The following is a 118,237-nucleotide window of genomic DNA, read 5'->3' as shown; positions in this document are numbered from 1 at the left end:
CTATGATATGACGCAGCTACAGTAGATATATGCGTGATGATCTCCAAAATCGATTCAAACTCTAAAATAAAAATATTTGCAGATTTGCTACTCTTATTATTGCTGCTACTCTGATTTGTTTTCATGCGATGGGGTTGGTGAATAATTGAGCCACTTTTTACCTCACAACTTTGAATTTTGAAACAACCATCTTAATATTGTAAGAGATTTGTAGCTCAAGTTTTCAAGAGTATTTATTCTGCACTCGAAGTTCTAAGTTTAATTTTTCCCGTCCCAATATCGCTGGTATAAAATCTAAACAAACCTAATGTTGTGACTTAATTTCAATGTGACACATGATGTAAATAGTTGGTCAACGCAAGTCAATAACTACAAATATAACGAAGCATTTCTCTCATAGCCAATTAGTAAAATATAATATTATTTCGATCATAGTTCATTCATGAGATCAGTAAAACAGAGTTCGAATGAATGTTTACGGATATAACTTGAGCAAATTTCCTCCCTGCAGGCTATGCACCCTCCCTATTTTTTTTATGGCTCCCCCTTTTGTCTCGTCCTTGTGAATCTCCGATTAAACAAACACAAACCTAACTCACCAATTCAATCAAAAGAAGAGAAAAATTAGAACCTCAGAGACCATTTAGGGAAACATACACGTGTCGCCTTTTTAATAATAGTATTTCACGTGAATTAATAAAAAATAATTAATAAAGATACATCATCTATGCTAATTACTAATTAGTATAGAATTAATCCCATCAAAGTGTCCCTAGGAAACCAGCAATGACTTTTCTGGCTAGTTGTCTCTTTCACAATATATATAAATAATGAAAAAAACAACCCAGATTCACTCATTGAGAGCTACTCGTGTCATGCTTCTGGCGACCAATGTTATACGACAAAATATTAATTTTCATGCAATAGATATATACAATACAATTATACACATACACAGCTATATATATAGTATAATAATATATCGTCACGTCATTAACTATAAGAAGGATTGTATATATATACAACTCTTGTGTACAAAGCAGAGAATTTTCCTAATATTAGGAAGACCAATATCCCAAACTCAAACATTCTCCGGCGATAAGTATCTGCTCTCATAACCTCTGCTTACGGTTTAACAATTTAGAGAGAGAGAGAGAGAGAGATGAAGATTGTTCCTTTCTTGAAATCTTTGTCAAGGTCTGTCCATAATCAAGAACAACATGATCAGCACGATGAGCAGGAACTCAATACTGTTGGGGCTTGCACAACATTAACAGTGTGGAGAAAATCACTCCTGATTAGCTGCAAAGGGTTCACGGTGATCGATTCGAACGGAGATCTCGTTTATCGGGTCGACAACTACGTCGGGCATCCTGAGGAAGTCGTTCTCATGGATGCCTCTGGAAAATCTGTCCTCACAATGCGTCGTCGCAAGGTATATGTATAACTTGATTTGTCGTTTTAGATTGACAATCTAACAACATAACGTTTTTGTGCTTGTTTATATTCATAATTTCATGTATAAAAGAGAGAAATAAAAAACTGGATTTGATGTTGACTGTTCAACGCGTTTCCTTGGCAGAAGCTTACTCTAGTTGACAGTTGGTTTGTGCACGAAGGAGAAGTGGGTGATTATTGTAGAACAAGAACATCAAAAAGCAGCCCAACGTTTTGCGTGAGGAAGAACATGAACATGTTAAACGCCAATCCCAACATACTTGCTTATGTATATCGAGAGGCATGGGGTCATAAAAGATATGCATATTTGATTGAAGGTTCTTACACGCATCGATCTTGCAAGGTATTGGATGAGTATAGTAATGTGGTAGCTGAGATCAAGAGGAAGGAGGCAAATATTGGAGGGGTTTCTTATGGGGTAGAGGTTTTTCATTTGATTGTGCATCCTGGCTTTGATGCTGGATTTGCAATGGCTCTTGTATTAGCATTAGATCAGTTGTTTTCTTAGGTATTTCTATTAATTCATTATGATTTATGTTTCTTGGTATGAATGTACAGTATGCCATACAAGTCCAAGCGGAAAAAATAATGCTTATGGTGAAGAAGTTTCTTAGGTATTTCTATTAAACATACAAGGGTTTAGCAAATTTAAAAAACTCAAAAAATCACTTTTCGTCCCTCTAGTTTGATGAAATTTTCACTTTCATCTATGTAGTTTTAATTTTGGCAATTTGACTCTTGTAGTTTGATTTTATTGCAATTTAAAGATACGTCTAAATTTCTTGACGGAATAAACACCATGTGTCTTACATACGGAGGGGTATTTGGGATGGAAATTTGGATGTGTCCTTGAATTGCGATAGAATTGAACAACATGAATTAAACTGAAAATATTAAAACTATAAGGACTAAAGTGGAAAAACTGGCAAATTACAAGAACCAAAAGTGATTTTTTTTAATTTAAATAAACAAGTCTAAACAACTACCCTAATTTCAAATAGCAATAAATGGAAATTTAATTCTAAAGAAGCATTTCATGAAGCCTCCTGGAATTTGATTGATTGAGTCATTTCTTTGTTGCAAAAGAAGAAAACTTACATTTACAAAACAATCAACACAAAGTCACTTAAATTTTCAAATCAGTGATGTTAGTAGATAATATTCGAATTGTATACGAACGTAGATGGAGAATGAAATCAAACTCGAGTGAAGGAAGAATACTGTCATTGCTATTTTGCCTAACCCATATTTTTCAGTCTTAACAGTTTTTCTTTGTTTTCTTTTTTTGTGGTCCATAGGAGTCTTAGCAGTTTAAGCTCCTATAGAATTTGTGGACAACCAAAATAAGCTATACTTAGTATTCACCCTTCTCACAAATGTAAATTGTCTACAATAAATATGAATACGATCTATATTTGTTTTCATGTTTTCATATGTCATTTATATGTGTGTTATGGATTTTATTTGATTTTCACATTCTATCTAAAATTAACTTTTGATACTCTTTCATTATTTTTAGGTTGCTAGAATTTGGGTTGTACTTACTAAGATATTAAATTTGTGATGTTGAAATTTAATCATTATAATGAATTCTTATATATATTTTCCTATAAAAACTAAGTTCATTGTAATTTTAAGTTGATCCTCCTTGATAGAATTCCAAGCTCCGCCACTGGTGCCAATCATTCAATCCAGCAATAGAACTACCCTCGGCCACCTTTCAACTACTAACTGACTGTGTAATCAACCAAATTGATCCGTAGTGGTAAAAAAAAAAAAGTACAGAGTAAATTTTTTACTGATCCTATCAAAAGCTTAGTTAACAATTTACATGAAGGTAGATATTAGTTAGCCAAAAATCTGATGCAATTTAATTAGCTGCACAGAAATTCTAATGCAATCTTGCTTGAGTTAACCAGGCATGGAAATTAATACAAATACTTGCAATGTCAAAAGAATATGTCCCATGTAAAATTTAAAAATGACTTATACAATTAAAAACATAAGCTTATGAACCTAATAACAATTACCCAGACACAAATATATTTAATTGCTTCCAATATCCCAATATTTAAGTAAGTATTGAGATATAATAATGGAGGCCATTGGATCTGTTAATAAGTGCTACAGGTTCAAGACAATTGATTCTCTTATTATATATAGGCTGCTATCACATGTAAAAGAATGCTCCGTATCATGTTAATTTCATTTTTCTTTTTGGTGAAAATGTTATTTTTCAGAAAAAGTTGACATATGTGATGGAAAGGACGAGTTCTAAAAGTCGAAGCATAGTTGAAGCACCATCATAACAATTTTGTGACATGAGGGACTAAAAGTAAAGTCAGGTCTTAGTTGAGGGACCATTGCTACAATTTTGCCTTATTTATTTTATCGCTTATTTCTATCTTCTTCCTTTGCTAATTAAATTTAAACGAGCTCTCTGGACATATGTGCCGGGCTATACTATTTTTTAAAAAAAAAATTAAAACAATAAAAAAAAAACCCAGTAAAGCCGAGCGGCTATACTAATTTTTACTTTTTTTAAAACAATCGAGTATAGCCGTGCGGCTATACTATTAAAAAACAAAAGCCAACCCGCCAGTGATGGTGTCAGAATAAGTACAGCCGAGCGGCTATACTATTTTTAAAAAATTTAACACCCTAGTATAGCCAGGCAGCGATGCTATTTATCTATCTATATATATAAAGCAAAAGGCAGAGAATGGTGAAACATTCAAAATACCAGAAAATGCCCTTGGTTAATGCAAACATTAAGAATTCAAATTATTAATTAAATGAGGATAATATGGTAAATTCACACTTTTTCATATTTAAAAAAATTAAAAGAAAAAGAAAAAGCAGATAATGGATCCTATTTTTATGGAACACAACTACCCATTATCTTTTTTAATTCTAAAATAAATTTACTTACTTTTTTTAAAAAACCTCTCGCAAGCGCGGAAGCGCGTGCAGAGAGGCTAGTATATATTAAAAAAAGAACACGAAGGGCTTAGGTGCCACGTGTCAAAAGAGTAGAGCCACGCGGCTATACTATTTATATAAAATAAAAAAGGTGACCGGTTATGGCCGGTCGGCTATACTATTTATATATATATATATATTAAATAAGGACCCGTTTTAAGTGCCACGTGCAAAACAGTAAAGCCGAGCGGCTATACTACTTTTTAAAAAAAGAAGAAAAAACGAGTATAGCCACGCGCTTGTTGAGCTGTGTGTTTAGTAGTTTCATTGTATGTTGGCCCGTATACAAAGGATCTTGTAAATATCCTAACTTCTTATATAAAAAACTATTTTGTTAACAATATATAAATTTTAAAAATCCAAATTCCATGGCCGGAAATCAATATTTTGGAACAGGTTCTGAAACACGAGCAATTCTTTCATATTTTTATTTTATTAAAATTTTGATAAAATCGTGAAACTTCATTATTTACCAAGACATGTCGAGAGAGAGAGAGAGAGAGAGAGAGAGAGAGAGAGAGAGAGATTGGATGCTCTACACAAGGCAATGAATTTCATTGCTGCTGTGCTCTATCCTTTTACAACATAAAATTCCTACCCCTCCTTTTAAATTAAATCCTTACAACTACATTTTTCATTTGCGCCTACATCATGAACCCCTTACAACATTTTCCATTTTCACCTACAGGCTACAGCATGATATATACAAATCAGCTATTTCCAATAACCAACCCTCCCCACAGAGACATCAGATTAAATGACAAACCTCGTCAGTACGGACTAAAATCTTTTGCACAATTGTTCATCAGTCTAGCCGGTCCCTTCCTCTGTTCCATTCCATTGTCAATAACTTTCTTATCTTCTCCCGCTTGTTCGATGCCTTTTCTGGAACCCTTGCTGGTGGTGGCATCATATACGACTGCCTCGCTACATCCGTGGTTGAATGTCTTATATCCACAATTGACTCCTTAAGTGATTTGCCAGGTGATGACCTACTTGACCTGGGTGTAGACCAATTTATTGGTCCTTTTGTAACGCAGCTGAAATTATTGAAATCCTTCCTATCATCAACCATAGAGAGCCTGGGCTTCTTTGGGGGTAGCATAATCCGGTCGATGCTTCTCCTGAGATTATCAGACCCAGATACAACTGATGTTCCATATGCCTCTTCAGGTTTCTCTATTGATTTTAACTTGCGAGCTTTCATGGCCTTTTGTGAAGGCTTCTTTGGCCATCTTATGATTCCATCTGGATTTTGCCTCGAGGAACAAGTTGCCATGTCACACAGTGTTCGAGCAGCAGCTAATATTTGTGGGCAATGCTCATCTGGACAAGCAAAAACCATTTCATTAATAACAGCAAAGTCACACAGCTGCAGAGGCAGAAATAGAAATCGGAGTGTATATGGAGTCTAGATATTGCAAAATACTTTCCAAGCCAAGACAAGAACAATAAAAACGTAATTGCACGACTGATGGGCCTGACATCCAGTTCCATTGAATGAGGGCATCAATGAATGATTTTGGATTAACCCAAAGTAGGCCTCCATTGAATGATTTTGGATTAAGTTTCAATGCCAACACGGCAGCATCATTCTTTGTCATCTTCCTTGACTTTATGCATAACCCTACCCACCCCAAGCATCCCAAAGCACGTGCATTTTACACATACAAACAAGAAGCATAAAGAGAGGCTGCTAACAGGTAGAAACTGTACCGTTACCATTTCCTGAATGATTCACCTTGCCTCCAGATTCTGCATTTCCAAAAAATTAAAAATGATAAAAGGCAATGTCCCAAGCAGTAGGACTGACAGTGATAGTAATAATTTCCAGCAACCAATGTGACACATTCAAGTTTTAGAACTCATCCCTTAGAAAACATACCTAGCGGAACGAAGGATTGTTTGGAACATGTTGCACCAGACGATGAATCCCGCTGAAACCAAGAAAGACTAACAGATATGGATGGGGAAACTTGATTTTCTGAACCAGCAATTTTTAGCCTTGCAGAAGGAACTAGACTCTGATCATAGGTTAGCGACTCCAAGTCTGTAAAATTATTAGTGACAGGCCCCAATGAGCTAACAATATTCTTCCCTATTCTTTGCCATCGACCTTGGCATGTGGCCCTGCTTATAGACAGTTTTGCTGCATCAGAACTGGTTCTACAGTGCCCATTAGAAGTATGCGACCATGGAAATGGAGGCAAGCTTGCCCGGCGAGATATTTGCTTGCCTGAACATGGATCAGGAGTACTTTTTGAAGATAAAGCAGGTTTTGCAGCCTCCAAAAGCAAAGATTCCAAATCCTTGGGTGGAGGAAGAGCCAAACGTTCCAAAATATACTTAGGTTCACATAATGGCAAATCAAGGGGATTAGCAGGAGTTTCAGGCTTTTTATGAGAATCCTGTACCTATAGGAACAAAAACAGAAAGGACGACATCAATCATCAGTGGTGTCCAAAATATTAATAATCTGAATGAAATGAAACACTAGAAGTTATACAATAGAACTAAAATCCTTGTCAGCGCAGCCTAATACTCTCAACTAAAATGTGCAACTGTTCACACCAGCAGCATATCTATACTGGATTCAGAAGATCTATCCAAACAACCATTACAAAGAGGCCTATTCTGAAGCACAGCTTTTCCATGTAAGCCATGAAAACTTCTAGTTTTAATCAAACAGGTCACATAAAATGTTGTAAGTTTTCTCCAGGGCTAACAAATATATTAGATTACCACTGATCACCGACCTCATTACATGAAGAGAGATCTGTGATGACTGGTTCTCCGTTATCACCATTGACACCAGAAGTTACAACAGAACTTGTGCTTAACGGCCATGGTGACATTATCTTGTCGGAATTGCTATCTACTTCAGTAATATGTTGTGGCTGGACAGACCTTGGTAGCGGAAGGACGAAACTGGCCTTTCTAACTGAATGCAGAAAACTATCGTTAACATTTGCTGGTTTCTTCCCCTTGCCCTTGTCTAAACTAGGACACTTGCATGTCCCATCAAGGAGCTCATTCAGTAGCACATCATCTACTAGCTTTGTGACATCATGATTATCTGACTTAAGGCCATGTACTCCTGACATTCATTTAAATCACGATTTAAATTTTGCACAGTATGCAACATGCACAGTGAAAGTATGGTAATAACTAATGAATACGTCAATGATACATTGAGAGACAGAATGTAGCTTTTGTGAGAAGTCTCATACCGAAAAAGTTGTTCCCTCCAGCAGCAGAACCGAAGCTTGGCAAACCCACCTTTACGGAGAAAGAATCATGTTTAGTCTTTGCATGAAGTTTGAGATTTCTCTTATCACCTCGCTTGCTTGTACAGTTGTTCTTTTGTTTCGCCGATTGATTCTTATCTAGAATGTATAATACAGAAAGGCAAAAAACAACTCTCAGCACAAACCAGAACATAAAGGGACAGGTAATCTGGTTTAAGTATCAAATGATGGCCTTACCAAATCATAACATAAATTTTGGAGACTGCACTTGCAAGCTAATGTTTCCAAATTTCCAATCACCCAGACCAAATTAACAGTTTACTGACTATAAAAAAGAAAAGTCCTACAAGATACAATGGACACATAGAAACTAGCACTGTAAAAGAATAAAGAAACTACCGGCACATAAATTTTCAGTTTCAAAGAATGAGAACTAGTAGAGCAAATTGAACTTCAAGGAATAACAAAATTTGCAAAGAATATTATGGAGCCAGCAGATGTAATTCCACAGCATTCTAAATTGCTTGAAAAGGCTGCAGATAATATTGTCTGTCTCATTCATCAGAGGGAAACATTGTAATTTCTATTGCTTTGATTACCTACCAAAGTTCCATTGTGGAGGTCCGGCAAGTTGAAAATGTTCCAGTTCAGATCTTATATGTGTTAAAATAACTATATAAGTTTAACAGTAGTTTCATTTAGGAAAAACAAAAACAAACGCTTATACGTCGGTAGAGATTATACGACATTACTTAATGATGTATCACACACTTACGCACTTACTTTGGAGAATGAAAAAGGATGTAGTTCCCTAGCTTTGGCTTTTAATGTATATATAGTTGACTCTTAAGAATTTTCAGTTTCCATACTGGGTTTGTAGGGTTTCCTATTCGGGATTGTACAGCCTCGATAAATAAGTCAAATTGTCCTGTTAGTAGTGGAACATTACAGACAATTACTTTCCAATTAATTTAATTTTGAATCATGGAATATTATCATTCCACATTCTACATCACTTATGCTTCACTAAAGAAAGTATTTAATTCCAATCAACTGCACTGAATCCATAACACTCTGATGTTAAACAACAGACCTGCAATACCTAGATGCGTGCTCATGTGCCCAACAGCAGTAAGAGCTGTCGAGGAAATCTTAATTTTCCCCAACAGTAAGATATGTGTCAAAGAAAAAATGGGACTTTCCACTGAAGAAAACTTTACATTCATGCATTAAACAACTCCAGAAAAGAAGAAAAAAATCATGTCCTCACAAGAGAGGACAAATTACTGATATAACATTTAAGTGACTAATAAATACAGACCAATCAAAATTTAACATACAAAGAGACCACAGATGGCATCTAGCATCTTTAGACTTGCCCGGGTCAATTTTCTCGAAGTTGTAATCCTGATGATGATAAACAAGCATTTACGTCAAATAACTATTCAAAGTGCCAGTAGATGACATATATTACCTGAAGAACTGCACTTTGTAAGATATGATCCGAGCTTATCTGACATATCCCTTATCCCATCAACTCCAGCTAAACTCGTTGGATCTTCCAATCGAGCAATTCGCGGTCTCTTAGAAGTCGAACTACCCATTTTTGACACCTTTCCTGATTTCCGTTCTAGCTGTACACTTTCAGCACCAGTATGCAACAAAAAACCATTTTTGCCCCTACAATGTTGGTGCCTGGACAATTCTTCACCCTGATAGCTGAGCAGCTGACCACCAAGCTTAGATGGTTCATACTCTGAAGCACTAACCACATTTGTTACCTCTGAGAACATAACCAAATTCCCCAGAACAAAAATTTAAGAAATTTCAGTAACAAAAATGAGCATGCACTTACAACCAAGGAATCATAAATTATGAAGTTAAGAGGGTACCCAGATACACATCCAAATTAAGAAATCTGGGTAACTAAAATTATAAATATTGAACTACCTAAACCAGTAATTAATAAATGAGGGAAATCAGAGAAAAATGCTTGAATTGGAAAACATATTAAGCAAATATTTCTTTCCTTTTCCTCTCTTTTGCTTTCAGTTCCTACAAAAACATATCACAACCTCAAAATTTGGGGAAATACAAATCTACGCCTGGAGAAAAGATCAAACCCCAATTTACCGGTCAAATAATACTAACAAGCAAGCCAGTCCTAGACAAGGTAAGTAATTAAATAATTCACAAAAAAACAAAAACAAAATCAAACGCCAAGAAACCACCTTTATCGCTGAGAAATGAGCTGCATGCCTCAGTCAAGGGGCTTGCGCGAACAGAAACACGGTCCAAATCACAAGGCTCAAGCTCCTTGACTGTAACCCCAGCTCTCACAAGACCCTCTATCCCCATAAACTTCTGCGCGCCGGCGACGTCCACCGGAAAAGTCAAGTCCACTGCTTCCATCACCAAAACTCAATCGAAATACAACAATCAACCGATAAATTTACAACAGTAGTCGGCGAACATCGCCTTGAGATCCATAACCAGACGAAATCAGTTAAAGAAGAGCTGAGGAGGATCATTAGGGCGAATTTAGGAGGGAAAATGAGAGGGAGAGCATGGATTTGGTGCGAGAGAGTGAGGGAAAAGCTGAGAAAATTTGGAGTTTGGCTGAGAAAAGCATGTTGCGGCGAAGTGAATGTTTCTAGGGCACGAGCAGCAATGGGGGAAGAAAAAGAAGTATTTATAGTTTTCGGGAAAGGGTGAGGTGTGTTTGGTAACGGGTGGCTGGATTGGAATATTCCGGTGAGGTTAGCGTCAACGTTGATCAAGAGCGCATGTTTTTTGTTGGCTTGGGGTTAGGTTGCTTGACGTGGCATTATCCAATTACCAATTACATAAGAAAATGAGGAATTACATGGATTACATGCGGTGGCTTATCTAAGGACCACCAATGAGAGAGAGACATGTGCCAATATTAAAAATAAGTATTGGTTATATGAAGCGAAAATGAAGAAAATTATAGAAAATTAACTCTTTAAATTACTAACAAGGTATTATGAAAGTTTTTCGAATAATAACAAAAAAACAAAAAAGGTATTATGAAGGTTTGAATTTTCCATTAGGTTAAATTCCTGTTGGCAAAAAACAAAGAATAACTTACCTCTTTTTTAATCGAAAGTACCCATCAACAACATATAATAATCTAATTATATCATTAATCTTTTAAAACGGTTCACATAGTTCTTTTAAGTCGGTGAATGGGCATTGTCATGCAACAAATGGGAAAGCTTCTTTCGAACCCTAGCTACTAGAAAAATAAAGAAGCCAACTTTTTTTTTTAATAGATATATAGTTTGATAAATATTCGATACTTAACTTGACCATAACTTGAGAGTAAATCCATGTCCTAAATTTATAATTCATTCATGATTAGTTTTGATTTCATACTCAACCAAATTAAAAATTATAATGAGATAATGACTAATTTCTTCAAGTCTTTTTATCAGAGAAACTAAGAGCCTGTTTGGTATCCTACTTGGATCCAATTTTATAAACTCAAAAATAAATTTTAAGTCCAAAGCCACAAAAATTTGTTCGGTAAACCTATTTTTAAAACCTCAAACTCAAGAAAAACCCTCTCTCTCTCTCTCTCTCTCTCTCTTGTTAATTTGAATTTGGGAATTTAGGGTTTCTGATTTTTTTTAAATTTTAATTTCAATTTTTTTTAGATCTAAAAAATAATTTGGAGCTCAATACCAAAAAAGTTTTTAGATATTAAAATCACTATTTGAAAACTCATGTTTTTAAAAAGAATCATAGTTTTTTAATTTACTTTTTTTTAGTAGGATACCAAACATGGCCTAAATAAAAATTTGGATTTCAAAATTAGGCATTTTAGTTAATGCTTATGAGTAAATAAATGTTAATAAGACATAGAAATAGTAAGAGCAACATGAATTTCAAATGATTCATTCTTCCTAGTCATTGACTATTAGTAATTTCGATCATTCTCTCTTTACATGAACCTTGATGATAACCAATTCTATTTTCTCTAAAAAATTCCAAACCAAGTCATTGTTTTGATTTCTCTTTTTTGCGTTCCTCACATATATTTGATTTAGCCACTCAAATTTTCTCACTCATTTTAGAAGTTTTTGAGAGTGGAAGAAGAATCCACTTCCATTAAGGCTTACACAAAGAAATATATATAATTAGAGATATAAAATAAAGATCAGGGGAGGAGATCACAGTGAAACATATTCGATGCTTTGTAAGTAATATGGAAAATATTAAGAGATGATAAATTTTTTTCATCATCTCAAATTTCATTGATTTATCTTGGTTAACTTACAATGTAAACATATAAATATACGGACATTCACATTTCGCACCTGAAAACTTTATGTTTAGCATTTCCTTAATATCTTTATTTAAAATAATTTACTTGAGGATATGCCAAAGAATAAAACAATTAACTTGAGAATGAAAAGTAACTTACACAATGTTAGTGGGGTATAGCTCAATTGGTTGAGCTCTTTTACCTCCATCCATATAGGCAGAAGTTTGAAATTCCTATACACCTAATGAATGTTTGTATAAACCCCACTCCTCCATCCATATAGACAGAAGTTTGAAATTCCTATACACCTAATGAATGTTTATAAATATTAAAAAAAAAAAAAAAAAAACTTATACGGTTATCCACCCACCCTCTTTTTATTCGTTCAAAATTAGATGCCTTATGCATTACTTTTTCCTATCTTGGCTAAAGCACCCTAAAGTGACCATGTTTTGATTCAAATTCAAACACAGACTCCTTAGCAACACTTGCATACAAAAGCTATTTCCAAAAAGAGAAGAACATGATAAAATAGTGTGTCACAATTTGATAATCTTTCATTCTCCACTTCTAAAAGGATAAAAAGAAAAGAAAAAATATGTGTATTGTTTGGGAGGGCACCAAAATGTCATGATTTTCATCATGATAAATGCATGATCCATCATCATCAACCCATCATTACAAAAAACCAAAACAAAAATTGTGTTCTAATTTATAGTTGTAGTTGACCAAGGTTGACCGCGCACGTGCGAGGCGCATGCTCTCAAAGTTTCCAGATAGGGTTAGCTCAAACTTTATTTAGGGCTCCCTTAAACGCAAAGCAGAGAGGGGTCCCCTCAAAACCCAACCCAACTGTTACACACTTAAAGACTTATTTTTTCAACTCTCTCTCTCTCTCTCTCTCTCTCTCTGTCATTTACCAGCCGAAAATGGCCGCCACGCACACCTCCACCACATCTTCTTCAACCCATAAAGCCCAAGATATTATTTCCTAAAATCTCTGCTTGTGATTTCGAAGCTATTATTGTTATTCTGATTCTCTTTTAGGCTTTTATCCCTTTAGCCAAAAGACGCGTTAATCGGATCTTTATCCTTGCTTTTGAGCGCACCCAAGGCCGAAACAGAGTTAGGGTTTTGTATTCTGCTTTTGTTTTGTTTGCTTGGTTTTTCTGGGTGCGATTTTGGGTTGTGTAGAGAAGCTTTGCTGTGATGGACGAGAGTGTTGTTGACGATCTTATACGGAGGCTTGTCTCAGCGAAGAATGGCCGGACCACCAAACAGGTGCAGCTCACGGAGGCCGAAATAAGGCAGCTTTGCTCCGCTTCCAAGGAGATCTTTCTCAGCCAGCCGAATCTTCTTGAGCTTGAAGCTCCGATAAAAATTTGCGGTAAAGAACTTGATATGATTGATTCTGGATTGAAAGTTTTGGTTTTTATGTTCGGATAAGTTTTGGTTTATTTGAATTTGTTTGCATGTTTTATGTGTTGAATTTGGACTTAATTGTGGGAAAGAGTAATTTGGGTGGGTTTGCACATGAAAATGATTAATTTTTTTTTTTCCTGGTCAATGCACATGAAAAGGATTTCTTCACTGGAAATTGGGAGTTTCTTTGAGCAGATAATGTAATTTTTTAGATTCTAAGAAGTATTAAGAAAAATTGATTTTTTTGGGTAGAGTCAGTTTCTGGTGCATTTGATTAGAGCAGAAAGAGCATTTACTAGTGAAAAGAACAGGACAGCTTTGAAAGGGTTTCCATATGCATTAATCAGTTTGCCTCATCTGAGTATATCATATCGATTGTAGAGTGCGAAGTATGTTTTTAGCACATAAGAAATTGTTACCGGTGTTTGTCTGATAAACCAAAATTTGATGGTAAGAGATTTAATGTAGTTTTCATTGCCAAAATTTGCGACATTGGCGAGGTTATGTGGCAAAACTTCCGAGCATTACTAAAGGCTTGCAAGATTCTAGGCAGACTAAGTTGTTTATGAGGTCTTTCAGTTTTTCATTGCCTTATTTTCCTGGCCAAAAAAAAGTTATTCTTTGGCTTGTTTGGGCCTTGGACATGTTTCTTCTTGGGTGGTTGCCTGTTGGTGGGTTAGCTAGGTTCCTTACTCTGCAAAGTAGTCCCTAGGTACTCCTGATACTAGTGTATATGATATGGCTGTATTCTGGTTGCCATTTATTTTTTTAGATTAGATGGGTATTAATTTAGTGTTGTCAGTGCCATGTGTGCTTTGCCTGGGTAGGCATTCTCTGAAGTTGGATTTGTTGGACAGCCATTGAACTGCACCATTGTGACGCATGAAAGTAGGTATTTGTTTTTGGTGGAAATTGGCTCATGCAAGTAGTCAAAGTTTGATTTTTTTCCCTCTCAGATGAATGTAAAAGGTTGATGTTACTATGCATTAGGCGATATATTCGATCCTCATTTATTGCACTGGGACCTACTGCTCGAATGTCAGTCAACTTTTCATGTGTTTGTAGATTGACCACTCTCATAGAGCTAAGTGTCAATCAACTTGTGATAGCGTACGAGCTATTTGCACATATATCTTCTAATTATTTGATACGAAGGGCACATATAGCTTCCGAACTCCACCTTTTTGTTTAACTTAGGTTCAGTTCACTTTCTGGCATCAGTGTCCTACCTTGTTAAGGCGATTCAGGTGTTCTAAAAGAATTTTGGTCTTTAAGTAATTTTATATTCATGACCATCAACCTTTGTTTGGTTTGCGTTCTAGAAATGTTTGCTTTATATAAGGGAAATCCGTTTCGGCTTATAATGGTAAAAAAAAAAAAAATCTTATTTCATTTAATTAAATAGTAAGGGCCACCTTGTAGGTGTATATTTGTTCGATTGACTAATTAAGAAATTTTTATATTCATTTCCTGAACCGAAGAGATATGCTCTGTTGAATACTACAATAACACCGATCCATTTTCCGTCATTGTTTCACAGGAGATGTTCATGGTCAGTTTTCTGATCTTTTGCGATTGTTTGAGTATGGTGGGTACCCACCTGAGGCCAATTATTTATTCCTAGGGGACTATGTCGATCGTGGTAAGCAGAGCATAGAGACAATATGCCTTCTCCTTTCCTATAAGATCAAATACAAGGAGAACTTCTTTCTCCTTAGAGGCAACCATGAATGTGCTTCCATCAACCGCATATATGGGTTCTATGATGAGTGCAAGAGAAGATTTAATGTTCGCATTTGGAAGACATTTACTGACTGCTTCAACTGTCTTCCTGTTGCGGCACTTATTGATGAAAAGATCCTTTGCATGCATGGTGGTCTTTCTCCTGATTTGAAAAACTTGGATCAGATTAGGAATATTGCCCGGCCGGTGGACGTGCCAGATCAGGGCCTTCTCTGTGATCTATTATGGGCTGATCCTGATAAAGATGTTGAAGGTTGGGGAGAGAATGACCGTGGCGTGTCCTATACTTTTGGTGCTGACAAGGTTGCTGAGTTCCTCCAGAAACATGACCTTGATCTCATTTGCCGTGCTCATCAGGTAATACGACTTAATTTTCTTTTTTCTTTTATGGTTTCTCGTTTGGAACTGAATTGGACCTGTGTGCTCGTGTATGCACTAAGTCTGGGAACTGACAACTCAACCTGATGTAATGCATCTTCAAATAATCATCTTAACTTGTACAGTTCCATTTGTCACGACAGTAATATTATGAACGTTTTGAAGTAACTTTATTCAAAATTTCATCCTTCATATGTTGGTGAACATGTAAAAGAATAGTGGAGTAAGTTATAATTTGAATTTCTTTGCGTATGTGCATGATATATTTGTTTTTCTGGGTAGATTTCTATGCCTCATGATTTTCCTTCCACTACTGGCTCTCAACTTTGTGATCATGGCTTGTCAATTAGGTTGGTATCTTGTGTTTGGCTCTGTTATAAATTTTTTGAGCAAATAGTTTTACACCAGAAAAAATTCCTACGACAGTAAGAGTTCTTGTGTCCCACATATTTGGTCACATACTCAATTCTGTCTTTCAATTAATGCTGAAGTACAATCTGTATGTCAGTGTTTATGAGCACATGCTTTTCCCTGGCCTGAGATGCAAACTGTATGTTATTTAGTAGTGTTCTTAATGTTTGTCCACCTCTTATTGGATTTATTGGGTTTCCTTTATCAGGTTGTGGAAGATGGGTATGAGTTTTTTGGAAAGCGGAAGCTGGTGACAATATTTTCAGCACCAAATTACTGTGGGGAGTTCGATAATGCTGGTGCCATGATGAGTGTAGATGATACATTGACATGTTCCTTCCAGATCTTGAAAGCATCCGAGAAGAAAGGAAAGCTTGGAGTAGGCAACAACATGTTAAGACCAGGAACTCCACCTCATAAGGTACAGAGATTAGAAATTTCTTCCAAATAGCACAATAAGGAAAAAATTAGTTTTGAATGTTTCTTGGAGATGTATTTATATTATCATGGTAGTAATAGTTTAGAAGCTTTGACGAATGAATTGTAAGAAGAATTGTCTTAGCCGAGTAGCGTCCTTGAATAATTACAGTAGGTCAATTAGTACTGAATGGATGGTGGAAGCTGTTGGCTAAAGGAATTGGCGATGTGTTTTTGCCGTTGGAATATTTTTTTTGATTCACCTGATGTTATGGAGAAATCTCTTTGCTGATTTATTATTCAGTGACCTTGGATGTCATTAAGCTTATCAACTGTCATTCTGTGATCCGGATGATATTTAACCGCGTACTTTTCTCTCACGCAGGGTAAGGGCTGATCGATTGCAACTTCAGAGAACACACATCTTCTGTATCATCTTGTGCTGCTTGGCTGTCTCCGTCGCAAGGTTGATGATTCACCTCGGCCTTCTTTTGTGCCGTACAGAAGTATGAAGCTGCATAGTTATTTCTACAGCGTCAAAAGAGCCATTAGTACCAGAATTAGTTCGACTTTTATTTTCTTCCCAAAAAAGGGAGAAAAGCTAAATTTAACCGTATAATTGAAATATTCCGACTCCATCACGTTGAATTGTAGAAGTTTTTGTTTCATGGCAGAACCTATATTTTCTGTTGCTTACAAAATTGCCTTTATGCTCTCGAGAAACTCCACCATTGCCTGAAATTACAGCAGGGGGCGGGGTTCTGTTGCTCTCCTTTGGCAGGGCCACTATGGGATATTGGTGGCTGTTGAGCCTTGGGCAATTTGGCTTTTGGTTTAGTGGTTTTTTAGGGCAAACTTGATGAAAAATGAGAGAGAAGTTTGTTCAGTGAATTGCAAAGGTCTTATGCAATTATTAATTTGGCATTGCCCATAAAACTTAGGGAGCTTTAGTTTTAAAACATAAAATACTTTACTAATTTGAAAGATAGATATACAATTTTACTTAATTAATATAAGACCAAAGACAGTAAAGTAACACTTACTTTTACTAAAATAACATTGAAGAGCACTAAAATTACTACATGTGTCATTGTGCTTTATTGTCAAATATAGATATTTAGTTTTTACCCACTCAACAAAACGACATAACAAGACTGAAAACAGAACAAAAAACGACACTACTCAAATTGAATCAGTTCCAAAAACCCTTTCGCGCGACCTTTCATCTTCAACTACAGAAACTCAGAGATAGTTCCACACTGACCACCACCAACAACGAGCAGCAACGACGACGAGGAACGACGACCAGCAACGACGACGAGCAACGACCACCACCAACAACGAGCAGCAACGACGACGAGCAGCAACGACGACGAGCAGAAACCACCACCAACAACGACAACCACTGACGACTATCGAAGCGATTTTCACTCTCTTGGGAAAAAAACAGTAAGAAAATGACCCTCTAACACAGATTTGTCTTCGATTTTAGGGATTACACATTTTTGCTGTTGTCTTTATGCATGCAGTTTTGGAAAAATGGATGAATCGTTGGATTCAAAACTACTCTTCGTTAGGTTTGCTTCGTTTATAGGGATTAACCATTCAAAATCGTTGGATTCAAAATTTCTGGTTGTTTGTACTAAATTTTGAACCAGAAACTGCAATGCAGTTTCTGGTTCCATAATTCAATTTCAGAGTTCTTTTTGCTAGGGTTTATGGGAATGTGATAACTGCTCATGAAGTTAAATGTGTTTTGATATTAGTTTTAGCTACTGTCTTTGCATTTTTGATTTCTGGTTGTTTGTACTAAATTTTGAACCAGAAACTGCATTGCAGTTTCTGGTTCCATAATTCAATTTCAGAGTTCTTTTTGCTAGGGTTTATGGGAATGTGATAACTGCTCATGAATTTAAATGTGTTTTGATATTAGTTTTAGCTACTGTTTTTGCATTTTTGATTTCTGGTTGTTTGTACTAAATTTTGAACCAGAAACTGCATTGCAGTTTCTGGTTCCATAATTCAATTTCAGAGTTCTTTTTGCTAGGGTTTATGGGAATGTGATAACTGCTCATGAAGTTAAATGTGTTTTGATATTAGTTTTAGCTACTGTCTTTGCATTTTTGATTTCTGGTTGTTTGTACTAAATTTTGAACCAGAAACTGCAATGCAGTTTCTGGTTCCATAATTCAATTTCAGAGTTCTTTTTGCTAAGGTTTATGGGAATGTGATAACTGCTCATGAAGTTAAATGTGTTTTGATATTAGTTTTAGCTACTGTCTTTGCATTTTTGATTTCTGGTTGTTTGTACTAAATTTTGAACCAGAAACTGCAATGCAGTTTCTGGTTCCATAATTCAATTTCAGAGTTCTTTTTGCTAAGGTTTATGGGAATGTGATAACTGCTCATGAAGTTAAATGTGTTTTGATATTAGTTTTAGCTACTGTCTTTGCATTTTTGATTTCTGGTTGTTTGTCTTTGATTTTGACCAGAAACTGCATTGCAGTTTCTGGTTCCATAATTCAATTTCAGAGTGCTTTTTGCTAGGGTTTATGGGAATGTGATAACTGCTCATGAAGTTAAATGTGTTTTGATATTAGTTTTAGCTACTGTCTTTGCATTTTTGATTTCTGGTTGTTTGTCTTTGATTTTGACCAGAAACTGCATTGCAGTTTCTGGTTCCATAATTCAATTTCAGAGTTCTTTTTGCTAGGGTTTATGGGAATGTGATAACTGCTCATGAATTTACATGTGTTTTGATATTAGTTTTAGCTACTGTTTTTGCATTTTTGATTTCTGGTTGTTTGTACTAAATTTTGAACCAGAAACTGCATTGCAGTTTCTGGTTCCATAATTCAATTTCAGAGTTCTTTTTGCTAGGCTTTATGGGAATGTGATAACTGCTCATGAATTTACATGTGTTTTGATATTAGTTTTAGCTACTGTCTTTGCATTTTTGATTTCTGGTTGTTTGTACTAAATTTTGAACCAGAAACTGCAATGCAGTTTCTGGTTCCATAATTCAATTTCAGAGTTCTTTTTGCTAGGGTTTATGGGAATGTGATAACTGCTCATGAATTTACATGTGTTTTGATATTAGTTTTAGCTACTGTCTTTGCATTTTGATTTCTGGTTGTTTGTACTAAATTTTGAACCAGAAACTGCAATGCAGTTTCTGGTTCCATAATTCAATTTCATAGTGCTTTTTGCTAGGGTTTATGGGAATGTGATAACTGCTCATGAAGTTAAATGTGTTTTGATATTAGTTTTAGCTACTGTTTTTGCCTTTTTGATTTCTGGTTGTTTGTCTTTGATTTTGACCAGAAACTGCATTGCAGTTTCTGGTTCCATAATTCAATTTCAGAGTGCTTTTTGCTAGGGTTTATGGGAATGTGATAACTGCTCATGAATTTAAATGTGTTTTGATATTAGTTTTAGCTACTGTTTTTGCCTTTTGGTTTCTTTTCACATCAAATTTTGAGCAGCAGTTTCTGGTTGTTTGTTGCAGATTTTGACCACAAAAACTGCAGTGCATATCACAAAATGGAACAAGAAATGTCACCACAAAAGAATGAAGCTGAAAACCAACCAAAGCGCAGAATCAAAACGATGGCTCAAAGGATCAAAACAAAGCCAAAGCCAAACTATGATCGGAAAGCAAAGCACCCGGACTATGTCCAATTTCGGTGCAATGCCTATGCTTTCAACAGCATCATTAGAGACATAAAGGACAAGCTCAATGAAAGGCAGAAGAAGCTTCTCAAGAAAACCCCTTTCTGGAACTTGATCGAGCTGTTTTACCGCCAGAGAATTGACATGAATAACATGAATAAGTCGGACATTGACTTAGCACAGCTGCTCAAGACATTTGATCCGGATACAAAGTCCTTCAAATTTGGAACCAAATCATTCCAAATCACAAGCAATGCAGTGACTCAGATTCTAGGACTGCCAAATGAAGGCAAATCTGTCAAACTTGTCAATGATAGGTACACTGCTACCTTCAGAACAAGGCACTTTGGAGAAAAGGGAAAACCTTCAAAAAACCAGGTAGAAGCAGAATTACAAAAGACAATTGCCTTGGCAAACCAACCGAAGAAAGAAAAGGCAAAGACAGAGCAAAAGAAAAAAACGAACAAAGGAAAAGAAAAGAAAGAAGCTGAAGAAGAAGAAGAAGAAGAAGAAGTTGATTACGACAAGGAAGTGGTCAGCCTAATATTGATTCTGCTGTGCATGACATTCCTTTTTGCCAACTCTTCATCTACTTTGCATTGGAAATTATTTGAGCACTGCGTGAATCTAGACACACTTTCAAGCTATTCGTGGGCAAGAGCTGTTTCAGACTACATGAATGAATCCTTGACCGCAAAAGCAAAAGCAAAGAAGGGAGGAGAAGCCTCTATAGGAGCTGTTTCGGGTTGCACTATCCTAATATTGGTAAGTAAACAGTGGCTTATGCAATGCATTTTGAGTTTTAGGCAATGCAGTTTCCATTTAGTGCAATGCAGTTTCCATTTACTGCAATGCAGAAATGGAAACTGCAACGCAGTTTCTGTTTTATCCTATGCAGTTTCCAACCTAATTTCTGATATATCTTGTTTTTGAACTGTGCAGTTTCTACTGTGTGAGAGGACAAACATCATACAACCAATCCTTGGCAAGGAGAAAGAAACTCCTGCCATTCTTAAATGGAGTCTTGTGGAACTCCACACAAGATTCAACCAAATAAAGGACTTGAATGACATCGAGGTATGCAATTTATCGCATGTTCTGTTTTAATGTATCTTGAATGTGAATCCATGCTAAATCATTCTCATTGTACAGGATATTTTCAAAACTCCTAAAAAGCCAAAAACTACCAGGGAAGAGGAAGACACTGTTGAGAAGGTAATTGAAATCTGTATACAGTGCATTGCAGTTTGTGTTTTCTACATTGCAGTTTGCATTTTATCCAATGCAGTTTCTGAATCATTCAATCTCATTGTACAGGGTATTTTGAAAACATATAAAAAGAGAAAAACTACCGAAGAAGAGGGAGACCCTCTTGACAAGGTATAAGAATCTCTAAACAGTGAATTATGCATTTCGGTTTTCGTTTCCTCCAATGCAATGCAGTTTCTAATTAGTTTCTGTTCAATATGCAGGAAAAAAAAAAAGATGATGAGGGAAAACCTGATCATTCAATTCAAGACCTCTTGGTGAAGTCCATGACAGACCAAATCAACTACCACCAACAACAAGATCCTAGCTTCGTTTGCCCGGAAAGATTACAACTGTGGAAGGATGAAAAGAATGAAGACAGTGAGAAGAAAATGAAGGAATTGTGGGATATATTTATCCAAGCAGAAAAGAGATCAAAGGAGCTGGAAGTGGAGTTGGCAACATACATAGAGAAATTAGATAATGAAGAATGTGTGACTGCCACCATGACAGTGGAATCTACAGTTCAGCTTAATGAAATACAAAATCTGAAAAGGAGGATTGCAGAATTGGAAGGCAAGGAAACTGGTATTGACATGGAGAAGATTGCCAAGAAAAAGGAGATTCAAGAAAAGTACAAGGCAGAAATTGAAAGCTTGTTGTCAGACCCAACAATCTTTGAAATGGAGATGGATCTGCCTACAAAACAACCAACACAACCAGTTGAAGAGAAAGAAGAAGAAAAGAAAGAAGAAGAGAAGCAACAAGAAGAGAGAGAAGAAGAGAAGAAGCAAGATGCTCCAACACCTGATGTTCCTTCAAGAGTACAAAGGGTGAAGAACAGAGAAAGAAAGAGGCTTCTTGGAATATGAGAACATATTTCCTATACATATATAAACTGTAATATAATCTTGGAACAGGATGCAACAAAACCAAAAGGAAACAAACAAACTGCAATGCAGTTTCTGCAACAAAATCTGAAATAAACAGAAACTGCATTGCAGTTTCTGCAACAAAATCTGCTCAAAATCTGAAAACAAGCATTGAATGGCAGTCGAAAACGAATATCCACTCATTAAACAATTGTATAATTTTCATTAACTTCAAAAAAGAATCACAATATCCAAAAATGTGAAAAGAACCCAAAAGCCAAAGCCATAATCAAAGTACTAAAACTTTGTTCAAAACACATTTAAGTAGGTCAGCATTGAAATGTAGTTTCTGCTCATAATCTGCAACAAAATCTGCTCAAAATCTGAAATAAACAGAAATCTGAAATAAACAGAAACTGCAATGCAGTTTCTGCAACAAAATCTGAAATAAACAGAAACTGCATTGCAGTTTCTGCAACAAAATCTGCTCAAAATCTGAAAACAAGCATTGAATGGCAGTCGAAAACGAATATCCACTCATTAAACAATTGTATAATTTTCATTAACTTCAAAAAAGAATCACAATATCCAATTAGACGCTGTGTAGCCAATTACAAGCAACTAAAACTGCAATACAGTTTTTGCAAAAAGTGCAACGCAGAAACTGACTATATATTCGCTAAACCATATCTAAAATAAAAAATTGTCAAATGAGAAGGAGTGTTCATATAATAGCCTTGCAAGTCTTCCTATTGTGCCCAGCAACACTGCACCGACTGCATTTCAATGGCCTTTTAAATTCACCAAAAACTTTGATCCTCTTTGTTGGTGGTCTTCCGGCTGGCCTCTTTGTAATTGGCGGAAGCACAACTCCAGCGGCAGAACCATTGCTGCCCAATCCTTTCCCAATATCTGGAATAGGAAAAATAGGACTCTCATAGGCTTTTCGAAAGAAGTCGGTTTTGTAGTAACACTCCACGTAATCATAAACTGAATCTCTCTTTGCTAGGATTGCAGCCACCGCATGTGTGCAAGGAAAACCGTCAATTTGCCAAAGACGGCAAGAACAAGTCCTTTGCTCGAGATCAACCATAACAGAATAATCAGCAAATACTTCAAAAACAGTGCTATTAGAACGACGAACTGCCCAAGTCCTACCGGCCTCCGCATTTTCACAGAGTCTAGTCTCCATCTCCGGACACAAAACTGTTGTCCACTTCTCCGCTTCAATTCTTCGTTGAGAATTCAATACCATCAATTTCTGTCGAATCCCTTCTATCAAAGGTAGCACCGGCAAATCTCGAAACACACCAACCCAATTATTAAAGGACTCCGCTAAACTGTTTGCCATCTCCCCGTAACGCATTCCTTTGAAAAATGCGTTGGCATAGTGATCTCTAGACAAATCAGATATAAATGTCTTCACTTTCGAACTCCCAACAATCACCAACTCCTCCATTGCTACCTTAAACTCTTCCTCCGTAACAGCATATGCGCATCTACTAAATAAATTGATAACACGGTCTTGGAGCAGTTTCCCATAACCTGACTTCGGGTACTTTGATATCAAATTCTGTTTGAGGTGATAATAACAGTAAGAATGAGGCCATCCGGGAAACACAAACCCCATTGCATTTAACAAACCTTGATTGCGGTCCGAGAAAAAGGTCACCACTCTCCCCATCGGTAGCAATATAGAAGCCAAATGTTGAAGAAACCAAGTCCAATTCTCCTCTGTCTCAGAATCAACAACTCCAAAAGCTAGAGGATAAAACCCTGCAAAACAAAACCAAAAGCACAAGTATAAGCAAAAAAGGGAAACTGCAGTGCAGTTTATGAAAACAAATCTGCTCAAAAAAGGGAAACTGCAATGCAGTTTCTGCTAAAAATTGCAACAAATGAAAATCTGCAATACATTACAGTAACCATACCTTGATTTCCATTCTTTCCCGAAGCACACAGAAGCTGCCCCTTGTACTTGCTCTTCAAAAACGTAGCATCAATGAACAACAAGGGTATGCAATATTGAAATCCAGCAATGCAACCGCCAAAAGACACAAAAAACCGTCGAAAGCGATTAATTCCAGCTTCACAATCAAGAGTGCAGAGAGAACCAGTGTTAGTTTCCTTTACCGCGTCCACATACCACACTAACTCGTTGAAGGACTTCGACTCATCACCGTGAACGTCCAATTTAGCTAACTCTTTGCCAAACCATGCGTGGTAGTATGAAATGTCTATACCATAATAATCTTTGAACTCGTGTATAATCTCAACTGGCTTCAGCTCTGGTTTTGCACGAATTCTGTCCACAATGAGGGAGGACACCACACGAGACCTCATCATCTTACTCTTTGATTCCCGTATCCGACCCGCACATGTATGAACATTATTTAACGTCCGAATTACAAAACTTCCAGTAGCTTCACAACGAGAAGCATAAACACGCCAGCTGCAACCCTCCAATTTCTTATTCGAACAAACAGCAACCACCCGCTTCTTGTCATTGCCGGCATATTCAAAATTAAATCCTACTTCAAGAGCGTACTTGCACAATTTCAACCGGAACTCCTCTGCACCACCGTCAAACTTCTGCCCCACATGATGTATGTATGTCTCCCACTCATTCGACAACAAAGGCTTAGCACTTGCTCTCTTCGACCTGCCCAAAAACTCGTTTCTGTCTTCGACAGTACTAGAACACGACGACTCGCCCTTTTCACATGCTATCAACTCCTTATTTACACAAAAATCACCACTATATTCACTGCTCCCGCATAAATCCTTCACTAAAATATCAACAGTCTTCTCATTTGATATCAACAAAAATGTCCTCATCAAGTCCAAATCGCTATCCGTTTCTAGAAAACAACTCGGATAACTGGGCACCGAATACCGTAATGTGAAACAACCCAACTGCAAACCCCTAAACCTCAGACACAATGTCTTCAAAATATCAACCATGGATGACTCTGATGAAACTGAAAACATGATGGTTTCCGACTTATATGTGCACTTGGCAATGACACACACCTCCATTAGCCTTGAAAATGCAAACAAAACAACAAACAAAAACAGAATATCAAAACACGTTTGACTTCATGAGCAGTTATAACATTCCCATAAACCCTAGCAAAAAGCACTATGAAATTGAATTATGGAACCAGAAACTGCATTGCAGTTTCTGGTTCAAAATTTGCTACAAACAACCAGAAATCAAAATGCAAAGACAGTACTGAATATCAAAACACGTTTGACTTCATGAGCAGTTATAATATTCCCATAAACCCTAGCAAAAAGCACTCTGAAATTGAATTATGGAACCAGAAACTGCATTGCAGTTTCTGGTTCAAAATTTAGTACAAACAACCAGAAATTTTGAATCCAATGATTTTGAATGGTTAATCCCTATAAACGAAGCAAAACCTAAACGAAGAGTAGTTTTGAATCCAACGATTCATCCATTTTTCCAAAAACTGCATTGCATAAAGAACAACAGCAAAAATGTGTAATCCCTAAAATCGAAGACAAATCTGTGTTAGAGGGTCATTTTCTTACTGTTTTTTTCCCAAGAGAGTGAAAATCGCTTCGATAGTCGTCAGTGGTTGTCGTTGTTGGTGGTGGTTTCTGCTCGTCGTTGCTGATCGTCGTCGTTGCTGCTCGTCGTTGCTGCTCGTCGTCGAACGAAATTTGCCTGCCAAACGAACGAAATCTGCTGCCAAACAACTGAGCTCGAAGACGAAACAGAGAAGAACACGAAGCTGCTGCCAAACGAACGAGAACGAAAACGAAACAGAGAAGTCGCGCCTTGTTTAAACATTCAGGGGCAAAAGCGTCATTTACTGTATAGGTTTACAAATGGGCCAACGAATCTGGGCCTCTCTTTGGGCTAATCCAAAATAGTAATTTTTTCCTAGGTATTAAAACTAAAACCAAAATATCCAATATCTTACAAACTAATTAATAAAGTTAATTATGTCTAAAACCTAATTTTTCTTAAAACTTATTAGCGTTTTAATTCCCAAGTTCGAACATGTTTATATTCTCTGAGACTGGCAGAATTTCTACGCCCATTCATGAAACAGATCCCATAACTGATTTCAAATAAATTTCTTCAAAAATCTCTGCACAAGTTTTATACAGATTTCACTTATTGTTCAACAACAATTGATTTCTTATCACGCAATTTTACTTTGCAATATGTAGCGACCTCTTAATTTCAAGGCAATTTCTTTGTTCTTGTCATGGTGTGATTTAAGCCAACTAGTTTCCCATTTGATTCACAATCGTTTGATCCGAAGTTAGATTAAATTGGTGCACATCTTAGAGTTTAAACACGTACAAATTACTCATAAAATCTTCATTTTACCAAATTCTAAATTTTTTTTTCTCTATATAGTAGCACATAAAAATTATTCTCAAGTTCGGTTTGTAGGCAAATTTTTCTGACTTCACCCTCCAATTTATCAATTGCTAGCTGATTTTCTTGTCAATTTTTTTGATTTTATATAATCAATATTGAAAAATGAAAGAATCGAACATAGGATTTTAGATGTAAAAGATAATGCTCTTAACCGCTTGACTTCAAGTGCCACATGCTTTTGTTGTTTATAATTCGTCTTAACACAATTGGTTTGTTTAGAATTTATAAATTCGTTTAAAATTCGAGAGTTTAAACCCTAAATTCTTGGTTATACATGAGCTTAGCAGATTAAAAAGAAATTTAAAAAAAAAACCCCCCCGGGAAGTTATCTAAATACAGGTGGAAATTATAAGAGATGTGGTGGCATGGGTCCCGCATATTTTGTTTGGTTTACTTTATATTTTCCCGGAACCTTTTCAATTCACTTTTCCTTCAGTTTTTATAGTAACATTTGAAAAACCTGAAGATAGAGATAGAGAGAGAAAGTGGGCCGTGTCTGTGTGTGGGTGTGTGGGCTAATGAATGGAACAACGCTAACACCGCAGGCGGTGGTGAACAATTTAGTGAGTCTGAACGTAGGCGGCGTTGGGCAGCAGCAACTCTCGGCTTCGCTCGTCAACTCCTACCGAGTCGCCGCCGTGGCTGAGCGCTTGGCTGCTCACGTCAAATCTGGCTACCGTGGCGAGGCCATGGAGTTCTTCAATCTCTGCCTTTCCCTTTCCAGGTACTAGCTTCTACCTCTTTCTCAAACCCTATTTTCAATTTCTTTGTTTTCCCCTTTTTTTTTTTTTTTTGAAATTGTTTTGGCACATGTAGAGGCATTGATTATGCCGTTGCAAACAATGAGATTCCGACGATAGCCCACGATTTGCCTGCGTTGTTGAAGCAGGTATTGGAGTTTTCTTCTTCTAGTTCATCAATGCCCTGTTCTATGTTGTCTTCCGAATTTTTTTTTATTTTTTTTTAGCAGTGAAAAAGATTTATACTTGAGCATGTTTTGTGCAGATATGCCAGCGTAGGAGTGACAAAGTATTGGAAGCTGCTATCATGGTGCTGATGATCTCTGTTAAGGTATTACCATAATGCCTTTAGTTTTATTGAATGAATGCCAAATGGGTGTTACACATTTGCCCAAGTCTTATACGTGGCTTGCTCTTTGTTCATGTTTTTACTTTTTCCCTCATTTTACTAGAAGGTATATTTGGTTTTGTTTTTGTATCAAGTTTGAAAGAATTTGAACATATAGGCATGAGTTTTCCAGCTGACGTTGTGTTTTTCTTGGTAGAATGCTTGTAAGACTGGATGGTTTTCAGAAAAGGAGACTGAAGAACTATTTTCTCTAGCTAATGAGGTTTGCTGTTACTTTGTTTATTATTGCTGTTATTTCTTTCATGTAGATGTTTCTGATGATCATCTCTTTGCAATTATAGACAGGGAGTAGCTTCTGGCTCCCAGGAGATTTTAAAACTGGACCTAGCTGTTGTCTCTCTACTGTGGACACAATAATGAAAAGGTGGAACTTCTGCTATACTTTTTTACTTTCTTTCACGACATATCATCTTAGCCTAATGATCCTGAGCCATGCGGCCATGATAGAATTTAGAAATTAGAGTTTTACCAGGAATAGGTAGAAGTTTTTCATGAATGCAAGGATAATGAAGTTACGTGGCCTGACATCTTTGAATTATGTATTATATATATATTGAAGCAATTAAATGTTAACTTTCTCCACACTGTATTCAGTTTGTGTTGTGTTTCTGGTTGATGTTTACATTTGACCTCTTCAGTTCCTAATATTTAAAGTATCCTTTATTTGCTCCTTCTAATAACCATGCTGACGATACAAATACATTTTTGAAAGACCTCCTTGTGCGTGTGTTTGGGTTTTGTTTGCAGATATTATCCACTGATGAATATGGGCCAGATACTTGCCTCTCTCGAAGTCAAGGTGGCTCTTCATTCTTTTTTTCAAATTTTTTTTTCTTTTAACATAATTTTTTTTTTGGGGGTTTGTTTTGAAGTATGTGTCATTGTGTTGTAGCCTGGATATGGAACGTACGTGCTTGATTTCCATATTTCAAAGAGTACAGTATATACTCCTCAAGAAAAAATTGTAAGCATCTTCTTGAATTAGTTGCAATGTTGGTAGTGTTTGTAAGTGCATGAGTTCTTGTTAATTTTTTTTTACACATGCGTGGATGCACACACACATGCAAGCACACACGTGTGATCATGCATAATACACATAGACACATACATGCATGTAGCAAGCCCATCAATCGTCCATAAATGGTCTAACAGATGGCTTATGTCTCCTAAATTCTTATTCCCCATACCCCATATTTCGTATATGTACTTATGTATATATTTGTGTACTTGTGTTGGTTTACAAATGTGTGAGATTATTACAAACAAGGTTGCTTGACCTTGTCCCATTCTTTTGGCAAGCCCTTTTTGCCATAATGCACAACATTCACACAGTTTTTTCTTTATAGTTATAAAACACTAGTGCAGTTTATATATCATAGCAACATAATTGTTGTTAACCCTCGTGAAAAAACGTGATTGTGTTAACCTTTAAGTCTGTACTTTTAAGTATAACTTATTTGTTCAAACTTTGGGCATGCTACATATACTTTTTATTCTATGAACTGTTAATTATATAAATTTTGGTAAGTCCCACAAATAGTCAATAATTTAGGGGTAGAATCACTGTAATTTTTATTCTATGAACTGTTATTTACTTCAGTCTCATTTGATGCATTTTCCAACTAGTTAAACAGTTACAATTTGGTTCTACAATTGTGGTGGTTTTTCGCTTTGTGCTTTAAATTGTACTTTATACTGTTTTTCCTTTCATGCATTGAATTGGAAATATGATTTATGAAAGTAATTCTTGATCTCACCCTTTTTTATTTTCCTGAAGCGGTTATTTGTAGCACAAACAGATAATATGGAGACATCTGCGTGTATTATAAGTCCGCCACAAGTGAAGTACAGCTCATTTTCCTCTTAATCTTTTATTTTCGTTGGAGGTGTTACCTATCTATTCTGATGACATTTCTTTTACTTCTGTAGCTTTCTTCTAAATGGAAAGGGAGTAGATAGAAGGACAAACGTTTTAATGGTTTGTGTGGTTCCACTTACTCAATAGCTAGATACAAATGACTGAATTTGGGTTGTACCATAGTATTTATTTAGTAACAGTCTGTGTCTTACATTTTGTTTGTCAGGATACTGGACCGCAGATGCCATCAGTTGTGACTGGAATGCTTAAATTTGGATCAAACCTTCTTCAAGCTGTGGGCCAGTTCAATGGTGAGCTTGGGTGCAAGTCTTCATGGTCTAAGTATTGTAGTTTTGTTGTACAATATTCTTCCAGCTCTGACTGTAATGTAACTACTTTTAGGTCACTATATCATTGTGGTTGCCTTTATGCGCATCACATCATCACCTGACACTTCAACACTGAAAGATTATACTCAGCCCATTGTACCTTCGTCAGATTCAGGTGTTACACATGATTACTTTTCAATTTATTCTTATACACTATGTAGATATGTCATCTTACCTAAACTTTTGAAATCCATTGGGCTTTGTACCATAGTATAGTATGTTTAAATGATAACTGTTTTATTTCAATCATTAGATTCTGATATAATCGAAGGGCCATCAAGAATATCTCTCAATTGTCCCATAAGGTACGCCGTGATATTTGTTGCTTGGGTAATATTTTTCTTAGCTTATTTTGTTTTGAATATTATTAGTTTATTTATTATCCTTTACCTTTGAGATATGTATTCCTTGGACATTTTGACCTGAACCGCACTATTACCTTCAGCAGAAATGTCTAATGCTAGAAATCTTATGGGATTTCTGCTTTTTTTAATTAATTCAGATTGGGAAAGATTGATTTGGTTTTTTTTGGAAGATAGCATAGTTCAAAGGGTTTATATTGTTTTTCATCAGCTTGGTCAGCTGCTTCAATATTTGTTAAGTTTTGATTTCAACGGTTAACATAACATTTTGGCCATGTCCTATTTTGTGTGAATAACACTGTTAATGTGCTGAAGTTGTGTCGCATATCTTGTCCTCTTTTTCTACATTAAAATGCATCAAAATGTGTATTTTTGCCAATACCTATTTGATCAAACTTCGTTGATATGATGCTGATTGTTACATTTGCTTTCATGTGCAAAACAGCTATACACGTATCAAAACTCCTGTCAAAGGTCGATTGTGCAAACATCTTCAAGTGAGTGGTCCATGCAGCTATACACATATTATACATATGTTCATTTTCTCCTGTTGATGCCTTTGGTTTCAAATTTATGTTTCCAAGTTCCTACATAATCAACATGTAACAAGCTTTTGAGCCATGTAAAATTGTTCTGCGATCTATATGCATCTTGCTTGCATGTTGGTTTTTAATGGGACCTCAGATCTTTTTGACTTGTGCACTTATGCCACTTCCCTTATCTGTACGAGTGCTTTACATGTGCCACTTCAAGGTCACATGGTTTCAGATTTTTACTTTTGACAGATATTTCTTATGAGTTCAGGTTCAAATTTTGATATTAAAAAAATATTACTATGATTGTTCATCCTCAGGGAACAGAAAAGAAATTAAAAGAAACCTTTATTTCCACTATAGGGTTTGTAGGGAAGACAGGAAAGGCTAAAGGAAAAGTTTTTTCTGTGCCCCACCAACTGTTCTCTTGATAATAGTTGAGGTTTGAAGGCGGAGTCGAGAAATAGGAATAGAAGACACTAAATTCTGTTATCCTTTATATACTCAGTCAAATTTTCCTATTTAACCTAGCAGTGGTAACTAACATACAATATTACACTGATATTTTATTTGCTTGGGAACTTGAGATTCAAATACTGTCTAGCTCGGATAGTTGATGAAAAGTTAAGTTATTCTGTAATTGGACATGGAACGATCTAGCTTTTCCTGTTCTGATAGTTCAATACTGTCTTCTAATTTCAAATTTTTTTTTTCTTTTTGGTGACTTAATAGTGTTTCGACTTCAGTAACTTTGTTGGTATAAATTTAAGACGACCTTCATGGCGCTGCCCCCACTGTAATCAGTATGTCTGCTTTTTGGACATTTGTGTTGATCAAAATATGATTAAGGCAAGTAGCTACTTATTTGCATTTTCCATTTTTATTTGCGTTATGTTTTTCTTGTATTGATAAACCAGTTGGTTTTCTCCCCCAGGTCCTGAGAGAGGTAGGAAAGAATGTTGCTGAAGTAATAATCTCCATGGATGGATCATGGAAAGCTGTATTGGAGAATGATGATGATGTGGATCGGGCATATGATAAGGGCCTTCCAAAAGAAAGCTCTCAGCAGGAAGAATCTACCCGTGTCTCAACTGCACTTGCTAATGTTCTGGATCTTACTGAGGACGATACTGAGATGGACACTGTGAGTGCTTGCGAAACTGAAGATGTGAAACCTTTGAGCAACACAAACAGGGTTAATCAAACTGTTGCTGCTCATTTAGAGGATGACTTTTGGTCTGGAATTTTCTTTGCTAATGGTTCGTTGGCCTCCGGTATAAGGTCAGACACGCAAATGGGTGGTGTTATTCCTCACACTGGTCCTGCAAATTTACAGTCGCCTGTGTTGACTGATGCTGTTTCTCCTGCACTTGATCGAGGAACTGAGAGTCATTTGACCACTGATCTTGTGGCGTCTGCAATGCATCAATTTTCTTCTCCCAATAATTTTCAGTGGCAACAGTCACAGTTTGCAAGTTCAGCTGCTAACAATGAGTACGGGAGATTTGCATCACACAGAGTATTACCCAGGACTCCAACGGCAGTTCAGGCCCTCCCTGCACAGTCTCAGGGACCAGGTTTGCAACAAAGACCAAGAACTAGTTGGAATTCCTCAACTCCCTCTAGTGCCTCTCTTAGTTCTCAGGTTGGACAATCTATCACACCCACAGCAAATGGTGTCAATGCAGTATGTAGTGATTTGGAAAGGCAGCAACACTTTTCTAGGCCCCGAATGAATCCGCTTCAAGTGTCAAACATTGCTTCATCTTCACTGCAACATCCCTCACAAACTACACAGGTTAGTGCTCCCTCTTTTCTTGATGTCCATTTTGTTATGGTGGTCGCAATCAGTATAAATGCAAATGGGAAACCCTGGACGCTGGACCTGAAATTGACTTGGTTTAATCAGTATTTTCCAGTTTGATTGGTTGTTGGTCAAAGCATTCTAGAGAAAATTTTCTATTTCCAATCTAGAGGATCTTTTCTTGTTCTGCACTTTAATGTTACCGAGTTTCGTTTCATTAATCTTACAGAACTGGGATCGTCAAGATCAGTCCTTCATTCACGGGCAATCTGTCCAACAGGTTGTTGGCCTTCCAGTTCCGAGTCAACTGCAAAGTGCTAACAGAGCATCTCCTGGGCTCATGGACTTCCAGAATGCACACTTACAGCAAGCTTTTAATAATGCAAGGACTCCCCAGACTATGGGTCAGTCTTCAAGCTCCATTCGATCATCTTCACATCTCTCGCGGGCACATATCCAACAAGGAAATGCACAAGTTGGGACTGGTCAAACATCAAGTTCTTTAAACAACCAACAGAGGTTCAAGGCTGGTACTCACCTAGCTGCGATCATGGCCAGGCAGTCTCCATCCATGCCAGTTCAAAATCAAACTCCGAGAACCAGGCCATCTTTGCCAGTAAACGTAGGAGGTACGATGCAAGCAGTTTCAGGGGCTGATGGATCGGTGGATTTGTCATCTGAGCAGAACTGGCGACCAACAGGTCGTATGCGCGGAAGTCTGTCAGGTCGGGCTTACAGTGCTGCTTTTCACCAGTTCATAATAGCGCCAACCCAACCCACTCAAGCGGCGAGACCTCCACCAAATTTGACATCTCCACCACCTGTTGTTCCGTCGCAACCAGAGACATTGATTGGCAATATGAGCGCTCAGGTTCCTCAAACACATAATAGTCATCCTCAATAGGTTGATCTCGTCTTCATTCTGCCGGGGAGTTCTTTTACGCTGCCGTACATAGTATAGTAGGTCAATTTTGTATTCAGTGGTAACTGGTAAAGTTATTTTAGGAGTATGCTTTTGTCTATTACGCGATATTCAGGGCTCCTGAATCGGGCGAGTTTCGACCCTAGAAAAGAAGAGAGAATTGAGCGATTTGGGGGTCAGCTTGTAAAATTATAGTGTGCAGGTTTTGAAGGAATTAGTGGTAATGATTTTGTAGTTGGCAGATTGTACCTCTGGTGTAATTGTCCATGTTAGTATTTTGAACTTCACATAGCCGACGTTTATGATGTTAATTTACACTGGCTCTTTACCAGAATGAACAATCTGAGTGAATTATCTTCCAAGTAAAAATCTAAACTGGTTATAATGGTTATTGAACTTTTCAAGAACTCAAAGAGTGCTAAAGTCAGTCACGCATGTGCATGCGGGTGCATCTTCCCTGACTATAGATGTGCATGCGCACGCACGACCGATCGTAGCAAAACTAGTTAAGCTGGATGACACATTCCATTTTTAAAATAACAACTTCCCGTCATAATAAATGAACTAGATTTGAAACCATGAACGAATGTATCCCAACTCCCAACAAAAGCAGGTGCAGTGCAGCACTTGACTTGATTAATCATTCTGCACGACATGTCGTTTCCTTTTTCTACTGATGATCCTGGGAGAGAGGCAGGCGGAGCCGCGGAGTGCCCGTTTAGTGAGCCACACTTCTGACGTCTCTCTACTCGGCTTACTCAGCCACGACGAGCCACCCCCAATCCCAACTCTCGCAAAGGACTTAACGTTCGAATGTGATCTGACTTGCTGCGACTCACTGAGTCATGAAGTGCCGATCGGTCGCGTGCATATGGTCAGGCACGCCTCCCTCTCACCGAGTCACCGCCGCTGCAGCGCTCAGCCACCCCCCGACGCTCTACACCGGCGGATCCGATGGCTCCATCATCTGGTGGAACCTCCATTCTTCCGATTCCAACTTGGTACTTTCACTCGCTCACCACCTGTTTGTTATTTGTTCTTGAATTTCATTGCGAATGTGATCTCCCTTACTTGTTTGCTTAGTTTAATTTGCTTAACAAGAGTTTCTTAGTTGAATTCTGTAATTTGTATAATTGTTTCCAAGTATGGTGTTGATCGTTGAACGATTTTGTGTTGACAATTCTTGTTTGGAGCAGGAGATTGTGCCAATGGCTATGTTGTGTGGCCATGCTGCGCCCATAGCCGACCTTGGCATTTGTGATCCACTTGTGGTTTCGGGGAGTGAAGGAAGAGACTCTTTAGGTGATGGTGAGGTGAGCTCTAGCCCCCATAGTCATGGCGCGTTAATCAGTGCGTGTGCTGATGGCATGTTGTGTGTGTGGAGCAGAAGCAGTGGGCATTGCCGACGCAGAAGGAAGTTGCCGCCTTGGGTTGGCAGTCCGTCCATGGTTAGGACATTGCCTTCGAATCCACGGTATGTATGTATTGCATGCTGTTTTGTTGATAGTGTGCATTTGTTGGACCATCATTCCGTTGAATCAAGTGAAGTGGGGGAGGTGTTGGGGGATAGAGAGTCTCAGCATAAGAAACCCCCCAAATGCACTGTGGTTATTGTTGACTCCTATACGCTTAGCATTGTCCAAACTGTTTTTCATGGAAACTTGTCTATTGGTTCATTGAAGTTTATGGATGTGGTTTCATTAACTGAGGATCAGGAGAAGCATGCTGTAGTTATGGCAGATTCATTTGGTAGGCTACAGCTGGTTTCAATACCAAAGAATCCACACCAAGATAAGGAGGGTGGCACTGGTTTGCATCCAAGTTCTCAGTTGGAAATGACTGTTTGTGCAGAGGGGTTAAGTGAGGGAGGAAATGTAATGTCAATTGCAACTTGTGGGAATGTTGTCGCTTTTGTGTTAAAAAGTCGCTGCATATTTAGACTATTGCCTAGTGGCAATACAATAGGAGAGATTTCTTCTGTGGACGATCTCCTTTGTGAAAAAAGTAATCCTACTCAATCACATATGGTGGGTGGTTTGTTTCTTGAAATTGAAAATGTTGGCAATTTACCAAATACCCAAGAATCTGATGAAATTTTTTCAAGAAACTTTGCTGTTTGGAATAACAAAGGTCTTTCAATTGTTTACTCGATATCATATTCTAAAGGTATGTTTAAGTGTGAGTCACTCTGTGAGATCCCTGCCAACACTCATCCACTTGATGTGAGACTATCTATTAGTTTCATTCAAATGGGCCATTATATTCTTCGCATTGAATCACTTTGCTTTGATGCTGAAGAACCTTTACAGTGGAAACCCCATGTTACAATCTGGTCTACATGTCGGAAACATGATGACCATGGGAATTTGTGCCTATGGTTTAAATTGCATGGCGTAGGCTGTTCTTTGGTAGACTGGACTGCAAATTCTACCTCAAGTAATGAATCTGAGTGCCCAGGTGATATGGAGACCAAACTAACATCTTCAAAATCTTTTGTTTCAAGCTCAGGAAGTGTAAATGGTTATGATAATGACAATCTTGGTTTAGTTAATAAAAGAGGGGTTGTGTCTTCTTCCATGGTTATTTCTGAAACATTCTTTGCTCCTTATGCTGTTGTGTATGGCTTCTTTACTGGAGAAATAGAGATTGTTCGATTTGATTTGTTTGAGGGCCTATCTTCTCTTGGTGGGAGCTCACATCATGAGGTGAAGCCGCAGATATCTAGACAGTTCTTTTTAGGGCACACAGGTGCTGTTCTCTGTTTGGCAGCACATAGGATGGTGGGTATTGCGAAAGGGTGGAGTTTCAATCAGGTTTTGGTGTCTGGAAGCATGGATTGCACAGTTCGCATATGGGATCTTGACACTGGAAATCCGATCACTGTAATGCACCAACATGTGGGCCCAGTGCGCCAAATAATTCTTCCCCCAGCTCATACCTACCGTCCTTGGAGTGATTGTTTTCTCTCAGTTGGGGAGGACTCATGTGTTGCACTAGCTTCTCTTGAGACTTTGCGAGTAGAGAGAATTTTTCCTGGGCATCCCAGCTATCCTGCAAAAGTTGTATGGGATGGTGGAAGAGGTTATATTGCGTGCTTGTGCCGAAACCATTCAGGAACATCTGATGCCGTTGATATTCTATACATTTGGGATGTAAAGACAGGTGCTCGAGAGCGAGTCCTTCGAGGAACACCATCTCATTCAATGTTTGACCATTTCTGTAAAGGCATCAGCATGAATTCCATTTCTGGAAGTGTATTGAATGGGAATACCTCAGTTTCCTCATTACTTCTTCCAGTAATTGAAGATGGGATCTCTACTCACTCTCATCCGAATAATTCAGAAAAATTGGGCACTTCAACAAATTTTGTGCCTGGTACTATGGTTGAGTCCAATACTTCCAGAATTAGTAAAGGTGATTCTGAAAAACTATTTCCAGCCCCTGCGGCGACCCTTCAAAGCAACAAGCATCCAATCAAGTCCTATTGCCCTTTCCCTGGAATTGCTGCTCTGAGTTTTGACCTTGCATCATTAGTGTTTCCTTATCAGAAGCATGACCTGATAGCAAGTGGCAGTGATAATAAACAGGATAACTATGTGAAGGGACAGGGATCTGAGACATCAAGTCCCCACCACAAGCCTTTAGGTAATAGACCTGGTGTGCATGGGACCTCGAATGCTATTGTTGAAGAGATTGAATGGATTAAGACGCTTGAAGAATGTTTACTTCGATTTAGCTTGGCATCTTTACACTTGTGGAATGTAGATCCCGAGCTTGATAACTTGCTTATAACTGACATGAAGTTGAAGAGACCCAAGAGCTTTATTGTAGCTTCTGGTTTTCAAGGCGACAAAGGGTCTTTGACGTTGACATTTCCTAATTTGAGTGCAACTCTTGAGGTACGTTTGAAGAATGGCACTAATTGTTGAGACATGTCTTCTTGTTTGGCTTCTTTTAAATTTTCCTGAGAAATTGAAAACAACATTTCAGCTTTGGAGAATGTCATCAGAGTTTTGCGCAATGAGGTCACTCACAATGGTGTCTCTTGCCCAACGCATGATTAGCCTATCACACACCAGTTCCAATGCCAGCAGGTGATCTCAAAACTATATTTTCTGCATATGAAGTGTAATGGTCCTTTTCATTTTTTTATTATTATTTTTCTTGTTTCTAATGTTCACTCAAAGTCATTGCATTTTTCTTGTCTGATGTTTTCTTTTGGCAGTGCTTTAGCAGCATTTTATACTAGGAACTTTGCAGACAAAATTCCAGATATAAAACCACCCTTACTTCAGGTTGAATCTTGTGCTGATGATTTTGATTGTTCTTAAATGCTTATATTTTATTTTCCTTTCCCAGTGTTAGGGCAAAGGAGATTGCTTTTAAACTTTCTAAACTTATTTGAACTACTTTTGCTTGAAGTCAACCCCTCTCTCCTTTCCTTTTCCAAGAAAGAAATATCAGTTTAGAGAGATCTTAGGAGTAAAATACCCTTTTTACTTGATAATTGATCCCCATAATTCAGAAATATTACCTACGCTGTATTATGTCTAAAAAATGGGTCAGTGTAAATCATGTAGTTGACAAGACTCACCACATAAGGTATAGGAGTTATAAATAGTCAATAAGCTGCTGGTTACTGCTGTCTATTTCTAATATTAAATGTTGGGCTAGTTTTTGTGCTTAGAATTCTTTTCCCACCTGGTTGTTTAACAAAAGGGTAGAGAGCAGTCAGTTACTTTCAAACTATTGACATTTAAGTTTTAGATGAAAACATTAATAAGGAAGTGGAGAGATTAAAGCACTAAGTGTACACATGATATCTGTTTAGTTGGTGAGAAGATGGGAAATAGTTTCAAAATTTGGAATTATCAGTTCCAGCCCCGGATATTTACAAAAAATTCTGCTGTAAAGTTCATCACCTTTTGATTTTTCTTTAAAAGAGCAGCAACATTCTTAATGGTTGTAACTTGTAAGTATGGTTTATGAACATTCTGCATCTGTTTGATAAACTTTCTTGTTTCATTATTCAGCAACTTGGTGATAACATCAGTATTCACTTCAGGACTTGAATTGTAGGATATGGGATTGACAATTTAAACCTATCATGTTTTTGGTTAACCTTATATGCATACTCTATTTTATAGCTTTTGGTGAGTTTCTGGCAAGATGAAAGCGAACATGTACGTATGGCTGCACGCTCTCTATTCCACTGTGCTGCTTCACGGGCGATTCCACTTCCACTATGTAATCAAAAAACAAGTGGTCGCACAAATCTGAGCTCTCTAAGTGGACTTGGAGAAAATGAACATGTAAATTCAAACATAGAAGAAACATCTGCTAACAGATTGCATTCTGACCAGCTGGCAGAAACACAAAGGATTTCTAAGGTTGAAGAATTGAATATTCTTGCATGGCTACAATCATTTGAGATGCAAGACTGGATTTCTTGTGTTGGGGGGACAAGCCAAGACGCGATGACATCTCATATTATTGTTGCAGCAGCTTTGGCTATTTGGTACCCAAGTCTTGTAAAGCCATGTCTTGCTATGCTTGTTGTTCATCCATTAATGAAGCTTGTTATGGCCATGAATGAGAAATATAGTTCAACTGCAGCAGAGCTCCTTGCTGAAGGTATGGAGAGTACGTGGAAACAATGCATCAGTTCTGAAATACCTCGTCTGATTGGGGATATATTTTTCCAGATAGAGTGTGTAAGTGGTCCATCTGTCAACTCAGCTGTACAAATTTTAGCTGTACCGGTTGGCCTTCGGGAGATATTGGTTGGTGTTCTTCTTCCAAGTTTAGCTGTGGCTGATGTCCCAGGGTTTTTAACTGTTATGGAAAGCCAAATCTGGTCTACTGCATCTGATTCACCTGTTCATCTAGTATCTCTTATGACTCTGATCAGGGTTGTGCGTGGTTCTCCAAGATACTTGGCTCAATACCTTGATAAGGTTTGTACTGCTAATTATTAATGGGCGAGACAGTCCATCTCCAATTTCAAGAGCAATTCTAAAAGAGTCTTAACTGCAGGAAAATAATAGAAAATTCCTAATTGAGCACTAAGGACACTTGGATTACACCATCCATGTATGCTGAGTCGTCGATAATTGGATTTTTATGTTTTTTTTTTTTTTAAAATTAAAAAATTATCATGTTTTATAAGTGCGGCTCATCCTTTTCCCTTTTCTAGATGCTTAAACCCATCATGGTCCAATTCCTGTTTATTCCCACTTATATAGGTTAACTTTAGTTATAAATGTAATCAAATGTGTTGAATAAAGAAGTTCATATTCTGCTTTTTATGGCCTTCGAATAACTAACTTTACAATATTTAGTCATTGGCGATAACAGGTCTCATATTTCATCATGCATATAAAAATGGTGTTTAATTGTCTTATGAACAAACCTTCTTTTGGAAGCTCGATTTCTTTTTTATGTAATTGGTAATTATATAACTCGAAATAAATGGAAGAGGGGGTGAAGGGATCTGTATTAGTTGCAGATATTGGGATAAGGTGGCTCTGTCTTTCTATTTTAGTTAGTTTAATTCTCAGGCTTTTATGCTTCATTTTGTCATTTTTATATGACAGTTGGACAGACTTGCAGGTAATTGACTTCATTTTACAAACTGTGGATCCCAGCAACTCAGTCATGCGTAAAACTTGCTTTCAAAGTTCAATGACTGCATTAAAGGAAGTTGTACGTGCATTCCCCATGGTAGCCCTGAATGATACATGGACCAGATTGGCTGTTGGGGATGTCATTGGAGAGAGAAACAATGCTACCATTCGGGTCTATGACATGCAAAGGTACTCAAAGATAGAATAATACAGTTAAGAGAAAACCTAAAAGAAAGGGTGACATTCCCTTGTTCTATGTTAGTTTTGGCAGTCGGGGTTGGTTGTTTGGGAATCTGGTAGAGTAATAGCTATATTTAACAAAAATTTGAACTTATTCAGAGATTTGTACTTATCTCTTGATATTTTTGCTTCTTGACTCTGTGCTGGCTTACTCCACTTTTGTGCATTGTTTTTTCAATGTAGTGTTATGAAGATAAAAGTTTTGGATGCAAGTGGACCTCCCGGACTTCCAAATTTACTTGCAGCCGGTTCAGAAATGATGCTAGTTACTGCAATTTCAGCTTTGAGCTTTTCCCCTGATGGAGAGGTACATTTCATTAACTGACAAAATAATGCTATGTCACCAGACTGTCAACCAAGACTACACATTCGGACATGATTCCACTTAATTGAAAAGAAAAAAAAAGAAAGATCCAAGTGCTTTTATAATCCATTAAATTTTAAATTTTTCTGCCAAACGGTGTCAAAAATGCTTTTGGCTATTTGAAAATGCTTTTGGCCCTTCCAAAAGCTGTGCCAAACAGGTCTCAAGTCAAGTCAGAAGCTTTTGCTAATGTTAATGTATTGCATTGGTGGGAACCATTTAAAACCGTTTGGAATATCAATACACAAGGAATGAACTTGTTCAAGTGTGCTGTCTACTATCATAACATATCCAATTGCAGGGGCTGGTTGCTTTCTCTGAGCATGGATTGATGATCAGATGGTGGTCACTAGGATCTGTATTTTGGGAGAAACTGAGTCGAAACTTAGTTCCTGTCCAGTGCACAAAATTGATCTTTGTTCCTCCTTGGGAGGGATTCTCGCCTAATTCTTCTAGGTCAAGCATAATGGCAAGCATTATGGGACACGATAGGCAAGTCAATGTTCAGGTATCTCTTCCAGGCAGATGTTTGTAAATGATGTTTCTGAATTGTGTTTCATTTTTTTGTTAAACTCGATATTCCTTCTCTCATTTATATGGTCTCTATCTCTCTAGAGGCATCTATCTAGTTCTGTTTGACCATGTGGAACACGCCAAATATTCCTTCTCCACAACTGCTTGTTTATCCTTCCTTTTTCTTTTGGGTGGTAGGAAGGCACGAAGGGTTTGAGTCAGGCAGACAATTTGAAACTGTTGATTCATAATCTTGACCTCTCCTATCGGCTAGAATGGGTTGGTGAACGGAAAGTACTTCTTACGAGGCATGGCCATGAGTTGGGAACTTTCCCGTTGTGAGCTCAAGTTTGATGGAATTTGGACAAGATTGAGGGAATTTTTCCATGAAAGCTCAAGTTTGACGTCTTTTGATCGCTGCATATTTTCAACGTCAGTTGCCTCAATGAACATCAAGTGTTTAAATCTGACCAATGCAAATATTGATCTGCCTAGACGTCATTCTTCCCACAATTACTTCAAAGTTCTCACAGCAGTGCAGTTTTAACTATGCTGATGAGAAGGTATCTTATTCTTGGCGCTGCATCTAAAATGAGAAGAGTGTACTTGCAGAATGGACATATATAATATTCCACACTCGCCAGAAGCTTAGATTTGTTTAGGCCATGTTGATGTTGTATTAATTTATTCATATGTTTGTAGGGTTAGAAACACGAGGGGAAACGGCATATCTCGATCATTTCTTTTGGGTAGGTTAAATTTAGGAGATCTTTCATGTACAGAGTACTGAAATGAAACAGGTTCCAGATTTATTATAAAGGCTATTTTACACTTGTGCTTTCTTTTTCCTCTTAGCCCATATGGTTACCGTATGGTTCATGTTTTAGCTACCAATCCATACATGATGATGGTGAGTAAGAGGTGCAAAAATGCCAATGGTCCAAGTCTATTACCACGACTGCCATTTATCCCCAGAACCGTCCCAATCATTCTTCCCAAGACCGACCTAACCTAATACATTTATAATAAATCTTTTTGATCTGTACATTTTGCATATGCCCAAGAATGTTTTTCTTACTTGAGTAACCATCATTCATATTTGATCTTCCAATACCATGCATGTGATAGTCGCCAATTAAAGTATATGACAGATAAATTCCTCATTTTCCTATATCATCATGGATTCATGGCTGTTTTATATTTGGTTTTGGAAGGGTCACAGATAAGTTTTTTTTAATTTAAAATTTTCATATTCAATAACTGTCGTCCATGAAATATATATAAGTCGGTATTCCATCATTCCCGTGTAAGTAGGAACTTCTACATTCCTGCCAATGACAATATGACATGTGTGTAGAAGTTTTTCTTTATGTGTTTTTGATGAATTATTTTTGTACATGTGTTAAATCGTGATTTGAAAAAAAGAAGTGTCTTTTTCTAGAAAAGGAGGCAAGCATTATCCTACTCAAAGTGATCACAATTACCATACCCTGCTCGGTTCCCTCTAAACAAGCTGCCAAAAAAAAAAAAAAAAAGGAAATCACGAAGCCAAAAGGCTAATTAGTGGATTATGTCAGTTGGTCATGATAATTTCGCTACCTTGCACTTAAGTTCAAATCCCTTCCTGTAAGTTAGAAATAGTTTAGAATATCGGTTTGTTAGAAGAAAAATAAACAAGCCAATTAGTGATCACATGATCACTATACCATTGAAAACTTGTGAAATTAATATATAAATAGTGGTACTGAATTGATAAGTAGTTTAGGAACTTAGGATACTGTCAACTATATGGTTTATTAATACACAATCCAAGATCACATGATCTTTCGCTTCCAAATATACTACAAGTTACATATTTGTTACTACATCTATATATATATATATATAAATGAATTCTTGCTTATCTTGGTAGGGTTTATCTTTGTCTGGAGCCCCCCATCTTGGATTGATGGCAAAAATGAATGCGTGTACAAGGACATTGTTTGTATTCAAAAAAGGTTCAAAAAAGGAAATATCATAATTTGTCGTTATATACAGCATACTTGCCTTGCTTGCCTACCTACCAAAACAGTAAGAATTCCCTCCCCCTAAAAGCCCTCCGTTCATGTGATGCTTTTATATCAAAATTTTAAGCGTGCCATTTTCCTACTCTTTCTTAGGCTTTACCTAAGTTACCCAATTGGCTTTGCCACTCCAAGTAGGTATGGGTGAAGAGAGAGAAGGGTACACGTAAAAGGAACACACAAACTTGATTATATATATACACACTCCTGTCAGATTTCCTAATCTTTCAAATTTATTATTATTATTTTTTTGTTTTTTTGCTAGGAAAAATTTACAGTCGTGGGGTGATCAGAATTTGGGAGGAACTAAGCTTAATGATGGAAAATCAAAACAAGATAAGAATATTTGAGCAGAATGATTGAAGCTAATGACGTTGAGGAGTGGGTAGCATGCCTTAGTGACATGGATAATTTGCATGCTCTTCATTTCCTAAGTTATATAGCGTCACCTTCATGCCATATTTTTCTTATTCCCCATAATGCCATGTGCATAAAATAATATAGAATTTGTTACCGATTTGATAATGAGTTGACAGTTACTTGATTATTAATGACATTCATTCACAACCCCTGGCTTCTCTATAAATTCCAAGAAACATACGCATGGAAGCAAAAATTCCAAGAAGCTCGAGTGCATTGTCACAAGCAAGTTCCAAAATGAAGCACGGTCTAGTATTTGTGTGGGTTTTGGTCTTGTGGTGTGTGTTGGTTAACATGGATGGGCTAGCCCTAGCAATGGAGGATGAGACTGAAGGGTTGTCCTCCTCCCTAGCTGCTAATTGTAACTACGGAGATGCCCTTGGCAAAGCATTATTATTCTTTGAAGGCCAACGTTCGGGGAAGTTGCCCACAGGCCAGCGAGTGACCTGGAGAGGAGACTCTGCATGCACCGATGGCACTCCTGAGAACGTATGACATTTATGTTTCTAATTACCACCTAGCTTGAAGAGGGCGTTTTTCATATGCACTATTATTCACTATCATTTTTAATTTTCTCTAATCGTTCTACTGTGACAACATATTTAAACGAACATGATGAAACATAAGTCTGATAAGAGAACATTACTCCTAAGCTGGTATATACGTTATGGTGTGGTTATGACATGCAGGTGAACTTGGTGGGAGGATACTATGACGCAGGTGACAACGTCAAATTTGGGTGGCCAATGGCCTTTAGTGTCAGCTTGTTGAGTTGGGCTGCTGTGGAGTACCGGCAGCAGATATCTTCGACAAACCAGCTACCCTATCTGCGAAAAGCAATCCGCTGGGGCACAAACTTCATACTGAAAGCTCACACTTCACCCACCACATTCTATACCCAGGTTCCTTAATGATATAATATTCATGGCCGGAGCCGGTCTACAAGGGTCACTTGACCCTTCTCATCTTTTGATAATTTGTTTTTCTATGTGTTGCATTTGACTGAATTACTTTATATATTATACGGCTGAACTTTCTCATCTTTTGAGTTTACTAATTTTTTCCTTTTCTCATTTTCTTTGTGTACTATTTAAATCGTTTAACAATTGAAGTACACTACAAAATCCCTCTGGCTCTAGTATAGTATCTTTTTTCTAACACATAAACACATCTCATAATTCCTAAGATTTCTCATGATTTCTTTAATCGAATGAGCCAATCAATTCGGTAAAATTCTCACTCTCGCTATTTAAGGTTGACCCTCCTTGATAAAATTTCTAACTCCACCACTGAAATATGTTTGGTAATTTCTAGTTCATGAATATAAATTATTGGTTTGAATAAATGTATATAGGTAGGAGATGGAAATGCGGATCACCAGTGCTGGGAGCGCCCTGAAGACATGGATACACCACGAACGCTTTACAAGATCACTTCTTCTTCTCCAGGCTCTGAGCCAGCAGCTGAGGCTGCTGCTGCCCTTGCTTCTGCTTCCATTGTCTTCAAAGTGGCAAATTCCAAATATTCTGCTACCCTCTTGAGCCATTCCAAATCAGTAATTTGACTTCATCTCTTTTCCCAACCAGGCTATATATAGCTTCAGTTGAGGGATTCTTAAATAACTTATTTGAGGGACAACCTTGTAGGATCCATCAAGTATTTCAATGCTCCGAACCGTCTAGTTTTTAGATATTCCCTCAAAGATCATCTCTGCAAAAAATCATTTGAATCCGAAATTATTTGACCACTCAATTAAATAGTTGGTATTATAGTGTTTTTTTTTTTTTGGAATCATGTTCGTCTATTGTTGGTCCTAATTAGATGCTTTAATGATTTTCAATTTGCCTGATGTTTTGCAAGGATGATCTATGAATAAAGGATTGAAAAATAGACGGTTTAGATCGTAGAATTTTTTTTTTTATAGGGGACCCTAAAAGGTGTCCCTCAAATAAAATTATTTGAAGAATCCCTCAATAGAAGAAGATTATATATATTAAATAGTACAATTTTACCTTACCCAAATAACTGTTTATTATGCAGCTGTTTGACTTGGCAGACCAACACAGAGCTTCTTACCAAGGCTATTGCCCCTTTTACTGCTCTTACTCCGGCTATCAGGTAAAAACGTAGTAGTGAAACTACTTAAGCTTTTGTACGAGTTTCAATAGAGTAATATGCTACATGCTTTATAATATAAATAGGACGCACGTATACAAGTGAATTTTCATAACTATTAAAGATGTTAAAGATGTATTAATTTAAGCTTAATTTATGTGGTTTCTGAATTACTTTATATAAGGATGAGTTGTTATGGGCGGCGGCTTGGCTATACAAGGCAAGTGGAGACATCAAGTACTTGAATTATGTGTTGACAAACCAAGGGTGGAGCCAAGCAGTGAATGAGTTCAGTTGGGACAACAAATTTGCTGGAGCTCAGACATTACTGGCCAAGGTATCACCATCAACAACAACAATTATTCCCCTTCTATTTTATTTCTTGAAACTTATCTAATAAGTAAACTAATTCGACTTTGTCCCAGGAATTTCATCGTGGAAAGACGAATTTGGCTAAGTTCAAGACCGATGCCGAGTCATTTGTATGTGCACTGATGCCAGGGAGCAGCTCTGTACAGATTAGAACAACCCCAGGCATGCATGCACATCTAATTTCCCAGTGATCAAATGACTCAATAAATTTTTAATGAATTAATTAATGGTTGATTTGGATAATTAATTACTTTGTTTGTGAGGAACTCTGTCTAAGTATATCAACTTAAAATTTGCAGGTGGACTTCTGTTTACTAGAGACAGTAGTCATGGTGGTCAATGATATTGGCGGAAGCAAAGTGAGCAATATCAGGCACCAGGATGGTGCTCTGATACCATAAAGAAACTGATAATGGAGAAAAGAATGAGAAAGGTTTCTCTGTATTTTCTTGTGTGTCTGTACAACTCATATACATGGTTATAAAGGAGTACGTCTAGTCTAAAAGAGGTAAACTGTCAGACAAACATCTAAACTTTAGGACCTAATTACAGCAATTACAGTTTGATTTATTCACTGAGATTCGATCCACAAATCAAGCTTTGATTGGCGTTGACTGTGATTTCCAACACACATTGATGGAGTCCAATGTGGCTCTGCCTTTTTCTCTGCGTCCCAAATCAGAGCCTTTGCAAAAACTCAGGTAATTAACATTCCATCATAATTTTTTCATTAAAAATTGTCATCACTGATATTTGAATCCAGGACCTTCACCAAAGTGGAGATTGGATGCTGCTACATTGAGTTCTATCATACTTAATCTAAACTATGGGGCAAATCGATCCCGATGATTAATTTATGATAAGTGACAATTGTGACAACCTTTGTCGTTCATTTATATTCAGGTGGACTACATTCTAGGAAAAAATCCCAAGAATATGTCATACATGGTGGGCTTTGGTGCCAAATACCCTACACACTTGCACCATAGAGGTTCATCCATCCCTTCAATGAAAGTCCACCCAACCAAGGTGGATTGCGATGGTGGCTACTCCAGCTATTACTCATCTCCCAATCCAAACCCTAACACTCATGTGGGTGCAGTTGTTGGGGGTCCAGATGTAAATGACCAGTTCGGGGATGCAAGATCAGACTATTCTCACTCTGAACCTACAACTTATATGAATGCTGCTTTTGTGGGTGCGGTGGCTGCTTTAGTTGGTCAAGGCAATGCAGTGTGCTTGTGAATTGCAACTTCTTCCCAATTATTAATGTAAAAACTGAATGTAATATAAATAAAATTCCACATACTCATCCAAGTGATGATATGTCTATTTAATGAATAATAGGTGGTGTATATTGTATCAACATAAATACACAATTCAGTAAATATTATTCTCATTTTTCAACATATAGTAGCGTAGTTAGTAAGTTAATACGACAAAAACAGAACCTCAAGTTTTATAAGCTTTTTCACTAATTTTAGGGAGCTGATTACACTTCCTTTTTTGTTATAGTAATAACTAGTCAAAAACAAAATAAAACGTAAGTAAACAAAAAAAGAGTAGAAAAATCACGACCCTAATTTTAATTACCTAATATTAGTACCTTTTGTTTAACATTTATGCTTATACTTTGAAAATGGGCCATGTAAATTAAGGAAGAAGAGCGATAGAGAAATAAAGAGAGTTAAACGTTAAAAGCCCAAAGTTATGGTAAGCCCAAAGTATCAAAAACTTGAAAACCCACAAGAAATTAACCAGTTGACTGGGGCCGAATGAGCTAGCTTTACATGGGAGGCTGTTTGATTTTTCATATGCACAACAATGCTTTGTTTCCTTTAGTCACTCCATTTGTACTAGTGCTAATTTATGAGTTGCTTCTAAATGATGATTCTTGTTAAATTGCCTCAATAGCAAAGTTGGCCCATTTTTATTTACAACTTCTTTGTTTCCTTTAGTGGGTCTAAGTATTGTAATGGATATCATACTGTGGCCATAGTCCTGATCTTTTGGACTACAGGGGTCCAAGATATTTGTGGTCACTCACCGTTGGATGTAAATTCAACGGTTCACTCACTCTTGCACTCCTTTTAAGAAACTTTTTTGAACCATTGGATTAATATCCAACGGTGGGTGACCACAATCTCTTGGACTCCTGTGGTCCAAGAGATCGGGATACATTAATTGAACATACCTTCAGTTCCTAGGGAATACATGATACGTGTATTCGGTATTACGGGAATGTGAGACCTATTGCAAAAATTAAGCATTGTGTGACACTGATATATAACAATCCCTAATATTACAACAAAAATTGTTTTCAGTTCCTAAAAAAGGCAAAAGAGATTGATACCACTAGTGTCTTTTGAGGCTTTTTTTTAGTAGTGATATTAAAATCTGCCCGCGATTTAATTAACACTATCCAACCACAATGTCCACCTTGGCTTTTAATTTTCCACCTACCAAAAAAAAAAAAAAAAAAAAAAAGTCAGCCGTTCTGGCAGCATAATACATCGATCTACAAGACGTTTGGTACATATAATCATCTGATACTTAATTCGAACCAATAATTGGGGAATTTTTTTTGCATAAAATATTCAGCCTCACTCTTTCATTTATTTGTCTGCTGATTCACAGACAAATTGGACTTTTTATAAGCTCCTCGCTAAAGCATACCATGGGGCCAGAATGTTCCTCAGAAGAATTATTGACTGTGTCTTGTCTTGCGTTTGATGTTTTTGCCTGTTGTGGAAGTTGTTCACTAATTTATTTCAAACAGTTTGAAACTTCTATTTACTGGTGGAATTTTGTACAACATAATGCCACATAGTCCATTCATCATATACCCAGATCAATGTATCCTTCAATATATATACACAAATGTTTATGATACTGTATTGCAAATCTTGAGAATACATTTAGGTGTAGGTACGTACCGATCAACATATCAAATGGTTTAGATCAACAGTATAACACTAATTTAACCCGCGAATGAGAGAATATTTTCCTATGTTATATGCATAGAGTTACAAGTTAGACCCCAAAAATAAGAGTTGAAAAATACTGTTGCATTATATAGTCTTAATCAAATTTCATTTCCCATTGTTAATTGTTCAAATCCAGGTACTTTATAATATGAGGAAGAATAGAACACGCAGAAAAGTCAAAGAAGGCAAAAAAGTCAATCGCTGCTTCCAACTTGCATGCGTGGCATGCTCCACCTATACAAAGTGCCCCACGAGCTCCACAAGTGAACAGAAGAGACAGTGATGGAACATTTATATATATTAACGAAGACATTTGGTTACGTTAAATGGAGGGAAAGGACAGGAGAGCTAGGGTTTTGGGTCCACCGTGGGCACCGCCGTGGATTTGCTCGGCTTTTATTATCCTATACTAGGCATAGAGATAGGCTGCTATTGCTATATATAGCTTAGGTAGGCCCAGTTTTAAGAACCCTGAAAGCTATTGGTTTTGGTTTGGAGGACTGAACCACGCGGACTAATAACTATCAGGATCGGACTAAGTCAAAATATTATTGTTAGCTTATCAAGAATTAGAATTAGAATTTCAATATTATTGATCGGACTAATTATAAGTTGGATATTGATTGATAAGGTTTGTTGTTTATCACTATTTCCAAAGTTAAACTAATTCATCATCTTCTTCTTGCTTTGATACCATTAAGAGCTGTGTTCATTTGTATCCCTTATTCCAAATGCTTAATTAAGCTGTTATTTTGACAAGAACAATGAATGAAGAGGGAAATGGCAAATTTTTAGAAGAGATGGACAAATCCCAAGATATTATGGATATATCTAACACTCTTTTTTTTTTCTTTTTTTTTTAAATATAGAAATTTTGGAATTGCATTCATAATTCAGACAAAAAAGTCACTAGCTATAAAATGCCAATATAAACCAGCCACAAAGGGCTATTACAGTAATGGAGCAATCTAACATCAAAATTAAGACAATTTGGTGCACCTGATAATCACTAAAAATCAAAGAAACTCTGGCATATACATCCAAATAAGATTGCAAACTTAGAACAATAAAAAAGAGATAAAGTTTGGAAAAAAAAAACCAAGCTATTAACATTACAAATAAAACTCTCACAAAAGAGATGTGAAAAACTCTCATAAAAGGGGATGTGAAAACTATACAGAAAACTCAAAAAGTCTATGTGACTTTTTCCAAACATAAAGAAACTCCACAAAGTGGTGGACATCCGACACCAAGACGCAGCCACCTGTAATGGCGGAGGAAAATCATAACAAAGCGAAGATAAAAAGGGAAAACTTTCTGTCACTGAAAATGGGGAAAGATAGGAGAAGGGAGGAAGAGAGAAGGGGACGTGAGAACAGTGGTTTCCTCCTCCTTCAAAGTGAAAACGGTGGTAGGAGTGTTTTTTAGGGGAAAGGGAGCTATGATGTTTTTTTTGATGATGTGCTATTCTCATGTTAATCAGAAAGTAACTTTTCATTTTCAAAAGATGTTAGAATTGCTTAGCGTTCAAGTGTTACTAGTTATGATGCTTTCTTCACCCTTGACTATACTTGCAGGAGCTATATATGAAAATACCAAATTCCTTTCGACTGCTCGACAATTCCTATTAAATTTCCTTCTAACTTCTAATTCCATATTGCTAACCCAATCTGTGCTTAAAACTAATGATGCTTATCCTGTCTAATAAAATATATTTTTCTGTGGATTAATTCTTGTCCCACCAGCAGAATATAAGAAATTCCTCTAAAGGAAATAAAATCCAAGTTGATGGTGCATCCTTCACAGCAATTATATTATTGAAAATGAGAGATGGTGTCATCCTATCCATGCCCACATATAATAATAATACACATAATTATTGAGATTAGTTACAAATTCATCTTTATAAATTATTTTAAATCGGCTAACTTAATTTGAACTCATCAAATTTGCTGACTTGCAGCTCGCATCTTCTGTTCGATTTCTGAAATTATCGTAGTATCTATGAAGCTGGACCTAAAAAAGAAAAAGAAAAATTGAATGGACTAGGAAGAGAACAGATGATACAAATTGCTGATATACAATCAAATGTTGCTTCTCTTCTTTGGTATGACTTCTTGGTGAATCAGCAAGCACCTGTTACAGTATTAGAGTGACCAATATTGAACCAAGGACTTGGAAAATTATCCGAAAATTGATCCAAAAACCAACCATCCATAACTGGTTCCAACTCTCTATCCAAATCCTCTAAGCTTGGGATAATTTCATCACTCAACATCACATCCAACATGACATTTTCATGACTAATTTCATCCTCTTCCAACAACAATTGTGCCTCCTCTTTTACAGTACTAGTACTTGCGCTTTGCACATCATGATCTTCTTCAATGGAAGCCGCCAAATTGGTCGTGGCTGGAGAATTCAAAGAACTTTTACACTTGTCTTTGTTTTTAGATGATGGGAACTTGGATCTAGTGCTTCCGGCAAGAGAGTTTCGACGAGTCGGATGGACATGGTTGTGTTCTGCAGTGTAGGTTATGATGAAGGTTTCAGGATTGGAACAGCTCCTTTCCACTTGTTTTCTTGCTGAGCATCCTTTTGAGCTGCTGCACCTGTAATAGCTCCTCGGATATGGCGATCCCTTGATGGGTTTTTGCCCATATTTACGCCACGCCCACACATCTGAAAAAAGCTCTTCTGCTCTCACCTCTTTCACCACCCTTTTGCTCTGATTCTTCCTGCTGAAATCAACATTTGAAAAAATATATATTCAACATTTGGGAAAATTATAAATCGTTTGATCTAACGAACAAAAATTTGGTTATTCTACCATTATCTATAAGCCGTTATTAACAAAATAAGTTAGAGAATTGACAAACCTAATTTTTTTACAGACAGTTGATGATTCCTTCAGCTTCTTCGGTACTTCTACAGTGATGGCCTCTTGGGGAACAGACATGGAGGAGGCAAGAATGACTGGTGGGGCTGAGGGTTGCAAAACTGGATAGAATGGCTTGTAAAGCTCCTCCAATTCATCTAAAGCTGCTGTGGCTTCAAACAGCTGAGGCAAAGCATGGAAAAAGTCATCTTCTTCTTCAATGCTTAATGGAGCAAAGCAATATGGTATTTGAGAGTTCTCCATGGCTTCATCAATATTGGCAGTGGTATTGCATCCTCTCACCACAGCTTGCAAATCCCAGTTCTCCATGCACACAAAACCAGAGAGAGAGAGAGAGTAGGCAGCTGACTTTGGATTGTGAAGAAAATATGATGATGAGAGGAAATCTATGACAAGGCTTGCTTATATATTGAGCAGGAGGGCTGAGATTATTGTCTCAACCCCAAAATGCTTTCTCACTGGGTTGACTTTGTACAAAAGTCAAAAGGTTTTATTTTGGCACTCGCTGTTTAGCAATTGACAACTGTACCTTTGGCTTTTGGCATCACCAGCAGCCAAAAAAGAACAAAGAAATATTAGATGTCAAACCGCGCGAGTATCATTGTATGTACGCGTGCGATTATATTTTTAGTAGTTATCTCATATTTCTGAAGACCAATAATTTGGAGTTTTTTGGATAAAATCTCCAATCTCTACACTCTTTCGTACGTCGGCCGCGATGGCTGACAAATTGGCATAAATTTATATATTTATCATTTGTCATGGTCAAGTAATTTTGAGAAATCTTCAACACATACGAAAACCAAAGTTTTCTTTACATGCAAGTTGCTTCGAATGCACCTCTTAATTCAGAATTGAGTGAAGTTCTTGATAAGTCATTTTCGGGGTTTGGAATTTATGTTAATTTATGTGTGGACTCAAAATCAGGGGCGGTCTTAAAGTTTTGGAGATCCTAGGTGAATTACTAAAATGTCGTTTTCTACTATTATGTATATATATTTATGCCCTCTTTTTTTCTCGATAAGTTAAAAAAAATTATATGAACTCAAAGTTATAATTGTAACCTAAAAAGAAACAAACAAAATGTAATTCACATAACTTTATAAAATACATCAAAACATCACTCGTCTTGCATTTTTTGATGCCAAAGTATCAATTAACTTTGCATAATCAACTTTTTCTACCATATATTTTTTAATAGAAAATATAAGCAATAGTCTTGTGGGTTTTTTCCTTCTTGTTCTTCCTCGAAGATCGCTTCTTCTTGCAGTAGATATTCAATAATAAACTGCTCATTTTTTCTTTCTTATGTTGAGTAGAGTAGATTTTCCTACATGCTGCTAGGTTTTTTTTTAAATTTTTGCTAAGGTATATGTTACTAGGTTAACCTATTCAACTAGGTTAACTTATTAAATTGGTTTAACTTAAAAATAATAATTGGTCTCTTAGTAAGTTTCCAATTTTTAGTTTTAGAGTAAATAATTGAACTTTAAAAAAAAAAAAAAAAGTACTTGGGCTTAATTTAATATTAATATAGTACAATTTTAAAGTAACATACATACGTATATATAGAGGTTTATAAAAATTGGGGACCCTTCTAATTTGAAGGCCCTAGGTGATTGCCTTGTCCGCCTATGCTCAGGACCTCCCCCGTCTCAAATGCAACAACTTTTGAAGATTACAAAAAATAACCTTTTGGGATTTAGTGTTGAGAAAAAAGAAACTTTCTGTCATATTCATGATCTGTAATGAATATGTATGTGACCCCTAAGATGAGAAGAAAGATGTATGTCTTAGTTGTGGTCCCCCTCTCTTGGATCTAAGAAAATTCTTTAAAACCTAACGTAGTTGTAGGAAAAAGGGAAAAAAAAAAAAAAAAAAAAAAAAAAAAAACCCCTCTTTCATATCTCATATGGTTGAGACCACTAGCTAGCCCAACACAATAGGCACTATCTTCCGTATCAATAGAACATAAAAGGAACTGATAAAACTCAGTGTCTTTTGAGCGTTTTCTGAATAGTATTCACAGACGTATCTTTTTCGGTATATCTTCTTGCGTTATGGAAAGAAAAATTGGGTGAGTCTGATTATATTGGGAACTTGTGTAAAACCACAATCACGTGAGAATGATTAGAAATTAAACTGTAAAAGATTGAGCTAGGTCCTGCAAAATCATCCAGTAATTGGTTTTTTTTGCTCTCTTTGTTTCCAAATTATCGAAGGTTTATTGGTTGGAGGCAGTAGCACGCGTTAAAAACACGAGATGTCCCAAAGTCATCAAACAAGAAAAATTGGAGCCACTGCTTGCAACTTGCATGACTACTGATACAGCAAAATGCTTAGGCTAGCTCCTTCCAAGCATGGGCATTGGATATTGACAAATTCTACACACTAAATTAAATTTAAAATTCTCCAAAAAGTGACAAGAGAGTGATGGAAGATAAATTTGAAAAAAAAAAAAAGCCTACCTAGTTTGGCTGCTACTGGCTTAATGTGACGTTTGATGGAGGGAAGCTAGCTCTCTCCAGCTCAAGAATATTGGCTACGTGTATTGTACTTGGTCCACCACTGCCACCACGGCCACCGCCACCATGACCACCGTCATGGTGTCCTTTTGTTACAAGATTCTACTTTTTGCTTTTATTATTGATGATATCGTTTTCCCACCAAACTAGCTACAGCTAGGGATAGTTTGAAATGTATTTCAGTCTTGGTTTGGGACTTTGCGTGTACCACGCGGAATTGCAAAGACTGAGGTGAGGACTCACAGGATTTGAGAAACCTTATTTTTGTCTGTCAAAGATTTGTGAAACCCAATTTAATTGAATTAGTCTTTGTTCTCTGATCTAACATATTGAAAAAACGTAAAATTGTGTGTATGTTTTCAAGATTCAAATAATCAAGTGGGATCTTCCTTTTTTCTTAGTAAGATCTACGATGTGACATTTTAGATTAGTGTAGTGATGAGCGCACATGATTAACGAAGATGATTAATCACGATTAATTAGGAGTAGGGTGAGCAGTAATATATGATTAAATTATATTTGAAAAGATCTGTAATTGAATTTTTTTAGGGTATTTGCAGAGAACTAGGGCGGCTGAGCAATATATAACCTTTGTTGTATGGATCATACAATACACCAAATTGGAGCTTTTACAGCTTGATATTTACAGCATGTTTTTTGTGCGTGTCGTTAATAACTGACATTTACAGCACGTTTTTGTGCGTCGTTAATAACTAATATTTACAGCATATAACAAAGCACGTCTTAAAAAGATAGTAAAGTGTGCTGTTAATAAGTGATATTTACGGCATATAAAAACACGCTTTAAAAATATATGTGTTTTTTAACGGCGTGATTTGTATATAGGCCGTGAATGCAAAAAAATGTGTACATATTATGGCATGCGACTGAGTATGCCGTAATTTATAATTCAATTTTTTTTTTCCTGAAACCCCCCAATATATTTGCAAATTGCAAATTGCAATCTGCTAAAAATAGAAGTTTTTTATTTATTAAAATTTTCCTCGTTTTATTTTTCATTCAGACTCTCATCACTTCTCTCACAATTTATGGATTCTCTCTCAGTGACATTCCATGACAGGACCTGCCCCGGAATTTCCCGGAAATCGAAGCGGACTCCATCTTTATTCCGACATCTACCCGATGCCGGGCCCACTTACGAAGAAACCGAGACTTTCTATCAAAATTTTGGCAGAGTCTCCCCTGTAATTTAAGCAAACCCAACAAAAATTTCCAACCTGCAACATACATAAAATAAAAATTTCAACCAGCAGCATGCTTTCATAATTCCTCAAGTCATACTAAATGGCCTCCGGTCTCACAAGTAAAATCTACCATGGGCGATAACAGAGCATCTACTGAATTTAGATTACAAGAACAGTTGAGTAGAAGAAATTACTCAAATCCTATCTAGGAAGATTCACAGTTCGAGCCTCGTACACCACTTGCATGCTTCCTGGAGCGACTACTGGCTGGGGGGTGCAAAACAAAAAACATGTGAGTGGACAAAAACCATATTTGCAGTTAAAAACAATATAGTAATCCCACCAGGTAAAAATAATGCTCAAGTCATGCAGGTTCACAATTCAATATTTAATTACTCAAAACATGATTCATTTAAAACTCTTCAAAATACGAATCTGAATCATCTCCTTCATAAACCCCATTCTCTCAAACTTACAACTCCTGTCAACCCACTGAAAAACCCAAATTCTTCACTCACTCAACTATACATGTACATATAAATATACATATATATATATAACTATACATAGCTATACAATATACTCATCACACTACCTAGGTACCGGGGAAACAATCCAACTGGGGGATCGTTTGACTAGTCTGCAGGATTTCTAGGTGTTATCCTGTATCTAGGGATGAGCGGTCCAACCAGGGGACAAAACTCCAAAGCTCCCACACCGAAACATCCAACGTCATGTGTAGCTCCCAAACTATGTCCTACGCGCGCAGACTGGATCATCACACACCGGAACATCCAATGTTATGGTGATGACCCTAAACACTATACAGAGTCTTTCCATACGCTGAAACATCCAACGCCGCATATGGAAAGTGTCTCACACGCCGAAACATCCAACGTCGCGAGTGAGACGAATAACCTATTCTTTCTACACGCCGGAACATCCAACGCCGCGTGTGGAAAGTCTAATAACTGGGAAAGGTACTTACATAGTGTAATCATACAACTTCTCTCAACAATCCCTCATAATCAAGTTCTTCCACAACACACTTTAACAACCCAAATATCCCGCCTATAGAGAATATACATATATATATATATATATATAGATACTTCCCCAAATTCCTTATAAAATGCACTCTCAATACTCACAATATATTGCCAAGCACTATACAAACATCATATTCAACTCATGAATATAATATATTCAATAAGCCATTAAAACATTATGCAAAAATCTTTCATCAATAAAACCATGCATATGATTGAAAACAAAGTCCACTCACAAATGTTCCCACGCTGCCTGATCACGTGAGGGTCCTGCCTACTGAGTACGTGCAGTCGAAACACCTATTTCGAGATACGAATCGTTAATTAATATAAAATTACGTCGAAGCGGAAATCACAAATTAAATGCTTAAATCCCCAAATTCTCAATATGTGCACGTTGAAGAAGGTATCCTAAGGTCCGATTACAAGTTTAGAAATTATTCACGATTTTACGATTATCGATAACCCGCAAACTTTGCATTATTGAATCGGAACATCCGGGGCTCCGATTCATAATCTGTGAAGTCCCATACAGTCCTAGGAATACCTAGAACAACATATTTTAATTCGGAAAAGATCTAACGGTCGGAACTTATCGAACCCGGATAACGCACAATATACGAAAATCCGTTCGATAGTCAAACGACATCCGAATTGAGATCCGCGAATTCCTATGCGCTCATGACAACCTAAGGATCTCATCAGGTTAAATTGCATCTTCACCAGCCTAGCCCAAGCGCCTCCACACGTGCCGGCAGCGCCTGGGTGTGTAGAGTAATTCCGATGATGGAAAAACTCCACACCCGAGCTCACCCTTCCTATCCTAGCTTCTACTCAAGGTCAGGATCACTTCATTCAACTACGGGAAGGTCCAATTCGGGCGGCAACTGGCCGGAATTTCACTTTGAAATTCGGCCAAAACCTAGGTTTTCTAATCAATTTTCTAGACAACGAATCGGTCCAAACCTATACAACAGTCAGCTAGGACTCGAAAAATGGATGAGAAACCATAACTCACTCACCGGGTTTGGGCGGCGGAGACGGCGGCGCGACGTTGGGAAAGCTTCGGTTCAAACCAGTTGAGCTCGTGGCCGGAGTTCGTAGTTTCCGACGGGGAAAACGGGCAGGTCTTGATCGGGACGTCAAGGCGAGTCGATCGGGACCGGTGGCGTGCCTGGCCGTGGCTGGTGCAGAGAGAACCGAAGAGAGAGAGAGACGGTGTTGGGGAGAGAGAGAGAGAGAGAGAGAGAGAGAGAGAGAGAGAGTCGAGCGCGCGCGAAGAATGAGAGAGCTGAGGTGAAAATTTTGATTTTTACCAAACTTTTTGAAATATTTACAGTTTTGCCACTGATAATGTTTTGCTCGTAACTTTTTCGTTACAACTCCGATTCAAGCCTACCGCGTGTCTACGAATTCGTCTCAGTACCACCTACCCAGAAATACCATTCGTGGTCCCAAAATCCTTCCAGAGAAGAAAATAACCAATTTACCCCTACCCTAAGGGTAAATCCGTAATTTATTTTAAATCAATTAAAATAGACATTTAATTTGGAGTCGGGGTGTTACATTCTAGAACTCCAGTTCCTCGTTCGCTAGAAGACTATTGCTCAAGAGCTCTAGTTCCTCGTTAGCTAATCAAGAGACTAGTTCCTCGTTCACTAATCAAGAGCTCCATCTCCCTCTCTCACAATTTCTGGATTCTCTCTCTGCGTGTCGTTAATCAAGAGCTCTAGTTCCTCGTTCGCTAGAAGACCTATTGGCCGAGCCCTATTGTTTCGAAGCTGAATTCTCAATGACATTCGAAAGGTGCGATTCCAAAGGTTTAATCCCTTCATTAATCGCGTTCTTGTTTGTTATCTATTTTATTCTTTAATACTTAGTTAGATGGCATTAGTTTTGTAAATTTTGAGTTTCAACAGGTAAATGGTACTGAATGAATGATAGAATCAACATGAGTTTTATTATTACCAAAAAAAAAAACCCCAATCACGGCGTGCAGAATAAGCTGTAATTGCTAATTGATAGTCTTCATTTACAGCGATCAGTGCATGTCGTAATTGCTTGCATTGAATTTCGGCTCACTATGCAAGCTGTTTAAAGCAATTATAACGACGTTATATGCACGCCGTAAACCTTATTACGGCTTTTTTTTGTGGGATTATTTGCGACTAGAAAACATATCGTTATTGAGGAACATTATTTACAACGCAGTCTTTTATTGCTTGCAGCCTTGTGTCGTGAATGATACTTTATGGCGTGCTTTGTGCGTCGTAAATGATGTGTTTTGGTATAGTGATATTTTGCGTGGCTGCTTATTTATACAAATGCAAGTGTCTCGCTTCATTTTACAGCTAATGTGCTAGCTCTTCCACATCCACCCTTTCATGACAGTGATCTAAATTCCAATAAGCCTGGACGATGAGGATTCAAACAAATCGTCGTAAGATTCCGGATCTTTTTCAACAAAGTGGAGATTAGATACTATTGACACCAACCCTATTTTGGTGGTTCATTCATTTATACTATACAGACTCATTTCGTTGTTTGTTGAATAAACTTGTTATTAGGAATAGGTCTGGGCGGAGCCGCACAACCTAAAGTGGACATGGTCCTCCAAGCCTCCTTGTAGTTCTCTTTAACGTTGTTTAAAAGATATAAGTAGTAGTTTTATAAAACTTTGAAAAACTATGCTTATTGGCCCCCCAAAATCAATATGCTGGGAATCAAGAATTTTATAGTGAGGTTCTTATTTATGGCCCTTAAGTGAGGCCCTATCTCTTAACAGTTGGATCAAATTAATTAGCATAATCTAATGATTTAGAAATAAAACCTCATCTAAAGACCATAGATAAGGCCCCCACTATAAAATGACTCTGCTGGAAATACATTTGGGATACACTTTATGTGCAGCTTTATAGCAACAATGGGCTTTAGCTTTGTAGCTTTTTTGGCAAAAAAGATAAAAGTACTAGAAATGTTTTATAATGTTTTGAATGCAGTTAACCTCAAATAAGATTAGTAGCCCACTCAAATTAAGCCTAGTAGCCCACTATCTACTCTAGTTTGTAGAACACTAGGAAGTACTTCGATAACTGAATACAAATTTTTTTTTTATTTAAAAAACTTGGGAAGAAATAAAAAAACCACTATCTTAGTGCCCGTTTGATAACAATTTCATTTTTTAGTTTCTAGTTTTTCAATTTTCATTTTTAAGAAAGTAAAAATAGAAAACTTGTTTGGTAACTAATTTTAGTTTTCAAAAAATTGAAAACAGAAAACTGTTTAAAAGTTGTTTAATAACTTTTTTCATTTTTCATTTTTATATGGAACTTGGAACTTGAATTTTTCCGGGGTCAATTTGCGAATTTGAGATCATAGAGTGAAAGTGCTTGCTACAAAGAGTTCATAGTATTTTTCGGTGCATTTTTTGGAGTTAGGATGAATTTTGGGTGAAGTTTGGATATGGAGGTCTCGAGGCTTGGACTCGGTCCGCGATTAATGCTAACTCCAAAATTCAGGAGGTCCTAAACACCGAGTTAGGATGAATTTTGGAGTTAGGATGAATTTTGGGTGAATTTTGGAACGCAACAATCAAGAGGTCGGGTCCAAGTCAGGAGGTCCTAAACACCGAGTTTCAGTAACTGGAGTGCAATGTATGTGTAGTGATGTAAAATTGGTGAATGAAAAAGGAGCACAAAAAACTAGTTTTCATCCTTTTTGCACTCCTTATTTTTGTAAGGGGTGATTTTAAAAACTAGATTTTACTTTTTTTTAACTTAAAACAAAATCTATTACCAAACATGTTTTCGGTCTTTTGTTTTTAAAAAAAAATTGAAAATAGAAAACTAAAAATGAAATGGTTATAAAAGAACCGCTTAGTAAATCACTCCATCTTTTCCTCCAAATATTCCCTTGATTTGTCATTAAATCTTACATAAAGTCTAGTCAGACATTGACTTGTAGACTAGTGATCTCATGTTTGAATTAAATGACACCTTAGACCTTCTCTAACTCATTTGGTCCTAAACCAAATTTCTCCCCTCCAAAAAGTAACTATTTGGGTTTTGCCCGGACTCAAACTGTTTTTTCCCCCAACCCATCATACTCAAATTTTAAGTCCGCAATTTTATTAAATTGTTTAAGAATGGTTTAAGTCTAATTTTTTTTTTCATGGATAAATTTTCATCATTTAATATTTTTAAATAACTGCATAATTTTTTATTTTTTTTTTACAATCTGACCTAAAAAAAAAAATTTGAAATGCCACAAATATAGTTTTATTTGAGAAATGAGTGGGTATTTATAGAGTTTGGAGTAAGTTTTGGGGTTGGATATGATTTATATTAATTTAAAATATTATTTTGTCCGTTGAATTTAAATTTTAGCCATTGGATCTTTTTTTTTACTCTTAAAATAGCTTGGATTTAATCTGGATCGTTGATTTGGATTATTGTTGGAATAAAAAATAATAATAAAAAAGCCACAACACCCCTCTATAGCACAGAAGCCGCGGACCCCATTTTTCCTCCTTGCACGTGGGTTGCTTCTGGCTCAGTGGACTTCACAAAAAAAAAAATTCAGTCTAGGCAATAGCTGGACTAGTATTTCTGCCCCAAATGTGAGTTTTTTCAAATTTTAACCCCTTACTTTTCTTGAGTTGGGAGAGAAATTGGACTAAAATTTAAGTTTTTTTGGGGTTTGGCCTGCTCGTTAGAGATGACCTTAATAGTGTGGCGAAATTTTATAGTGAGGGTGCCATATATGGAATCCCTCATGTGGACCTTCATATTAGCCATAAGATCATTTCATTAAACTTGGGTGAAGTTACTTTTAAGATGAATCATGTGGCTAATATGAAGGTCCACATTTATGGTCCATATATGACACCTTCACCACAGAACGACTCATACAGTGTGTGTGAGAAAACCCCTCCACCTTCCTAACTTTGGCCCAAAACCAAAAAAAAATTCAGTAATTCATGTTACCGTTTAATCTGACGGTGACATTCAATATGACGGTGTATCTATTAATTCAAGATTGGCAAGCAGACGACGTCGTTGGAATATGTCTCTCGAGCGCGCCAAGTCGAAATCTTTAAAATGATAAATTGAATTTCTCGAAGAGCAGCAAATTCCAAAAGCCCCAAAAATGGAAGAAGCTTGCAAATCCTCGTTGAACTTCTTCTCCGATCAACGGCTCTGCTATGCCGACGTCCTCTCTCCTCTGGAGGTCATCGCCAGAATCCAAGTCGCCGTCCTCAACTTCCTCCGGATCTTGACTTCTCCAGCTCCTGCAATCTCCGACCTCCCTCTCGTAATTATTAACTAACTCAGCATTTCATTCTCATTTCAAGAACTTTCTTTCTCATTTTCTCGCCAACCCAACACAAAATAACTTGAAATTGAAAAATCCACAGGTCGCAAGAAAATCAAGCAACAGCCGACTCAGCCAAGGCCTGTGGACTCAAACTTCATGGATTTTCCTAACGAACGCTTTCTCCGCCAGGTCTCTCGCACGACCCAATGCTGCCAAAGCCTTCATCAGAGGTTTACTTACTCAATTGATTAATTAATTGCATGGATTTTAGCAGCTTCTGTTTCGATTTCTCATGTGTGATTCACTGTAACAGTGTGGAAGGTGATGGCGATGTGCTCCCAGATTTTGGGTCAAGAGAAGAAGGTCACGCAGAGGGAGCTTTTCTACAAGTTGCTCTGCGATTCACCGGATTATTTCTCGTCTCAATCGCAGGTCAATCGAACTGTCCAAGGTGATCACAATTCAACTGTACCAACTTCGGTTTTGTTTCAATCTTTTGGGACTTTTTCCAAACAAATGGAATGCCTAAAATTTTACTTATATTGGTGCAGATGTGGTGGCATTGCTTCGCTGCAGCCGTTATAGTCTCGGAATCATGGCGTCTAGCAGAGGACTTGTAGCCGGCCGTTTGCTGTTGCAGGTACTCCATCGTTGCAATCTGTAAATGTTTAAATGGTTGTGGAGAAATTGGGTACTTAATTAATTAGCAGATTATCAATAATTTAATATGCACAGAGAGGCTTAATTGGATTAGTTTTGTTATAGGAGCCAAACCAAGGGGTTGTGGATTGTGCTGCCTGTGGATTTTCCGGGCATGGTATCTCTGGGGACTTGAGTTCCATTGATAATTTGATAATGAAGACGGATGCAAGGTACATCATTGTGGTGGAGAAGGTATTTGCTTATTGAACTTCTGTGTGTCTGACTAAGATTATGATAGCTTGCCAGCTTCTTGACTTTCCAATAATATTGATTTACTTGGATATGATTAGCATGCAATATTCCAGCGGTTGGTGGACGACCGTGTGTTCAACCAAATTCCTAGCATTATTATTACTGCCAAAGGGTACCCTGATATTGCCACAAGGTAATTAGGTCAGTTGGAGCTGAGTTCAACTTCTCGATGCTTTTTGCTTTGAATCCCACAACAAATTCCTCAATTTAATTGAAGATTTGATACCCTATAGACCCAATCATGTATGCCTTAGCCATTGTTTGAATGTAGGCTTCTTCTTCACCGGATGAGCCGGGCATTTCCTGACTTGCCAATTTTAGCACTAGTTGACTGGTATGGATGCCCTCTCCTTGTCACTTCTGATTGTTTCCGTTGCAGGCTCTCATCTTTTTGACTGCTAGAAATTTTTTAAGGAACCCAGCTGGGTTAGCTATTTTGTGCACCTTCAAGTTTGGAAGTATAGGGATGGGCCTGGAGGCTTACAGATACGGTTAGCTATTCTGTGCACCTTCTGTTTATATGTTGCTGAAATACAATTTTTCCTTATGTAGAAATAAACTTACAAAGGTGGGTTGGTTTATGGTGTGTTCTAGCTTGCAATGTGAAGTGGTTGGGAGTGCGTGGGGATGACCTAGAGCTGATACCCGAACAAGCTTTAGTTCCATTGAAACCGAAGGACCTCCAAATTGCTAAAAGCTTGATCTCCTCGGAGATTTTGCAGGTGAACTATTTACCCTAAATCTCATGGCATTTTACTTGACGTTATTGAAAAAATCATGGTTTTTGGTATTTGTAAAATTAGGTCCTGAACAAAATCTGTATTGCAGGAGAATTACAGAGAAGAGTTGACATTAATGGTTGAAAGTGGTCAGAGAGCAGAAATTGAAGCTCTGTATTTTCATGGATATGATTACTTGGGGAAGTTCATTGCAAAGAAAATTGTGCAAGCCAATTACATCTAACAGCAGCTCCTATTTCATTATAGTCGCGTACCAGAAACTGTGTATTGTTGAGAGGGATGCTCACCCCTACGATAGAAACCAGAAATGAAGCGAATGACAACACCAAATCTCCGACAGAATTTATTTGAATCTTTTTTATCTCATTTTAAACATCACAATAATAAGCAAACTCTAGAATTACTGTTTACAAGAGTTTCATCCTTATAGCAGCTCAGATTTAACACAAATAATACAAAGCAAATGGCGCTTTGATTTACTTTCGACTGATCACTACAACAAAACTAGTAAAGGGCATACCTATATGAATTTTGATTATAAACTAGACTCGGCTGCAATGTACATATCACGATGCAGAAGTCTCAAAATCGTCAAAGTAAAAGAATGTGACCTCTCAATATCTCTAACAAAATCTTCAGCCCCTCCTCGATGCGAGACTCACTTTTTTTACTTCCACCATGAACTTGTTGCTGCCTTCCAGCTGCAGTCACAACCAACAAAGTTATGGCTTGCAGAGACAAGAAAATACGAAAAATACATTTAAGAAAAGGGAACATATTGTGAGAATTCAATGATGCAGCAGGGGTCAAAATGATATTTTCTTTTTGAAGGCAAACCATTTTGCAAACACAAGATTACTGCCTGTCTACCAAAAACAAAAAAAGAATACTGCTTCAAAGTAACTTGGTTGCATACCTTTTCTCTCAAGTAAGCAAGCGCATCTTTCTTTGAAGAAAAATTGGAGAAAACAGACAATGAATGTTCGTCAATCAAAGCTTTCAACGTTTTAAGCTTCAATGACTCTCCAGGTGCCTGGGAACAGGCCAACAATTAGTGCCGGGGAAATTCTGAAAATCAAAAGTGCAATTTTAGGAGGACTCACCTGACGAAGGAGCTGTTTACAAAGATTTTTCAGCTTTACTTTTGGTTCATTGGCACTTCCCATTTTCAAAGAGTCATCTCCTTTTTGTTTCACAGGAGATCCAAGATCGGCAGAATCTTCATCATCACTATCGTTAAATGACGTCTTTTTTCCCTCAAAGTAGCAACCAGCTATTTTCTTTTTACGGTCCTTAATGCCTAGTCCTTGCTTTCCAGTTGTAGATTTATCCTGAAAACATAAGGCACACACGGTAATGGTCTAACCAATAACACAATTCCAATCTTTTACCAATTCAGTTAAATAACTTTTCATAGCACTCTAGTCACCTATCTAGCAATAAGGAAAAACTGTTTGTGGCTTCACCAGCCACTGCAGTCACTTCATTTTTAGATGTTACAAGCATTAAGCAACTAGGATTCCAATTGCACGACAAACAATTATACAACTCTTTAAGATAATATACGTTACAGAAAAGAGATCCAACCAGGAAAGTACATACCTGAACAAGATTGTAAAGATTTACTTGATCATCCTCGTAAAACATAGTCCTCTCATTACTTTGAGACTTTTCTGATTTTCTTCTTTTCAACTCTGCTCCAAGCAAACCTCCAGGGATGAACCCGTATTTATGGCCCCACCAATTTGGAGGAAGCTCTTTACATGCGTTTCCTGAAACAATGTGATAGGAGTGTTAGACAAGAAAAAAAAAAGGTTCTAACAAGGAACCAAAGAGTACAAGCATGAAAGAAAAAAAAGAAAAGAAAAGAAAAGCAAAATCAGCTTAATCTACAAAAAATTAATTAACTTTTTGCACCGAAAATCCTTTTTCTTTTTCAAAAAGAGTTACATATCCAATCAACTAATGGTTAAAACAGTAAAATCTGATACTAAACTTTAGATGCTTTCTGCACAAGTGAAATACTTATTATGGGATTATGGGTTCACCTTGAGGAGCACTCTCAATAAAGGTTACCAAGGTAAGTCTATCAAGCATCAGAAATTTGGTGGTGTTTCAAAAGCCTTGGTGCTAAATCGTTAGGAATATTCTTTAAGGAATGAAAGAAAGCACTAGATAATATAGTATTAGTCACTTAAATAAATTAGGCAACATAGATATGAATACCTAGGAAGGAAATGTGCAACCAAATCCGGACAAAATAAATATGGATAACCAAGAATAAAGTCCTAAATGTGAAGTTAAAAGAACTAAAAAAGAAGAAGAAGATCAGGTATTGGATCCCTTGATCATAAAAGTCTACTCATCATTTCAAAATACTAAATGGTTAACTTCCTCCTATATATACTAAATGGTTACCTTCAGGAGGACATATAACTTGAATCTCAGATGCCTTCTCTGACTCTACTTGTCCACCCAGATCAAAATTTATCTCTGGAGACTCTGCCCTTCTGACCTGCATCATGCATGAATCACCACAGTCAGCAATGACATAATGCATGCCCATAATGAACTTGGACCTTGCATTCAGGTTTCATAAACCACATATATGCTCATTTTGCAAAAAATAATCTGAAACTTACAAGGATTCCTTCAATATCCTTAGCAGAATAAGCATTAACAAGCTTTCCTCTTTCTCTTTTCTTATATCTGATTATCATAGACAAAAGACATACACAATTTAGCATTAGTGAAACAGCTAGTAATCAAAAATAAAAAATCTTAAAAGAATTCAACCAACCTTCCCTGTGGCCGAGTAAACTTCACAACTGGTTCCTTAACATCAGTAGGCAATTCAGTATCACTTTCCACTTGAGTGGTGTTCTTCCCAGCAACTATAAGAAAACAAAGACAATACTCCTCAAACTACTAGTTCATAACATACAATAACCAAGTTAATCTAAGCAAAATATACCTTCATCGCTAGGTTCCGCTGATTGCTGCCAATACAAAAACACAAAAAAAACACATAAATAATAAAGAGTGATGCATCGAAAGTTCGAAATACATTTGAAATGGATTGAATAAGAAGACAAAATTCATAAAGTTTACCACTTTCAATCTTTTGAGGATACTATCAAATTGGGTTGTATCAAATGCCCAATTGTTGGGCTTCTCCACACCAACACCTATTCAACAAAATCATACACGAAGATCTATATAAGCTTGCTGTTTCCATTCACCAAAAAACTTTAAAAAATTATTGGCATTTCCAATTCCTACCTCAAACCAAGCAACAAAGCAAACAAAAAAAGCAAAATACTGAATAAAAAAAAACTCAAATGGAAAAAATAACATAAGGAGGAAGCCAACCAGTAGTGTCCTGCTTGTTTTTGACTCTAACATAGCCTTTGATCCCCTGCTTGTCTTTCCCAAGCCCCTCTCCTTCTTCCCACCCCTATATAACAACACAATTTTTAAAAAAAAGAATTGAAAAATCATTTCCCAATTAAATGTAGTGGGAAAAAACAACAAAACATGTAGGGTTTATGAAGAGAGAGATAGAGAGAGGAGCACCATTTGTTTCATGAGGCGGAAAGCAGCGGATTTTCTGGCCACACCGACATAGCAAAGAGGGGGTTCTGGTGCGGCCATGTTTGGTTTTTGCTTATCTGACTCCGACCCACTGGCAACGAACTGCAGCCGTCTCTGCGTCTCTCTGTTTCCCGAGGTGGAGGAGTAAAGAGAAGGAGGCTTGTTGAGCTAAGCTCCAACCTAATAGAGGAACTGAGGGACCGTACGGTGTTCGGTGTTCCACTTTAAAAACGACGTCGTTGCCCTCACTAACCAGCCACTTTTTTTTTTTTTGGGGGTCAATACTCTTCCTTTTCTTTTCTTTTCTTTGTTGCTGGAGTTTTGGGCTTATGACAAAGTGCTTTGGCCCAACCAAACCGAGAGGTAGAAGCTTGGAATGGCACTAAGCCCACTAATAAGTTAATAACAGAGGATTTTTCTTTTCGGCAAAAGTTATAATTCAAGTGATTTAAGAGTAGTTATTTTTGTTCAAGACTTTTATGTTATAAACCCTACTTATTCAGTATCGCTTGTATAGGAAATACGGTTGGATCCAAACTTGGACATATTTCAACATGATATATATATAATTAAAATAATAGCTCATTAATAATCCCTAAAAATGAACAAAAGTAGACATGACATTTTACCTGGATAGGTTGGAGCCTTGGATCAGTTTCGTCTACCCTAATTTTCTAATTTGTTAAAATATTAGTGAAAGATTTAAGATCCATGCTAAAAAAGCAGATCGAGTTCGAAAAGGAAAAGAAAATCATCAAGCCATCATATGGAAGTCTAGAAGGGTAAATAACCACAATATGAGGTATATTTTTATATTGACCGAACTTGTCATTTTCATTCTTATGTTGGTAATATGATCTAAAAAATAAAGTAAAATAGTAAGTCTTAGCATACGTGAACGAAGTTGGTTAGAGTGAATGTACTCTTAATTCTGCACTCCGAGTGAATTTCCTTTTTCATAATTTAGATTAGATTAAAGTAGAATATTATTTGAATAATCAAAATAATAATTCTTAAAAATAATAATAATAATAATAAAAGAGGATAAAATCACACGTATGAGACTATATTCCTTTACTAATTAGGAGTTAGGACAATGGGGTGGCACGAAGAATTAGGGTGCTCCCCTATATAAGATGTGGCATACATATGCAACTCTGTCTGTGTCTTCTTTGAGGCTGGTTCTAGAATCGGGGGGTGTCTCTAGATTTTAGGTGCATTCCATGGGTTCTTTGTTCGGTGACTGGCCGTCATATGACCCTCACAACTTCAGCCAGCTCCGGCCCGCCGATCCTTCCACTCCTTCTGTGAGTTTTCAGCATCTCAATCAAACCCAATTTGCCATTCTTTTTCTTTTAAGCTGTATATAAACATGCAAAGCTTTGATTTTTCTTTACCTGTGAAGTTCTTTGCTTTCTTTTTGTTTGGTTTTGTACATCTGTTATGGTGAAATTGCTGAAGTTGTTGATTGTTCTGAACTGAGTTGTTGTGGGAAAAAAAGATTCTGCCTTTTATGATACTGTTCAGCTCAAGGTAAGGGCTTCCTGTTATTTTCATCAAAAAATTTCGAGACCCGGTTTGAATTTTATGGAAAGTTTGAAAGAATTTTATGGAAAGTTTGAAATGATTTTTGTTTGTACATCCAAAAAGATAGATTTTAGTGCAGATTTTGCTTCTTTTTATTTTATTTATATTTTATGGTAAATGATGTTGCAGCAATGTCATTGAAATGATAAATCTTTCATTGTAATAAATCGTGTGCAAATGAGTGTGGTTTGAATTGGAACATCTTCTTGTATATTTTCATTTGTTTTCTTCCATATCTCATATGAATTCATAAGAAATGCTATTCGTTTGATATTTGGATCAGGGAACAATATGCTGCTGTTGTTTGTGCTTTGATGTCTCTGATTTGTAGTCTTTCACTTAAACTACGCGCATTGTTTCACTTCCCGGATCTCCGAAAGTTTCATGCTTTGTTATTACGTTGGTCTTATATTTATTAGGATTGATGCTTTGTTCTGCAGCTAACATATAGTGCTCTAGTCTTGTAGAGTTCACAAGAAATTTGAAATCAGATGCATTATTTTTAACTTCAGATTTTATAGCAGTTGGATTGAAATATCATATATTGGAATGATATGGGATCATGGATACTGCATGATTAATTTACCATATGCATGAAGCTCATTTAGTCCGTTTCTAAGCTAAGGTAGAAGTTCTAGTATTTAAACAGCGTCCGAATTATGTTTATCATTCCTAAATATGGGCTATAGAGAAAATCCCCATAAATACCTGCCAGATATAAGGTGTTTACTTTTTCTTCTAGTTTGTAAGTTGTTTAGAAACTCTTGAGTTCAAGCATCCCACAATTAGTAATTGGGTGGAGAGGCCTGGGATTCGTATATATTAAGTTTCAAGTTTCTATATCCTCTGCATTCTCTTTCGCGTTTAGTATAACACATGCATTAATTATCTTAGGTGACTTGAAGCACGTACGACCAAAACGGGTCTGACACATGACCAACTGTGCACTTTGGTGCCATGTTAGTCCATCCAAAACCAATGAAAATATGCAGAGTGGCTTAGACTTTATACATTAAGAAAACCCTAAGTGTTTCCAAAAATAGTTGATGCATGCTAGGTAACTAAATCTTGGATTTGTTTCAAACCAACTGGGCTGACATTGTGGGCCACTAGGACATATTGCTTGATGTTTTCAACATAGAAATTTAGTGAGGAAGTCCGAAAAATATTGTTTTCTACTTATAAATTCTATTTATACATTACTTCCCAATACTTAAGAATAATAGCATTTCTCAAAGTTAAGGTGAAGATTCTGTGTTACAGTAGGACTCAGTGCTATGAGATGAACCGAAGAGCAAAACTTTTAAGTCTAGCCAACTTGTAGAGAGAATCAGGATTCCTGGTAGAAGGTTGCTTAGTGATGTGTCTGAAACATACATTCTGGTGTGTATGAACCATCATTTAGCTTCATTAGTGTTGATGTGGTGAAACAGGCCTATCTGATGGAAAATGTTTCTCTGTTCCAAAACCACCAGACTATTCTGCAGTTTAGCTTATATTCTGCTAATAATTTTATAAAGTTATCATTTACAGCTGTAGAGTTCTGGGTGCTTCATTGTTGGACCTATTTCCGGTCACAAATCCAGATTATAGATTGTTGTACGTCGCTCGGGCGCTCACGGATGCATCTTCAGAATTTGAACATATTTAACTAATGCAAAATTTGTTATTTGCTTGTTCTTTCAACAACCACAAATTTTAAAAAGGAAACAAAAAGAACATGTCATGAGTTAGGTTTATGATGCAAATAGATCAGAATTAAACGCATTCTCTTTCTTTGTTTAAAATTATGCTTCCATTTATCTGTAGAAAATGACACCTGCTACCTATCATCCAACTCACAGCCGGACCCTTCCCCCACCTGATCAAGGTAATAATGAAAACTTTATAACTCCTCATTGTTTCATTCTGGATCCTTACCCATTGGCTTAGTTCCTGTATCAACAACTCATGATTCTTTAAGAAAGGCCATTCCAGTTAAGCTTTGAAATTAATCCTGACAACTGAAAGTTGACTGTTATGGGTGTAGTTTTTACCCTTGAGATTGATTAGCAATTTGCTAATCGTGCTGTTTCACAAAATGAAATTAACCTGTCTGAACCCTTTGCAGTGATAACCACCGAAACCAAAAATATTCTTTTGAGGCACATGTATCAGAATGATGAAGAGAAGGTGAGTATAAGTATTACATGAGTACTTTATGCCCCCTTTTCCCCATTGCACACAACTGCGGACATACATTGAGAGAGAGAGAGAGAGGCTTTCTCCTAGTTTTTTCATGGACTGTTTATTGCAGTTGAGACAAAAGCGAGCTGCATCAGAACATCTTTTACCAGAGCATGGATCCAAGCAACTTAGGGCTTCTGTCTCAGATAATGCAAAACAAGCTTAACTGCTTCTGGCAACGGGACTCGACTGTTGCTGCATGGAAATTGGAACATACTGATCAATGTGAATAGTTTTGTCAGTATCAAAGATGCGCGGTGTGTGGTCTTAGACAAAAGGGGTTTGCTTGCGCATTGTTGTAAAAGGTGCTTAACCAGACATGTAAACCATGTGTGTATAAACTAGTTATAGAGCTTAAATGGAATTAAATGTTTAGATGCATGCTTTGCTTTATGTTCTCCTTCTCTGTATGTCCAAGTTCTAACTCCATTCGAGCGAGGAACCATGCTTCACGCAGAAGATGCATGTATAAGGTGGTTCCAGGTTCAGAAGGTGCATGCCAGAGGGCAATGTGCTACATGGTATTCTGTCTTTAATCTTGGCTTGTTAAAACGTTTTAAAGGTGTACTAACATTTTCATTGATTTGTTGATTCACATATGCATATATAAACATCTCTCCCCTCTTGATATCAAATAAACGTACGAGTAGGATGGATAAGTTACCGTTTCGTCGTATAGCGATCTACATCGTATCTGGCAATTTTACATTTCAAAAATGGCAAGCTGGCAACATGCATCCAAATAAAATACCTAACTAAACGTTGAGATTCACTAGACAGTTCATAGTAACAATTCCTGGTAATGTATGAGGTTTTGTGTTAGAATCTCCCTCTTTTATTATCAGTTGTATTAAATATAAAATAAAATTTCAATAATGGTAAGCTGGCAACATGCATCCAAATTTAAATGTGCCTAATTCATCATTGAGATTCACTAGAGGATTTGTATCAGTTTTATAATAACATTCGAGGTCCTGTGTTTGAATCTCTCTTTTCCATTATCGGTTTCATAATATGTGAGATTGCTTATGAACATTTCCTTTTATATCCCATTCCACCATAATCCGTGGGATTTCTTATTTTAAGCATTTCCTTTTATACCCAAATCTTTCTATATTACTCATTAATTCCCAACAAAGATGAAAAAATGGGGTTTATGGTAAAAATGAAGCCAAAAATACATTGGATGGTTGAAAATAAGCTCAAAATACATTGGATTTGTTAATCCGTTCCATAAAAATAAAATAATAATAAAAAAGTTGGCAAATTGGGGAATATGCGAGTGCACACTTGGATTTCGCTTGAGACAAATGTAACCCAGGTGGGTCCCGCTAGTTAGTTGCGAACTTGAACAGTTGAGCTCAGCGCTGCACAACACTCGACAGAAACCGCAAAGCACAAAACGCCGTCGTAGCAACTCGTGTGGCAGAGCTTCAAACCTTCAGCAATGGCCATGGCAGCCACACCCGTCTACGCCTCTTCAATCGCCACCACCACTGCCACAACAACCAAACCACTCTCTCGTTCTCTTCCTCGCTCGAACCTGCCAGCTCCAAACCCCTACAGTCTTCGAACCCCATCTTCTCTATCTCTCCGAGCCGCCCAAACGACGCGCAGGCCCGTCGTTTTTGCCTCCGCCAGCACGGCCTTCGAGGTTGACCAAGCCCCAGCTTCCGCCGCTGCCTCCAAGTTCTTGCCTTTTCGGGTCGGACACGGGTTCGACCTGCACCGGTTGGAGCCCGGTTACCCTTTGATCATCGGCGGCATTAACATACCTCACGACAAAGGCTGCGAGGCTCATTCCGATGGTAATTCTGCAATTCTAATTGTTAATTTTGTTTTTTCAAATTCTCTATTTTGTTTTTTTAATTTCGATTTTTTATTTTCAATTTTGTTTATAGGGGACGTGTTGCTTCATTGTGTGGTGGATGCGATATTGGGGGCTCTGGGCCTTCCGGATATTGGGCAGATATTTCCGGATTCGGATCCTAAGTGGCGCGGTGCAGATTCCTCTGTTTTCATCAGAGAAGCTGTAAGCTATCCTCCTCCTTGTACATACTGGTTTTTTGGTTTGTTTGAGTTTTGGTTTGGTTAGCATGCATTTCCAGAAAATTTATGTTTTTTGTTTCTTGGTGAAGATTTTTTCAATTAATTGTAACTTTTGGATGGAAAATATGAATGTTTGCGGGGTACGATATTAACCAATAATGGCTCTTTCTTTGTTCCCTCTACTTTGTGTGAAGTACATAAATTGAAGCTGAAAAAGTGAGAGTAAGCAATTTAGTTGAGGGCTCGTTTGAATCATGACCTTGATACAATTTTTGGTTTTTGAGGAATACAGTAAATGCAGAAGAAAAGAAGAAAAGAAAAGCGCACACACACATACACACACATTTGATTAAACTGCTGTGAGAAACTATTTTTTAGATACAATCTTGAAAAGGTTGTGTTTGCCCTTTCAAATAAGATTGGATTGGAAACCACTCAAAAACATTATGAAACCAGGGCATTGACGGTCCCCTAGACCCGAACTTTGAGGCATGGATCATAGGCTCAAAGTTCAATTTCAAGTAATGGACCCTCTGCCAAATTTCTTGTACGAGTCCTGGACCCCAGATATCAGGATGTTGACCATGAGCCTCATGCCCTGGAACCCAGGCAGAGAGCCATTCTCAAGCATTGGGTGACTATGAGAGCATGTGTGCCCTTTGGGCTAAATTCATGGATTTTCTGCTCTGCCATGATACCTCGTCTCATGGACTCAAAATCTGAGTCTAAAGCCTCAAATCCTAATTCCTGGCTGCAAAACTTGTCGTGGACCACTATCCACATGTATTTTCATGGTTTTTTAAGTTGAAAAACTTATTCGAGTTTAATATGGAAACTGTAGGTTGTAGGTAGATAAATAATGATAATAATAACAATACTTAGAATGTAACTTAGATTTTCAGATTGTATCAAAGTTTCCAGAAACCTTTTTGTCCGATCATGAGTCAAGCAGGCCATGTGTTGTTGAACGATTGATCATACATGGAGATTGGCAAAAACGATTGTTTAATCAACCTTATATTCTATTATTTTGCTTGTTTCAGGTGAGATTGATGCATGAGGCAGGGTATGAGATTGGAAATTTAGATGCTACTTTGATTCTTCAAAGACCAAAACTGAGCCCACATAAGGAGACTATGAGGGCCAACTTGGCTAAGCTGCTTGGAGCAGACCCCTCTGTTGTGAATCTCAAAGCTAAAACTCATGAGAAGGTGGACAGCCTTGGGGAAAATCGAAGTATTGCTGCTCACACTGTGGTTCTTCTTATGAGAAAGTAAGAAAAGGCCTTTAATGGCAGTTCTTAAATTGTGATCATTGTAGTTTATCATGACTGTTGTATGCTGCTGTTCTGCTTACACAGCTTATAGGTAACGAATTTGCTTACTCATCTCACAACTGTGCATTTGGTTGGAATCACATATGAAAGTGTTTTCTCGTTCTCCTGGGTTTCTTTGAAATCACATATATGAATAGTTGTTTCTCTTCCCCTTGGAGTATACAGCATGTAAGCATGACATGATAGAATCGGGACCGATGATGTCACGGTAACAGATAAGTTTGGCCCTTGGCCGAGGTCTGGACTTGAAACTTAAAGTATTTGGGACTGAAAGTTAGGCAGGTTGTTTCAAGCAAGCAGTCGACCAAAAAAAAATAAAAAAGTCATGTTGGTCGTATTGGCATGTTGATTCACCATGACTATTTCTGATCAAACACATGGACAATATGCAAAGGACTATCTGTTTGCCAAATTTGAATTCACTTGGTTTTCTAAGGCACAAGGTAAGCATTTATACCATAATAAGCTTTTTTCAGGTTTCGTAGTCGACTTTGGAATGCAGTTGGAAATATTGAAAACTTTTAAGCTTAGCCATAATGTTTTGGTTTTACTTTTTATTTTTTATTTTTTATGGGTGGCCGAAGTTTGGAAAGGAGACGGTGGAAACTTACATACACGGGTACCATAATAGCTTAAATCTAAAATCACTTGGGAGTACACTAAAAGCATGGGCCAATCTAGCTAAGCCCCATTGGTGTTTTACTATTAAGTTCATCCTCAGAAAGTTGAAAAATGAAAATTTTCGGTTTTAAGTGGTGCCATGGCCAGGTAGCCACAATAGATGTAAAAAGCAATTCGTTGGGCTTAACCGAAGAAAACTTTGAGATCCATTTTATAATGTTTTTGTATTTTGTTTTAACTAAACAATGAAAAAGAAAAAGAAAAATGAGAGAGTAAAATGGCATAGGATAGGTTTATAAATAAAAATGAAAAACAAATTTAAATCGTGTCTCTCATTTTTCTCAAATTTCCTCGTGATTATTTCTTTAGGCAGTAAACGGTCACAAGCTATGGCAGTATGGCTTGAACCCTTGTGGACATTGTGGAAGCCAGTGGAATTCCCATCAAGTCGTTGATCCCATTGGGACACTGTAGTCTTTTACTCTTATCTTTATAGCATCAACAACTCACAATTACTTACGTGTGCAGAATAGAGTAGAACAGAAGATTTAAAATATTCCCCTTTAAAGAACAAATAAAACCCAATTTGGAAGAGAGGGCAGGGCATACAATCTTTGAATTTCCCTAACCAAATTGTTCCAAGCTCAGAAAGCCAGAGCCAAAGACTTAAACTGGACTCGACCATTTCAGAGCAAAAATTGGTCTGCAATTTTCTTCTTTATATTGTTTAGTTATATTTTAAGCAAGATTTGAATTGGAATTTCAACTCCCCACGTGTTAGACCTTTGACAAAAAAAAAGGGGTAAATAATTTCCACTAAGAATGGAAGATAACCAAACAAAAGCAAAGCCGGTCCAACGACACACTCTACATCACTAAGCAAGCAGTCTTTATGAACAACTGCAGCTGACCAAGAACACGCCCTGACCCATTTGTTATAGCCACCCACATGGTTGATAAGAATTCCAATAACAGCCACCCATATGTTAAATTGTTTTCATACAAGAACCCAAAACCCTACATCTCAATTTTACTACTTTCAAGTTTTAACTATTTAATCCAAAGCATAAGGGTGGCTTTGGTCCCTTCTATTTTGCACGACATCTCAATATTTATGTCTAAACGTTAATTTAAATTAACAGTCTGACAACGTAATATGTTAGTTTAATAATAAAAAAAAGTCTGGCAAACAACCACACTCCAAGGCTGAGGTGGGTTCCAGCAAGAACTTCTATAAGTGCTGGAGACAATTGCAGTCAAAGACTATTGTTTTGCCTCCACGTGATTTGGAGACTAAACCACTTGTGGAATAAAAATCTGGTGCATTAATTCTCAGGTTCCTTTGATATATGGGGCCAAAATTTGAACATTCTAGGCAAGCCACCAGTGAATTCAGAGCTCTCTTTTGAATTCTTTCTGTGTAATCTATGGAAAAATAGGGCTGCCAATGAAAATGTTAACCACTACATTTAAGTTTACTCAGGCACCAAAAATAGGGCGTCATTACATTGTACTAATTTGGTGGGTCTAGAAGAGATCACAAGTTCGGTTTTAAGTGATTAGTCGTGCCACGTCAACATGCTAGCATGATTCCACTAACTAATAGAATTTTGTTTTGCTACAAACTTCTCTACAAGATAGTTTGACTTGTATCAACGGACCAATAAGAGTCAACTACTCATTGATTTGACTTGTTATACCAATTAACGTAATAGGAGTTCACTACTTGTGTTCAAACCATGCATCGATATTATCCTGACTTTAATCACCTGGGTCTAATACATAAGTTGAATTAGGCTCAATGGACTTCTAGGTGTAGGGTTTTAATTTAAAAGGACTCGGTGCAATTAGAAGTAGACCACCTATATTTGAACTGTAGATTATTATTGTTGTATTTTTGTTCACCCGTTTTCGCGGTTAACTCCTTATGTGGAAGGGTGAAGTTCCCCACTGGCTTGGAGACCACTTGTTGGTCGACAAGTCAGCTTTCTTTGGTGTGCGAGCGTGCCACTGCTAGCAATGCAAATTCTAGCAGACTTATTTTTAGAGTGGATAACTTGCGCCTCAAGTTACTGACTTCTAAAACAAACGATTGTGAATTTGGGTGAGGAATATCTCCCAAGTAAGTTCTTTTCTTGCCTCAGACTGGTGAGGACTTTCACAATTTATCTCAGTATCAAAATGGTTGTTCTGGCCAGAATAGATAATAATAAAGCACTGTTTCAGGCAGAACTGCCTTTTACAAAATTAAACAGGGAGAAATCAACTCTAGAAGGGCAAACAGGATGGCTGAAATCCCATTTCTGCCTGGGTAGAAACTTTTGATCCAGGCTGGACTGGGCACGTCTATGCTGGACTGTACTGTCCACAACTTTAGCTTCTTAGCTTCAGCTATAAATCGATACCAAAGTTTGATTTTGGCAGAGCTTCAATCTACTTCAAGCCTTGGGAGACTTTCTGAGCGGGCAGAACTGCGACTTCTTCAGTTTGAAGGGACAGAAGTGGCTATTCTCGAGAATTTAGCAGGCTGGAACTATGCTGTAAAATTTGTTGAGGTTTTCATATTTTGTGAAAACTCAAACTGTGTTTGTCTTGGCTTTTGTTGAACCAAATTTGTAACGAGGGGGATCTCGTTTTCAGAAGACTTATTTTCTAAGTCTGAACTTTGGAATTCTGATCTAAAGCTGTCTTCACATTTGTTTGATGAGTTTGAGTGTATGTTGATGTTGTTGTATTGATGTCTCTGCTTCCTTGCCTGCCTTCGTCTTTTATAAGAGACCTGTTTTTTTTGGGGAGGTGGTTTTAAAATAATGGGCGGCATAAAAGATCTCTTACAACGCAAAGTAAACAAGATCTTTATCAGTCATGGCAGACAAACTCTAAGCAGTCACCTCCTAAAGCAGTCTCTTCCCTGGTTTTCTGGGTGGCACTTCTCTAATTCAACCGATGCCATTTGTCTGTGTGGGCTTTTTATGACGGTTTGGTTTTTCTCTCTTGTATTTCTTTGAACAGTTCCCTATTTTCTGCTTTTTAGCTCAGGAAGCGTGGTCTGTGAATTCCTTGGAAGATGGTATACTGATTTGAATCAAAATCTCGAACACAGATGGGTTTTTGATCTTCTGTCGGCAGTGTTTCAGAAATGTTCCCTTCATATTTTAAACTTAGTTGGAATTGCCGATTCTTCAATATTGAGACAATCACGTGGGCGTGTCTTTGATCCCCTTGGGTCTGAACCTAATCAATAATTCCTGGGCTGATCTTTTTGAAGCCCATCTTGTCAGTTTCCTCTTTGGGCCTTTCTTTGGGCTGAAGCTTCGTTTTCAACATTCTTGGCGTGAAGCCCAATCTGTCTGGATCCTATTTTTATTTTTCTCAAGTCTTTGGGCTGGGCAGGCAATTTTATCATGGGCTTGTCTCTTGGTTTTGGGTGTGCCGAATTTGGGTCCAAACAATTTTTCAATATGGACTTACACATAATGGCTTGTATTGAGCCATCAACACCAACATTACTAAATATAGACCCACATCCAGAAGGAAAATGCTAGGTTTATCACATTTTTCGTACCACATTACGTACTACCTCTTTAATAGAAGTGGGCCCCATTATATTGGTGGGCTCCACCTCTATTAGAGAAGTAGTACATAATGTGGTATAAAAATGTGATAAGCCTAGCATTACCCCATTTAGAATATGAAACATGAAATTTATCGATCATGGCTGACGGTAGAGATACTTTAACTTACAAGCTTTGTCCTTTACATAAGGAAGTGACCATGAAAGTTCTTTTCCCCAGCTCAGGTTCAAAGTCTTTAGTATAATTTATAACATGGAAATGAACATCAAAACACCCACCTACTGTAACCAGATTTTCAAAGAAGCGACCATTGTGCTCCTTCATAGGAAACTTCATCAGATTCTCATTTCCTTAGAACAAAAGTCCAACTTAATATTGCATACTCGTCTCTCCGACCAGGCTGCTTACTTTATAAATACCATTAAGGAAGTTGCATTCCTCAACTAACTTACATATATCTTTATCTCTTTTAGGCTTTGCATAGCGGTCTAAAGCAAACCATTAGCGCTGCCCAAAAGACTAGACCCTCTTGCTCCTCTCTTCTCTTTATAAATAATTTACACTTTGATAGATATATTTCTCACTGCATTGCAAGGATCTTTAAGGCATATACACAATGGGGTTCACTGTGAGCAACCAACAGCAACTCTTGTCCAAGATGGCAACTGGAAATGGGCATGGTGAAAATTCTCCATACTTTGATGGCTGGAAGGCTTATGATAGTAATCCCTTTCATCCCACCAAGAACCCTAATGGGGTTATCCAGATGGGTCTTGCAGAAAATCAAGTAAGAATTTCCAAAAATGAAACCTTTCTTCATTCTTTTCCAAGTTAATTAGGTGGTTTTTGAAGAGCATAATTACTTAACTCTTGTTTTCTCTTCTTCTGTGTGCAGCTATGCTTTGATTTGATTGAAGAGTGGGTTTTGAAGAACCCAGAAGCCTCCATTTGCACAGCAGCAGGAGTAAATGAGTTCAAAGACATAGCTATCTTTCAGGACTATCATGGACTGCCAGAATTCAGAAATGTATGCACTCAAGATATATATGCTGCACTTTTTATTAGCATAATTGATTTGTTACCTTAATCTAGCAATATTTCATTAACATTTGGCTATATACTGACATAATTATTGGGGTGATAAATCCACAGGCTGTTGCAAATTTCATGGGAAAAACGAGAGGAAATCAAGTCACCTTTGACCCCGACCGGATTGTTATGAGTGGAGGCGCAACCGGAGCTCATGAGATGATAGCCTTCTGCTTGGCTGATCCTGGGGATGCATTTCTGGTGCCTGTTCCTTATTATCCAGGGTATGCTCTAATATTCTTTCGGGAAAGATTAAATTAATAATGTAGGCCATTTGCCTGATAATGAGACGTTTAGCAATTGATAAGTGGACCTTGACTTTTATTTCAAATCACAACTCTATGACTTTCGACCAACTTGAGCTTAGGTGGGGGCCTGAAAACGATCAATTACAACTGGGTCAGCAGATTGTCTTAAAAACCATTCAATACGTATTACATTTTGACAAAAAGGAAAAAGATGCTTGGGGAAAATGAGGTCCACTTCCCCTTTAGAGGACAGTTTACAACTGTGCAGACTTTGGATACTTTTCTTTATAAAAAAATCGTCCATTTCTTAGTTCTAGCCAACTAGCCTCTTCATACGCACTTCCGCAGCTGCAAGATGTTTTTTTTAAAAAAAAATTAAATTTATTTTAGAATTAAAAAAGATGATGGGTAGTTGTGTTCCATAAAAATAGGATCCATTATCTGATTTTCTTTTCATTTTAATTTTTTTAAATATGAAAAAGTATGAATTTATCATATTATCCTCATTTAATTAATAATTTTAATTCTTAATGTTTATATTAACTAAGGATATTTTCTGATATTTTGAATTGTTTCACAATTCTTGCCTTTTGCTTTATATATATAGATTAGTTGAAATCTTAGTAGCTGAATGCACTGAACTCGTGTACAATTCTTACCCTTTCATGGTGGCCCGGTAATTTCCACCTCATGTCAAAAGCAGTCAAAGCAGGGACAAATTTTCCCTGGTGAAAAACTTTATAATGAAACTGTTTAAAGGCAGCAAAGTTTAAATTAAGGGAAATAATCTTTGAACAACTTATATCCATTCTGCAGCAATTGATAATTTTTTTTGGAATTTATTTGCAGTTTCGATCGAGATCTTGGATGGCGAACGGGGGTGCAACTTATTCCAGTTGCTTGTGAAAGCTCCAACAGTTTCAAAGTCACCAGAGCAGCCTTGGAGGCTGCCTATGAGAAAGCTCAAAAGGATAACATCAGAGTAAAGGGCTTGCTGATCACCAATCCTTCAAACCCCTTGGGCACTGTCCTAGACAGAGAGACTCTGAGAAGCCTAGTGGCCTTCATCAATGAAAAGAAAATCCACCTGGTGTGTGATGAAATATATGCTGCCACTGTCTTCAGCCAGCCAAGCTTCATAAGCATTGCAGAAATCATAGAGGAAGATATCGAATGCGACCGCAACCTTGTTCACATTGTGTACAGCCTCTCAAAGGACATGGGGTTCCCTGGCTTCAGAGTTGGCATTGTGTATTCTTACAATGATGCGGTGGTAAATTGCGCACGAAAAATGTCAAGTTTCGGCTTAGTCTCTACGCAAACTCAGCATCTGATCGCATCCATGCTTTCAGACAATGATTTTGTGGACAGATTTATTGCACAAAGTGCTAAAAGGCTGAAAGCAAGGCACATGCGCTTGACTATGGGACTTGCTCAGGTAGGCACAAGTTGTTTGAAGAGCAATGGTGGGCTCTTTGTATGGATGGACTTGCACAAGCTCCTCAAGGAGCAGACATTTGAAGCTGAGATGGCGCTGTGGCACACGATAATCCATGAAGTTAAGCTCAATGTGTCACCAGGTTCTTCTTTCCATTGCCCTGAACCAGGCTGGTTCAGAGTTTGCTTTGCCAACATGGATGACAAGACCATGGAAATTGCTTTAACTCGAATCCGAACCTTCGTGCTACAAGATAACGAGGCTGTGGCGCCAAGGAAGAACAACAGGTTCTGGCAAAGCAACCTCAGGCTCAGCTTCCAATCACGACGAATGGAAGACATCATGATGTCGCCGTGCATAATGTCGCCTCAATCGCCTCTGGTTCGAGCCATGACTTAAAAAACGTGACTAACAAAAGATTCTTACTTCTTCTTAGATAGAATCTATAAATTCTTTTCTTGTGAAATTATTTTCATGCCATCTCTTCAGTCTTACCCGCAGAGTGATGTGCATTTTTCCTTCTTTTCACCTGATCAGTGAAAAAAAGATTGTATTTGTGTGTAATGATTTCTCACAAAATAGATTTGAAGAATTTAATTCAATGTTAATTGTTTTACATCAATATGTTTTAAGATCAAAACAATTGTGTATATAAGAAATCCTAATAGATTCATGCATTTCATAAAGAGTCAGAGAAAGCAACTGCAAAGCAATATATAGTAGGTCTCTCTACGACCATATACCAATATTAGACCAGAAGAACGTGGGCTGCGAAAATCTTGTTGAATTTTCATCTTGGAAAACATTATTGTGGTACAGAATTTCCTTTAAAAAACACATGAAAATTGAAAATCGTTTTTGTTCATTGTTCCCTAGTATATATTGTGCACGTGCTGTCATGAGACATGGTGTCTCATCAATTTCTGTTTTGTGTTTCTAAACATTTGGCTTCAAGCATGTTCCTATTTTTCCTTGATGGGCTAGTCTTTTAGAACAACTTTCAAAATGAGTCATACCAGTTTCAGTTCGTAAAGTTTGTAAGAGACTCGTTTATAAGACCTTTTTTTATGAACTATAAGAAGTTTATTTGGAATAAACGATCTTTTGAAAAATAATTTTAAAGCAATTCTATACTAAATTAAAAACTCAAAGTGTTGTGTTTGTTTTCATCGGATTCGAGCCAAAATTCCATAGAATATGAATAAGCTAAACTTGAGCACTATGATATTCGGCTTGACTTAGCTCGTCGGCTTGACTTAGCTCGTTTACACCCATGCCTATGACTCATCACCATGATGTATTAGTCCGGCCCATATCGTTAGTGGGTCGGGCCGGTCTGTTCCTCTCAACACCAGGAAGCCTTACTTTTGATGTGGCCCTTTTCTTCACAAACACTCATTAGGGAGCTGGATATGTTTATTTGTTTAGAAACCTGAATGTTGCCCGCCACCAAGACACTACCGAGAAGTCAACTGTGATGTCATTGATCCCCTTTTTCCAAGCGACAAAAAGAGCAAACTGCCCACCGCAATGGGGATGTTTTGAGAAATCTTTTGCTTGTATAAGCAAATACTGCTCATCAGCATGATAGCTGTGATCAATTCAATAGTACTCATCCTTGTTCTGCTTGTTACAATGTCACCATCTGCTTCACATTAATTTAAATTAATCACTCATTATTTTCTCTTATGTTCCCATCAAAGGATAAAGAACGATGGAGTTGGGATGGATTTGCTTAAACAAACCAAAGATTAGTTAGATTATTGGTAAACAAAAAAACATGAAAAGATGACTTCATCTTGTACACTATTAAGTCCAAGGACCATGGCATGGCACTAGCAGCTACACATATATAAGCATTTTAATGATAATATTAAGGTTTGGCATATATGCGGTCTTCTATTTCTCAACGAGATGTAGCTTAGTGAAAAAGGGCCTAAACTTGCAGACTAGTTGTCTCAGATTCGAACTTCCATTGCACCTTCGCAGTGTGTGTGAGAAAACCCCGCTCTCCCTAAATCATCATAAAGTTGTCTTCTCACTTCATCTAAAAGCCAAACTTGTGCCCTGGCCTATAAATTTGCATTTAACCTCTGCACTAATAGGAGCACTAACTAAATAATTAATTAACATTTCTTTTTGCAGCATATAATTCTGCGACAGAGACATTATTAATTGGAAACTTCACATCATCCAAAAGTTGCCCTTTCAAGTTACCACTTACAAGACTATCTCTTAACTTTTTTCAATCTCAGATTGCTAATTTTAAACACCCCCCCAAAATAAATAAAAACTGTGAGTAACAAGGTAACATTTATAAACTGCTCCGGCTACATTACAGTAAGAAATTGATGGTTAACAGCCATATTGCTACTGGTATATTTGTCATATGAATAAAAAATAAATTGACATGCTTTCATTTGGTTGTAGTTCAAAATGGATGTGGACCAACTGCAAGTCTGCAATTATTTGTTCTTCTTCTGATGTATTGAATTTAACCTGAAAGTACTGAGAATATGTATGACATGCATTTATATGTATAAATACTTGTGAAAAGTACTCAACATAAGCTTTGGTCTCTTCTGGAAGTGAAATTTATTGTTTGCCACCGCCCTTGGTTGTTTTTTGTTTTTTTCTGGGTTTGGAACTGAGTTGTTTGCCACTGCTTGTTCCTGATAAAACACAAGTGGGTTTCTTGATCCCACAGATTTCAAATTAATTATTCCAATATATAAAAAATTACTTGGTAGCATCATTGTCCTTTTTGGATTTTAAAATAAAGCTTCAACTACTTGTCAAAGAAACAAAAGTTGATTTCTTCCCACCTTTTATTTAAACAGATTAAATTGGCACTGCACTAGCAAGAAGTTGAGAGATCAAAACAAACATGAATCTGATAGAGGTTAGGTAAGTTAACTGTGGATAAACAGTGTTCTAAGTATGATTAACTATGTTAGCTTGATCAATTTGCAGCAAACTTGGAAAACCCCAAAATGAATATCAAGCACTACCAAAATGCTTGAAAGTTTCAAACACTTATTCTCAAGCTACTTGTACTACTGTACATACCACAGACTGTTCTTTTGGTTGGCCTCCAATTGGTTCAAAAACATGATTCAGATCAGATGCCTTACCAATACAAGATCAAACTGCATGCCATGCCCACCATCCTCAATTAACTGGCCCTAAATGGCAAAATTAATTTAACATATCACACAAGCATTAGGGTTTTCTTCTGCACTTTGCACACAGTAGTACTTGGTCATGTAAGGATTGTAGGCTTCGTAGGCTTTGACAAGCTCAGCAACTGAGTCTTTCTTCTTATCATCATCCTTCTTGCCTTCATCTTTTTTCTTATCATCTTTCTTTTCTTCTTTTGCTGGTCCAACTGTTAGTATGTCTGTGTGCCAACATTTTCTCAATTTGGCTACCACATCGACCGGGTCTATGTCGCCGGTCACTGTTAATTTCCTCTCCTTCATGTCCATAGCAATAGAGTCAATGCCTGCAAAAATCACAGAACAGAGGAAAAACAGAGTCCAATAAGTGCATGAAATATTAAATTTCAATAAAGTATATATGACTGAAAATTCTCTTGAGTCCAGTCACAATCTGCTACATGGATGCTCCAATATGTACTCAAAATTAAAATAATTGAAAGCATTTGACGTACGTTATGTTCAAAGAATCAAAAGTTCAGATGGAGCCAAAAACACAAAAACTGATCTGCTTAACTAGTTCATACCAGTAAGGCTGGAGACTGATTTCAAGGCCTTCTGCTTTTGCCTGTCATCGTGTAAATCCAATTTCAATACCACCTTCTGCAAAAAGAAAAAGAAATTTCAATCAGTATACGAAAATGGAAGGAACAAAACAATCCTTCTCGGACCAAAAATCAATGCTTTCTTCTGATACCAGTCACCAAAACCATGCATGTTCATAGAGATGGTAAAGTGTTTGAAGTCCAAACAAGAAACAAAATCAGACAAAAAGAAAAGAAAAAAAAGTTGAGAAAAGGATGTTTCATTTTTCTGAAATGATAAAAGGCAGAGGTCTTTAAAAATTAATTACCTATATGATATCAGGCATATCAGATAAAGATATTGCCATCAACCCATGAATCTTTGAAAGGAAATAAATAAATAAAAAACAGAGAGTTGCAGAAAACGCTGCATCAATAAGGAATGAAACTAAAGCATAAAAGATTGGGTTAGAAAGCAAAGTGAGAAACTACACCTTCATTTCAATTGGGTCCTGAGCTCTGACCAAGAACAATAAAATAGTAACAAAAACTAATCAAAAATTGTACTGAGCCAACTGGGCAAAGGGTTATGAGGAGGAGGAGGAGGAAGAAGAAGAAACAGAGAGGAGTCAAGAGGGGAAAAGTCGTGAGGAAGACGGACAGACCAATGAGCCCAAGCCTGCCGCGGGTTTAATATATAAAGCCAACAAACCAAAAGTCAAGTACTTAGAGTTGGAAATGGATGGGAAGGGCTTGCCTTGTTGGACAAGGAACCAATCAGTCGTGGTCCTCGCTCTCGGACTGTTTCCTCTGCGCCTGAATTGCTTGTACTTGTCTACCTACTCAGGCTGTGGGGTGTTGTACGTTTAGGTAGTGCAAGGGATTGTGACCTTTCGTCGTGACTTAGGGTTTGGGGAAATATATCTCTATGTTTTGTTTTTTTTTACTTTCTATTATTAGTTGATCTCATCTCATTATTGGAGCAAGAAGCTAAATTTGTTTCAAATTTTTGAACTCCATAAAGAATAGGTGTGTCTACGAGTAGGCCAATTTTTGGTGGTCCTCTCCTCTATCATGCATTGTCTATTCTAATTTTTCTTTTAATTTCATGATTTATGTAAGTTACAAAAGAAATTGAATTATGATAGCGAAAACATCACACATTTCATTAAGTTAGATCCTTCTCTCAATAATGCCAAGTAGATAGTTCTTTACATGCAATGCAATGATTTCCTTTCTCTTATAAACAAATTACAGTTTGACAGGTGTATAAAATTTGTGTGTGTGTGTGTGTGCGCACGCTCATTTTAGATGAGTCAATTATATACATATCTTATTTTCACGTTTTCCTTTGAAACTTATATTGAGAAATGATCAACGTTTTCTTTTGAAACTTATACTGAGAAATGAGAAAATTGAGTCAATTCAGTAATGAGATGCAAGTGCACGAGACGACTGTGTTCAGTCAATCAAATCATCTTAAAACCTATGCTCCAAGGAAGAAGAAATATAAAATAAAAAAAACGTTTAATACTCTAGGCAGGATTATTTCAACAAATTCTACTACTCTAGAACCATCCGGGTTCATAGCAAAAGCATGGAAATGAAAAGTCAACATAAGAATTTATGTCTAAGAAATGGAAAAGAGAGGGAGGAACCAGTCTCGGGCTGACAGACACTAACAACAACTATTTAAAATAAAATAAAAAATTTCCAACTTGATAATATCCCATCAGATAATTAATATTGCCTCCTAAAATAAAGATAGCAATTTGGATATCGATGGCTACTGTCATCTACTCCACAATATTTTTTTTAATTTTATATTTTTCACTATTTAAACATATGCTTTTAATTATTTAATTTAGTTTTATTTTATTTTTCTGGTCAAATATTATAATTTAGTTAGAATAACCGAACGCCCGCCACCAACGTTTCCACATACATGATAAGCACTGATGTCATCTCCCTTATTTTAAACATAGCATCCATTAAATCTAATGATTTAGACCGTAGTATTTGAAGGTTATATTTAAATTCATGAGTTCGATATAAGAAATTTTTCTGTTTGATGGTAACACCAAGCGGATAAATTTTGTCGCAATTGATTGCTATTGATGAGTATTCAGAAGAATTTATCCATAGGGTAAACTCCAGTTACTTTTACTGCCTCTAAATTACAGTCAATTTATTATGCAAAGAACATTGACTGTATACAGATAGCCGCATGACTTATTCCTAAAGCACTAACCAGGTAAAAAACCTGTCTAACATAGGAATTATACAACCTCTCTTTCTCTGCATACTCCTCGATTATGCAACTCTGTCTACACCAACTACCTCAAATTTCACCCAAGTGGGGGAAGGCTTAAATAAAATGAAGCATGAGGGCATCTAAACAGCTTTTGTCCTCTACCTAAACATCTGTAGATGCAAAACTCTTTCGGGTTTTGATTAACAGTACATAAACAAGCTGCTCTTTTCCTTGCTATACTGCATCTTTCAGCCTATAACGATGACCCGGCAATCTCTAGAGCTTCCTCAACTGAAGATGCGTTCTGAAGCTTGGCTTTATCAACAAGAGGCTGGCTCCTTGCAAGTTTCGGAAGGAGTTGAAATTCCTTGACAACACAACATGAGGTGTTAGGGCCATACAGGAAAAGATATGCTTGTAATTACAGATAGTGTGATAGTTAGTTGAATTATTGGCAGTCTTTTCTGATAATGTACAAAATTTCAGAAGAAAAACTCTCACATAATCCATTTTGAAAACTAATTCATGCATCTGTTTCTTATCATTACGACTCCTCTATCATTACTGCTATCCAAAAGCTTGGCCCCCAACGACATGGTCAGGGTTCAAGCCCCAGCCCTGTTCCTTGTCTAGCAAAAAAAGAGAGTAAAACATAACAAAATGTACCTCAGGACTTCCGCTCTCAAGAAGAACACCCTTCAATTTACCTGAAGCACAGTATGAATAAACTTTTCATTTCAGCTGTAATTAAAAAAAATAACAGTGTGGAAGACAGAGAGATTGTTTACCAGAATCTATCCAGAAAGTAGCAATCTTGGGATCAAAATTACCAATTTCAATGGTCTCTCCAACTGTTCAATAAAATGACAACAGTGAGAAAAAAAAAACACCATACAAATTAGAGCCAATAAAATTGCAAGCATCACAGATTCTTACCATTGTCCCCAAAAAATTGCCACCAAATTTTCCTGGGGCTTCCTTCATACTCAAATACCCTCGAGTAGAAAGATGGGAGATAATCATATCTGGATTTTTGTGCAGCAACACAAATCATCGAGAAGGAAGTTTCAGCACAAGGCAATGAAGAAAAATGAAATTCATCTTGTATTCTAAAAGACTAGACTACAAATATAGAGAGGCAAACATACATGTCAGTTTGTGCACTCAGTAAAGCTTTAACGCAATGCTGTGCAGAACGACGAGCATGATCTACATGTTCAACTCGTGCTATACGGTTATACATCTGTTCAGTGGAACACATTTTCTTTCAGAATTCAGATAAGAAATACTTTTCTGCTTAATTTAAATAAAGTTATACCTTCAATGGGAATGCTGCAACATCTCCCACTGCAAAGATTCCAGGTACGCGCGTCCGGAACAGACCATCAACCTTGGTTTTCAAAGTACAAAACAACAATAAAAAGAAAATAGACATTCTACTTGAACTAATCCTGGCTATCAGACTTTGAAATTATTGTTGTTCCAAGTTAAATTTCTATATTCAGGATTCTAAATCCTGATATGTTTAATATGAACAGAATAAAGTTAATCTGGCATGTAAATCTGGGTCTATCTATCTAAGGTTGTGCACGATACATAATACAGTATATATGTCGATATTATATGCTCAAAAAAAAAAGAAGGAAAATGTCATTTGTGTGTCACAACTTGTGGCAGCATAAATTTGGATATGCACCTGTATACCACCAACACTGGACTCCAAGCCCACCCTTTCAAAAGGACTGACAGCAGGTTTTGCGCCAATACCAATAATTACCTGCAAAAAGGAAAGAAACAGAACAGAAAGTATTCCAATTTCATGAACACAAAACTTGAAAATCTTCATTTATTATCCAAGATGAATGGGGAAGGTGACACAATGATGAAAAAACCCTGACAGCAAAGGATGTGTAGGAACAGAAACTTACTGTGTCTGCTTCTATGGTAGATCCATCGTCAAGCTTAACATATGTTACACGTCCATCAACACCAGCTTCTAAATTTTTAATTGAGGCACCCTGGTCGACACTTAAATGAGCTCAATAATCCAGGTCGAATGGAAATTATCACATAGTATATCTGTCAAGCTTGCAAAAGTGGAGAGAGAGAGAGAGAGAGAGAGTACCTTCAAGAATTTAACACCATTCTGTTGGTAGAATTCTTCATATCTCCGGGCAAGTGAAGGAGTAAACAGCCTTTGCAAAAGATAATTTTCTGGAAATACGATCTTCAAAAAGAAATATATAAAAAAAAATAAGAGAAGAAAAATGTAGATCCTAATTTTCCATATTTAAAACTTTTTTCACTTCATGAACATTTTTGTTATATCATCCGAAGAAACATAAAAAGGACCAAGTTGAATATAACACACACAGTTGTATCAAGGTTCCAGCCAATAGCAGCTGCAGCAACCTCCATACCAATATAACCACCACCAACAACAACCACCTTTTTTGCTTTCTCCTGGAAAAGAATATGCGAAATTTTACTGAAAGGAATATGCTACTAGTCCAAACAACAAACCAAACCTCAATAAAACATAGTTCTACAAGAAAGCATGTAACCAGGTATTAATTGACTAAAAGAAAGTTATTGAACAAATTAAACCTCTTAAAATAAATTTACAAGGTTTGCACTTCGTTTATCCAGGGTCTGCATAACTTACCATTTAACTGAATGCTACAAGTAAATAATTGATAATTAATGAAATGAAGGGAACAACAACTACTACACTCCTAAAGCAGATATAGTGTCAAAATATGCATGTAATACACAAGCTTCATAAGACATCGAAAAAGCAGAATAAACACTATGACTGAACATGATAGTGTACTGCAGCGTAGAAAGCAAGCACACTTGCGTTATGTCAATCAAGTTTGCCTTGAAGTGCCAAATGACACTCAACAAAACAATACAGCTAAATCGTCAAACAGTATACACTTGTGTAAATGACGTGGGACTTCTCCATTAATCTCAGACAATATCCAACAGTTGCATTAAAAGTTTAAAGAGGTAGATCTATTTCATTGTTCCATATGCACTTCATTTAGTAATTGCAACATGGAAAGAAACTAAAAACAAATTAATCTCAAGCTTACCAGTGAAGATATTAGTGCATCAGCATCTGCAACATCCCGGATATAATGAACACCAGGTAGGTTTCCTCCAATTTTCTCCGGTAACCTGAAACCATTGTCAAGGAAGCAGCTTTGCTTTAGTTTAGCTATGTACAATCTATCAGCACTTATAATTCATATAAACTAATTAGTAACTGTCAAAAATTATCTAAACCCACCTTGAGGCTGTACATCCTGTGGCGACTATCAGTGATCCATACTTAAGCAGTTTGCCAGAATTTGTAGTCAGGGTCTGCTTTTCGATATCAATATTTGAAACCAGATCTTCATAGAACATCTAAATAGAAAGTTGAAAAAACGCAACAACATTGTAGCATTACATTTGCACCATTGCAAAAAACTAACTTATAAAGCAGTTCCAAAAATTGGGAAAAATGCTAAGAAGAGGAATAAAAATAAAAATTTACCTCTATCCCATTTTCCTTATACCAGTCAGGTGTTTGCCTCTCCCCACCAGATCCAACACAAGTATGAAACCCCTATAACAATAATATTTCAAACTCTAAACTCCATAACATTACCATAAAGACCATTATGTCATATTTCAGAAAATACTCAAAATTCATAGACTCAAGTGTGATTTCAGCTTACAGGTAATCGTGCTGGCTTCTTATCTAAAGGGAACAAATATCCTTTCGTCAGGGCTGGACGCTCATAAGGAGCATGGGCCTGTTCACAAAACCCACCAAAACTTCAATAACAATAACCAAATAAAAAATTTCAAAAAGGATGGGAAATTTGATTTCACTACCTCTTTGGATACGATCGCAAGGCGTCCATCGGCCATTCCGTGTTCGACGAAAGTCCTTGCCGCATAGCCAGCCGCATTGCCACCACCAACAATCACAAACCTGCAAAGACAAAGAGTTCCACAAAAAATTTAAAAACCGGTGCGAAATTTCAAGCTGAAAAGACTGAATTTTCGAATGACTCACTCCCGGTTCTCATTGGAGAAAGATGAAGACGAAACGACGTAGCTTCTGTGGAAGGTTCTGAATCCGATTGAAGAAGAGCGGTGAGCTGCTGGGGATTGATGAGGGAACCAGAGAGAAACGGAGTGCTTCAAGCACACAGAGTTGGCTAGGTTAGCCATTCGTCTGCGAACTGTAGCTTGCCAAGCAAGAAAGAGAAATGAAATTAAAGAAAATTAGGGATTCTACAACGACGATCAAGATTGAAGAAGGTAAAATGGAGATGAGAGTGAGCGTGGGGTTTGATTTTGTAGAGCTCGAACCTGAAGACATTGGGAACTGAGAGTGGCTTTGTTTTCAGATTTTTTTCTGTAATTAAATTAATTAATTAATTATTGGTGGGTGGCTCTTGAAAAGATCCAAAGGTCAGTGAGGGAGAACTGTATGCTGGCGGGTGAATCGCTGGCTTCAGAAGGCACTGCATTAGCCATGGAGGACGTTTCCAAATGTCTGGGGAGTGATACGGCGCTGTTTTGCTTGTGCATAAGTTATGTGTTGGAAAGTTGGAAACCAGTAAATTGCTCGACACGTCGTCGTTTGGTTCTGTCCACATAATTTGTTCGAGAACGTTCCACGTCTCTACATGCCGACAGTATTGTTTGATTTGTTGAGATTAATGAATTGTCATTTGATTTATAAAATACAAAAAATCTAATGCTATACGTACCAAATTGGTTTCTCCTGAAGCCAAGTGAAGCTTTCATTTACAAATAAGTTGTTTAGACCTAGATTTTTTCGAGGTGAAACAGAAAAGGGTGGGGCCTCTTTTCGTGAAATTTAAAAGTTAGAATTGGGTTTGGTCCAGTCTATTTAATCAATTTCTTAATGGATCTTGAGGAAGCAAGCCCTTCTACACAAATGATTCAACTCGACCCATTTAGTCAAGCTCTGAGGTTCAAGAAGTTGTCTCGACCTAATCTGAAAGGGAGTATGTTCACTGAGAAACAAGTTTATGATACGGAGTCCTTTCGGAGACATTCGATAAAGTTGGAACGATACAGAGAAGATTAACATGGCCCTTGAACAAGGATGACATGCATAAATCGAAAAATATCCCAATTTTTTACCTGCAAAAGAGTGTTGGGGTGGTTCAAGGTCAAGTAGCTCATGTGTTGGCATTGTGGTGCTTGTGGCAGGAGGGTTTGTATTCAATTCTTGCTGATAGCGAGGATGAGGCATGCCTTAGCTCGGGGAATTGAAAATGTTCCCTTGTGTGTGGCCCGCAATGGGGGATGCTCCATTCAGTTTTAAGGGGGATACCACTGTTTCCCCTTTAAGGATTTTGAGTTCACAAAAAAAAACAAAAAATTTATGACACGGCCCACGAAAATAAGCCGAAGTGCTCCTCAAATGCAATTTCAAAATTGTTTTTATTTCCTTAGGATTTCATGTAATCATATAATCAAGATCTTTGTTCTTCAAAGTTCTTGAGCACCATCCATTGTAGTCAATATATCAACAAGATTTTCTTTATTACACTTCAAATTTTTTCTTGAGCACCATTTGCCTCACCAAAAATCCCTAGTTTTCTAAGTATCTATCTGCCTAAGTATTATGGCTGCCGACCTCGACGCCCTAAGCTATAATTTGTAAAAGCCTTGTTGCCAAGGTAAAAGAACCAACGGCTGAGAGGTGTTCTTTCCTCACCCACAATCGTTTGATTAGAAATCAAGATCCAACCCACCAATTACATGCACAACCACTGAGGTCATCACGTTGGTACGCCTCACATCCTTCCACATCCTAAGAAAGACGTCAGTTGCTCCATTTTCTCGGCAGGTTGAATATTACTTTTCTTTTTATTACCTTAATTAATAACAAGAGGCCGAAAGAATTTGAGATCAACAATCGTGTATTGATATTGATATGTCTCAAAGACACATGTCAAATGGTGTGGAGAGAACATACAGGGGGATTATATTACAAGTTTCTCTTACTCTCATAAGAGAAATGTGGTTGATAATGTATACAACTAAATTTATCCCAATTTCTTATAGCTAGGTTTCAAGACCAAACCCAATTAAAGCACCCCCCATATCTCACTCAAATCACATAGTTTGTCCTTTAGCTAAGCCTTAAAAATGGAATTAAAAGTTCGATTTCCCCTAAAAGCCATATTAATCTCTGATTTTGATTTTCCCTAAAAGCCATATTAATCTCTGATCATTGTGACAAATATATAATCCTAACACCAACAAATTTAATTCTCTTATGTATTGAGGGAAATTCTTATATATGACATCTCAGACCACGTAACACTACTCTCATAAAGACTAGAGCTGCTTATAATTTGGTATCATATGATATGACCCACTCGTGATACCATCCTTGTGAGTGTGATGCCGTATACACCAGTGGCACAAAAGAATCGCTATTGCATTCAAATCTTTGTTGCCTTCACTTTGCAGTAGGAATATCTGTCAGTTGGGGTGGCTGCCATAATATATTCCAATGCTGTTAATTAACGGCCATTATGCTCTATCAATGGGGACAAAGGAAAACCAAATCCCCGCTCTTCTGCAACAATCTAACCTATCCTTGAGCTCTGCATGGACCAAAATGGCAGAAACCAAAATCCAGGAAATAGCAAATAAGAACAATAGTTTGCACTCATGAATCAAAAGTTGAATCAAAAGTTTGCAGCTAAGCTTTCCACTCATGAATCAAAAGTGAGTTGGTGGGTCATACGGGGAATGTGAAACTGCAATCAGTAAGAGGCCTCAAAAGTCACAGGCTTTGCTCTTTTACATGCCAAAAAACCCGAGTCACAGACAGGCTGGCCTAGCAAATATGTCTTCTTTACTTTATATATGCTGTGTGTTGGTTCCTCCAAGTCACCATAAATCTTCTAATGCCACAAATGACCCTGAAGAAGTTATTTGTAGTAAAAACCAGGATGACCTAGCATTTTGGCCAGCAGTACTGTAACTTGGTCTGCGGTTTGTTCCTGTGAAACAAGTGGCACAGATGACTGCCAATCATAGAAGTTGTCTTTGCCCCAATTGCGGTTATACCTTTTCACTTTCGGTTGGTAGTTAAAGGGCATCATCTTATCTTCAAGACTTTTTAACTATGATTTGACGTCTCCAAAATTGAATATTTTTCAAGTGTTTGGTGAAAGCAAAAGCAAAAGCAGAAACTGCAGAACCCTAGCAATCAGGAACTTGAGGAACAAATATTGACAAAGGAGAAAGAAAAAGAGAATTGAAGAACCCAAATAGAAAAAGAGAAAACACCAACTTTAATTGGGTATGTACATTTTCTCTTTTCAGTTAGATTTTCTGTACCCAAATAACCAACCAAGAACACAAAGAAAGAAAAACAGAGTAGATAAGCAAAGCATACTTCAGCACATTCTGTATAGGCTGGCTGAAGCACTTTGGCTATTAGGCTATGTATAATCCTACCAAAATGAACCCTTCTAATAACTATACTCTAATTCACATTGCAAGACCCAAAAAAAACTTCATGTTCTTGGCTCATTGAGCAAATTTGAAACTACGAACAACATTGCAAAATTCACCTCCTTCAATAAATTGAACTCTTCGATTGTTGTTCGTCTTTGACTAGTCAGGACCCAAGTTTTGATCTTTACATGACGGGCGCGGAGGCTTTGCCGCCTTGGTCCAAAACATCAAGCACCTCAGACCTGCTCCTCACCACCCTGTGAAACAACTCTCTGATCTGCTGTTGCAGAGGCACCAAACCCTCCTCCATTTTCCTGCAAGTCTCCGCCAACTCCGCCACCTGCGCCGCCACCTCCTCCAGCTTCTCCGCCTCCGCGGGGAACTGAAAAGAGTCCGAAAACTCGATCAAACTCTGCCCCAATTTCTCCATCTTCTGCATCTCCTCGAGCAAGCCAGCCGAGCCCTTCTTCTCCTTCTTCTTCCACTCCTCGCTGATTTTCTCCTGGAGGCCGATCATGGCCTGAGCCCACGCCAAATTCCTTGGCACCGGAAAATGCGTCATCAGCCCGTTTCTCTCCTGGCAGGGGATCGCCGTCACCAACATCCACATCACAAACAGCATAATTGTGCTCATTATGTAAACCGGCTGGGCCAACCCAGAGGCCTCATTGCCTTTCGGAGCCACCAGATTGCTCGACATCGCCTGAATTTGCTTGGCGGCGGACCAGCCTTTTGACATTCCCCAGGACAAAGCCCGAAAATGCCCCACAGCCCGCTCTTTATTCGGGGCAGAAACGCCACTCCTGCGACCGAAAGACCAGCTTCTTTCGGTGGCTTTGTTTCCACCCCCTTCTTTGTCCTCCACGGCCATCCCGATCACCAGCGCGCTCAGCGCCTTCTTCGCTCTCCGAACCTGGCCATCCCCAATCGGCCTCTGCTCCAGAGCAGAGACCGCAATCTCAGCCAGCTTCTGGAAATGCCTGACGGAATCGACCCCGTGCGAGACCGCATTGCAAATGTCCAACGCTTTGACAACGCGGTCCAAGAACTCGGGGACGAGACGGTCGAGTGGGGGCTTGGAAATCTGAGATGGGTCTCGACCCATCAGCAGAACAGCCTTGAACTCGGCCTCGCAGCAGAGAAAAACGTCGAGCAGCTTCCGGACCCATGCAATTGATAGCATCGGGTCGGAGGGGAAGTCTTCCGAGGGAGATAAGAGGTCGGAGAATCGATCAGCGACGTGCTTCTGGAAGTGTTCGAGGTCTTCGAGCTCTTGCTCGTGGTTGCCTTCCATGGAAACCACCTGGTTTCTTCGGATGCTGATTCGGTTCAGAAACGAACCCTGGTTATCTGTGGCACCCATTTTCGGGATTGTTTTCGTTTGCTGGTGTGTGTGTTCGTTTTTTCTCTCCTGGAATTAAATTTGAAGAATTGGAAAGGGAAAAAGAGAGAAATGAGAAACAGAGAGAGAGGAGAGAAAAAGGAGAAACGGAGAGGGGTAAAAATTCGAAAGATAAGGGGAGTCGGGTGGTTTTGCAGTTATATATGGGGCGAAATAAATCTATGGCTTGGTCTGGGGCGAGACCGTTTCTTGTTCCTTTTTGTAGACGCTGACTAGGAATATTGTTCCAAGACTACCCTTCACTGTTTCCTAGAATTACAAAACAAAACCAATTTGCTGCTTTAAATATGGAAGTAAAATTTGATTTGCTAGTTTTTAGTTTTTACAAATGAATCTTGATCGAAAAAAACCGCAGTATTAGCATGTGAGAAGATGGAGTTTGGCTTTGATTACTTCAACTTGGGTTGTGTTTCTCTGCATCTATTTACCGGCTATCTTATTTTTTTAAGTTGCTGTTCAATATTGTTTTCAACTTTTGCCTCAATATACAATGATTTTAATTACTTGAAAAAGATCTCATTATGAAATATATGCAGAATAATAATACTGAGGATGGATGATGAATCTGTAAGAGGAGCAATGACAGAAAGAAAAAAGAAGAAGAGAGATAAAGGCAACAGAATTTTAGAACAAGTTTCAATAACGAATGTGCGAGTGGTGGTTAAAAGACTAAGAATTCCTTTGTAATTATTTGTTTATGTAATATATTAATAGATTACGCACAAAGTGCTTCGATTTTACTCTTCTCAAACAGTTGATGGATTAGTTTCAAATTTAGTCAAGTCTTTGGATGAAGATTACATACACATTGTGTTGTCATCAAGGAAGCATGTATCTATGGCCCATTGGAGGCAGATGCCATCAATTAATTTTTTTCCTTCAGAGAAAAATAAAATAAATTGGCTATATTATTTTAGGTTACTGTGTGTAAAAATACATGTGTACATATTCTTACAAAATGTTCGCCTTCCTATATAATTAATTTCTAAGGTATGGTGTTAGCAAAATGGGGAAGACAACATATTTGGTAGCACGAATTATTCCACATGCATTTAAAAGATCCTAAATTTTTTCAGCAATTATCAATTGGTTTTAAACACAAATGTAAAATTTCTATTTCGGTTACTATGCTACTCTATCAAATAAGAGGAGAGAGTAATCTTCCAATGTGCATTTCTAAACTATCTATGATTTCATTTTAGTTACAAGCTATCTGTGATCTTTGATTTGACCAAGTGTTTACAACTATTTCATTATTTTTCATGTATGGCACCATCACCAAGTAATGGCATTATAAGTTGAATTGCTAAAATTAATATAACAACTTAATTAGCTGACACGTGTTATATATGATTGTAAATTCAGAATAACCCAAAATAGATAAAGCTTGAAAAAAAAAGTTATAATAATACAAATAAAACCCTCACAAATAAGAAGTAAAAAATTCTCACAAAAGGAGAGGTAAAAACTACACAAGAAAATCCAAAAAGTCTATGCAACTTATTCTAAATATAAAGAAACCACAACATAAATAGTGGTACAGATCTGACACCTAGATGTATGTGGAGATTCGATACCAAGATGCTTCTGCTTGTAACGAGTATTGGAAAATCATTATAAAATGAAAACAAATAGGTGAAACCTTATGTCTCTGAAAATTGGAGAAAAGAGGATAAGAGGAGAGGGGAAGTAGAGAGGAGGGGAGCGGAGAGGAAGAATAATGGCTTTTTCCCCCTCAAATTGAAAACGGCCGTAGAGTGTTTTTTGAGAGATATAGGGCTAAGATTTTTTCTTTGAATATTTGTTCAAAATATAAATAAACAAATATATTAAAGAACCAAAATTCTTGGTTTCTCTTGTCTCTATCAAGTCTAGCATCTAATTTGATGAATCAAATATATTCATTAGACTAATGGGAAAAATTGCATGTATGTATAATGGCAGTTTAGAGATTTACGTTAAAACTAAGGGCAAGAACGTTAGATGGTGATCCATTCATCTAAAGGAGTGCTGAGTCAGCAAACGGCGATGATGTACGTACGCGTTGTTCCGCGACAGATAGACAGCGATCGGTCTAGTCCGATAATGCCAAAAAAGAAGGAGGAAAAAGTAAAAGCCCACTTTGACCGGGTCTTGTCCTCCTCCTCCTCCTCTTTTGGCCGTTTTCCGATTCCCTACAACGCTTCTGCACGATCCACATTTGCTCCCTCCCTTGCTTTCCCCACCTTTTTATTTGCCTAAATATCTGGAATTTTTTTGGATGGTACATAATTTCTTTTGCTTTTGCCTTCAAATTTGTAGATTTTCAGATAAATATTGTACTAATTTACACTTTTTAATTATTTAATTAATTTATTGATTATTGGTATTCATATTAAAAATGAGTATGTGTGTCAGTTATGTTATTGTTCATGATCACCTGAAACAATTACATTCTGTGGCAGAGTTAGTAAATTGTCTTTGGGGCCAGTACTGTAATTATAAGGTTTTATAGTTTTATATTTTAACTGATATTGCAACAGGTATTTAAAGGTTATTGGCTTTTACATGGACTCAGGGGGACCACGACAACTACAAGCCTGTATGTTACTCCGATGTTGATTACATTGATACGATGACAAGATACAATTCTAAAACCAATTTTTACTCAATTTTTTATTATTATTTAAGAGCAACTACTTACAACAAAACTTAAACCCAAATGAACGTAGAAGATGGGTTTCTTAAACTGTCACATATAGTAAAACATCACTAAATGGATGTAGTGGGTGGCATAATTAGTGAGGTATTGATGACGCACTAGGTTTAAAAGTGATGAATAGAAATTACACTTCAATCTATAATTTATCTTCTCCTAGACATATTGCCTATTCAATTTCTCAAAAGACATCATGTGCTGAATTTCTTGAAATTAGGACCACCGAATATTGAGAAGAAAAGAAGAAGAAGAAGAAGTTGTTTAATGAGTAGAAGACCAAAATTAGATGGAATATTTGCCAAAAGTGAACATGTTTTGCCAAGCAAAGAGAGCATTCAATTGGGCATGCACCACGTGTAGTTTTGAGAGAGAGAGAGAGAGAGAGAGAGAGAGAGAGAGAGAGAGAGAGGGAGCCATCCTGATTGCCCTAGAGGCATTAGATTAGATTATTGAGGTCAAATTTTTTGGATAAAAAGATTATTAGGATAGATAGGGGGGTTGCCCTATCTTCGTCATGATGATATTTGATGGCAATGGCATTGAATCGTTAATTGTGGCGTAAAATGAGACAAAAAGTGATGACCAAATTAAGGAAGTGATTAAGAAATTAAGTTAACATTAACATTAAAAAAAAGAGATGAGGTGATTAAGACACCGGCAACTTATCTTGGCATGGTCAACAATTGAATCTTAAATAGTTATACCTTGATAATTAGGATGATCCACTAGGGATGACAAAAATCCCCATAGGGGCCGGTCCTCGTCGGGTCCCCGATCCTAACGGGGGGAGATTTCGGGGCTAAATGGGTATCGGATACGAGGATCCACAAACTTGAAAAATCCCCTACGGGTATGGGGAGGGGATGATATTGGCGTCCCCATCCCTGAACCCAACCCGAAAATATATATATTTATATTTAAATAAATAAATAAATTATAATATTTATGTTTAACCCTAAGTTAACTTCCGTCTCCTAATTCTTCCTAATTTTCTATGGAATTTCATATTGATGTGATTTTAAATAGTTGAGTTGAACTTTATAGTTAATTTGGATGTGTTGAATGATAATTTAATATGAAACTTAAATGTTAAAATGTATGATAAATATTTTTTTATGCAAAAAAATCGGGAATTCAAGGCGGGTATGGGGGATAGTCCCCCAACGGGGACGGAGACGGGGATTCCCCGAAACCAAATAAACGGGGAAGGGTTTGGGGACGGGGGCGGGGATGGAGAACGGGAATGGAGATGATATTGTCATACCCGGCCCCTACCCGACCCGTTGCCATCACTATGATCCACAAACTCCCTAACCCATATTTCCCTAACCCATATTTCATAATCTAAAAAATTATTACATGGTTGGATTAATTAATCCTAAGACTCCCCCATCATATCATGTGTCACTTTAACATGCAGTTTACCATGAAAAACGGCGATCCGTCAGAAATATTTTAATTGTCTTGCTTTTTTTTTTTTTTTTTGGTTGAGAAATTCTATGATTGCATTCATAATTCAGTTAAAAAAGTCACTAGCCACAAAGAGCCAATTCAAACTAGCCACAAAAGAGCCATTATAATAACGGAGCGGTCTAATATTAAAATTAAGACAATCTGGTGTGTCTCCACTAACGATTAGGTAGGATCGAAGAAATTCTGGCATAGGCATCCCAACTAAGATTGCAAACTTATAATAATAATAAAAAGATAAAGTTTGAAAAATCAAGCCATAACAATACAAATAAAACTCTCACAAATGAGAGATGAAAAGCTCTCACAAAGGAGAGATAAAAAGCTCTCACAAAAGAAGAGGTGAAAACTACACAGAGAACCCAAAGAGTCTCTGCAACTTATTCCAAACATAAAGAAATTGCAAAAAAGATGGTGATGGAGATTCGACGCCAAAATGCAGGTGAAGATCCGACGCTGAGCGACAGCCGCCGATAATGATTGGATGAAAATCATAACAAAACTAAGACAAATAGAGAAAACTCTCTGTCTCTGAAAATGGGGGAAGAGATGAAAGGAAGAAGAGAAGAGGGGAGAGGGGGGGAAGAACAATGGCTTCCTCCCCCTCAAAGTGGAAAATGCTCTAAAAGTGTGTTTTGGGAAAAAGAGGGCTAGAGTTTTTTGGGAGAATCCTGAGTGAGTCTGCTTCTAAAAGCATCATTCTTTTTTCTTTCTCTTAATTGTCTTGTTTAAATATGAGGTTTTGATTAATTAAAGGTTAGTTTTGTTATAGTAACTAATTTGTATAGTTAGTCATCTAAAATTATTTTATTAGGCCACCAAATATTTAATTAGGATTAAGAAATTATATCAAGCCATATCATCCCGCTCACTCAACAGACCCACTAATAGCTAATTGAGTAATATTTTTTTTTGCCGAAAGCTAATTGAGTAATATAAATAGGATAGTTTGTTGCTTTGCATAATAATCTGTTACAAACATAAATATCTTAATATTTGGCGCGTGAAACGGTTAGAAACGGTTATTTTAAAGAGATTAAAATTAATGAATTAGATTTTAAAAAAATATTTCATTAATTTCAATCATAATTAATTAATGAGTAACTCACCAACCCTCATGACATGGGAATCTTTGTCTTCTTCTATCACAATGGCAAGTTGATTTTTTAATTAATCACCACCTTTTGTGGATCCGATCAGTCATGCCAAGCACCACTTGTTTGACTACTTGGCAATTGTTGGTGTGGAGATAAATAAACAAAAAATTATTAGATACTAATTCAGTAATTATCCAATTAGCAACGGAGTACTAACAGTAAAACTTCAACTCTAAAAATTTGGAATTTGTTACGTTTTCTAATATTAGAAAAATAAATACTACTAGACTAACAGCTAGTTGCAAACATGCGTCTTAAAAACGCAACTACTATAGGACTATAGCATAAAAAGACTTAGCATCAGTCTATTTATAATTTGTAATTTGGCCTTATGTCCATAATTAGGTAAGATTCATAGAGGTTTCATGACAACAAATGTAAAGCGAAAGTGTCCAAAGAAAACCGTGTTAGAATCCATGTGTGAGTCAACTCATGAGGTTCGAACCGCACTTCAATTCATGAGATCACTTCAGTTGCTAATTAGCATGCCGTATGTTTGATATGGTAAACCCAAAACATTTCCTCTCTAACTAAGTTTTGCACGACCAAATTTAAATCCATATTTCGCTTTTGGGTCATGACTTTGTAGTGATGGGCCATGCTAGCTTACTAGGTTTTTGGGCCTAAATATATGGATTTTTTTATGAGTCTTCAAAATTTGTAGATTTTCAGATAAATATTGAGTCAAACAACATGGGTCGAATATTTTTTGATATATTTTTGTTTTTTAAAAGGAGATATTTATAATACAATATGTAAACTCTAGTAGGGTCATACAAGGAAACAAATAAAAAATCTAATTACACAATATTTATACAAAAGAGAAAAAGAGGATTATGAAATTATATCAAGTCCTATAATCCTGCTCACTCAACAGGCCCACCGATAGCTTTTTTTTGTTGAGAAATTCTATGATTGCATTCATAATTCAGCCAAAAAAGTCAATAGTCACAAAGGGCCAATACAAACTAGCCACAAAAGGACCATTACAATAACGAAACGGTCTAATATCAAAATTAAGTAATATCAAAAGGGCCACAAAAGGCCCACCGATAGCTAATTGAGTAATATTCTTTTTGCCAAAAACTAATTGAGTAATATAAATGGTATATATATATATATAGTTTGTTGCTTTGTACAATAATCTGTTACAAACGTAAAAATCTTAATATTTGGCGCTTTAAATGGTTAGAAACGATTATTCTGAAGAGATTAAAATTGAAGTAGAGAAAACAGTGTTTGAATTAGATTTAAAATTAATGTTTCATCAATTTCAATCGTAATTAATTAATGAGTAACTCACCAACCCTCATGACATGGGAATCTTTGTCTTCTTCTATCACATTGGCAAGTTGATTTTTTAATTAATCATCGCCTTTTGTGGACCCAATCAGTCATGCCAAGATTTTATAGAGGGGATACAAATTTGGGAACAGCAGATTCGGACTCCTTGATAGATAAGAGAGATAACATTTGTCAAATTAAGAGTTTGTTTGGTACTATTTCAATTAAAAGCAATTTTTGGAGTGTGACCGAAAAACTTGAAAGTGTTTCTGGGTTATAAACACTTTATGAAGAACCACTTAGGAAGCACTTAGATTTTTATAAATTTTTTGATGTGCCTGTAACAAAAGTACTTACGAGCATAAACTCTTATAAGCTGAGGTGTTCAGTACAAAACCAGTCCCAAACATTTTAAGTCGACGTTGATCTAGCTAAGAGAGACGAACCATTTCTTTCAATGCAAAAATGGTAAGTGTGGGTCCCAATCATAGTTCGTTGCTGTCTAAAAGTCAAGTATGACAATATTTTTCCCTTTCAATTCCTCTTAAACTTGCTTTTCAAAGATGACCAATTGATTATACATTAGTTTCAAAGTTTTGTGTTGCGATCCGTCCAAGCAAAAGCCCTCTCAATATTATTGTCTCCACACAATTCACATTTCAATTTCCATAGGGTAGTGAATTTGCATCAATGAACAGAACATACCCTTTTCGCTTTCACTCTCTAGCTTTGATATCCATCGATCTCTGTATATACTTGTGCATCTATATCTTACCTTGCTAGCTATAAGGCGTCAAATTGAAGCACCATACAAAGCAAGGAACTACCTAGCGTCATGTTCTAACTGTTCTTGTATATTGTATAACAAGCCTCCTGATCAGCCAAAATGTTGTCGGTGCAACGTGCTTGTATGGCTGACCATACTGTATTGCGTGGCTGATTTTAATTGGTACTTCAATTAAAGGATCCTTCAAATAAATTTATTTGAGCACCACCTATATAGATTATGCATCAAATTTTATTCATCCGGCCATCTAGAATGTAACAATTTGAATAGAATATGTAATCACTTTAGTATATATATTTGTTGGAAAAAAAATCATGCTATTTCATCACAACTAGATATCTTAGTTGACAATTCGAAAAAATAGATTTGGACATATACCTAGCTGGGTTGAAAAATATTGTGGTATCAGATTTGTCGGTGCGTGATGATTAATCCCATGTAAATAAATGCGATCGGATTGAAGAAAGAAGAAGATTGACATATTTTGTGAGGGTGATTATTGACCCATGCATGATTGAGTTTTCCAAGTAATGATACGATTAAGGCAACTAAGCTAGCTGCTATAGCTAGTTAGAATCATTAAGTCCGGCCGGTTGAGTGTAACGAATCTCCACTTCCTTTTCAGCGCATGTCGACAAGTAATAGTTTGAATAACTTGAACTCAGACATTTTGGACAGAAATGGCTAGTTGGAAATTTAACAAAAACCCAAGATGAAGGAACAGAAGAAGAGATGGGAATCAATCAGCCCAAATCTGTTGCATGATTTGAATTCACTGGGTTACGTGATGCCAACATTCATGGGTTTTAGTGGAAATATATACTTGATGATCATAATATATATACAGCCAGAAATGACGTAGAAGCAATGAATAGTTTAAACCAAAGTTTGCATAGGAGTGAAATTGAACCATTCACCTAGCCTAATCTCAATTCATTTCCTCATTCACCCTCACCATTTGGACTAATCTCGAGGACTAATCTCGAGGACTTAGCACAAATGATCTTTTGTTGTAGGCAATCCTCAATATATAAGAGCATCCTCAATAATGTTGGGAGGTATATTTCAAAAAAGAAAACTTACTATATTTGTCCAATGAATATATATGTGGTTTTGGCTACCCTCATAATGAGACTTAAAACTCACTTTTGATGAGCATACGCGGGTTAGGCTAATTGGCCAAAGCAATGTGTCCGCCCTTTACATCCGAGTTTGATCCTCTTCCGGTACATTAGATTAGAGTAGCCTAGAATATCGCTTTATTAAAAAAAAACCCACTTTGAATGAGATTCACAAAAAATATACTCTATTTTAAAAAGGGAACCATTGGAATTAACCACAAGATTAGAGCTAAATGCAACTTCCCAATGAAGTTTTTTTTTTTCACAATTTGGAAATCAGAAAATAACTAAAGATTGTGATACAAAATCTGTTCCAAAGTATCAATTGTAATAAATTTTTCTATGGGACGTCTAAACAAACAATCTCAACAACTCCTTTTGATCTAGCTAGAAACAAACTTGGTTCATCGAAATTTTTTTCCTTTATACTAATATTAGCAAACAAAGATTGTTACAAAGCTTTCTCCCATTCCGAAACAAAACAATTTTTTGTTTGCATTAGTATAAAGTAAACTTCGATGAGTACGATCCAAAGCTATTATTAATGAGGAACAAAACAAGTTTTCTATTGGGGGGAGTAGGAGAATTGATATCAGACATTAGAACATGCCTAAGTTACATGCTTAATACACATAAACGGCTAAAGTCGTCATAATGTTAAACTAATTACATTTATTCAATGAACATCTGGTAGAAGTAAAAACCACTTACCCGTATACATAATAGTCGGTTAATCTTTATAGAGTTGTGGTATAAAAAAAAATTGAATATAAAACATTTCACAACTTACCAACACAAGCAAAAGAGAGAATAAACAACTGGTTAGCTTTTAGTTCAATTATATTTTTCTTATTGATGTTTGAGCTGTATCAAGTTCAAATCCCGTTCCTTTTGATAAAATAAAAGAGATAAATGATGTTCGAAACGAAATTAATTTGTTACACAAATAGAGTCAGAAATTTTGGTTTCCAAGTAATCCAAAATAAAGCTAATTTCAAGCTTCCACGTACGTTAGAGAGTAGGACAATGAGAAGAGATGAAATCTAATAGAAAAGAAAAATTAAAAACAAGATGTTACGAACCAATACAAATTAAGATCAAATTTATCAAAGTGGATGGGAGGTCAATTTAGGGTAGATGGAGCTCCGGAGTTTGTACTTTCTCTGACTTTTAAGAGGGCAGTGAGAGAGGGACCCAACGCTTGCAAGAGCCTTCTGAATTTCACTTCTCATGCAAACTCTAGTTTGATCAGGCAACCCAAAAAAAAGAGTAGAGGAGCAATATTTAAAAATGGGGCACCATTATTGCTGCAAACAACGAAAGGTTAAGAAAGGCCTTTGGTCCCCTGAGGAAGATGAAAAGCTCATTAGATACATCACCACATATGGCCATTGCTGCTGGAGAAAAGTCCCTGAGCAAGCTGGTCACATCTCTCTCTCTTTCTCCACACACGCACACACACACATACAATACACAAGAAACACACAATTCTTTGCATGACTTAGCTAGGGTTGTTTTGCTGTGGCTTTTAGGGCTTCAAAGGTGTGGCAAGAGCTGTCGCTTGAGATGGCTCAATTACTTGAGGCCTGATATCAAAAGAGGAGGGTTTACACCAGAGGAGGAGAAATTGATTATTAGACTTCATGGTGTTGTAGGAAACAGGTTCAATTTCAAGTAACCCTATTTTGCATTTTAATTTTTAATTTGTGTTTTTTTCTTTTTGCATTCCCCCGAACCATGAATTCTGATAATCAACTCGTAGCCTAAAATCAAGTGAGAGTAGCCAATCTCCTTCTAAACTTTTTTTTTTATCACAAAAAAAATTTAAAAATCAAGTGACTTTTCCAACATTTTAAATTAGTTTTCTAAAAGTGTTTTGTCAATCTTTTTTAGACAATGCCTTTGTAATTACTGCCACATTAATTAGATATTTATTGTAGTGTCACAAACAATGGTGGAGATCCATTAATTTTGATTTTGATTTTGGTGAGCAAATTGTAGATGGGCGCATATAGCAAAATGTCTGCCTGGAAGAACTGACAACGAGATAAAGAACTACTGGAATTCATGGATTAAAAAGAAGCTAGAGAAGCCTTCTTCACCACCAACCACATCTCCTCCTACTATCGATCATCACCAGCAGCACAATTACCAAATGGTTTGTAATTTCCCAAACCATCAAGATTTTGTGAACCAAAATTTCATGACAAAGCCTAGGGATCAAACCCTATACCCTTCTCCCTTCCCCCCATTCATGTTCGACGCTGCTTCAGCGGATGACATTCAGGCAAACAATATCAATGCACAAGCAGCTGAGCACTTTCCTATCGGTGTTTCGAATTCGAGAAATGGAACGTGGATTTTGGATCAACCGCAGCATCATCATCAAGTCCAAGCCCTTCCCTCTTCTACGTCACCATTTACAAACATTAATATGGATGCACATTTTCTGCCTGCCCTCGTAGGACCAACCATTGGAAACAATAACATGGTTCCTATCGAAGTGGAATCATGTAACAATATTGATGAGGAAGGAAAGATTTCAATGGAGTGCTTGCAGAGTTCAACTCAGGAGCTGAATGCATTGGTTCGCCCTCGCCAGGCTCAACATTGTTCATCAAGCAGCTTCCATTTTTGGGACAGTGTTGAAGCACCATCTTCATCTAACATGAGTTCAGCTAACATATTGTCTTCTTTTCCATCATATCTATAAGATTTGATGTTGATCGCGCCGTGAAGGATGAACCGAATGTTTTCAGGCTTCAGAAAACAAAATATACTGTGAAATATGATTATGCATAGAAAACGAAATATATTATGTATATGCATTCGATGTTCATACATAACTAAGTTTAGTGTTTGAAAATAGAAATGAGGATGCGAGTAGAAACTCATGAGAAAACTTCATGCAGTCACATGATCGTACTTCATGAAACTTTTTATAGTAAGAACATGAGATTAAACGTAGTTCAAAATATGATTGGTTCTCAATGTGATGATTTAAAAAATCACAAAATTAGTTTTGTACCAATTTGTTGATTGTCCACAGAAAGTCATGGCAGTCCATTGATGATTTAGGGAAAATTTAGCAATGCTTAATGAAGTAAACTAGCAAGGAAGAGCTAAAAGTACTTTCTGATCACTAAAAGTGTTTACAAAACAATATTTGACATAAAAATTTAGAAGTATTTCTGAGCTATAAAAACGCTTTTTGAAAAAACACCTACTATGTCCTCACGAAAATTAAAAGAAAAAGACCATCTACATTCTTTAGATATATTGCATCATATGCGTAACCTTGTCAAAAGACACTATAGGCCAACTATAGAAGAACAGCGACAACTCACTTGAGGACAAAGGTGAGCTTTAAAAAAAATACAGGAACTCATAACTAACAATTTTGTCTTAAACAAGATCACCCTGATTCTCATGAGGGTGATTGGTCGATATATAATTAAATATCATGGCATGTTGATCAAGCTTGGGTAACTAATTTTGATTATTTTAAAATCTTGCGTGGAACGTGGGCTGTTCGACTAATGGCGATGTTTAAGATCCCAATAAAAAATTATTATTAACTAATGATAAAGCTAGTATTAGCGACAGCTCCTGGTTAGCCGGCCACCATGACAAAGCTATTGTTATGGAGATTGCCAAACCTTGTGGATGGTGTTTGTCATGACTTATATATTATTAGTCCATTGAGATTTCATGGCTTGGATTAACATGTATCGATGTTTAACTCATATACAAAATGATCTAATAACGGGATTTAGTTCAATATAAAATTTAAAGTGAATTTTTATAGGGCATCCATTAATAAATGAGTATGGTTGTTCGATGGGTTGATGGTGGTGGCAATGATGGTTATGGTAAGTTGGTAGTAGTAGAAATGGTGGTGCTAACAGAGAGGCGATACATAATTGAAACATATACTTATAAAATGAAATAACTTTTACAAACAATTTGTATACCAATGTATGTGGTAAGGCCTTGACTGTTCATATATAGTCTATTTTCGAACCAAAAAAAAAAATAGTCTATTTCAAACCTCATTTATTTTGATCAAAGAAGATAGTATTATGTAACATGCAGTTGCGGGGCAAAATTTTTGCGAGTGTAAATTGTAATTTGCAGACTGTATTGTAGGCTTTAGTGGGAATGGGCTCCAGGTTCTGGGCTTACTCTAGTAGATCGCTCCACTTCAGCGGAAATGGGTTCCGATTGCTAGGCTTCTTATAGCCCAATCTGGTTTTGTAGGCCAGCAGCCCATCTACATTCAATGTAAAAAAAAGAAAAATTGATCACCAAAAAGCAAACGTGGATTAGGCCGATTGACAAAGTCAGTGTGCCCGCCCCTTCGCATCTAGTTTGATCCCTCTCATAGTGTAGCAGAGTATCCCTTTGTCCAAAAATTAAGCAAGCACTTAGAACTTTTTTCTTGCCCTCTTATTTTCTTCCCTTTGTCCAATAATAGTGATTGGCTGCTTCTTTCCCATGCATATCTTTTGTTATGTATGTAGCAGGTGCTGTTATGGACTTGTTTGAAGATAATATTGAGGTTTTCAATATTAGTGTATTAGAGTGGTCTTCACTTATGGCCAGCAGCCATCTACATTTAATGCACAAAAAAAAAAAATATATATGATCACCCAAAATAGACATGGGTTAGGCCGGTTGACAAAATCAGTGTGCCCGCCCCTCTACACCCCAGTTCGATCACCCTCCTAGTGTATTAGAGTGGTTTAGAGTATCCCTTTGTCCAAAAATTAAGTAAGCACTTGGAACTCTTTTCTTCCCCTCTTTTCTTTCAAAAATATGTACAGTACGGAACAATTCAAGATCCATATTAATCTGTGCAAGTTTTAAACAGGCAAATCAACCTTATTACCCATTAATCCAATTCTTGACATGTTCATGTGAATCATGTCGCAACTTTTTAAAGAGAAAGAAACCAAACGTATCCAAAACTTCCATTGTTGGAAATTGGGGTTGAGGTACATGGATTCAAATTGGGGTAAGATTGGGCAACAATAATTGACATATAAGGAAAGGGGTGGCCCATACAAAGATTCATCATGTAGGGTATAAGTGATCATGTCATTATTATCTTTAATAATATTGATTAATAAGGGGAAGAGAGAGAGAGAGAGAGAGAGAGAGAGAGAGAGAGAGAGAGAGAGAGAGAGAGAGAGAGAGAGAGATGAGAGATGAGAGATGAGAGAGCAATAACAAGGACCCCTAATACATTTAAGTAATCAAAAGAGCTTATGGTAGAGACATTTCATCCATGACTTAATGAGTTAACCAACCATGCTTATAAAGGCAAAGTCCCAATATAATTTCTCACTAATTAATCACTACACACTCAAAAACCCCATTGGTAGGCCCAATTGCCACTCCATTGCTCCTCCTTAAAGCTAAGAATAATAATCATTGCTCCTTTTCAGTTCTTCTCCCAAAGGGTGCTTTTTTTTTTTTTAATGAAAAAAAAAAACATGATTTGTATGTAAATCAAATATATTATTTTCAAAGTTTTAGCTTGCGATCCATCCAAGCAAAAGTCACTTCCTATCTCTTCACATCAAATGTGGTGGATGATTTGCATCACCCCGCTCGCTTTCAGTACTGGATCACTGCCTATTTGATGATCTCTTTCCATATTTTTTTATATCAAATTACGTATAAAAACGTTGAAAATGCCTTATCAAACTACACAAAGAAATACCCCTATTGATGTTCATAGCAAGTTTAAATTTGTGTTCCACGTTCTAACTAATCGTTTGGATTCATCGCAGCCAAGACAAGGACCTTGTCTCCCTAACACGCTTCTGTGTTTCAATATTTCTGTAAAAGATTGATTAAGCTCTTGTCTTTTATCTTTTTTTCAGATTCGGGGTTTGCATTTTCTTTATATATATTTATATATGTTCAGATTGATTATATTAATGCTTTGTGAATTGTGATCAACCACATGTACGAATTAATGTGAGTTGGCAATTAAAAAGTATGTAATTTATTAATATTCGAGAGGGAAATTAAGGATAATTATGACTTAATATATCCAATCCTTCACCTTATTAGAGCTTATTGCCCAAGCATAGAAGTGACAATGTGGGCGCAAAACAAGTTTGGATTAACCTCTGCTTATCCACATATGTGGGTTTGGCCGGTCAAAGAAGTGTGTCTGCTCGCATTCGGGTTCGATATGTAAGACAATGTTTAGAACTTACACAATCCTCATCCCTGTACATTAGAGTTGTTTAAAGTATCACTATGTTAAAGAAAAAAAAAATTATACTTATCTAATTTGCATATTGGCAGTATGTTCATGGTCCAAAACTACGTCATTTCACCCTCCCCATTCAAATATTTATATCGTTTTAGGATCTCTGAATCAATATCGTCTTGCAATCAATATATGGAGATAATATTAAGCTAATCACCATATTTCTATTAAAACAACCTAATAGTCATAAGCAAATTTCTTATCTGACGAAAGATCTAAGACAGTCGTGCATCATGTAAATTGGCGCTAGTAATTAAAGCAGCCAGAAACAAAGGTTTTTGTCAATGGCCTTGTAGAAAATGAGAGATGTAAATGTGATTAATTTCTTAGGTATGTAAAACCCCCAAAGTCAAAAAGAAATATGAGTGGGTCTAATCAAGGAGTTGTTGTTAATTAATTCATCAATTATGTTCTCAAAGACGTTATTCATACACTACGACGGATCTTTGCTCATTCCTTGTTAATAAAGCAAAAAAAAAGAAAAAAGAAAAAAAAGTCAAGCTTATTAATTAATACAATGTATTGTACTAATCAGTGTATTATGTGTCCTTCTCAAAGTCTAATGAGTCTTTCAGAAGCCATGAGAGAAAGGGTAACCAAACTAACCCAAGAGTATAATTTGATTTGAAATTTACGTGATGCCGTCGTCACCAGTTTGTATTCATTTTGGGATGACGTCATGCATGCATGCTTTGAATAGTTTAATAATGGAGAAAATTATAAATTATTTTTTAAGTAAGGATTAAGGAAAATCAGAATATTAATTGAGTGGTTTCATTTTCGCCGGGGTCTCCAATGTCCCCTAACTAAACCAGAATAGCTGATGTTTCCTATATCATTTTTGGTTCCTTGGGAATGAATATCTACCAATCCTTTGTAGTTGGGGGACCCTACTAACCCGAGGGTAGGGGATGTGTTTTGTGTGACTTCACCCACCAATGCCAATGTGAACAGCCTAAGATCACTATATCTCACATGAGAAAATTTCCATCAAGCAACTAATTATTTTAATGTCCTTTTAGTTACAAGCTCATGCTACTTAAGACTCCGTGAATATCTATATTCTTTGTGAAAAAGTACGTGTTAGAAGTACTATACAAACATCCTACTATTAATTTTTTGTTTTTGTCGTCATACACTATGGTTTCATAAAATAATAATGGAAAATACTTAAAACCTAAGTAATAAGTATAATAGTATTATTTGCCTAAACATTATTATAAATTAGGTGTGAAACAACGAGGAACTACAATTAAATAGTAACGTTGACATAAAGGAAAAAAAAGAAAAGCAATATGAGCATTGATAATTTAGTTTATCTATCTTATGAATCAAGTTATAGTTAATGTGTCCTATGCAAAAGAAGATTGTTGTGTAGAACATGATGCATGCATTATATATATATATATATATATATGTTTGAATATTTGCGTTAATAAATAAAAAATCTAGGATTGATATTTCAATGAAGGTTGAATTCTACTATGATTTTTTCTAGTTTTCTTTTTTCGTTACATTGGAGAAATCAAACTTTCGACCTATATATCATAATCCTAAACTATTATTTCACTCTCTCTAAACTTGCACATCTAGAGAGTAGATTTTTATAGGACAATACTTGGGTGTACGGTGTATCTCCTTATCCGCTCTATTGTGATTAATGAATCTTTAGATGGTGATTTAGAAAATAAAAAATTTCAATTGTAACAGGTGCAGGGTAAAGATTCGTTAATCCTAATAGAATGGACAATGAATGCCTTATACATCATATTAATTATACTTACGAACAGTTATACGTTTTACAGGTTATGAAAATACCCTTTTGCCAGCCATGGAACTAGCACGTGAATTGCCTATTTTATCAGTTTCTGCCAAACTTTCAACACATTAATACATTGCTCCATGGACCATGACCAACAAGGCACACAGAATAACAGTGCCTTCTTGCTCCCAATCATTCTACCCCCATAAATATTGCTTCAGCTTGATATATATAAACATGAGATGTCACAGTACATGAGATGTCACAGTTTGATTGGTGAGATATTGTTAGAAGCTATGATAAATTAAATGCTTCACAGTAGCAGACCAAAAAGGAGCGAGGTGTGTGGAACCACCAGCATCAACATGATGATTTGGCGAGTACGTGAAGTTGGTTACACACAATACACAAATATGTACGTAGAAAATAGTAAGAAACCATGGAATAAGATAATTATATATAAAGAAGAAGGAGGAGCTGATGAAATGTCATTGTAGGGTTACATGGAAATCTGCTTCCCCCTTGTGCGGACCCCATCAGGTTAATTAATGTCGGCTCTATAGCCTCACTGTACTTATATTACTTTTAAAGGAGTTTAAAGGAGGTAGAGAAAAACCCAATTCTCTTGCAAAACACCATTTGGTGATCACTAGCTATAGCTTGCTAGTTTCATATCAATTTCTGATATATCAGAATTGATCAAGTTGAAGGGTTAACAAGAAATTGAGAATTAGGAGCAAAAAATGGGCCACCATTCTTGTTGCAACCAGCAGAAGGTTAAGAGAGGCCTTTGGTCCCCTGAGGAAGATGAGAAGCTCATCAGATACATCACCACCCATGGCTATGGCTGCTGGAGTGAAGTCCCTGAGAAAGCTGGTCATCACCCTTCTCTCTCTCTCTCTCTCTCTCTCTTCTCTCTCCTTGTGTGTGTTAATTACGACTTATGACCTAATTAATCAGTTTGTTCCTAATAGTATTAAGAGGGTGCTTAATTGTTTTGTGTTTCAGGGCTTCAAAGGTGTGGAAAGAGCTGCCGCTTGAGATGGATTAATTATTTGAGGCCTGATATTAGAAGAGGGAGGTTTACTCCAGAAGAAGAGAAATTGATTATTAGCCTCCATGGGGTTGTAGGCAACAGGTTAACTTAAACACCTGTATTATTAATTAGTTAATTACCTTCTACTATTTTTCCTAAACCTTGAAGTCTTTGCATCCAATTAATCCAAACCAGTTCTTGATGGCATATATCTTAAGCCTCCAAATTTGAACGCATTGCCATCGTGTTCAAACATGCTTAATTGGGTTTTGCAAAAGCCTAATTAATTTTTCTTTTAGAATGTGCGTAAATTTTCGTACCTTTTTTTGTTGTTTTTCTTTTGAAAATAAGTTGTTTTGAAGCTTTAAAGTCATTGCAATGTTCAAACATGGTTAATTGGTTTTTGGGAGGTCTATTTTCCTCTTAGAACGTGTAAGTTTGAAGGTTGTCTTGTTGTTGTTGTAGTATGCCTTTGGAAGAAGTGCTTTTGAAGCTTGGATTCATACCGCTTTCACTAATTAAAATCTTATATAATGCTCACGTTTATTCTTGTCAACAATAAATTAATTGGTACCGGATGTTTGGAAACAACTTAAGTGAAATAGACCTCTAACTGAATACAAACAAACTTTCAAAACAAGTTTTCGCGATCACACACACACACACACACACATATATATATATATATATGTCTGGTTTTATGTTTTAAATATGTAGCTCTCCAGAAGCAATCCTCATCACTGATACAGTACAAAACCACATGTCACCTACATTTTCTTACTGACAGACGTTAAGAAGTCAACTTCGGAGGTTGGCATGCATTGAAGATTTCATCAGCTGAAATCAGAACACAACACAAACAAAACATAATTTTAATCTTAATTAGAACTTAATTAATTAATTTGCACTCTTAATTTAATTACTCTTTTTACTAATTATATATGCATGACTGTATTGATTTTGTAGATGGGCTCATATAGCAAGCCACCTACCTGGAAGAACAGACAATGAGATCAAGAACTATTGGAATTCATGGATCAAAAAGAAGATTAGAAAGCCTTCCACAACTTCAAGCACCACAATAAGTCCTTCTTCTAGTGCTGATCATCTTCAGCATATGATTCCCCAGATGGGTAATTATATGATCAATTCAAACCAACTAGATTTTGCAAATCAAGATTTGCCAACCCCAAAGCCCCAAGCTCATCAAGAAACCCTATTCTCCTCAACATGCCCTCTCTTCATGTTTGATACAAGTCCCAATATGGAAGCAGCTCCAGAGAATTACAGTTCACGTGCAGAGCTTTTCCAGGACATGGTCTCCGCGGCGGGTTTGAGCTCATCTGAGCCGTGGAATCTGAGCCAGCATCAAGTCCAGGCCTTCCCGCCTCCGGCAATGTCATTCAGTACAACAAGTGCTACCAGTGCTACCATGGACACCAACTATTTGCCGCCGTTGATCGAGAACATGGACAACAACATGCTGCCCAATATTGATCATCAAGTTCATCATCAATCTTGTAACATTAATCTTGATGAGGAGGGAGATCATCAGATGGCCTTGGAGTGCTTGATGCAAAGGCAGGAGCTGAATGAATGGGTTGTGTCCCAGCAACAGTGTTCTAACTATCTATTTTGGGACACAGTTCTTGTTGGAGAAGAAGAACACAATAATATTGCACAGCCTGCCGCTTCATCAAATGCAGGAGCTAATACCCTACTGTCTTCTTTTCCTTCATCTCTATAAGATATTAATGGCGGTGTGTGAACAAACAACAACGTACACTGCTGTCCCCCCCTAACCTTACCATGCACCTCTCTCTCTCTCTCTCTAGGAAGAGCTTTTCGAAATGGTCCAGGCTTTTGAGTACAGAGTTTGTTTTTTTTATTACTTTTGGGGTGAGATTGATGGATTGTGAAATTAAAGTGAGCTCTATAGGTAACATAAGCAAATGCATGCAATTAATATGTTTATTTAATTTGGGTTTGGCAACAGAAGAGAATGAATAAGGCAATGCAATGCGACAAGCATCAAAGTTTGAACTATGGTCTTCATTTGATCATTTTTTCTTGGTGTTAATGGTTTTCTTTTTCCATTTAATTTAGTATTAGTGCCTGTTTACATTCGTAGCCCATGGTATTCTTAGAAACAGAAGAGAAAATACTAACCAAAAACAATATATTCCTTGTCAATGGAGAGAGACAGCTTAACAAATAGAGCCTTGAAAATTTTACAGCACTTTACTAAAATAGGATGATGTTTCATCATGTATGTTGAATCTTTCTTTTAAATGGCAATGCATGCTTTCATTAGTGTTGAATCTCATGCTTAAGATATTTTATCGATAATTACGATTTGAAATTAGAGATTACAAGTGGTCCAATAATGCTTGATTGAACAATTTGATTTTGATTAATCGCTTCTCTCTTTTCTCTAAATTCTTACTGCCGTAGAACATGCACGAACCAACCATTACAGAAGACATTTCACAGTAATGAAACTCATGATGAAGTACGTTTCTTTCGTCAAACTTTCAAATGATAACTTTGGAAATTATTGTTTCGTTAAAGGGAAAACCTTATCCTGGCTGGCTCACCTGTTTTTTTGTACCACCTCCTTTCATTTCCTGCAATCTTGTTTCCCCTTTCATGTCTAGCTAGCTCTCCCTGCCCCATTTTGGGCCATGGTTTTATGCTACTAATTATGTAGTAGTAGAGTTTCTGTTTTTTCGGATAAAAACCAAATGAGGGAGGGGGTTTTGAGTTCGACACCTGTTTCAATGTTCGGCAGAAAAGTACCACCAAATAAACTTGTTGCATATAATTTATGCGTTTTGGTGGAAAATTCTCACCTACAACAACCATATTTACTCTATTCAATGACTTCATCCCCTTCCTAATTTTGACAACAACAAAAAATACGACTTCATGTACCTGAAGTGTTGGCTTTATATGCACACTTGACAGATAGAGGTCCTTACTAAATATAATGTTGACTCATTTTTAACCAAAAGTTTTTGTTTGATTGTAATATTGTCAAGTAGCGTTAAGTTAATTATATTTTAATACATAATATAAATAAATAAAACACGTATTATAATATGAATAAGCTCATCTTGATTTGACAAGAGGAAGAGAAGTCCTTAAGCTTGTATGCTTGTACAAAGTTGTTATGCTTAGTTTATTGTGATGTCATTTTTTCAAGTGGTGGTAAGTTACCATCTTTTTCTTCTATGAGCATGAGTGCGTATAAATAATTTGTAATGCATGGCCTACTGCATATGTAATCAAGCTTCATGGGGTAAGAAAGTAAAAATGATTTGAGGTTTGAAAATAGTAGAAAAAAACTACTTTGAAATGCATGGACCCATGTACATCTGATGATATGACCTTTTTCGGAATTAAAAGTTGCATACCATTGAGAGGAAAAATAAAGTTTCTATTAGGCTTGATTTAGATGGGAATTGTACTATTGGTCGGCCACTAATTGGAGATCATGCTGTGTGCTTCACTGATATGACGCACAATTGATGTTTCCTTAATCCCTCTAATTATATATAATGGTGATTAGATTTTTTTTTTCTTTCCAAAGTTATATATATCGGCGGGCTTAAGATCGTCGGTCCGATCGAACCGAACTGACAGTGACTAAAAAACAATAAATATGTTAAAATTGAAGTCGGTCCGACCAAACCGAATTGATAGTAGCTAAAAAACAATAAATATGTTAAAATTGGAGTCGGTCCGACCAAACCGAACTGATAGTAGCTAAAAAATAATAAATATGTTAAAATTGGAGTTGAGAGGTTTTGAACCCCTACCCCTCCAACTCACATACTCAACCATTTACCAATGCACCACAATGCTTCTTTGTCAAATTATGTATTGCTAACATATTTAATGGTATCATTCGGATTAGAAAAAATTAATTAATTAATAGAAAACCCTAGATTACCCTAATCCACCTTTTTTTTCATCATCCATCAT

The 118,237-nt window shown here is 36.9% G+C and overlaps 19 protein-coding genes across 25 annotated transcripts; 12 read left to right on the top strand and 7 right to left on the bottom strand.

Moving 5' to 3' along the window:
- LOC18775955 (protein LURP-one-related 17) lies at positions 1,059-2,051 on the top strand. Its single transcript, XM_020564468.1, has 2 exons — positions 1,059-1,435; positions 1,583-2,051. The coding sequence occupies exons 1-2, from the start codon at positions 1,163-1,165 to the stop codon at positions 1,964-1,966; spliced, it is 657 nt and encodes a 218-aa protein (XP_020420057.1). The 5' UTR covers positions 1,059-1,162; the 3' UTR covers positions 1,967-2,051.
- LOC18776228 lies at positions 4,967-10,515 on the bottom strand. 4 transcript variants are annotated; one of them, XM_020564044.1, is made up of 7 exons: positions 9,920-10,515; positions 9,163-9,471; positions 7,671-7,826; positions 7,197-7,537; positions 6,326-6,854; positions 6,163-6,195; positions 4,967-5,766 (listed from the first exon to the last, which is right to left on the bottom strand). In XM_020564044.1, exons 1-7 carry the CDS (start codon positions 10,098-10,100, stop codon positions 5,246-5,248), a joined length of 2,070 nt encoding a protein of 689 aa, XP_020419633.1. In that variant the 5' UTR covers positions 10,101-10,515; the 3' UTR covers positions 4,967-5,245. The 4 variants fall into 4 exon arrangements, with proteins under 4 accessions (XP_020419633.1, XP_007209079.1, XP_020419634.1 ...); XM_007209017.2 differs by having other exon boundaries at positions 6,157-6,195; positions 9,920-10,514; XM_020564045.1 differs by having other exon boundaries at positions 6,157-6,195; positions 9,163-9,444; positions 9,920-10,514.
- On the top strand, positions 12,823-17,267 carry LOC18777185 (serine/threonine-protein phosphatase PP1). The gene is made up of 4 exons (XM_007209302.2): positions 12,823-13,366; positions 14,942-15,501; positions 16,142-16,354; positions 16,736-17,267. The coding sequence occupies exons 1-4, from the start codon at positions 13,189-13,191 to the stop codon at positions 16,745-16,747; spliced, it is 963 nt and encodes a 320-aa protein (XP_007209364.1). The 5' UTR covers positions 12,823-13,188; the 3' UTR covers positions 16,748-17,267.
- LOC109949149 lies at positions 19,944-21,159 on the top strand. The gene is made up of 2 exons (XM_020563784.1): positions 19,944-20,787; positions 20,965-21,159. Exons 1-2 carry the CDS (start codon positions 19,960-19,962, stop codon positions 21,127-21,129), a joined length of 993 nt encoding a protein of 330 aa, XP_020419373.1. The 5' UTR covers positions 19,944-19,959; the 3' UTR covers positions 21,130-21,159.
- LOC109949148 lies at positions 22,694-25,252 on the bottom strand. Its single transcript, XM_020563783.1, has 2 exons — positions 24,074-25,252; positions 22,694-23,918 (listed from the first exon to the last, which is right to left on the bottom strand). The coding sequence occupies exons 1-2, from the start codon at positions 25,179-25,181 to the stop codon at positions 22,867-22,869; spliced, it is 2,160 nt and encodes a 719-aa protein (XP_020419372.1). The 5' UTR covers positions 25,182-25,252; the 3' UTR covers positions 22,694-22,866.
- Positions 26,989-33,916, top strand: LOC18777724 (E4 SUMO-protein ligase PIAL2). Its single transcript, XM_020564096.1, has 16 exons — positions 26,989-27,289; positions 27,382-27,454; positions 27,571-27,636; positions 27,851-27,916; positions 27,996-28,078; positions 28,462-28,513; positions 28,607-28,678; positions 29,492-29,559; positions 29,644-29,692; positions 29,799-29,883; positions 29,975-30,076; positions 30,215-30,266; positions 30,769-30,820; positions 31,589-31,705; positions 31,791-32,654; positions 32,890-33,916. Exons 1-16 carry the CDS (start codon positions 27,084-27,086, stop codon positions 33,562-33,564), a joined length of 2,682 nt encoding a protein of 893 aa, XP_020419685.1. The 5' UTR covers positions 26,989-27,083; the 3' UTR covers positions 33,565-33,916.
- On the top strand, positions 34,168-42,167 carry LOC18775978. Of its 3 annotated transcripts, none has more exons than XM_007210854.2 (9): positions 34,168-34,583; positions 34,779-37,481; positions 37,573-37,676; positions 37,808-37,877; positions 38,730-39,539; positions 40,195-40,397; positions 40,632-40,755; positions 41,114-41,320; positions 41,524-42,167. In XM_007210854.2, the coding sequence occupies exons 1-9, from the start codon at positions 34,428-34,430 to the stop codon at positions 41,665-41,667; spliced, it is 4,521 nt and encodes a 1,506-aa protein (XP_007210916.1). In that variant the 5' UTR covers positions 34,168-34,427; the 3' UTR covers positions 41,668-42,167. The 3 variants fall into 3 exon arrangements, with proteins under 3 accessions (XP_007210916.1, XP_020419431.1, XP_020419430.1); XM_020563841.1 differs by lacking the exon at positions 34,168-34,583 and having other exon boundaries at positions 34,807-34,895; positions 34,970-37,481; positions 41,524-42,144; XM_020563842.1 differs by lacking the exons at positions 40,632-40,755; positions 41,114-41,320; positions 41,524-42,167 and having other exon boundaries at positions 40,187-40,273.
- Positions 43,934-47,864, top strand: LOC18777922 (endoglucanase). The gene is given in 9 exon segments (XM_020563843.1): positions 43,934-44,297; positions 44,498-44,710; positions 45,163-45,363; positions 45,849-45,926; positions 46,108-46,260; positions 46,349-46,457; positions 46,595-46,630; positions 46,875-46,996; positions 47,199-47,864. Coding segments are annotated over 9 exon segments (1,560 nt in total). The 5' UTR covers positions 43,934-43,991; the 3' UTR covers positions 47,541-47,864.
- LOC18775667 (probable WRKY transcription factor 29) lies at positions 51,068-58,218 on the bottom strand. 2 transcript variants are annotated; one of them, XM_020563431.1, is made up of 3 exons: positions 58,202-58,218; positions 52,162-52,518; positions 51,068-52,023 (listed from the first exon to the last, which is right to left on the bottom strand). In XM_020563431.1, the coding sequence occupies exons 2-3, from the start codon at positions 52,488-52,490 to the stop codon at positions 51,408-51,410; spliced, it is 945 nt and encodes a 314-aa protein (XP_020419020.1). In that variant the 5' UTR covers positions 52,491-52,518; positions 58,202-58,218; the 3' UTR covers positions 51,068-51,407. The 2 variants fall into 2 exon arrangements, with proteins under 2 accessions (XP_020419020.1, XP_020419021.1); XM_020563432.1 differs by lacking the exon at positions 58,202-58,218 and having other exon boundaries at positions 51,068-52,020; positions 52,162-52,551.
- On the top strand, positions 62,109-64,474 carry LOC18776140 (meiotic recombination protein SPO11-2). Its single transcript, XM_007208729.2, has 10 exons — positions 62,109-62,273; positions 62,377-62,506; positions 62,590-62,727; positions 62,828-62,916; positions 63,042-63,170; positions 63,269-63,363; positions 63,502-63,564; positions 63,645-63,721; positions 63,825-63,952; positions 64,059-64,474. Exons 1-10 carry the CDS (start codon positions 62,109-62,111, stop codon positions 64,191-64,193), a joined length of 1,149 nt encoding a protein of 382 aa, XP_007208791.1. The 3' UTR covers positions 64,194-64,474.
- On the bottom strand, positions 64,303-67,728 carry LOC18776382. The gene is made up of 11 exons (XM_020564660.1): positions 67,547-67,728; positions 67,343-67,427; positions 67,082-67,158; positions 66,945-66,969; positions 66,771-66,864; positions 66,613-66,679; positions 66,389-66,485; positions 65,573-65,742; positions 65,074-65,301; positions 64,887-65,003; positions 64,303-64,671 (listed from the first exon to the last, which is right to left on the bottom strand). Exons 1-11 carry the CDS (start codon positions 67,622-67,624, stop codon positions 64,606-64,608), a joined length of 1,104 nt encoding a protein of 367 aa, XP_020420249.1. The 5' UTR covers positions 67,625-67,728; the 3' UTR covers positions 64,303-64,605.
- Positions 68,658-71,770, top strand: LOC109949373 (DET1- and DDB1-associated protein 1). The gene is made up of 4 exons (XM_020564873.1): positions 68,658-68,871; positions 70,961-71,021; positions 71,262-71,323; positions 71,448-71,770. The coding sequence occupies exons 1-4, from the start codon at positions 68,788-68,790 to the stop codon at positions 71,541-71,543; spliced, it is 303 nt and encodes a 100-aa protein (XP_020420462.1). The 5' UTR covers positions 68,658-68,787; the 3' UTR covers positions 71,544-71,770.
- LOC18776842 (2-C-methyl-D-erythritol 2,4-cyclodiphosphate synthase, chloroplastic) lies at positions 72,668-74,910 on the top strand. The gene is made up of 3 exons (XM_007209467.2): positions 72,668-73,185; positions 73,279-73,409; positions 74,470-74,910. Exons 1-3 carry the CDS (start codon positions 72,825-72,827, stop codon positions 74,701-74,703), a joined length of 726 nt encoding a protein of 241 aa, XP_007209529.1. The 5' UTR covers positions 72,668-72,824; the 3' UTR covers positions 74,704-74,910.
- LOC18775762 (1-aminocyclopropane-1-carboxylate synthase) lies at positions 79,385-82,335 on the top strand. Its single transcript, XM_007209957.2, has 4 exons — positions 79,385-79,745; positions 79,854-79,985; positions 80,111-80,271; positions 81,145-82,335. The coding sequence occupies exons 1-4, from the start codon at positions 79,575-79,577 to the stop codon at positions 82,130-82,132; spliced, it is 1,452 nt and encodes a 483-aa protein (XP_007210019.1). The 5' UTR covers positions 79,385-79,574; the 3' UTR covers positions 82,133-82,335.
- Positions 84,646-86,156, bottom strand: LOC18776796 (heavy metal-associated isoprenylated plant protein 39). The gene is made up of 3 exons (XM_007208824.2): positions 85,970-86,156; positions 85,479-85,554; positions 84,646-85,238 (listed from the first exon to the last, which is right to left on the bottom strand). The coding sequence occupies exons 1-3, from the start codon at positions 85,973-85,975 to the stop codon at positions 84,937-84,939; spliced, it is 384 nt and encodes a 127-aa protein (XP_007208886.1). The 5' UTR covers positions 85,976-86,156; the 3' UTR covers positions 84,646-84,936.
- LOC18777529 (monodehydroascorbate reductase 5, mitochondrial) lies at positions 87,569-92,301 on the bottom strand. Its single transcript, XM_007209910.2, has 17 exons — positions 92,101-92,301; positions 91,802-91,970; positions 91,618-91,717; positions 91,458-91,535; positions 91,274-91,345; positions 91,025-91,143; positions 90,828-90,912; positions 90,103-90,192; positions 89,855-89,956; positions 89,658-89,747; positions 89,426-89,506; positions 89,048-89,119; positions 88,878-88,972; positions 88,666-88,754; positions 88,518-88,580; positions 88,396-88,436; positions 87,569-88,096 (listed from the first exon to the last, which is right to left on the bottom strand). Exons 1-17 carry the CDS (start codon positions 92,108-92,110, stop codon positions 87,983-87,985), a joined length of 1,470 nt encoding a protein of 489 aa, XP_007209972.2. The 5' UTR covers positions 92,111-92,301; the 3' UTR covers positions 87,569-87,982.
- On the bottom strand, positions 94,888-96,848 carry LOC18777028. The gene has a single exon (XM_007210658.2). It carries the CDS (start codon positions 96,605-96,607, stop codon positions 95,429-95,431), a length of 1,179 nt encoding a protein of 392 aa, XP_007210720.1. The 5' UTR covers positions 96,608-96,848; the 3' UTR covers positions 94,888-95,428.
- LOC18776897 (transcription repressor MYB4) lies at positions 106,454-107,876 on the top strand. The gene is made up of 3 exons (XM_007210143.1): positions 106,454-106,586; positions 106,696-106,825; positions 107,165-107,876. Exons 1-3 carry the CDS (start codon positions 106,454-106,456, stop codon positions 107,874-107,876), a joined length of 975 nt encoding a protein of 324 aa, XP_007210205.1.
- On the top strand, positions 113,830-116,296 carry LOC18777897 (myb-related protein 330). Its single transcript, XM_007210012.2, has 3 exons — positions 113,830-114,090; positions 114,223-114,352; positions 115,217-116,296. Exons 1-3 carry the CDS (start codon positions 113,958-113,960, stop codon positions 115,995-115,997), a joined length of 1,044 nt encoding a protein of 347 aa, XP_007210074.1. The 5' UTR covers positions 113,830-113,957; the 3' UTR covers positions 115,998-116,296.

This window comes from Prunus persica, chromosome G5, assembly GCF_000346465.2.
Source record: "Prunus persica cultivar Lovell chromosome G5, Prunus_persica_NCBIv2, whole genome shotgun sequence".
NCBI lineage: Eukaryota > Viridiplantae > Streptophyta > Magnoliopsida > Rosales > Rosaceae > Prunus > Prunus persica.
This window is presented reverse-complemented; position numbering and strand designations above follow the sequence as displayed.

Bases quoted from the DNA above. Each gene is read 5' to 3' on its own strand.
- LOC18775955 (XM_020564468.1), top strand. From the start codon at position 1,163: ATGAAGATTGTTCCTTTCTTGAAATCTTTGTCAAGGTCTGTCCATAAT. The intron at 1,436-1,582 runs GTATATGTATAA...TTTCCTTGGCAG, and splicing joins TCACAATGCGTCGTCGCAAG to AAGCTTACTCTAGTTGACAG.
- LOC18776228 (XM_007209017.2), bottom strand. From the start codon at position 10,100: ATGGAAGCAGTGGACTTGACTTTTCCGGTGGACGTCGCCGGCGCGCAG. The intron at 9,472-9,919 runs GTGGTTTCTTGG...TTATGTTCTCAG, and splicing joins CTCATTTCTCAGCGATAAAG to AGGTAACAAATGTGGTTAGT. The intron at 5,767-6,156 runs GTACAGTTTCTA...TTGCTTGTCCAG, and splicing joins TCATTCAGGAAATGGTAACG to ATGAGCATTGCCCACAAATA.
- LOC18777185 (XM_007209302.2), top strand. From the start codon at position 13,189: ATGGACGAGAGTGTTGTTGACGATCTTATACGGAGGCTTGTCTCAGCG. The intron at 13,367-14,941 runs GTAAAGAACTTG...ATTGTTTCACAG, and splicing joins AGCTCCGATAAAAATTTGCG to GAGATGTTCATGGTCAGTTT. The intron at 15,502-16,141 runs GTAATACGACTT...TTCCTTTATCAG, and splicing joins TCATTTGCCGTGCTCATCAG to GTTGTGGAAGATGGGTATGA.
- LOC109949149 (XM_020563784.1), top strand. From the start codon at position 19,960: ATGGCTCAAAGGATCAAAACAAAGCCAAAGCCAAACTATGATCGGAAA. The intron at 20,788-20,964 runs GTAAGTAAACAG...TGAACTGTGCAG, and splicing joins GTTGCACTATCCTAATATTG to TTTCTACTGTGTGAGAGGAC.
- LOC109949148 (XM_020563783.1), bottom strand. From the start codon at position 25,181: ATGGAGGTGTGTGTCATTGCCAAGTGCACATATAAGTCGGAAACCATC. The intron at 23,919-24,073 runs GTATGGTTACTG...TTTGTTTTGCAG, and splicing joins GGGAAAGAATGGAAATCAAG to GGTTTTATCCTCTAGCTTTT.
- LOC18777724 (XM_020564096.1), top strand. From the start codon at position 27,084: ATGAATGGAACAACGCTAACACCGCAGGCGGTGGTGAACAATTTAGTG. The intron at 29,560-29,643 runs GTACAGCTCATT...TTACTTCTGTAG, and splicing joins ATAAGTCCGCCACAAGTGAA to CTTTCTTCTAAATGGAAAGG. The intron at 32,655-32,889 runs GTTAGTGCTCCC...TTAATCTTACAG, and splicing joins ATCCCTCACAAACTACACAG to AACTGGGATCGTCAAGATCA.
- LOC18775978 (XM_007210854.2), top strand. From the start codon at position 34,428: ATGAAGTGCCGATCGGTCGCGTGCATATGGTCAGGCACGCCTCCCTCT. The intron at 34,584-34,778 runs GTACTTTCACTC...TGTTTGGAGCAG, and splicing joins ATTCTTCCGATTCCAACTTG to GAGATTGTGCCAATGGCTAT. The intron at 40,756-41,113 runs GTACATTTCATT...ATCCAATTGCAG, and splicing joins GCTTTTCCCCTGATGGAGAG to GGGCTGGTTGCTTTCTCTGA.
- LOC18775667 (XM_020563431.1), bottom strand. From the start codon at position 52,490: ATGGAGAACTGGGATTTGCAAGCTGTGGTGAGAGGATGCAATACCACT. The intron at 52,024-52,161 runs GTTTGTCAATTC...TGTTGATTTCAG, and splicing joins ACTGTCTGTAAAAAAATTAG to CAGGAAGAATCAGAGCAAAA.
- LOC18776140 (XM_007208729.2), top strand. From the start codon at position 62,109: ATGGAAGAAGCTTGCAAATCCTCGTTGAACTTCTTCTCCGATCAACGG. The intron at 63,364-63,501 runs GTAATTAGGTCA...GTTTGAATGTAG, and splicing joins TACCCTGATATTGCCACAAG to GCTTCTTCTTCACCGGATGA. The intron at 63,565-63,644 runs GTATGGATGCCC...AAATTTTTTAAG, and splicing joins ATTTTAGCACTAGTTGACTG to GAACCCAGCTGGGTTAGCTA.
- LOC18776382 (XM_020564660.1), bottom strand. From the start codon at position 67,624: ATGGCCGCACCAGAACCCCCTCTTTGCTATGTCGGTGTGGCCAGAAAA. The intron at 67,428-67,546 runs GTGCTCCTCTCT...GTTGTTATATAG, and splicing joins TCCGCCTCATGAAACAAATG to GGGTGGGAAGAAGGAGAGGG. The intron at 66,486-66,612 runs GTAAGTTTCAGA...TGCATGATGCAG, and splicing joins AGGATATTGAAGGAATCCTT to GTCAGAAGGGCAGAGTCTCC.
- LOC109949373 (XM_020564873.1), top strand. From the start codon at position 68,788: ATGGGTTCTTTGTTCGGTGACTGGCCGTCATATGACCCTCACAACTTC. The intron at 68,872-70,960 runs GTGAGTTTTCAG...ATTTATCTGTAG, and splicing joins CCGATCCTTCCACTCCTTCT to AAAATGACACCTGCTACCTA. The intron at 71,324-71,447 runs GTGAGTATAAGT...TGTTTATTGCAG, and splicing joins ATCAGAATGATGAAGAGAAG to TTGAGACAAAAGCGAGCTGC.
- LOC18776842 (XM_007209467.2), top strand. From the start codon at position 72,825: ATGGCCATGGCAGCCACACCCGTCTACGCCTCTTCAATCGCCACCACC. The intron at 73,186-73,278 runs GTAATTCTGCAA...TTTTGTTTATAG, and splicing joins CTGCGAGGCTCATTCCGATG to GGGACGTGTTGCTTCATTGT. The intron at 73,410-74,469 runs GTAAGCTATCCT...TGCTTGTTTCAG, and splicing joins CTGTTTTCATCAGAGAAGCT to GTGAGATTGATGCATGAGGC.
- LOC18775762 (XM_007209957.2), top strand. From the start codon at position 79,575: ATGGGGTTCACTGTGAGCAACCAACAGCAACTCTTGTCCAAGATGGCA. The intron at 79,746-79,853 runs GTAAGAATTTCC...TTCTGTGTGCAG, and splicing joins TGGGTCTTGCAGAAAATCAA to CTATGCTTTGATTTGATTGA. The intron at 79,986-80,110 runs GTATGCACTCAA...ATAAATCCACAG, and splicing joins GACTGCCAGAATTCAGAAAT to GCTGTTGCAAATTTCATGGG.
- LOC18776796 (XM_007208824.2), bottom strand. The intron at 85,239-85,478 runs GTATGAACTAGT...TGATTTTTGCAG, and splicing joins ATCAGTCTCCAGCCTTACTG to GCATTGACTCTATTGCTATG.
- LOC18777529 (XM_007209910.2), bottom strand. The intron at 91,144-91,273 runs GTAAATTTTTAT...CTTTCTATTTAG, and splicing joins ATAAGGAAAATGGGATAGAG to ATGTTCTATGAAGATCTGGT. The intron at 88,581-88,665 runs GTAAGAATCTGT...TTTATTGAACAG, and splicing joins GCAATTTTTTGGGGACAATG to TTGGAGAGACCATTGAAATT.
- LOC18777028 (XM_007210658.2), bottom strand. From the start codon at position 96,607: ATGGGTGCCACAGATAACCAGGGTTCGTTTCTGAACCGAATCAGCATC.
- LOC18776897 (XM_007210143.1), top strand. From the start codon at position 106,454: ATGGGGCACCATTATTGCTGCAAACAACGAAAGGTTAAGAAAGGCCTT. The intron at 106,587-106,695 runs GTCACATCTCTC...TGTGGCTTTTAG, and splicing joins AAAAGTCCCTGAGCAAGCTG to GGCTTCAAAGGTGTGGCAAG. The intron at 106,826-107,164 runs GTTCAATTTCAA...AGCAAATTGTAG, and splicing joins CATGGTGTTGTAGGAAACAG to ATGGGCGCATATAGCAAAAT.
- LOC18777897 (XM_007210012.2), top strand. From the start codon at position 113,958: ATGGGCCACCATTCTTGTTGCAACCAGCAGAAGGTTAAGAGAGGCCTT. The intron at 114,091-114,222 runs GTCATCACCCTT...TTTGTGTTTCAG, and splicing joins TGAAGTCCCTGAGAAAGCTG to GGCTTCAAAGGTGTGGAAAG. The intron at 114,353-115,216 runs GTTAACTTAAAC...TTGATTTTGTAG, and splicing joins CATGGGGTTGTAGGCAACAG to ATGGGCTCATATAGCAAGCC.